Source organism: Lonchura striata, chromosome 1, assembly GCF_050655825.1.
Source record: "Lonchura striata isolate lonStrDom1 chromosome 1, ASM5065582v1, whole genome shotgun sequence".
In the NCBI taxonomy this organism is placed as follows: Eukaryota; Metazoa; Chordata; class Aves; order Passeriformes; family Estrildidae; genus Lonchura; species Lonchura striata.
In genome coordinates, this window is record NC_140703.1 from 74,954,980 (window position 1) to 75,099,158 (window position 144,179).

Here is a 144,179-nt window from a genome sequence, read left to right on the forward strand (position 1 = left end):
CTCAGTTTGTAGGTGTTGGACTTACGTCTGGATACGCTGGATGCTGGCTTGAATAGATTTGCTTCTTGATGTCAAGTTGAAACAGCACAGTCCTTCAAAGTCCTCGCAGCTGTGGCCATGGGCTAACAGCAGAAAGTCTATTGCCGCCCGATTTTGGAGGGTGGCCTGCCTGGTGGTCTGTTCGTCCGCCAAGAGGTCGGAGAGGGCGGCGGACGATGCGTTGGCATGCTTCGCTATCCAGCACTCCAGGTGAGAAAGCTCACCGAGGGCTTTAGCAACCGCATACCACGGTAGAAAGATGGAAGCGGCAACCCTCTTTGTTTTTCCCCAATTATAAATTTTGTCATCGCAATTTTGGTTGAATTGGTCGTATGATCTTTTTTGTCTAGCCAATTGTCTCTCTTTCTTCCAATCCATAATTTGGGTTTTATTTGGAGTGAGGGTAGTAAGCTTGCCAAGGCTACACGGTCCTCCCTGGAGCCGAGATGGAATGCCCGACCATACTCTGTCCCCACAGACAAGAAACATCCCCCGGGGCAACGACTTGGGACGAATGGAGGAAACAGAGATTATAGGACTTGTATAGTTACACCAGCTAGCCGAATTGTATTTTTTGTTCAATGGTGTAACATCTTTTCTGTAGGTGTTTTTGGCCAAGTCGATTCCATGCCAATTCTGACTTGGCCTCTTAAAATAAAACTTTACACAGTATGTGGCAGGAGAGGACCCCAACAGATCCAATTCTTGGGGCTCCTCTTTTGAATTTGGCAATATTTTCGTCCACGCGTCCCAAGTGTCGACCGGGTTAGGTCTCCTGCCTGTGGTTCGGAGCAGGTCGGAATTGGAAACCGGCCAATCGTCGGCTACCAGAGGGACCCCCACCAGGCATGTGGACAACGGGTTGTCCACATTGCCCATGGCCAAACAAAAGTTCTCTTGCTGCAAGGACTTTGCCAGCGTTACCCAAACATTTTCCTTCGGCTGTGGCATGATCCAGCCGTCCGCCGCCTGCAGCCACATGATGGTCAGAAGTGTGAGGCTTGCGGCCAGCCGGATACATTGGGGCGTCCACTCTTGTAGGTCGTTGGTGGATATTCTTTGGGTAGCCATCTCTAGAGAACTAAAGTGCAAAGAGGAAATATTCAGGAAAAAATATGGTCTTCTTCCCCAACTCCCCTAACTCCCCCTTTTTATTTTTAAGTAAAAATAACATTTAAGTGGGGTAGGAGCGACGGGTAAGGTAAGAGGGAAGAGGAAAAGGGATAGAGGGAGACGGAGTGTTAGGGAGGTCGTCAGCCAAAGGTGGTGCATAAAGCCGGGTGATGAGTGTTCTGGAAACGATGTTTGGGTATTGTTTCGCCGTCTTTCGTTTCCTCCTCTTCCAAGTGGCCGCGGTGTCTGGCGGCACTGGAGCGGGTGCTGTTGAGGTGTGCGTTGGTGTGGGGTCCAGATCGTTGGAGCTTTCTAGGAATGGTTTTACATATCTTGCTGGAATCCATTTCGGGCCTTGTCCTGTGGAAATACAAGCATACCCTCGCCCCCAAGTAATGAGCGGGTATGGGCCGCTCACTTGCTTGGACTCCGGATCTCTTATGAGTACCGGTGGGCGCTCTTTCAGCTGGGCTCTCGTGTTATTATAGAAATGTCGGAGGACTGGTGGATTTGGTTCTTTTTCTGAGCAATTTAGAAAGTTTAAAACATAAAGTGCTTTACAGACCCTTTCTATTGGGGTCATTGCAAGTGCTGAGTCTTGTTGCTGTTCTAGCAACTGTTTTATATTCTTGTGAGTCCTCTCGATAATAGCTTGGCCCGTGGGATTGTGGGGAATGCCGGTGGTATGGGCAATCCCCCATTGTTGTAGGAATTGTTCAAAACGAGCAGATGTGAACCCAGGCCCATTATCTGTTTTAATGGCTTTTGGGACCCCAGAGTCGCGAACGCCATATATAGATGTTTGATTGAGTCTTTTGTCTTCTCTCCCGTATGGAGAGAAGCAAAAACAGCACCTGAGAAGATGTCTACTGACACGTGCATATATTTCAGTCTGCCAAAAGGGCTGTAATGAGTGACATCAGTTTGCCACAGCTCCAGAGCCCCTAGTCCTCGGGGATTGACCCCCGTTGCCATAGATGGCAGGGCAAATGTCTGGCAACTGGAGCATGTGGTAACAATTGATCTTGCCTGCACGTGTGATATTTTAAATTGGCGAGCGAGGGCCGGCGCGTTCTGATGGAAAAACGCGTGGCTGAGCCTCGCTTGAGCAAAAGTGTCAGGTAAGTTTGAGGAAAGTGCCGGTGCAGTAAAAGTAAGGGGCAAGGCAAGTTGGTCCGCTCTCCGGTTACCCTCAGCGACAGGCCCTGGCAGGTCTGTGTGGGCTCTGATGTGCATTACGTGATACAGTTGCTCTCGGTGGGAGATCAGCCAAATTAAATCTAAGAGCAAGTGGAATAATTTCTTATTTGAGATATCTTTGAGTAGGGCATGTTCCGCCCTTTCTACTATCCCAGCTACATATGCCGAATCTGTAACCAAATTGAGTGGTTGTTGAAATTTTTTGAACGCTCTCACGACTGCTGCAAGTTCAGCAATCTGGGGGGAACCTTCAACTATCTGGATGTCAGACTCCCACTTCTGACTATCCGGGTCCTTCCAAGTGATCACCGACTTGTGGGACTTTCCTGACCCATCGGTGAACACCGTGAGAGCGCCTTTAATAGGTATTTTACTTTTGAAAGACTTTGGGGCCAAATAGAGTGTATCCTTGAACAATTTGTGTTTTGGATAATGAATAGAAATCTGGCCAGGATAGCTGTCAATTGCAATTTGTAGATTTTCATTTGTTTGCAAAAGTGACTCTAATTGTTCCAAATTTAAAGGCATGTAAATGCACGCCGGATCACAGCCTGCGAGGGTCCGGAGGCGTTGCCTAGCCTTAATGATTATCTTTGCCATCAATTCTATGGGAGTCGAGATCGTTTTTACAGGCTGGTGTGGGAGGAATAGCCACTCGATGACAAGGAATGGGTCCCTCTGCCCAGCATCCCACTGAAACAGCAACCCATGGAAGTTGGGACACTTACCAAGGATGGCAAGCTCTAAAGGGAGGGACCGATCGACCCGATGTGCCTGGCGGGACCTGACGGCATCCGCGACGCTCTCCAGGGCTCCTTTCGCGGCAGGTGTCAGCTCGCGTGGAGAAGCCAGGTCGCCATCCCCTCGCAGGAGATTGAAGAGCGGCGCCAGCTCCTCCGTGGTGAGTCCCAGGAGAGGCCGGATCCAGGTGATGGTTCCACAAATTTGTTGCAGGTCCCGCAGTGTCCGTGGCTTGTCGTTGATGGTTAACGACTGGGGCACGATGGTCCTCCCGGCGATGACAAATCCCAAATATTTCCATGGGGCTGCTAGCTGTATTTTGTCCTTTGCAATCTCGAATCCCGCAGCCTCAATGGCAGCAATAGTCTTGGTAAGTGTGGTCTTTAGATACATCTCAGTTTTGGCACAAATCAAAACATCATCCATATAATGAAGGATTATTGCCTCGGGGAAAATCTTCCGAATAGGGGACAACACCTGTGCTACGAAAATCTGGCAGAGCACTTGAGAATTTTTCATTCCCTGAGGCAAAGTGGTCCATTGATACCTCTTGTAAGGTTCTGCCCGATTAATAGATGGTACCGAGAAAGCGAACCTGGGAGCATCTCCGGGAAAAAGCGGGATGTTGAAAAAACAGTCCTTTATGTCGATGACTGCGAGCTGCCAATCTCGGGGAAGCATGGAGGGGGAGGGAAGGCCAGGCTGAAGGGGGCCCATGTCTTCAATTACTTCGTTGACCCTGCGTAGGTCTTGGAGCAGGCGCCATCTGTCTTTGCCGGGTTTTTTAATCACAAAGACAGGCGTGTTCCAGGGACTGGTGGAGGGTATTAAATGTCCCTGGCGCACCTGCTCTTCCACTAGGTTGTTGAGCGCAATCAATTTTTCCTCCGGAAGGGGCCACTGGTCCACCCACACCGGATCATCTGTTTTCCAATTCAACGGTGGGGAGGTGCGCTCCACAGTGGCCCACACTAAAAATCCCACGCAGGGCAAGGAATATCTAGACGGGCACCCCACTGGGACAAAACGTCCCTGCCCAATAACATAATATTAGATGAAACAACAAATGGCCTAATTGTGGCAATGTGTCCCTCAGGACCCTCCACGCTTACCAGGTGACGACTCTTGAGGGAGTTGACAGCTCCTCCCACCCCAGAGATTGTGCCGCAAGGGGGCACCAACTCCCAGTCGCGGGGCCACTTTGCTTGGGGAAGGATGGTCACATCTGCTCCAGTGTCTGCCATGAGCTTGAGTTGGATAGATTTTCCCTGTTGAGAAAAAGTGGTGTTGATGATTGGTCTGTCTTTTGATACATTCTGTGTGAGGAAAACATGTTTGTTTTCCTCGTTTAAGTCTGTGGAGTCCAAAAGATACATCAGAGCGAGGGGGGATCCCTTATCCAGGGTATATGGTGGATGATGGCACACTACCGACACGGTGATTTCCGACCCTGGTGGAAAGCTCACAACCTCTGGGACAATGTCCAGTTCTTGAGGGGTATGCCTGCTGTCACTGAGAATCACGATGGTGGTTTCAAGGCTGGAGTAAGGGGGCTCCAGGAACCCTGCGGGAATACATACCAGATCCTCGTCTCGGAAGGTGACCGTGATGGAACTGATGAGGACCCGGCGGCGGCCAATGTCTATATTGCTTGTCCTTTGGAGGAGGCGGAGTCCGTCCTCGGGGCTCCGCCAAACCTCCGAAATTGGCCGCTGGGCCACTGATCCTCCTGGATGGTAGGGAGGGCAGGGCGCTGAGAGGGGCCACTTGTTGTCCTTGCGCGGCCCCTCCTCGCGCTCTGCGGCCCGTTTCCCGCCGGCTGATGATACTGCAGCTGAGGGTTCCTGTAACCTGGCCTTGGGGAGGAAGCATAAGGTTGGTGAGCGCGTTCGGGGGGCCAGTAGGGACAGTTGACTTGAATGTGGCCAATCTGGCCACACCCGAAGCACCGCACGGTGTTTAAATTCAGCATGGCCTCCCCAATTCCCTTACTCACGGCCAATGCGACTGTGGCTTCAGTGGATGTCGCCTTTGTGCAGGCTTCCACCATCTTGGCTATCGTGGGTTCAGGGTCTTGGGGTAGTGTGCGCAATACCTTTTTGGTCTCAGCTGTGGCGTTTGTAAAAGCCATTTTTCTTAGCAGCTCTTCCCTCGCCTCTGGATTATCAATTTGCCTGTCGATGGCTTCTTTCAGGCGATCCACAAATTTTATGAAAGTCTCTTCTGGCCCTTGCATAATAGTAGAGAAGCTCTGGAGGGGGGTTTTGCCGTCTGGTATTTTGAGCAGGGCGACTCGGTCGGCCTCACGGATGTCGTCAAGAATGTTCGTGGGTAACAGTATCTGGTCCTCCGGCCGACTAAAATCGCCCTCCCCCGCCAGTGCTTCCAGTCCCTCCTCGCCATCTCCCAGAGTCTGTCTCAAGACATATTTCTTTAGGAGAGGCTTGAGCAGCTTTTTCCAATGAATCTCCCATAAGAGGAGTTCGGTGGGAGTGAATAAAGATCTAGCTATATATCGCAGGTCATGCTGCACGAGGGTGTGGCCAGAAAAGGTGAGGTCGAGTATGTTTTTGAAAAATGGTGAGTCTCTGCCATAGTCCTTGGCTGCCTTACGGAGTTCTTTTACCTCAGCATAAGGCAGCTGTTCCCATTTGACCGTGTTCCCTCTACCCTTTACCACGGGTGCCACAAATGATCCGAGGTCTTTCGGGAACTCTAAGTCCCCCTCCTCGATGGCCTTCTCCCTTATCCGTGCCCATCCGCCTCCCGACCGAGGTGTAGGCCGGGGGCTGTCGCTGTCCTCATCCTCAGAAGAGGATGAGGCAGGACGGGTCAGGGCCTGGATCTTCTCCCTGACCGAGGGGCCCCGGTGACGAGAGGCCCGGCAGGCCAAGATGGCCTGCTTCTGGTCAAGCCTGCTTCCGGTTCCGGTAGCGTGGGAACCGGAAGTGGCTGGAGAAGGGGAGGCGTGGCCGGATCCACCCACCGGGGCGTGGTTTTCTTGAGGGTTGGTCCCTCCCACCGGGGGTGTGGCCTTGGGGAGTGAGGGGGCGGGTCCCGACGCTGTCATAGTCGACGCAGGTGGAGGGGCGGGACCCGACGCAGGGGCGGCACCCGACGAAGGAGGGGCGGATGGAGAGGGTGGAGCAGGTAGGGGAATGGCGGGAAAGGAGCCATTTTGTAAGTCCAGAAGAGGCTGCTCGGCCATGTGGCCGGCGCCATTTTGAGTGTCATGCTTGCATAGGTCGGGGATTGAACAACAGGGTTTAAAACCAGGAGATTCGGGGTGTGGGACATGGGGGTCGGAGTGGCTTGAACTAGGATGGTCGGTCCCAGCACAAGAGAGGGACAGGGTGGAACGGGGAGCAGCAGGGAGACGGTGGCAACCCTGTGCCGGGGTTTGGCAGGGTCTGCTGCCCGATCCATCCTTAGGGGAAGTGGGAAGAGGATTAGGGGGGGTGGAAAGAGGGCTAGGTGAACCAGGACCCAAATTCTCCCCTTTTTGTTTAAATAATGTAAAAATAGAATGAAATAAAGGAAAATAATGACCTACCCTAAAATTCACTTTGACCTGCTGGTCATACAACAATCTCCCAACTCTTCCCCAAAAAATAACAGAACAGAAATCATCCCTGCTAGTATCAGGGAAATGATCAAAAATGAAGTTAACAAAAGATTTCAAATCCCTTTTCCTAAAAGAAATATTCCCCAAAACAAGGGATGCTTTAACTTGGGAATAAAAATCCCGCCTGAGTGGAGAAAGGCGGTTGCCCATTCTCCAAAAGTGAAAGAAGTCCCCAGGAAGCAAAGGAGAAAAATAAAACAGAAGGGGCTGGGTCAGCACCAGAAAGGAAGGACACAAAACTCACCAAAAGGACGCCAGCCGAAAAGAAAGGAACCTCCGTGGGGCGGCAGGAGCACTGCAGGTCCCGTCGGTGCGAAGGCTTCACCCAAAGCTGCTATTTCGACGCGACAGGGTGTCTGCAGGTCACCGGGCAGCCGTTCTCCTTCAACGAAGAGTGGTCGCCGGTGATACTGGACCCGAGTGGCGCTTTAAATCCTCAAGGAGTGGATCACAGATCCTATCTTCTTGGAGGAGTCGCTCAGGGCTGACACTCCAGTGGTGTCAGCCAGTTCGGGCGCCAGCTGTCCCTGGGGTCCCCTGTCGGGTGGCTCTCCAGTGGATGGAGATCCCAGGGAGCAGGGACGGTGGAATAAAGAAATCTCCAGCCGAAGGCGGGTTGGCTTCGAAGCAGCTTTAATCTCTGAGGGCTAAGTGTCAGGGACTGAGCGAAGGGGTGCAGGTAGACAGCCTCACAGAAAGGGAGCTGGCTCCGAGAGCCCCGAATAAGGGGCAGGGTAGGACTTATATCAGGTAGCAAGTAGGAGGGACAGGGTACAAAGGGTCCAATAGGAATAGGGTTAGGAGGAGGAGTTGGGATGGGATAATAGGGGTACAACAAATGGGAGAATAAGGGAAGGGGGCGGTAACCGGGGAAGAACCAATTGCAGACAAAGAACTTAAGAACATTCTAGAATTAAGGGCAAGTACAAAAGTGATTGACATAAAGGTGGGCATAACTGACGGTTACATAACATGAAGGGAGTGGTAGGTTTGATGGGCAGCTTGGAGGCGGGAATCTACACAACAGCCTCCTCCCACGGCATGTTCGGGGGAGCTTTTCCCAAGTCCCCTACCACATTAGTTAACCTTTATGCTCCCCCATATGTCCTCTTACAGTTGGTTTGATCCAAGTTGTTTACCCCAAAAGTTCCTGCCACTGGGCTCTCCAGTTATCTGTCAATCTTCTCACCTTTCCCTGATTTCTCCTTATTTGGTTCCATCAGTTTGTTGATACCCTTTCAGTTGTCAGTCCTATGACCACCGCCCGTTTCCTCCAGAAAGTTCTGTATCAATCACTCCAGTTTAGCTTTTCTATTTGTCCCCTGACCTTGTACCTACCCCTGTTACATTATCATAGGTTGTTGTGTCCCTCTCTGGTTTATCCCCATTGGGCAAGACAGGTTTGCACCCCTGTCCGCCCACCCCCTATTTAAGTTGCTGTAATCTTTGATTTCTTTGGCGTTTGTCACTGCACCCACCCGGAGGGCACCTTTCTTGCCGTACCTGGGGAAATAAAGGACTCTTTGGGCTGGCATACGAGTGTCCTCTCTCATCCCTTCACCTCCTCTCGGCGTGCAGAGTTGCCCCAGCTGCAGCAGGAGCAGCAGCAGCACCATGGGGGCAGAGGATTCTCCCGAGGTGCCGCTCTCGGGGCGGCCCTGCGGGCTCAGGCGGGCAGAGCCGGCCGGGCCCGGCCACCGCCCGGGCCGGGGCAGGTAAACGCCGCAAAATACCCCTCAGCTTTCCTGGGCCCTTCCCCCAGCTGGGATTTCTGGTCATTTGGCTGCTCAGGAGCTGCGTTAGATACTCCTGGGGTGGGTGTGAAGCGTTGCTTCTGGTGCGACAGGAATTGGCAGCCACTCCCAGGCTGGGATACAGGCTCTAGGGATGGGGGGTGTGGAGCAGAGCACTTCCTCACCCAAGGCACCTCAAAATGTCTTGAGACATCAGTATCTCCAGCGTAACATACTAGGAAATTTGGATCTACACCTAATGTCCCAAACAGGCACTGAATCCTAGGATTTTAATTTCTCAGGTGAAGTAAATTATTAAAACCAACATACGTTTGGGAGTGTTCAAACAGCTAACTTAATGGAACAGTTGCATTTTGCTTATCTCTCTATCACCCCAGGAACAAAGTTTAAAAAGAAGGAATACAAAATTTCAGACAAACATTTATGCATCAAAGCCAGAAACTTTAGACAAACACTTTTTTAAAACAAAACAATATTATTTTTGTTTATCTAATAAAAATGAGAAGATAATGGGAATTGTTGAGGAATTTTTATTGTAATCCTTAAGGGTAATTAAATACATTTGTATTGAATTTCTTCTTTTAATTATTACTAAGTAACATATTTAACAGTTCTACCACGTAAAAGGTTATTCAAGGAGTCTAAAAAGGTGTGCCATAAGCTGAATCTCTGTATACACTTGCACCAGCACAAATCCTTTGAGCATCAAAGAGATGCCTTAGCCTGGCTTTAGGTGCATTCCCCAGCCAAGACCTGTGTCCAAAAAATTAGATGAGCACATTGCCTTTGAACAAATAGTTATTCAGACATCAGTTAAATTTATAACAACCACAGAAGCAATGAAGTCCTTTGTATTACAATAATAAAATAATTTTTACCTATTATCTGAAATACTACCTCTTCTAAGCATAGTATGATAAAAGCCAGTGAAATTTGAAATAATAATAATAAAAATCTTCATTTTAAATACAGTGTATTGCAAGTAAAAGTTGCAAAACCATGAGGTTTTCACTAGTCTTGAATAATAGCTAGGGTATTCTTTTTTATTTGTTCATTTTTGTCATCATGAATAGCAAAAAAATTATATCAATAAATTTGTAAATAACTGGAAACTGGTCTAGTTAGAGATTTCTCTGGTATTAGAGATAAACTAAATACTGAAAATGAAAGTATTTTTTTAGGTCTGCTTACCAACTTTTATGCATTATGTACATTTTTAGTTAGCACAGTAAGAGTCAAAGGTGTTAGAGCTGAACTGTTTTCTTCCCTTGACTACCTATTTTTTATTAGAAACTCAATATCACCTATTACACATATGATTTTGTTGCTTTTTTTTCTTGAATTAATATGAAAAATACTAACTAAATCTAGCATTTCATAAAACAAGCTAGTCCCTTGAAGTACTATGGATGAATTATGCTTATTTTACAGCCTAGGTCCATATCAATATATTCCTCTATATTTTCCCAGACACATTCATTCTTCTCTCTGCTTAAAAAATTCTATTCAGACACCAGTGTTTCCATAGCCACTATTTTTTTTTTTTTCAAAATGTACTAGAGCATTACTTGTATCAGCTTCCTCTTGTAAGTTTGTAAATAGAAGTTTGATTTCCCAAAAGTCTATTTTTGCTTTAATATATTTCAGAGAAAAAAAATGGGAAAGAATACTGTTCTACACCTTTGAGTTTCTGGTTTAAATAAAGGATAAATTTATATCTGACTTTGAAAGGCTTCATACTGGCAAAGGCATTGGAAAAAGTACTGTGAACCTCTTAAAAACCAGCACACATCTGAGATTACTGTAGGTCACTAGCACCTTTTGGGTCACACCAGGATTGAGTTACAGATGTTTTAAATACTGTCACTTTTCATCATTTATATTTTAATGGTCAAACACTGCTGATGCATTTTGATGCTGGAGGGTGAAAAAGTCTATTTTGAAATACCAGCCATGTAAAATTGAAAAGCCTCCCCAGCACACTATACACACTCACAGACAGCAGGGGACTTTATCAGAGAGATGTTGAATTAAGCCTGGTTAACTCAGATGAAAGAACCGATCTCTTGAACAGGATGAACACAATTTGTGCTATCAGATTTCCCTCTTATACCCCAGCACTCCACTGATTTAAAGAGGATGTTAAAATTAAAGCTATAGCATAGCAGCAGGGAGATGGTTCCAGCAGAGATGGCATTAAAATTAGCTTTCTTATAGCAAAAGCTGTTGCATAATAGACTGAGAGGGCAGGGGAGGATGAGATTGAGGCTGTGTTTAGTTCTATGATGTAAGCAATATCTCTGAAATTTACAATTACAATAATATTTCAGTAAAGTTTTAATCAGGTAGTCAAAGTTAAAATGGGCAAATTTTACTGCTGCTACAATCAATAATATAATCCTAGAAAAAGGAAAAAGAAATATGGGGTGGTGATTTAGATTTCAATAGCACCTGGCAGTGCTATTGGTATCCCCTGCTGTTAGGAGAGCCAGTTCCTTCTAATCCTTCAGACTTTTTCTAAATTGTGAGACATTTCTTCTCCATAGGAGGGGTCTATGTGCAATTCTCCCAGTTAGACAGGTGTCTAATAAACTTGCTGGATTATATTAATCCGTATTTGAGTATTTTATTTTCCATACATGACTGTTTCTTTCAGGGCTAAGTAGATTCTTGTGGGAAATAGTGTACACTCCTGTTCTGGTATGTAACCATCATATAGCCTAATCTGCCCACTTCATTTCTGGAACTAATAAAAAGACAAATATATCATGTTGGGTTTAGACCAAATTAAGTTTAAAATTCATCTGATTCCAGGAGTACTTCCTATTTAGGGACAGAGCCCACTTCAGTTACAAGAATCATAGAATCAGATAGTAATAAAATCACAGTATTACAGCCTCAGACAGTGGTCGAAACTGTAAGAGACTTTTGGAGCACATCTAGTTCAACTCCCCCTGCTCAAACAGAACCACCTACAGCTGGATGTCCTGGACCATGTTAGGGTGTCCTGGATGGTATTCAGATGGCTTTGATTATCTCCAGGGAGGGACACACCACAACATCTCTGGACAACCTCTCCCAGTGCTTCATCACCCTTACAATAAAGTACCTTGATGTTCAGAGAAAACACCCCTGAAAACAGACTGGCTCTATTGCCTTCACACCATCCTTCAGGAAATTAGATAAATTAATGAGATTCCTCATGGTCCTTCTCTTTTCTGAGCTAAAAAGTCTCAGATCTCTCATTCTTTCCTTTTATTGGAGATATCTATCCATTAATCATCACTGTAGCCCTATAAGAATACCAATGTCTGATTAATATTTCAGGCAAGAAATTAAATTTTTCAGGATCAATATATTTGTGAATTATACCCATTAGAAGAAATGTTCAAAAATTTAGTCTGATGAGAAAGGTTGATAATATTAAAAAAAAACTCAAAGGTTCTCATTTCCTATAACTTTATTTTTGGGAACTTCTGAAATGTATACATATGGTTTAAGATTGAAACAGTGCTTCTCATTTCTGAAATTAACTTATTTTGCTTTAAAAAGGCTACAGTTTTTGAAAAAAAAAAAAAACAAACAACCTACTTTTAACCTTGAAGTTTTGAAGTCTTACAGAGAAATCTATAGCAGACAGCTTAAAAGTTTAGGAGAAGGATGATCCACACAGTGAACTCCTCCTTTATTTTCAACGTTGATAAATTCAACAGTGCACCATTACTATATTAAGAAAATACAGTTTTTCACGAAATAGAGTGCTAGAAAGGGTTTGAGCTGTTATTATGAAAATGTGTTTACTGTATAACACACAATTAATGCCTTAGTCTCATATAGTCTTTAGTATCTCAAACCTTTCTCTAAAAATATTATGTTAATTCTGTCTTTACTGATATATATGCATTTTATTGATATTTGTACTAATATAGGTATATATATATACACTGATATATCTTCATTCATTAGAAGAAATATTTTTTGTTTCGTTTATCAACAAGATGGAATTTCCTCTCTAATAAATGCCTGTAACTTTTTTTGAGAAGTTCTTAAAATGTGAATCACTGAAAACTCAAAATCACTCTACTTTCCCAGGTATAAGCTACTTTTTAAGTTATCATGGTCTCCTTTTACTGTTTTCAAGGCACCATGAGAATGTTACTATTTCTTTCTTCATTTGAGAATTAGCGATAGGTTTTATGATTTCAGACTGGCATTAAAACTTCTGAGAGTTGTTATAGCAATATCTCTGACACAGACATGAGTGGTTGTGGGAACCCCAGCCTTCCTCTGCGGTCCCATATGGTGGTGAAATTTCTACTCCAACCCGTGCTTCCAAAGAAAAACTGCGCAGGCTCTTGCTGTTCGGTCTCAAGGCAGTTTATTTTCAGTTATCTAAAAGATTGTCTTCTCGGGCTGTGGCTGCTTGGTCAGCGGCCTGGGCAGAGGCACACACACCCCCTGACATCCTCTCTATCTGCTGTCTTCTTCTTCTCTCCCCCTGCCCAGGGTTGCTGCTATCTTTTATATGATATATTACGTATTACATGTTTATAGTTTTCCCCCAATACCTACTACCTATATTACAAAACGCTTTTCTACTCTAAACCAATCTGTGAGTGCCAACATCACCAAGAACATGGAGGCAAGGAAGAAGAAGAAGGAAGAACAGGATCAGCCCACTTTCCTCCATCTTAGAACTTCTGACCCCCATGTACAAAGTAAAAACCCCCCTGTACAAGTGTTAAAACCTCCCTGTACAATACTAAAAAAATTTCCCCTCTGTTTTGTAACTACTTTTACTATACACTCTAACCATTTGTGACTGCTTGTTCCACCTCCAAAGTTGGTAACTCATTCCATGGCTCAAACTCAAAATCACAGCTGCTTCCAGCTGCCTGTCAGGGTCTAAAATGCTTCTGAACAAGTCCTGGAACCTCTAAAAATGTCTGAGAGACATTTTGAGTTCCAACAAGTGGTAATGTGCTCCAGTTTTAACTCTGCTGCCTGTGAAGATAAAGAATTTCTTACAGTTTAATGTTGTATAAAAAAAGAGTCCTTATTTAATACTTTATGGTAGTTGCAAATGTCATGGTTTAAGGTCTGCTGGCAGGAAAGCACCATCACTCTTCCAGCACTAGAGTGGGGGAGAGCATGGGAAGAGTAAAAGTGAGAAAACTCATGGGTTGTGATTAAAAGGTTGAGATTAATAGGTAAATCAAAAGCTGTACACTCAAGCAAAGCAAAACAGGGAATTTATTTACTACCTCCCATGGGCACGCAGGTGTTCAGCCATCTCCAGGAAAGCAGGGCTCCATCACATGGTTATTTGGGGAGACAAATGCCATCATTCTGAACGTCCTTTCCTTCCTTCTTCACCCAGCTTTCTGTGCAGAGCATGGTGACACATGGTATGGAATATCACTTTGGTCAGCTGGGGTCGGCTGTCCCAGCTGCATCCTCTCCCATCTTCTTGTGCCCTCTCAGACACTTTGTTGGTGGGTTGTAATAAGAAGCAAGAAAGATCTTGGCTCTGTGTGAGCACTGCTCAGCAATGACAAAAATATATCTATATTTTTAACACAGCAAAAGTCCAAAACATAGCCCTATACAAGCTACTATTAAGAAAATTAACTCTATCCCAACCAAAACCAGCACAATCCTTCAGTGGAAACATGATACTACTTTAAAACCGACTCAATGAAAAATAGGAGATGAGAAAGAAGGGAAAGACACAGACCACAAGGAGAACATAGACTATAAACAAGATTAACTATATTTTAGAGTCAATAGTATCTGCAATGCTGTGGAAGATTAAAAAGCCTATTCAGACTAGGAATTTTGCACAAAACCTATGCTGAAAATATAAATAAAGTTTAAATAATGAAGAGTCAAGATGAGATTAATCTTGTGCTTTGGAGGATAGGTCACTCTGTTATTCCCTAGGCCTACATACAGTACTCCCATGGTTGTGACAGCTACCACCAAAACTAATAAACAACTGGGGGTTTTGTGTAACTTTTTCTTTACAAGGATTTTTTTAAAAAGTAAAAAATAAAATGGATGGTGACTAATGAAGCATCAAAGAAGACACATTAAAAAAAAAACAAAACAAGCAGGTAACTCACCAGATCAACTAAAAATAAATCAAAAGGATTTACATGAATAAGGCAGGGAGGGAATTCCATGGGGAATGGAGGGATACAGGTACAGGGTGTTGGTGGTGGTGGTAACTGGCATATGCCCATACCTAAGGTGCCTAAAATGTGTGAATTGCGAATGTGTCTATGTAATGTCTTGCTGGAAGTATAAAACATATACATTAGAATTTATCATACCAATGTAATTCCAGTTCAAAAAATTATCAGCAAAAAATTATATACTTTATCTCTTTTAGATTATTTAATGTATAATTGGCTATATTTTGAGTATAGTACTGTCCTGGGTAGAGGTAATTTGGGTATTTTCTGTAGATTTCATAGAGAGATCAGAAAATATATTATCATCCCATATTTTCTTCAGTATAGACAATGAAATTTGATTTTTAATTTTTAAGATTTTATTTATTCAGATATTGTATTTGCTAGATTTCAATATGTGTCACAACACCAGCATTTTCTTGGAGTCAATCAGTAGAAGGAGAGACTGAATTATGTAAAGACTTTTTCATGTTATCAAAGTTCTGAAGTATATTAACTGTAGGCTTCCAGATGTCTTTCAGGAGGTGGTTAAGTGATGTCTCATACAGGTTACATCGCTTCTGTTTTGTATTACTGAGAATAAAGAGTGTATTGGAACTGTTTATGAGATGCTTACTATTATGCATTTTCACAAATAGATTAGATGAACCTAACAGCACCCAGAGTGGAACAGTAAATGCCTAATTGCTAAGGAAGCTCATTCCATAGTTCTCAACCATTCACCATTCCCTCACCATTAAACATCAGTCTGGCCGGGATTTGAATCTTCACTTAACAGAAGATAGAAATAATCCATTACCTTCCGTGCCTAACCTCCTTAAAATAAAACGTTTGAAATGACTGAGAAGTCGAAGGGGGAGGGAATGGGAGGTATTTAATATTTTATAAAATATTCATAACACTTTTATGTTTCAGTGAGATCACTGAATTATTATTTTGCTAAATATTAAAATTTAAGCTTTGTTTTGACATTTAGAAGATGCTTAAGTCTATGAATAAGTTGACTAAACAGAAAATAAGCTATGGTATGCTTTGCTGTGCTGGTATAAAGGAGCTCTTTCACTTAGTTTCTTTTGTGCAAACAGCAATTCTGAATGTCTCATTCCCCACTCAACACCTGGAAGAGCTAAAAGAGTTAACAGATCCCATTTATCATGACTTAGACTACAACTGATTCACTTATAGGTGTATCTGTTACTGCAATTATTATGTTATTTAGGATGTTGAAATTTTTGGCATTTTAGGAACTATTGGTTTTTATCAATTCAATGAAGATCAAAGTTTTCAAGTACTTCTTTCCTGCAATTGCGATGCAGATGTTTGTCAAGTACTCGAGTATGGTGTTAATCTGTCTTTGTAGCTTATGTATAAGCAGGAGCAACATATCTGGAATTTGAAAATATTATTACAGGATAGATTACATAATTTATCCTATTTGAAGGGAGAATATCTTTGAGAAAGAGCTGTCCCATTCTATAAAACTGTCATCAGAATATCTAAAGGCCAAAATTTACAGTAAAATTCCCTTCAAAAACATTCTTATCTAGCTCTGCAAGCCACATTGAGATTCTGATTCTGTCAAGAGCACTTTCTAATAACACAAAATTATTTTTCTGATTGCTGCTTGGTAGTTATATGTGAAATTGCCTAGGAGTGAAAAATTACAAAGCACGATAAGGCAAAAGTTTTGTTTTTCTTTGTTTCAATGAGCTTGTCGGAAATGGCAAAATCACAGTCCTACACACACTTCGGGCTGAAGGACTGACTGAAGGCCTCTCTTGTGCATGGACTAATTCAGTCTTGAGACTCAACTTACACAGAAGATGATGTTCCAGACTCTAGTACAGTCCTTTGGCTGATTTAGGCAATATCCTGTCTCTTTTGTGTTCCAGTCCAGGAGAAAAGCCTTGAAATAATAACTGAATGACATGAAAATCTCCTTGATGTAATTGATTAATCTTATATATGTCAGGTTTTCATATGAAAATTGCAAATTTTGGTTTTGCAACTATATTTAAGAATAAGGAAAATTAATTCTACATTACCATTCAAAAGAGATTAGGTAAAAGTCTTTTATTACTGCTACCAATATGCTGATACTTTGCAGAATTTTCTTATCCAGTCAAATATTAAAGTTTTTACAATAAAAAGAAGTAGAAAATAACAAATGAGATAAAGCATATGTCTATGTCAATTTTATTTTATATAACAATTGAAACTAACAATCTTGAACTATCCCATCTCATTAAATAAACCAGTTCATTAAACATATCAGTGCTATACGAGAATTTTACAAATTACATTTCTTCTGCTTTTGTGAGAGTTAGCGTAATGTAAGGAGAGGGTTTAAGGAGACTTTAGGGCTATGTCTCCAGGGAAAGCTATCCTAAGGCAAAAAGCTACTTTGTGCTTCAATGAAGCCTATCCTCCATTATACAAGACTATTGTAAATGCAGGTGAACCCAATGGGAAGAAATGACGATGTCTGACTCAATTCAGAAGGCTGAATTACAACTATGATAAAATACATTAATATACTATATAAAAGGAGGATACTAAAACTACATACTACTTTCTCTGACTCTAACTCCCAACACAACTCATGACCCTCTGTCGAGAGTCCAGACACAGGTGGATTGGATTGGATTGGATTGGATTGGTCATCAGGCTCAAACAATCCTGACCAGAATCCAATCAAGCACTCACTCCAGGTAAAAAATTCTCCAAACACATTCCACATAGGAAAAACAAGGAACAGAAATAGAAGTTGTTTTCTCTTTCATTTCTCTCTGTGCACCTCTATGAAAAATCCTGAGAGGGAGAGAAATGTCCTTGCCACACAAGAACATTTCCTATTCTCTGGGATCCTATGCTGAAAATATTCTGGTGAAATTCATAAAATGAGTCTTATTTTTTCCATACAGCTGAGGCAGAAAATATTATACATATTCCTCTAGCATCTGGAGCATTAATTATTTGAAGAACATCATTAATGAATGATATTACTGGACAAATGCAGAGAAAACTTCCCAAATCAGAAAAGAGTTCAATAAAAGTCCAAGTGTTAGTTGAGAAACAATTACTATTTCTTAGGAATTTTGTGTGAGTGTGTATATATATATATATGTGTGTGTGTGTGTGTGGGTGTGTCTGTGTCTGTGTGTGTCTATAATAGTTACACATATATATGTGTGTGTGTATAAATATATAGAGAAAAATAAACATATACACTTATTGGATGTATGCGTATGTATGTAAAAGATACACATATATGCATTTAATATATATTTTTAATGACAAAGGAATTCACTTAAGTATCACATATTACAAAAATTTGAGAGATGATTCTAGTACTTTCCAAAATTTCATCTTCATACATGGAATGGCACTGACTTAATTCTGTGGATTTAGCTCCTGCCAGAGCAGATTTGATGTCCCTAATTTTATCTGCTTTAAAATGCAAGTATCTAGTGTCAGCTACTTTCCTAATTTTTGCTATTAGAGGAGAAGAATCATTCATGTAGTTTATTTAATTAATTTTATCATATATACTTTAGAATGAAATTAGCTGTTTTCCCTACAGAAAGTTAAGAGCTTAGGTTAGAAAATACGTTACTCTAAATTGAAACAAAAGAAACCCAAACAACAAAATCACACAACTATATTGAAACAAATCTTAGCCTTACTTCTGTTTAGTTTAGTCAGGTTCTGATAAATTAGGCAACAGCATAACACCGTGGTATTTCTTGAAAGTATAATAAGTAACATGATAAATAATGTCTTTGGCTATAAAACACAAATGGCTTTACTTTACAAGTTAAAATAATTTTTAGGAAAGAAATTGCTTCAATTGCAAGTACATTTTGTTTTGTATAATGAAGAGAAATAATTCCTTCAAGGCAACAATGAATATAATCTATTTCAAATAGGAAATTCAACCAATATTCATATTAAAAATTCTTACTTTTTCTATTTACTAAGTGCAGAGAGAAACTTCCTCCTAGTAGATGTATCTATAAATGTATAGGTAGCCAGAGGAATACTGCTTCCCCATCATGTGACATTTTTTGATCATGATCTATAATGTGAGGACTTTTAGAAAATATTAAACATATATTTTTGATTTGCTTCATAATTCAATATGTAACTAGACCATGAATAAAAATCTGGATGACTAAAAGGTAGGTGTTAAACTCATGGAATAGCCAGTATACTTTAATGTAGACAGTTGCTTAATAACTTTCTTTCCCAACACACACACATATATATAAACATGCTACCCACCAGTTCCAAGAAGACCAGAACAAACCTTGCTTAATTTTAGTGTGAATTACAAATGGCATTTGTTATATAACTACAGAGGCATTAAAACATCCACTGTTCTAAATGCTTATGTACTATTAAAGGTGACTATTACTTTTCTTTTGTGAGCTGCTGATAATGGTATTATTTTTAAACAACAATTAACATTAGGTACTTAAGATGTCAACTCACACATACTGGTTTTGCTTTTATCCAGGGTTTTCAGGCAGAAATTCATTATTGACTGATGATAGTGCTCTGACACTGTGAAAATAGCTATTAAATAATCCATTTACTACCAAATTAATTTAGCAGTTTCAGATTGGTAATAGCAGTTGCTAGTAAAAATAGCAGATATAAGTGCGCTCCTCACACAAACGAGAAAACTCAGGATATTTACTTTTCAGATTATCTTTTTACTATATTCTGATATATATAAGGTCTTGATGTTTTGAACAACTCAAAACAGAAGAAAGCAAAGTTTTTTTTCCCTTTTTAATATTTTTCCAAACATTCTGATTTTCGCTATTAATCTATTAAAGGATATATAAACTTAAACATTTTAAAAGTTCCATTTTATTCTTTTATGTAAAAAATCACATTCAGTAAACATAAGGTCAAAATTTGTTGATAAAGGGCAGTGAATGAGTTGGTGTAATTACCTGTGAAAGTTTCAGGAATAAGGCTCAGTGTGAAAAGTATTTCTGACTGTTTTTTTTGTGTATTGATACATCACTGCTGATAAGAGACCCAGTTAAATATTACATTAGTGTTAGATTTAGTGAGGATGATTTAGAATATGCAGAGGTTGCTAAGAAGGTGATACCATTAATGTTATTAGAAGATTTATTTTCTGTTTTCATGTGCAGGAAAGACTAAATACCTGAAGGAAACAAATTATTTTGTTGATTCTGTTTAAGGCTGTATCACAGTTTTCCAGGAATGGTTGAGCTGTATTTGGGCTGGGATACAGTTAATTTCTTCATAATAGCTGTTCTGGAGCTATGTTTTTGGTATGTGTCAAAAACAGTGTTGATCACATAAGGATGTTCTGGTTGCTGATGAATAGTGATTACACAAAATCAAGGCTTTTTCTGCCTCTCATAGCACCCCACCACCCAGGAGGCTGGGAGTGCCTAAGAATTTGAAAGAGGGACATAGCCAGGACAGGTGACGCCAGCTAACCAGAGGGTATCCCATACCATATGACATCATACTCTGCATATAAAGATAGGAGAAGAAGAAGGAAGAGGGGGTTTAGAGCAAGAGCATTTGTCTTCCCAAGCCATTACTAAACATGATGGACCCCTGGATTCCTGGAGATGGCTGAACACCTGCCTGCCAGTGGAAAGCAGTGAATTATTTCCTTGGTTTTCTTTGCTTTTGTCCATGGCTTTTGCTCTTGTTTTCCTATTAAATTGTCTTTATTTCAACCCAGGAGTTTTTTTCTCTTTTACTCTTCTGATTCTCTCCCCCATTCCACTGTGGGGGAAAGTGAGCAATTGACTGCATGGTGCTTAGTTGCCAGCTGGGACTAAGCCTTTTCAACAGTTTTTACAGAGTTTTATTTATACATTTCAGTTTTTCTGATAAGAAAATCTCTTGCTAAAAGCTAAAAAGTTTGACTACTTAAACAGAAGTCCACCCATCCCATCTGGAATAAAGGCTGTGTCTGTGTGGACAGTTGTTCAATACTCATAGAAGTGTCCATTAGGCATGGAGAGATCAGCCCTATTGAACATGCTATCCATAGTAAGTCTGACATATTTAACAATGTGGAGTAATTTGTTCTTATTCATTTGCCATCTGTGTTGCACATGTAGAGTTACTGTGTGCCCAGACTGAACTGGATTCACTGAATATGTCCACAGTAGCAAGTAATGCAGATAAATAGATCTAGGCTTGCAGAGTGAAACAGCTGGTACTGGGGATGTGATACACACTTTAAGTCTTTCAAAACAACTTCACTTTGAACTGTACATCCATCAGCCAAGCAAACTCCTGGATTTCTCAGTAAATTCTTGGTCTTCCCAATAAGTTCCACTTAAAGTGCATGCTGAGGACAGCACAGAGATCTGCTCCAAAATTCACTTCGATGCAATATTGAAATTATTCTTTAAATGCCCCTACTTGCCTCTGCCTAAAACAGACCAGTGGAAAATAACAAGCAATACCTGAAGGTTAAGGAAAAATGGATGTATGTTTTCTTTGTTGTTTCTCCTGGTTCTGGCTTTTATGGAAATGTATTAGTCAACTAAATCTTCCATGGGGAGTAACCCCAGATTATGGATTAACTCTTTAACAGAGGCAAGTACAGGAGCTGAGTTCCTATAATGCCATGTTCTAAGGGGAAGAAACAGCTGGATAAATGCAACTCTACTGCTTTAAAAACTAGATCATGCATCAGCCTTTAAAAATTCTACTTCAAATAGGATTCTTGGAAATTACGTTTTACATCCAGGGATGAGTAGTATATTCTATGAATAGTCTTTTTGTAAGCAAATTTATAACACCAACCGAACTTTCTCTCATTATAAGCATAAAATTGACAATAGAGAAAAACATATTTTAGTGGTCTATTACAGCCTCTCCAGAGAGAATAAACAGCTCAGTTATTGAAATGAAGCTGGATATGAAGAAAACTGTAACAATTTTATTAGATTTTCAAAAGAAGCTCTCACTTTTAGCATCTGTGAAAGATAGGTGAGAACATAGAGTTTATTTTTCATAATCTAGCTCCCCTTATTTATTTCTATGAAATCAGAAATCTTTAATGTTTATAATTCAAAAACAAACAAAAATTTCAGCCTACAGAAGTATATGAGAGAATATGAACTTCATATAATGTTGCTATGCATCCCATACGTCTCAGATAAGAAAGTATATCAGACTGATTTGGAAAAGAAACACCATTTTGGAAATGTTATATAGGGCTATACTGTGCTTTTTCAGAAATTCAATATATTCACTGAAAATGTATATTTATTTTACTGATCAACTTGTCCATTTTTTAAATTAGATGAATCAAGTCCTACTATACCTGATTGCTCAGGACACTGTTCAAACACATTTTGAATGCCACCAAGAAGAGTAACTCCATAACTTCTCCAGACAGCCCATGCCAGATCTTGTTCACCCTAGCAGTAAAAAAATATAATTGCGTATATATAACATTCTGTTTGTTTTGGGGCAAGGTAAAAGGAAAAAAAAAATAAGGGAAGGGAAGGGAAGGGAAGGGAAGGGAAGGGAAGGGAAGGGAAGGGAAGGGAAGGGAAGGGAAGGGAAGGGAAGGGAAGGGAAGGGAAGGGAAGGGAAGGGAAGGGAAGGGAAGGGAAGGGAAGGGAAGGGAAGGGAAGGGAAGGGAAGGGAAGGGAAGGGAAAAAGAAGAAAAGGAAAGAAAAGAAAAGAAAAGGAAAGGAAAGGAAAGAAAAGAAAAGAAAAGAAAAGAAAAGAAAAGAAAAGAAAAGAAAAGAAAAGAAAAGAAAAGAAAAGAAAAGAAAAGAAAAGAAAAGAAAAGAAAAGAAAAGAAAAGAAAAGAAAAGAAAAGCCTGAGTTTTATTATTTGATTTGAGGTTCCTCTATGTTTTACTAAAACTGAAATACCTAAAAACATGACAAGTGAAACTTGTAACCTGATTAAGGCAGCTGGAGTAGTTCCTCCACTGTTTTCAACAAAGGTGAGAAATTCTTCTGATGATCTCTGATTTGTCAGGAGAGCTTTCACTAAAAATCTCTTTCCTGATGTTCAGAGGGAGCCTCCTGTGCTTCAGTTTCTGCCCCTTGCCTCTGATCCTCTCACTGTGCACCATTGAAAAGAGTCTGACTATATTGGTTTTGCACCCTCCATGTAGGAATTTATATGGAATGACAGGATCCCTCCTGGGCCTTCTCTTTAGGTCTAACAGTCTCAGCTTTCTCAGCCTTTCCTCACGATTGTGCTCCAGACCCTTAGTCACCTTATCGGTGATGCTCTGTTGTATGCCATTGTTTCCCTTGTACTGGAGAACCTGGAATGGGACAACAGAAAAGTTATTAAAAAGTGGTCATGGTAGAGAAAAAGACAGGGATTTGTCATAATAAGTGTATTTTTGGCTCTGAAGTCAGAAGGTTCCTTACCCACAGCAAAATCACATCAGGTACTTTTATTTCACTAACAAAAGCTGGTTGCAAGTGAGGTGGTAATCTTTCTTTCAACAACATCTTTTATACTTGTGAAACAAAGGTTACCAGAAAATTTATATCAATTCTAACTTGCCACACATCAAAGTATCCCATCCTTATTGCACTGTCAGAGATGTGGTAGGTTTTAGCAGATCAAAACCTTACTAGAGATGCAAAATACCACTTTAATTTACATATACAGGTAAGGAGCATGGGCCTTTTTTTTTGCCTGGGGTAAGAGGACAGTTTTTATGTGATTAATTACACTGGAATCCAAACATGATAAATAAGTTTTTTTCATAATTTTGCTGTGATTGTTTCTGGTCCATTGCATTGTTTTGCTTAGCTGTTTTAACTGCTAGAGGCCTTGCCCAGAGTAAGGATCTGCTGGGCAAAAAGACAGAACCGAAGCAATATTTATGCAAACATGCTGTTCTGCAGGTTGGCTGAAGGTTTCTCTGCAAAATTATTGTCCTTATTCTTAAGATTATACAATTCAGTAGCTCCCCAAAGCACCATGTTTTCCAAAAAGCCCAAGAATTTAAGGACTGAGCAGATGTCACAGCTGCTTGCTGTGATGATTATACTGCCTGTGTGACTGTCTCTGCTCTCTGCTTGTCCTTCTCCTTCAGCTTCCCACCAGAGCCCAGTACATATTCCCAGCACTGTCAAGATAATAAAAAACTGATAGTGGGAAGAGAGGTAGGTGAAGAAAGTCACACTTATGTTCTAGCCTATATCCCTCTTTTCTGTCTTCTGTCCACCTAGGACTGCTGGCAAATTCAGGGTTCTCTGAATGTTAGAGGGTAGCTCCTGGGATAAGTAGAAAACAAGACAAGTTAGGGAAACAGAAAGTCATGGAGTCTCCTGTTGTTGGAGTCAGACAGTACATGGAAATCCTGAACAAAATGCCTCTCACAGGTGAGCAATCCTCTGCCACAGCTCATCTCATCCATACCACTACTCCAGCAGCTGCCACATGTCTCAGTTTCTCTCACATTCCCATGCTTATGCCATTCCCATCGACCATCCTTGTATCTCATCAACTGCCTCCAGAGCCAACACCTAACTTTACCATGTTGTTTGCAAACTTACTTGACAGACATTAATAGAAAATTTGTGCATTAAAGGAAGTTTTTTATATTCTAATAACTCTGGATCACAAAACAGAACTGAAAATCACAAATGAAAAAATAGTGACTAATAATTAAAAAATTAAAATAGAAATATTTTTTTATGTCATCTAGAATTAATGTTTGAAAAATTGAAACTGTCACCTGATTTCTTTGAGCACTTTTGCCTTTTTAAGTAACTAAATTCACGGGGCATTAATACTTTCCACATATCCACTGAAAATATTTTACCACTTTGACTGTTACATTTTGCCCTCCAAAATTATTTAATTTCAAATTATGAGAAAAGATATTTATAATACATGTATGAGACAAGATCCAGGGATTAAATTTCCATAAATGCTTCAGCTAGCCTGAAAGATTTTATGAAAAATATATTTATTCAAGAAAGAGAAGGCTAATGTAAATATCTTAACTTACACTAGAATTTATAATATTTTTGAGAACATTGTGTCATAGCCTTTCTCATCACTAATTGCAGATTCTTTGGCAGCTTCTCAAGCTAACTGGTAACAAGGATTGCTCTGTCATAATAGCATAACCATAGACTAACATTAAACCATTAAACATTCCAAGAAATGCATAAAGAGTACAATTTAAATTAGTTAATCAGAGGGAATAGAGAGTAGCAGTCAAGCAAAGCAGTGCATGATCTTGGAAAGAATGAAATGGTGCTGGCAATAATTCGAGTAAATTAATATTAAAAAAAAAGGAAAAAAGATTTTGCTGTGTTTGTGTATGTGACTGGTTGTAAGCATTGTTTTTTAAATTAACAAATTAAGATCAAATACTTGATCAAATATGCTATTCAGGTTTTCCATTGCCAAATTCTGTATTCAAGTTGTCAGGGTTTTAAAATGTCCCTGGAGCTCACAGCATTCTAATTTTACTGGGGAGTAGTTTGAAAGTTGCATATGGAAAAAATGTCAACATCAAGGGCCATGTAACTACTAACTTTAATTCACTGAACTATTTGAATTTAGAAGGAAAAAGAAGGAAAATCACATGAATCAAAAGCTTTGATTTTATTATCCTTATTGAAAAAATCTTTCAGTAATCAAAAGAAATAAGGCAAGAAAGGGAAACTCCTTTAATCACAGAAATTGTTAACCTAGTGGCATATTTGTAGATATGGAAAACTTGAACAGATATTTGATCAAGATTTGGCTTTTATTAATTTTTTGCCTTAAAGATCCAAGCTTTAATTCTGTGTAAGAGAACCTGAAAAGTGAGGATGTGTGCTTGTTTAAGCTACTTGATTAAGGGCTATTCAGCATAAAAGAAACAAGTGATAAAGAAATTTATAATTAAACATAACAAACCTAAAAGTAATAACAGTGACAATAATGGAGATCCGAGCTCTGATGGTAGATAGAACATAAAAGATCTATTCAGCTACAGCCTTGAAGATGCTTACCTTGAGCACTGTAATTGCCACAGGGGAAAAAATAGCAATAGTATTATGGGTTACTTGAGTGGGATTTGTGGAATATATAAAACTTACTACAGAATGTCTAGTGTAAGGGTCAAAGGTGGGCAAAAGGTGGCACCATGTGACATCAGGAGGAACAATTGTGGGAAGACAGAGAACAGATGGGATAAAATGGGACAATTGCATGTAAAAAGGGCCAGTCAACACACTCCCAGTCGATACTATATTTTTATTATATAAATCAATTTTTTCTTGAATAGATTTTCCTGTGTAATTTCACTTTCTGTCTCCCTTCAAAAGGGAAAAGAATTAACTGCATCTGTCAGCCTGAACAGGGACTCCAGGTACCAAATTTGGCTCCAGCAACCAAGGATGAGGGAGTCTTGGGCTGAAGCTGCTAGAGGAGGCAGACACTCTTAACGTGCCTTAACAGTTCAAATACCAAAATTCTCTAATATGGATGTTTTCTATTTTGAAGTCTGAATACTGTTCTGGCAGAGTTGCATTTTGAACACAATATGTTATATTTAGAGTTTTCAAGTAGGAACATTCTGATTTTTAATGTCAAGCTTTTATAAAAATAGGGAGAATACACTCATGACAATGATTTATAATGAAGAAAATGAGAAGTCAGCCAAGTGACTTTTCTGTACCTATTTTATACAGCATGAGAAAAATATGAAAGCTGGCCTCAAAACTCAAAGATCATGAAGGCTGGCTTCCCAGAATTGGGATGAGATACATTACACCATAGTCTTATTTCTGAGTAGAAGGAAAAAAAAATCTTCATTTATTAGTAATGTGAAGTTACAATTTTTTATGTTTATATTTAAATAAAAGAAACAACTCCAAGTATCATAACATCATGTACAAACTGAAAAATATTAAGAAAATAACAAAATGTAACAGATGTGTTCCATGAAGAATAACAAATGTGTACCTCATTTCAAAAAACCATATTTTTAGGTATTTTATCTTAGTGCTAATTTTAGGCATTTTGTGTTAATTCTTTCCAATTTCCCCCTGCCACCCTCTGTTTCCCAAAAAAGGCCTTATTTTCTCTGGCAAAAGATGAATTTTATGAGTTTTGCCAGCCACAAGGATTATTTTCCCACAACTCTCATGGTAAATTAGGAATGGCAAACCTCTAAATGTTTGGAAGCACAACTGTGATAAACAATTTAACTGAAACCTTTCTTGGTGGCCTAGGGCCTTTTGTGGGAGTTTATCATTCAGCATTCCACCACACATTTGGAGAATTAACAATTTTTTGTGCCACATAGGAGGAATCAAAGGACAGCTGGTTACAGAAGTCATATTGTCTCAGGGAACACTGGAAGCATGAATAGTTTGAATTGTGTCAGCTGACGAGAGAAAATAATTTTTTTTCCAAAAAAATTTACTCCCCTCTTGGGGATCATCCATCTTTATTACTTGCCAATTAAGGGGTTTGTATCAATCTATGTATGTCTCTACTTCAATGTATGTGAGAAGCACTTGAAGACTCCAGGAACAGATTCTAGTCCCTGTTACACTGACAGTGCAGCTTTATTCTGCTCATTATTTCCTTTTGTATCTGTGTAAGAAAAAAGCTCATTACTATCCTAATTTTATTTCAGATCTGCAATACTAAGTCATTTTAGAAAAGGAAAAGTTATCTGATGTTATAATCTGGGTTGCTGGTGATCCATAGTCCTGGATCCTAATAGCTTTTATTTCTCTTCCCTATACTCTATGTTATTCTTTTTCCCTGTTAACTACAGACAGAGCATTGTTCAAGTGTGGTCACAGTTCAGTACTAGACAAATTGCAGGCAGTGCATTTACTCCAGTCCATATTCCAATTAACTTTCTTGTGCCACTATTGCTACTGAAATATGCCACTCATTGAATACCTAACATTCTTAATCCCAGACCTCAAAAGTACTTTCTCTTTTCTTTGTTCCATTATATTTAATTTTTCTCAGTCTTTTAACAGTGCTCCCTGAAATAATAATGCATCTCAATTTGGATTTCAGACATGGTTGTTATTTTGGCAATGTATTTCATAATTCTTTTTGTTTTTATTAATCAGAAACTGGAAGAAAATACTTTTGCTGTAATTGGGACAATGGAAACAATTTGCAGATATCACATTAATAAAAATTATGCAACTGATTGTGAAGACTATTCCAGGAAAGGAATGTGGGGGTTTTTGGGGTAGATTTGCTGAAAAAAGGCAGACATCATACTTTTAGAATATCCATTAATGACTGTCCTATTTTAGATACTAGCTCAGTAATGCTGAGATAGATTCTGAATAAAAAGTAAAAAGTCTACTCTAGAAATAGATTCTGCAACTATAGGTTTGCTAATTTACATGTTTTCCTCAGTGTCACTTTGCCATTACAAAATGCATTGGGCTGTGATTTTTTCTGTCTGCCTAATGGACAATTCATCTCATTGTTGTAGTAACTTGCCAAATTGCCACTGCAATTTTGTAAATTTCCAGGGCTTTCACAGACCAGAAACAAAATAAGATCTTGCATTTTAGCTGATTAAACTGTGCTCCCTATTCCAACAAGTGAATATAAGCAGAATTTGTGTTTCTACCATTCTGACCACTGAGGCACTCCTATCAAAAATCTCCAAGGAGTTGAATCAGACTAATGATTCTCAGAAATACGGATTTATCACTGCTGCCTGCCCTCTTGATCTCAAACTCAGTCTTTTATGTGGATTTGCTTCTCAGAAAACAACTGACTGTGATGTTGAGAGCTGTTCCTCTTTCCTAAAGGTAAATTTATAAATATTAGAGATGAAGGAAAGATGTAACAGCATTAGTAGCTACTTAAAATCTCAGTTTTAAGAAAGGAATTCTTCACGACTTGATCATCAGCTGTAGAATAGATATGGTCATGGCTAAAAAGATTATTCAATAGGTTGCAAGACAAATACAGTGAAAATATAGACTGAGAAGGACAATCACTTTTAAATGCAGTTCTACACAGTTCTGCAAATTGTGCCATTTTAGTAACTCTTTTTTACCTGATGCATGAAAAAACTACCTAAAGCAGAGACTGTGTGTTCTTATTTGGACAGTTTTGGGCACAACAGGGCTTAATAAAAGAACTGCTGGAACAATAGAATCTTGCAAAAGTAACTTTTACAATCTAAAGTTAAGATTAATTTCAAAAGAGGAAACATTTATGTGTTAGGCTGATTATGTAAAAAGGTTTTCGATGTAATTTAGATAAATGTTTTCCTGGCAATGAAACAGAATAAAAAAGTATTAATTATTCACAATGTAATCATTAGGAAATTGAGTAACGGTAATCACATTGCACAGCCAAATAAAATTAACAGATTTCATCAAGAGGAATAAGATATAATTAAATAGGGGGAAAAATCACAAAAAAAAATGTTATAAGAATTTAGCAATACCAGTATTTTTTAAAATGAATGGGATCTTAAAGAGGACCAAATAGAAAATTCTTACTCTGTGTGATTGTGCATGTACTAAATTGCTAAAATTTCTGGACAGGAAGTAGAAAAGATTTAAAAAGTATATCCAGCTTCTATATGCTACTGTGTTTCTTCTCTGAGAAATAAGAAGATGTATCTGAATAAAATGTTTGGAATGATTTTGTAGGCATTTTGACTGCACAAGAGAGACTTGTCATCAATCACCCTTTAGGGATTTTTGAAAAATTATATTTCATCTACAAGTTTTCTAGACCCACACTGAATACATGAAGTGCTAAATGTGATTGTTAATGGGTATGGAGTGTGGATTAGCAGCATGTATGACTATGACAGTGCAACCTGAGTACTTCAGGCCGTTATGTTTTCACTATGAATCAACCTTTGGAAAATTCCACAATTCTTTTCCTTTTAAATGTTCATAATTGTTCAAAAATTCCATATTATGGATAGATACAAAGCAAAAATGGTTTTCAAAATTATTCATGTAAACTCAAATATATACAATATTTAAATTGTACAGATATTATTTTGCAGAATTTTGTGCATGCATTGTCTTGAAAATCATAGGATAATTCCAAAGTCCTTCAATGATTACTAACTTAACATATGTTTCTACAGTATTTTATACCAGCTTTACTCACTACACAAAAATAGAAATGCAAAGAGTTCAAGGAGCCCTCTGCAGCCTCTCCTTTCTGCCTTTTTTGTCTACAAAACAAGCAAAGGATAATCATTTTTAATGCCACATCAGATGATATAAAACAGCTTCACCATTTCACTAAATTCCATTTAAATAGTCATAAAGCCAAATAAAAAATATCTATTAACCAAAGATAAGAATATAACTGATTTTAAAATTTAGTTTTGGTTGCTAAAACAAATGTCAAAGTGCTAGCTAAAATAAAAGCATAATTTTTAGTGATGAGAGAGACAAATGCTTTAATAGCAGAATGAATTCTTCTGAAAAAAATTTATTTTGAACATATAAATTCTTTTCAAGTTTTAAGAAAAAGGGGAATTTCAAAATTAAAAGAGAATTTAAATAAAAAGCAATGCAGATATTAGAACTTGCTATCATTGAAGTGAAAAAAAAAATTATACTTTGATCATAGCTTATTTTCCTGAATTTCATGTTATCTCTACTTTTAGCCATATTTGCATTTCCTGCAACATAACCAATGTTGGCTTTATTACAATAACTTTTAAAGTGTAATTTCATAAAACTAGGTTTATTTCACAAATACAACCTCTGTGTGTCATAGTTCAATACTCTCTGATACTTTTCGTTTTTTCACATGAAGAAGATTTAGAGTTTTAATACTAAATTTATTTCTTTGAAGATAATTGACATTACATGGAGTTTTGATTTATAAAAGTGATACAGCAATAGACTGTTGCGGTATGTGGTTTTGATTGTAATTCAGTCCTAGTAGTCAGTTTTTATACCCCCCTCCCCATTTTGAATCATTACAGCATATTTTATTACCAATGGATTGTTCCTTCCCCCGCTGTGTTGTTGGATTTGCTGTAGTTGTCCATCTCCCCAAGACCTGCCCTTTTGTTCTCACTTCCTCCTTCCATTCAATGTCAATCACTTCCCATACCTGCTCCTTTCTCTAGAAATTTCCCTATCAATTTTGTATCCTTCGAAGCCCCATTGGTTTGTTTAAGTTGTTCTCCTCCCCTGTACTCTATTGGTTTAAACTTTGAATTCCCCACCTTGTGTTCCTCCCCCAGTTTCTCCCAATTGGTTAAAGAGTGTATCTTCCCCTGGGACCTTGCCCGTTTATAAGTTGATGTCTGTCTTTGTTCCATGTCTTCTCTGTTCCTGACACTCAGGCTAGTGAATGCCTTTGGAAAACATACAGAAGACCTTTCCCTGTTCCTTGTCCCTGCCCTTGGCGCAGTCCTATCCCCAACGCAGTACATCCAGGCCATAGAGCAGCTCTGCCCTACAGGGCACTCTGGATTCAAGAGCTATCTGGGGGTGGCCCACTCCCACCAACGGTGTTGGGAGCTAGTCAGGCCAAAGAAATCCAGCAGTGCAGCAGTAGACTGAATTGCAAATGCAAGCACAATTCAGCAATTGCAATGTACACTTGGATCACAATACAAACATGATTCCCGTTGCCGTGCTCACTGTCACAACTAAGCATCCCCAGGCACTGGAAAGGACTGTGTGGGTTAATAACAGTTCGACCCCTTTGCTCTCTTCAAAGTTCTCTCTGTTGCTGGCTTGTTTTTTATACTGTATACTGGGCTGAGACACTTAAAAGCTTCCTCCATGTAGATCTATCTGGATTAGAATATAATGCATTCAAATGATTAATTTTGGAAGACCATTTAAAAAATTGTTTGACCCCCTTTAACTGATGCATATGTGTATTTGCAGATAAATCCACCTTCTGGTCCTCTTGTTGAGAGAAATTCAGCTTCCTTTACAAAGCTGTGATCCCATTCCTAAGTTTTTTTGAAGCTTCATGAGCACATCATGCTTGCCTATTTTATCTGAGTCTTCCTATATTGCCGGGGTTTGCTGATCACTTACAAATGAATAGATTGGTCCCATGGCACTTGTGTTAGTATTATTTCAAATTAATCGTTCCAAGCTCTGAAAATCCATGACTTGCCATTTCAAATATAACATATCAGAATGATCTTTCTCCTGGATCAAATAGTTTTTTGGGTTTTTTTTGTTGTTTTTGTTTTTTGTTTGTCTGTTTTTTGGTTTGTTTTTTCTTTTTGTTTTTAATAAGAAAAATAAATTAAGACAGAATTAGCCATGTTAAATGTCAGGCAAGTAAATGAGCAGTTTTTTGTCAGTCTTTACATCAGGGTGAATTATAGCCAATTAATTTTTTCATATTATTTACAAACACAACATATTCTTGTTGAACAGATCCAAATAACCTCTTTTTTCAAGTTCAGTCAGGACACAGTCCTTCTACAAAACCACATATGAGATTAGACTGACATGGGGTGCGTATATTTTCTGTGTACTATTTGATTCTTATTTAATCTGGATCCAACTCTAAATATGGTGATTGTTCTGGGAACAGATGAAAGACAGATTAATGAACATATGTTCGAAGCACTTTTCTGACAATTTGGATTCTTGGTTTCTTTGACATACACCTTTCTTGTCGTTATAGTGTTTAATAGCTGAGTTACTAACTAAAAAAAAAAAAAAAAAAAAAAAAAAAAGAGGAATAACTTGTTAAAAGCAATAAAAGCATTTTGGGCACAGAACCCTACAAACATGAAAAATAGCATGCCTGCTTAGTGGGATGATTGCTACTGTATTAAAAGTCTCCTCTGGTGCAAATGGTGTGTGTGTGTATATATATATATATATATATATATATATATATGCAGCTATCTAATTTCACCAATTACTTCAATAAATTCAAAATTATGTATATATTCATTCACTTGACTAGGTTGATTGCAAAGAATACATTACTTTCAATCAAATAAATGATAAGCATTTTCAAAATATTTGTGTTTAGTCAATCACATAGTCAATGGGAAAAATCAAAAGCATATTTAAAATTGCAGAGAATTTGAAAGACTATCTATCACTTCCTTCCCCTGCATTACCACATAGATACATTTTGGCATGTATTTGTTTGCTTCAATTAATTCTGAAATTAATATTTATGCAGAATAATCTGGAGATTTTTTTTTTTTAACTTATGCTAGAGTTTTTCTGCTGTAGCTAAGGATGAAAATTTACATTCACCAATTCTGGCTCTTGCTGGACATAGATTTAAGGAATGCACAGCATAAAATCTGCAGCGAGCTTTCAAAGTTCTTTGCCTGAATATGACATTACTGACATATTGTGTGAAGGGAGTTACACATATTTTGTAAAATTCAGGAAACACACAAGAGTCCAAAACATGAGCTTCTCTACCACCTACTTGTCACCTTAGCTCGGGGCACTCAAACTCCCTGACTTGCTAAAAAATAATCATCAACTATTCCAGTCTTCAGCTGCACTCCACTCCTCACTGCCAGGGAGTTCCATTATTTTTCAAAAAAATTATTCAATGGCAGTTACAGAGAGACAGTGAGAACATGACTTTGTAACCTACTATGTGAGATTCTTACAAAAGAGTGGTGAAAGAGGATTCTGACCCTTGTTGGTAGGGCTCCTTCTTTAATTTGTTTAGTTAGTTATGTAAATACACTGCTGGGGGCAGGGAGCATAACACATGCAAGCACATGAATCAGTAATTTGAGCTAGTATATGCTATTTTGAGTCCTCCTGGACTAGAGAAGCATTCTTCAGTTTTGCTTCTCTGAAAAAGGAAGTCTTGAAGTCTTCTCTGCTCCACAGAGAAGACTTTATGACAATGGGAGGAGAAAGCTGCCTGATAAACACATTAAGAATCTCTTACTTCAGGTCCTAGCTGAAGTTGGGTCATCTGGTACAGCTCAGCAAGCCCACACACTTGGTCATTTTTGTCTCCCCACAACATCCCATACTCAGGTGAGTGTCCACATGGTGGGAGCTTGCAGTTTTATTCAAGATCAGCTACCATAGACAAACAAGCAAATTCTATCAGGATCACATGATACAAGAAGATTTTCTGGATTTGTGTTTGCAGTAAAGAGTATTTCTAAATACTTTTATTTCTAAATAGTTGGGTTTTTTTTGTCAGTTTGACTATTGCTCTAAAATATTTTAAGGAGAAAGAATCTTATAATAATTAAGGTTTGAAAAGACCTCTAAGATCATTGAGTCCAACCATTAATTTAGCACTGCCACGTTCACCACTAAAGTATATCCCCAAGTGCCACATCCACATGCCTTCTGAACACTTCCAGGCATGGTGATTCAACCGTTTCCCCAGACAGCCTATTAGCAATGCCTGACCATGGCTAGCTTTTTAGTGATTGATATATCATTCAATGTGGATAATATAATTGCCAGAAATATATGATTCAACATATACACATGCAAAGCTACATCTTATCTACCTGGCCATCAGGATGCAAAAATATTGCAAACTGTACCTTTAAAAGTAATAAATAAAAAACCAGAGTTTTTTAATTGCAACTCACAGTTGCAATAAAAGAATGCACAGTTCTATGATTTAATGTTCTTTGCAAATTATTATTTCAGTAAAAATACTGGTTGTACTTACGGAATTTTGTACTTACAAATTACTCAGTAATTTTTTACTATCTTTACTATTGTCTTGTATTGTATTTAATATGCAGATATCCAGTCTCTAAGAGCCACCATGATGTAGGAGTAGCTGCAACTCTTTCCTTTGTCTCTTTTTCTAACAGAATAAAGCAGAAATTCCAAGACAGTTTTGAAAGTATGTAGACAAATGTAAACTGGAAATAATTTAATTTAATCTTCTCTAAACTGAATGCTTGGGATCTAGCTTGATTGTCTATAATCAAATTTTGCTTCATTAAAAAAATGCATTTATAAAAACAAATGATAGAATAAGCTTGAATTTACAAATTGTAGAACCTTGTGCTGTGATTGCAATTTAGAGTGATATGTTGCCACTTTGAATAATTTTGCATTGGCAGCTGTGGGGTTTTTTAGAATTACAAGTTAATTTGGCCAACAGCCAGAATAAATAAAGTGATGCAAAAAGTCTCTACATTTATTGTACTTGAACAACTGGAAATTTTTTTAGCTTCAATGTTCCAGAATAATTTTATGTAACAGCAGGAGGTGTGTACTTCAAACTAAACTACTCTTTGATGTAACTTTCCAGAAAATTACATAGAAGATACTTACTGAGGCAAATGAGTGGGTTCCTGGTATCGATCCGTGAAAACTCTATTAACTGACTTAAAGTTAGAGGTTTGACAATTATTATTATTAGAATACATATTTCAGGTTTTGGTTTGATTTCATTTTTCAGTTTCCAAAAAATTTTAAGACTCAAATAGCATCTGGAGCCTCAGAAGTTCTCTCTCCTACTTTTTCCATTCCAGAAAGTATATTTTACATTAAAGTTTGATTTGAATAATTTGTCTTTTTGTTTTGAAACAAACAAACAAAAAAAAACTTCAAAAATTCTTCCCTATAATTCATAAATGGTTCTCTTTAATTTGTAAACTGCCATTGCTTAGATTCTTAGATAGAGAATACTAAATGGCTCATACATTCATTTCAGTGTCATTTAATTCACCAGTGCTTTGGTTTTCGAATGGACTGAATGAATCCAGAAGCATCTTTATAGGTTGATTTTTCAGTACTTCAGAAGCCTTAAGCACTTAATAAATTATTTTTAAAAATCCAGTATGCAAACTAATAAACATCTCCAAAAAGCAGGAGAAAATACAAATGTCTGAAGCCATATGTTTTCCGTTTGACCTGCATGTGGTTTGATGCTAGCTACTGATATCTTGCTGTATAACATCTGGGCCTGAGATTAGTAGACAGCTTTTGTAATAAACATAGTTTAGGACTTTTCCATAAGATCCCTACACTGGACATTATTTGCAATGTGAATTACATAAGTTTAAGAGTAGATGGAAATGTTTGGAGATTATATGGGATGCCTGTATGGGTTTGGAAATTTTTGCCAACTCTGGTCTTTTTTTCAGATGAGTATGTACACAAACTTCTGCTGAAGAAAAGCACATTTCTTGGCATTCTCCAAGAATTGTTCTTCTTCATCTAATGAAAAGATTTTACCCAGCAATTATTCTTGATATTATTGGCAATAATAATAATAAAAAGTTTGCTTTTATGTTTCCGTAAGCTTGCTTATCAAGCTTTCAGAGCGCTTGTTTACATACAGGTATCAATCTTACGTCATTTAAAACCAGTTTTCTTTCTTAAATAACCTTTGCCTTCAATACAGAAAGGTAGATATAATATTCCATGTAAGATTTGTAACTGAGAAACAAGTAAGAAAGTAGATGAAAGGGAAGGTTTGAGAGAAATTTGTGAATTGTTCAGTGAGATGAACAATGAGTAATGAGAACAATGAGTGAAATTTCAAGTTCCTAACTGTATATGTACATATCTGATGTTTGACTTTTTCTAAGTGCTTTGCAGATATTAACTAATGACTAATGAAATTGAAATTTTAGCAAATTTTCATCTTGATCAAAAAAAAAGGTAATTAGGTATTTTTAGGTTTGAAAAATTTACAATTAATGCTAAATGGCACTGTGGAAATCTGTGTTTAACCTTCTTATATAATAAATAGATTTTATCAGTAACTTGAATCAAACATTTATTTGCAATAATTAATTTGTAAGTTGATCTTTAAATGTTGGATGCATATTGACCCATTCAAAAATTTATAATTGGAAAATTACTATTCTCTTTTCATCAAAATATCCAGAGTGTTCTGAGGGAGAATTTATCTTTAAAGACAGCAAATTATCTTCTTTGAAGATTACAAGAATCAGAAAACCTTTGTTTATTTTGAATACCTGTATAAGGCACTTGCCATAAATGTTCACTGTTATTGTAATACTTTAGCATGCTTCTCAGAGGCTTCTTTATATTATGCCTTGGTTAGATAATTTTACATATTGGTTATGGAGACATAGCTTCTTAACAGTATTTATACTTTAGAACCCTACTGGACTTAATGGAAATGTATCTGATACACTATTAAAACTATTTTATTCTAACATTGGAAGACAGTCAAGGCTGTAGATAAAGATAACATTTTTTACTGGACTATCAATTGTAACTGGGAAGAATTTGGCAAAATTTAGGTACAAAATTCTTTATTTTGGTCTAAATATAAACAGAGGAAAAAAAATGTCTCTTTAATATGCATAAATTGAGCATTCTTTGAAAACACTGGTAGATGGCATCTGTGAGAAGGGAGTTATTTTGACTGCAAGTGATGAGAGAGAAGAGAGAAAATAGGGGACATAGAGGAAGGAGACAGAAGGAGAGGAGTTAGCAGCCTAAGAAAAAAGGAATTATTTGTGTCTTGAAGTTTTGCTATAAAGGATTCAAGCAAGCTTTAAATTTTAATTTACAATCTCATCTTCAGAAGATGAGCTGGTGATCAGTGAAATGAAGTTCTTCCTTACTAAGTGCTAAGTTTTCACTAGATTTTAGAGTGTGTTAACTACTACACATAAAGTGAATTGATCAAAGGAATGCTTTTTCATCAGGAAGATATGATAGCATGTAGTAACCATTTGGTTTATAACTGCAGAAATATACATCACACAACTGAGTCATGCATATCACTTTTGGAAGTAAGTCTTCATCTCAGTCTGAGTGTGTTTTTTCCCTGGGTAGTGATTATAATTACTACAGCAACTGTTAATGAAATTTTTGTATATGCAATTATAACATTTTCATGCTCTGTAAGACAAATGTTTTAATATTTATCAGTTTCAATGAGCCTAAAATAATAAAAAGTAGTTGAAAATATTATATAAGTTCATAAGTATGTCCAAGGATACTAATTGTGAAGAACTTTGTAAAGAAAATCCCAAAAACAAATAACTTATCCAGATGAAATTTAAATTTAAAATTAAATATATCAGCCACAATAGGTATCTGAAATAGGTATTGATGAGATTCAGGCTGCTGTTGTTGCCATTTCAGGATTCTATGAGCTCTGAGTTTTAATGATTTTGTGTATTCATGTAAAGTATATATAGTGAAATGTTTCCTTGCTATTATTTGACTTCCCATGTACTACCATTCTTTAAAAAATAATCCAGCTGGAGATAGATTCCAGATCCTTATATAAATTCTGTCACTTGTGTAGTATATTTTGTGTGATTTACCCATCCCAACAGAGTTTTCTTCTCATGTCTTCTACCTCCTGCTGGGATGACTTGGAGAGAAACAGTAGAGGTCAGGATTTGAAAATCATTAATCAACTGCCCAAAATACTGAAACAACTACTACCACCCAGAAATAGGATGATGGTTAGTTATCCATGGGGAAATGAAAACTCTATTAAACTTCCCAGTCTCTCAATATCCTGATGTTCCCTGACAAGCCTAAACTGCAGGTCAAATTCATCTCATTCATCACACAGTGTAAATCTGATGCTTTTAAACATATTTCAAGGTTGTGTTTGGCTTAAAATTAGCCTAAAACAATACCTTTCCTTTCCTTAAACCAAATTCTTCATTTAGTTTCCTATCTTCTTTTTTTTCCAAGCGTTCAGCTTTTAATGCATAACATTAAAAAAGCACATGACAGAAAACCACCTGTGCAGGCATGCACTATGGCAACTTAATAGGAAAAAAAATACAGGAACAAACCACTTACAGCTCTGGGTTTTAATTTTGTAATTTTCATAGTTACTTACCTACCATGTCAATGGGACTAGAGTAGTGTGACCAAAACCCATTAAAAAAAGTAAACACAATTCCATTGGATGTAGATAATGTTTTGTGAAGACTTGAAGAAACAGAATAATCATGGTGACAATAACAAGAAAAGGAAGATTAGTTGCTTCTTCTTAGCTTGCTTCTAACTATAACATGAACCTGTGGCTCATGAAATGTTTTAGGGTGAATGGAGTAATACTGAACATTAGATAATGTACAGATTCTTAAGGCAACCATATATTAAGGATATTTTTAAAATATTTTTACTGTATTAAAATTTCTCCGTGAGTTACTATTCATGCTGCATAGTTGCACTTCACTGTCTGTAGCCTGAACCACCAGAGCCTTGTACCAGATACTAGCTCTTTCTGAAATATTTTACATCTTCAGTAAGCCAACTCTGCTGCAAACAGAAATCTGGTAAGCTCTGATACAGCTTCAGAGGTTATGCCATCAAAAGTAAAAAGTAAGGGAAGAGGGTATTAAAGAGAGGTTTGCTAAAAAGGGGAGATGCAGGAAAATGCTCACATTGTTCCTATGTCTACAAAAGCCAAAAGCAGCTTAGTGTTCAAGAGCCATAACGTCAAATTTATGCATAACTATATGTATGCATATATATATATTTTAGAATCTTTGGGCACTAAAGGAAGCCCACTTAAAATTAGGAAGCCTTCCTAATATAATTTTGTCACCCATAGCTCTTCTAATTCTAATTTTTATGGTGTTTAACCCTCTGAAAACTCCATTTCCAAATATACTTTTGTGTTTAGCACATATATTCTGTAGTGACAAACTTTGCATACAGACACATATCCATAAACACTTAGCAGATGGATATTTATCACTTAGAGTTTATCTACAAGCACAAGGTTTTTGTGACCACCTTTCATATGTTGGTTCACTGGTTTATCAGTTCATTAGTATTTCCTATATTTTTATAGAAGGCGAGAAATAAAGTACCCAGGGTGAATTATAGTGATATCTAAAATACTTCAGGAAGTCAAAAGTCTGAGAAAAAATGGGGACTAAAAATTGATGTAATCACTTTTTTTCTCCTGGCTACCTTTCTTTCCAACCCAGAACCAAATTTCTGATTTTGGTGTGGAAACCTTCAGACAGTTATCTGAATATTTGAATATTTAATAAAATATCAACCATATGAAGTAAATTATATATATATATATCTTCATTCTCCAAGTACTTTACCATAAATTTTGCTAATGTTCTTCAAAAAGAAGTCAATTTATGTATTTAAAATTATATATTTTGGGTTTCTTTATCCTTCAGTAAATTTGGATAAAGCTATGGAGACCAGCTCTATTGCTCTGTGTTTCTTTAATCTATTAAAGATTATCTGTGTAGAAAAGGATTTTTTTTTCTTTAATGCCAAATGGAGATGTTCTGAATAGTATTTGTTCTGCATAGAACACTGCATTTTATTTTCATCAAATTTAGGAAGCTGTGACTCATTTTTTACATAGAGTCACAGGAAAAGAAGCCATTCTGACAGTTTTCTTGTTTATATTTTCTTTGCTTGTTTATTTTGTTCATCTGATACATGCTTTGCATAATGCTTCAGTCATGAATGATCAACTCTGAGAAGGCAGAACCTTTTTGCATGTTTGCTTCTTATTACACTACTTTCTGTTAAATATCGGTATTTGAATCCATATGATTCCATATGAAGTGAAAAAATACATAACTATTTCATTTTTGAAATAAAGAATAATAATCTTTAATTTTTAATTGAATCATCACTGAAAACATGGATATTGAACACTAAAAAATAAAATCTTGATTTAATTAATAAAAAGATGTAGAAGTACAAAACAGTATTATGCTGTGAAAAACATTAAGCAATCTTCATGTTTAGTTTGAGCCATTATTCATGCAAGTTCAACTTATTTCAGAGGCTGGACAGAGAATACATTGAAAGCATCACTGAGAAGAAGGAATTGGGAGTTAGTGAAAAGCTCAACCTGACCTGTCTATGTGCATTTGCAGCCCAGAAAGTGAACTCTGTCCCGGGCTGCATCAAAACAAGTGTGGCAAATAGGTCAAAGGAGCTCATTCCCCCCCTTTACTGTCTTGAGACTTCATCTTGAGGACTGTGTTCAGTTTTGGCACCCGTAAAGGAGGATATGGACTTATTGCAGTGATTCCATAGCAGGGACACAAAGATGATGCTTCATTTTAGGGCTACAGAACCTCTGCTATGAAAACAGACTGAGAGACTTGGGTCTGTTCAGCCTGGATATAAAAAGGCTCCAGAGAGACTTAATAATAGGCTTCCAGTATGTGAAGGGGAACTACAAGAAAGCTGGAGAGGGAGTATTCAGCAGGACATGTAATGATAAAACAAGGGAAAATGGTTTTAAACTTAAAGAGGTTAAACTGGATATTAGGAAGAACTTCCTTACTGAATAATTGTTTTGCTTCCATGTGAACATAAAAGTTTTTGAAGCCAGTATAAATGAGGCTTTAAACAACCTGGTCTAGTAAAAGATGTACCTGCCCACAGCAGGGGATTGGAACTAGAAGATTTTTAAGATCCCTATCAATCAAAGTCATTTTTTGATTCTATGTTTCTATGATTCCTGAAGGAAACATTAGAGAAATTATAAAGCACAGGAGATTCCTATCTCAAATATGATATCTGATCTGTGTGACTGAAGGAAGATGATTGAGGGTGAAAGGATAATGATACAGAAGTCCAGGAAAAATATGGTTGCTACTCCATGGACAGAATACCTGACCTCCTGTGCACAATGCACTCTAAAAGGGACTAAACAAGGGTGGAGCAGGACACTGTAGACTGGTTGGGCACAAGAATCTTGGCTTTCCTGAAGAGCTGACAGACTAATCAAATACTAAGTGTTTGAGAAAATCCTCTCTTTTCATATGACAGTGACTCTATTCACATGTAACTTTTGTTACACTGATTTATTCTGATTGTTTTTGTCTACACCTTCAGTGTTTCATGAGACTGTATAAGCAGTCTCTATATATATATCACAACACAACTTCTAAAAAAAATCTAGTGTTTTTATAGTTAGACTTTTTTTATTCTGCTAATATCTGCAACAATTAATATTGACAAAAAACCATAAAAAAGACATTTTCCTTGATTCCTTGCAGTGAAAAGAGTCATCATAATAGGTAAGCAAATGACTTATTCTAGCTAACAGTGATAATTACAGAAAATCTGCTTAGATTCATGGAGTGCAAATAATAGCTGTATGAGATTCTTATGTCTCACAAAACTTTTTAATTTTGAGACATTAGGCAAGTACCCCCTTTATTTTCACACTGATTTAATTTAGAAAAGTTTGAAAATATCAGAGTGCCTGCTGCAAGGAAGTCTGCTCATCAGCTGTCCTTCATTAATGTGTTGGTATATTCTAAGATCATAAAATACAGAAGAAGGAGATGGAGAAGTAGGACCTTGCTGACTTTTTATCCTGAATATTAAGATCCTGTGGTTTCTGTCTTGAAGGATTGATAGTTTTTTGCTTTTTTTTTTTTTTTTTTTTTTTCTCCTGTTTACTTGTCTTTCTTTTCTAGAAGCATCTCTCCTCCTTCTAGGGACACAGGATTGAATTGAGCTATCTTGTCTGAAAGCAGTAGAGACAGTAACCAATTTGAGTTTTGACATTTAGAGATTGATGGAAGAGAAAATAACACAGGTAAAAAAATTTAGGCAGTGATGAAATAGTATGTCTGAAGCCAATTACTCAGAAGACAGCCCTTGTACTAGCAAAGGAGAAAGCTTTAAGCTGCAGAAAACAAATGTGCTTTATAGATGATAATAATATCTCATGTAGAAAAGGCACTTTCATTTCTAGAATATTTAGCTATATGACAACTCATTTTTTTTATTAAAATAAATGAATAAATCTTTTATTAAAAGGAACTGATGGGCAATGGCACAGGAATCAGAAGGGAATCACTTTCCTGCTAAAAATAGTGTTTTGGGAAGAAATCTCTTTAAGGTAATATTTCTGATGCAACATTTTTAATTTTCATAAAGCACCATTATAATGCTGAGTTTAGTTTTGGCTCTTGTAAAGAGCAATGTTCTTTAGTTGAAAGCTTTTATTGGTTGTCTGAATTTGTTCCCTGAGTGACCTATTTGGGATTAGCTGCATTAATTTGAATTAGGTGCTTACTAAGGCAGAGTTTATTAACTGGTGTTTTCTTTTAAAGAAAATAAATGGTTTGTCATCAAAAGAACCCAGCCCAAGACCAAAACCATACAACTACTAGAAAGAAAAGTAAGTTACTGTTGTTTTTTTATTTATTTAATAAATGCCATTCAGATATTAGATAATTTATATTTTCCTTTTGATGAGACAGTGAGCTGAAAACAAAGCATACTTGTCTGAAATTTCAGCCTGGAAAATCAACATTGACAAGGGAATAGTATGGTGGAAGAGGAAATCCTTCAGTTATAGCAGATGAATGCTGGAAGAGATTGCCAAGGGCAGGTATACAATCATCCTCAGTGAAAGATTCAAAGCCGATTTACACCACTGTGTGAGACCTGGCTTAAAAATAATAAAATATTTCCTCCTCTAATGCAGAGGTATTGGCTAAATGACCCAGCAGAAACCTGTCACATCTAAAATACTCTGTTAAGAAAAATCCATTACACTGAAAACTGTAATACATTTTTCCTACTGCCCAAGGAAAAGACAAATCTGTATTTCCACTGGGCATTTTGGACAAGAGCCAGCAACGTCTGCTTGCAGCCATAAACTCAATTGTATCTTGGGCTGCATAAAAAACCAGTGTAGCCAGCAGGTCAAGGGAGGTGATTCTCTGTCTGTTCTTGTCCTATGAGATTGTCATAGGTAGAATGGGAACCTCAGACAAAGTTTATTAAAGAAGCCCTCCCGATGAGTCACAGGGCACAGAAAGGACCCCCTTGCGTTTTAACTCCTTCTCAGAGAGGAATCTGGGTGTGGCTTGATCCAATCGTAATCACAGACTTAGTCAATGGTTTATATCTAAAGAATAATATAGCTGTAATTGAAATTTTATAGAACTCTTTTTCCTGCAGGATTAAGGATGACAAAGCAAATACAATTATATAAATAAACCAAAGGATTTATTTAAATTATTTAATGATTACAATAATGATAATAATTAGACAAAAATAGCTTAATCAGAATTATTTGCTATAAAGCATGGATAGTTATAGCTGCTAGCTTAATGTACTATTTTGGAAGCAATATTGAAGCAATTATATTTAACCAATTATATTGAGGCAATTATATTAAAGCTAGCAAAACAATTATTAAGTTGAGACTGTGGGCAGTCTGTTGCTCAGATTCAGGGGGTAACCTTGAGGGGTGTTCCCATTCAGGGGAAGGATCCTCACACATCTCCAGGAGATATACTAGAAGTCCCCTCTGTGCAAAAGTGGGACAGTATCCTATTACTGGATAAAGTGATTGGTTGCCAGTCATATATATATATATTTAGATTATGGGTTTTCAGATTTCTTCAGCCAAACAGACTTTGTGCTGAAAAAAATGTTACCAACTCTTTGGTTTCTTCTACTCACTTTTGACTCATTTCTGTATCCAGCCCTGCACATCCTTGCTTCTCCCAGCCTCATTCAGGGAACATCTGTATTGCATATCCTTATGGTGAGTCTGGTAGGTCAGTCAAGCTGGTCTCAGCCTTCTTCAACTCTAACAACAGCAGACTCTTCTGTCCTAGTTGCAGCAAGAGGGTAGAGTGTAGCATACTAGGTGTTATCCTACACTGCTGACTTCATGCCTGGGGAGCATAATTTTAGGAGTGTGATACAACCTTGAGAAGAGGACCTGTTTGCCTCACTCTCTCTCATGAAAAAGTTATTGGCATCAGCCATGGGTACTCCATCCTTTAATGCCATCCTTCCCTCACTCATCCTTTTGAGCTGCAGATCCAAAATGTGGTGCGGAAAAAAGCATCGAGGTGGTGCTGAATATCAGTGCCCATGGGGCAGGCTATATCCCTGTTTATGGAGACCCCACCTGGAGTGTCCACCTCTGGAGTTCCCTGCAAAAGAAACACCTGGACCTGTTTGAGCAGATCCAGACGATGGTCACGAAAATCATTGGGGGACTGGAACACTTCTTCTATGAGAAAAGTCTAAGGAAATTGTGGTGGTTTAGCCTGGAGAAGAGAAGGATTCAGACAGAATTATAGTGGCCTTTCAATAGTTAAAGGGGGCTTAAGAAAGATGGAAAGAACTTTTTGCCAAAGCCTGAAATGACAAGGCAAGGGTTAACAGTTTTAAAGTGAAAGTGTGTAAATTTACATTAGGCATCAGGAAGAAATTTTTTTTTTTTTTTTTTAACACAGTGGAACAGGTTGCCCAGAGAAGTTATAGGTACCCCACAATAGGATGTGGTCAGAGTCAGTTTGGATGGGTCTTTGAGCACCCTGCTCATGGCAGAGGATTTACACTGGAGGATCTGAGCTGTATAGAAGCAGAAGTCCCTGTTGGAATTTTTTGTCATTATTAGCTGCTTAAAGTTACTAAAACCACAAAAACATTTTTATTGCATGAAATAATGTATTTCTACCATGAATTTCCACCGCACATTTCCAAAAGCATAAAGTCACGATGGCAAAAATCTGTAATTTAATCTCACCTCCTGTGTTTTTAATAAATTTTAGAATTTCATTCAGTTACTCTATACAAACATAGGTAATTAAATTTCATTCATCTCTCTCTTCAGCCTAGAAGTCACACAGTGGAAATTCTCAGGACTGTACTACTTTATCTCAAATATGCAGAAATGAATTGCAGTAAGTCTGGAGTGTTGCATATAACAATTTACCTGTTCTAGAAGGTACGGTTTTGACACAGCTGATCACCTGAAATCCCTTCCTTTGATGGAGGAAAACTGTTTAGTCCCTTTCTGAACAGCTTTTTTTGTGTACCAGCATCACTGAATGTAATCTTTCTGAGCACCAACTGTTAATGAACTGTTCTAGTTGTCTCTTATTTTCTTTTTGCATTTGTCTGTCTTGGCTCTTGTTATGCATTTTTTGCTGTACTGAAGACATCATTATAAAGAGTTATATTTACAAAATCTGATTAGATCACTTGATTATCTCTCTCAATAATTTTCTTTAAACTCTGTGAGTTTTGTATTATTTTCATCTTTATCATTTGAACATGAGCCCTTTAGATCTCTGGAATATTTGTCATTTAGTGTCATGTGAAAAAATAAACCTATCCTCATTGTTCCACTTCTTTGAACTCTATGCTTCCAGCACACTTTTTTAATTTGCATATAGGCATGGAGTCTGTTTATTCTAGAATGACAGCATTCTTTTGAATGTCACCATTTGTCCAGAGGTGCTGAGGTCAGAAATGAGCCCTATGATAAACCACTCTTATCAAATCTCAGCCATTAGAAGTAAGAACTTTTCTTTATGTTTGACACCTCCTTTCTTGTTTAAATCAGGCTTTACACTGGCAAAAGATATGGAGTAAATTGGATATTGTAGCCCCAGTTATCTAAATGACTGTTGGTGTAATCTGATTTGTAGAAAACTCCTACAGCCCTGAAAATATTGATCTTAGAAGAAATCTCAAGACAACCAAGAGTCTGAGAAGTATTTAGTCTCTCCTTATATATGACTTCATCCACTGGCCTGGCATTGATATCACCCTGTCAGTCCAGTACTCTCTAACCCGGTTCATTTAGGTTTTCCACATGGGGGAGATTTAATGTTTCAATATAAAATTTACTTAAAGATAATTGACATTACAAAAGATTTTGATTTAGCATAATGCAATGTATTGATATCACAAGACAAGCACAATATAGCAATTTCAGCGGGCAGTTGGATCACAATGCAACCACGATTACTATTACTGGTCTTTGTAAGTTCACTGCCACAATGGCATTCCTAATTGCTGGGAGACATTACGTAGCTTGAAGTCAGCTCAAGGCTACTTCTCTCTGCAATGTTCATTTTGACAGTTGCTCAATTTTTGGGAGCCACTTCCCTCAGGCTGGACTGACTAAATCAGGAAGAGATTAACTTTTTTTATTAACTCAGGGAAAACCATTCAGACAATCAGCTGACACACTTGACTGATACAGCCATGTAAGTAACACAGTGGCCACCTGCTGGTCCCTTTAGTGTTCAGGTAAGTTCAGCTTTTTCCACAACACCTGTGCTCACTTCTTATATCCTACCCTGAACTCCTTGAGCACATCACCTTGGCCCACCTCCTCCATTCCTTTTTCCACTGTAAAAGCTTTTTGATCGGTCACACAGATACATCCCATTTTCCACCAGAGTTTTCTCTTCTCCATAGAGAAATTACTGTGTCATAATAAGCATGTTGTGAAAATGCTCCATCAAAGGAAGCAGGAGACAAAGATAAATCACAAATACAGACTTGATGACTGAAGCCATTTACCATTGGGTCACCTTTGTTGTGTGACTTGACACGAGACAGATTCCTTGGCATACATATTTATGTTGAATTATCAATGCATATGACTCAGGAACCAGAGTACAGGAAACCTGCCCTTTTGGATTGCAAAATGCTTTTAAAACACATGTTCCTTTTTTTTACAGTTTTTTCAATCTAATTTTATCCTCCACCATAAATTGAAGCATCCCATGGAGCTGTTCTAGCTAATGTCTCCTTAATACAGTTGCCTCTGAAGGCCTTTAATACCCAGAGTTAAAGGCTTTGTTACTCCTCCTACACTTAGCAACAGGTAAGATCTGTGGGATGATGAAATGCACCATAGACGTCGGCAAGTTTAGGGTTTTGTTTATTTGTTTGTTTTTAAATTCCAGTCAAAATGGCATTGTGTTTGAAATTGTTTAGTCTGAATCAAGAAACTGAGCCCCATTCACTGGACAGAGAGGGTCAGAAATTTCTATAAACAAATCAAATATGATCTTGAAGGAAGTAATGCCTTCAATACAAGGTCTGGATTACTTGGGGAAATTGCTTTATTTTCAAAATAGTGACTCAAAAGACTAGTGAGAACCTCTGGGAAAACCTGCAAAGTATTAAGTCATCCACTCTTTCAGCAAAAGAAAATTTGTGTTGGTTAAGACTGTACATACTTTTCTCTGTCTGTGGGGAAAAAATGATGGTACACTTTAAATTACCTCGACATGACTATATTCAGAAACTGTGTAGATCAAGCCTTACTAAAGAGAATGAGCCAGAGGTCATTAAAAAGTCACTTGTAAAGTTATTGATATTTTTGAACAGAGCAAAGAACACTTTGTACCCATTTCTTAACAATTCATCTCTGATAAAGCTGAGAGACAAGGAATGAAAAGTTGAAATGCAGTAAAACCAGCAAGAATAGAAGCATACATCTATATTTGATTCTAACTTTTTATACTCTTCAGCTATATTTTCAGCGAGGGTGTGATGTTTCCACATTCAAATAAAGAAGGCTGAAATTATTTTTCTTCAGATTTGGAATAATTTCTGCTTCTGCTGCAGAAATGCTGGTAACAAAATGGAAAGCAAAGCACTTCATAACACTGACATTCAGATACATGTCCCTGGAGAGATACCAAAAATGTTCATCTTCACATATTTTGAGCTTTTTGAAATAAATTAATTTATCATTGAATTTTTTTCAAAGTAACAAAAAGCTCAAATTCATGTATATTGATTGCTAGGAAAGTCCCCTAGCCAGCATACTGTGATACTAAATAGAGTTTACCAGTTTTGTTGTTCTATTTTCAAATGAGAATGATTTAAAGTCTGTGGGTTGAGGTTTTGAGGGTTTTTAGGTTTTTATGTTGGTTGGTTGGTTGTTGTATTTTTTTTTCAATAACAGTACTTGGAAGATACCTTCTTGATGCAGTTCATCTTGGAAAGGCTCTTTAAGAAATTTGAATCTTGTTGAAGATTCCTATCAGATTAAGATATGCAGATAAATTATTCTTTAAATTCTAGAAGGAACCTAAAAGAAAGCTTTGGCTGAAAAACTCTTAAGGTGAAAATATTGTTAGCTCTGGGTTTGACAGAGGAATATGTGTTCTCAGTGGACACAATTTTGGTGTGTTCTAATTCAATCTACCTTTGTGTCCTAAAGTAGCATTTTATATAACTATGATTATGGAATTTCAAAGATTAAATGTGCTTCAAAAAGACATGTGAGCACTTCAGAAGCCTTTGAGGACTACTGACAGAAAGGCTAAAACTTTCCAGAGACTGCTATCATAGAACAAAGATGCTGGACTTAATACAAGTGAGAAAAAGAAGTTCCACAGTCTGTCTGGGTCTTTTGGACACAGAAGATAGGTGAGATTTTGGAAAGCTATAGTCACCACGTCAATAGAATTGACAGTTCAATATAAAAATTTTACCTACCACTATAGGTAATAGTAGCCTAGAATAACAATATAGAATAATGGTATATTGGTATCTAGTCTCACATTATTCCAAGAGGACTTAGCTACATAGTACAGAAGGTTTATGTCTGCTAAGTTAAGGACAGTTCTAATAGAGTAATAGCAAAGTTCTTTTGGCCTAGATGCTTTTATCTTTAAAGGTAAAAATATGTTGTTCCTTAGATAAATAATCAAATACCAGCAAAAGAAAGAATTCTGCATTTAACCATGCCTTCATTATTTTTATTTGCTCGGTGTAGGTGTCCATATACATTAGATGTTAGAAATGTCGTGTGTTTTAATTCCTTCTTCAATCAATGACAATTTATTTACCAATTGTGCATTGTCACCTATACTCCTAAAGCGGGGTGTATAACTCATAGATATTGTTGTTCTAACTGCTCTAAAGCTTATGTCTCTTATTCATATTTGGGTGGTAGACACATTGCAGACTCAGGGACTGAAGAATTTCAACCTTCATTTCAGAAAGTTTATGCAGTAAAAGGAAGATTTGACATTTCCTCAAAATAAGTATTTTCCTCAAAATAAGCAAACGCCAGCCAGAAAAATACACAACCAAATCCCAAGTCATGAAACAAACCCACAATGTATCAAATGAGAGGCGAAACCTTAGCTACTGCATGAAAAATATCTGGGAACAGCTGTGGTCTGAGGAAACTATTGCTACAGTTTTTACTATATTTGGAATTTTATATGAATTCCCAGACAATAGCTCTGTCTTCCTCTTTACATGCATAAATTAATTCAGTGTTTCAAAAGAAAATAACAGAATAGTATTATCTTTGGAGCATTATGTTACTAGAACAAATGCCCAGGTTTTGATTTTGCAAGCAGGTGCCCGAACAGACTTTAACAATTTAAATCAGACTTAAGCTGCATCAAAAATGATGTGGCCTGCAGGCTGAGGGAGGGGATTCTTCCTTCTGCTCTGCGCTTGCAAGATCCCACCTGTAGGATTGCATTCAGCTCTGGGGTCCTCAGCATATGAAGGGAATAGAACTGTCAGAGATAGTCTAGAGGAGAGCCACCAAAATGGTCAGTGGTCTGGAGAAGCTTCCCTATGAGAAAAGGCTGAGAAAGCTAGGGGTTTGAATCCTGGAGAAGATTCCAGGAAGTCTTTACTGTCATCTCTCACTATTTAATGGGGGCCTGCAAGAAAGTTGGAGAAGTACATCTTCAAGGACTTGAAGTGAAAGGACAAGGAATAATGGCTTTAAACGGAAAGACGATTTAGATTAGGCATGAAAAAGAAATTCTTTACTGTAGGAATGGTGTGGCACTGGGACAAGTTGCCCAAAGAAGCTGTAGATCACCACCCCCTGGATCAACATGGTCTAGTGGAAGCTGCCCCTGCTGATGGGAGGGGATTGGATCTAGATGGATCATTAAGGTCCCTCCCAATGCAAAGCATTCTACAATTCAATTAATGTTGCAAAAGATGTGCATTTTAATTACACAGCTATTTCATTAGTCATGTAAATACTTATTTGGACATGAAATGCTGGAGAATATATTTTTCCTTTTTTTGTAATTTGTTAAAAGCTTCTCATTATTGCATTAATTAAACCTAAACTGAGTACCAGGAAATGTCAGAATAATTCTGGGTGAGGTTGGCAGCACTTACACAGAAAGAAACCCATCTTCCTCTTCTTGTTCCATTGAATGTTTAACAGCTTAAAACTTAACTGAAGAGTTAAACTGATGGTGAACAGGATGGAGTCTTCAAAACTGATCGTACTTTCTTTCAACTGATAATAATAATATTTATGAGCATTCTGTGAGAGTCTGAAGAGAGATTTTTATGGGAATTCTAAATGCCTTTAAAAGTTTTTTTTTCCTTTAATTCAATTGTATTGTTCTCTAGTTGTTACAGTGCTGTCTTCAGGTTGCCTGTGGCCTTCAAAGCTCTTTTATTTATGCACAAGAGAATTTTAAGTTGTAGTCAACCATTAGCAGAACAGCAATAGCTTATTGAAAGATTATCCAAAACTGCATACTTCTAAATCAAAATCTTTGCAGTGATGAGCATCAATACATCTGGTATAATATGGCAGTGTATAAATGGCCACATACTCCAACCCTACATTGAAATGAAGGTTTCAACTCTCATTATTTCAAATGATAAGCAAAAAAAAACTATCTGAAAAATCGTTTCCACTTATTAATAAATAATAGTTATAGAGTCCTCTCCTTTTATAACTTTGTATAAAACATATCATGTCACATCTCTTGAATATAACAGCAAAGTATGTGAATGAGTCCTTTTACATGATATTCATAAGTAGATACCAAGGGCAATATTCTTGATATAGAATGTTTCGGCTATATTGAGAAAACTTTAAGAAAACAGCCACTGTTAAAATTCAGAAGTACATATGAGTTAAAAAACAATTTCCTTTTATAATAAAAACTTACAAAGAAGAAACAACTTAAAATAAAATGTGTGCAAAGATGTAGATGCTACTTCCTAATAAATAGCAGAATACTGGACAACAAGGCAGAGATAAAATTTTAAGTTTTTTCTGAAAATATTTAGAAAGAAGGAATTCTAACTGTTATATAAGCATGTCTTTTATTCTGTTTCACATAAATGAAATATTCAGATTCTATTCCTTGCTATAATAACATAAGCTGTATTAACGAGGGAAGCTTCTGCCCTGCAATTTTACCAGAGAATTTCTTGGAAAGTACTTTGAAGGTAGTCTTGAGAAGCAAATGAAAGTGGTATAAAGATTTTGTGCCATTTCAAAAGAAAAAATAAAAAGGATGAAAGAAAGGGACAAAAGAAGGATGAGTTTCAGTTCACTACAGTGGTGAGACTGAACTAAAGCAAACTATAAAGAAGAGTAAAATGTGAATACATTTACTACTGAGGTTATGCATCAAGAACTTCTTCAAACAATCATAGAACCAAAGAACCATGTAGGTTGGAAAGGAACTCTAGAGGCTACCTAGCAAAACCTTCAGTTCAAAGCAAATTCTGTTTGACTATGTAGTTTTGTCCAGTTAACTTTTAAATGTCTCCAAGGGTGGGGATTCTACAAACTGTCTCTGCAACCTCCTTGTGTTTCCTCCTCCTCATAAAGAGAAAACTTTTCTTGTATGGAGACATAGCAACTTGTGCTTATTACTTCTTGCCAGAAGTCTCAAGCTCTTGTCCCCCCACATTTTGAGCACCTCTATTCACTGTTCCCTCTTAAGGTAGCTTCCAGTTGTCTCTGCTTGGAGCAAAGTCTGGGGCTGTTTTATCTGCCTGATCTTCAAAGACCCTGTGCATCTCCTGTTCTTCCTTCCTGATGGTGCACAGCTCATTCACCTCCTCCTGCTGTCCTTTCAGTGACCCAGCACTGCCACCAGCGCAGGATTCACACAGGATTAGGTCCTGAAGGGAGGCATCTGACACTTCTAGGGCAGTTTTAGAACAGCAGTCACTGCCAGAGATGACAATGACAGCATAATATAGAAATAGTTGTGTATAGATGAGGGTCTCTGCTGTGGTAGGAATATCTGCTCCAACTGGTGTTGGAGATGGTGGTACCTCTACCACTACACAGTTTTGAATAAAGATTCAGGCTCCCTTTTTGTCATTACTGCATTATGACAACTGCTGCAGCTGTGTTAACAGCCTTTTTTTTCCTCCATTTATGACATATTTTCAGGACCTCATGTTGCTCAGATTTATATAGTTAATAGCTGTTTTACAACTGTCTCTTACCAAAAAACACTAATAAAAAACCCACGATAGATAGATTAAAATACTGACAAGTGTGTAAATAAACATGAATATTGCTATGTTCTTTTTTAATTCTGAAAAGCTGATTTATAATATAGTAGTGGATACAGATGAGTTTTGAAAGTGTACTGGATGTATCTTTCAACAACATACACTATCATGGCACTTCTACTTCTGCATTGCCTCTAACAATATTCACATTAATTTAAAAGAACAGTTGCTGGATTTATTTTTCCATTATTATGTAGCTTTCAAAAAAAGTATGGAGTTTGTGTTTCCTTAGTTTAATTTGTGGATAAATTATTTAAATCACAACCAATAGGAAATAAAGGTATGTGTTAATTTATTGTATTGTCACACTGAGACCACTCACAGTGATAAGCAACATATAGACTTCTTGAAATTTCCTATGACTAATATATGCAGAATAGAACACTGTATTTTAATTTAGTTTCTTTTGCTCAATTTTTATACCAATTAGTGTCTTTAAATATTAAAAATATATACATATATTCTGATACTCAACAATCAGGTGTAATCTGGAAAAACTTAAAATACTATCAGTAATTAATGCTTAAAGAATATTCTATCATATTACTTATAGCATCTCTTTGCAGTGAGAACAGTGAAAACATAATAACCTGATTTTTCTCTTTAAGCAAGAAGAATTTCCACTGCCTTTCTAATTTAGTTATTCAGTGACATTACAGTGTTTATGTTTTGTTCTTCATTCTCTTCCTAATAAGTCTCTGTACTCTGAGTATGTTTTGATGACAGTACAATAGTACGCTTACAATTTCAGATTATTATCCAGTCTTGTGTTATGTCTCTTGAAGTTGAATTTAAAGCCTTGTATCATGAATATATAATAGAATTTTAGATAAGGTTTTTTGTTCGTTTTTCCACAAATACTTATGTATTTCTCAACAGTGGAATATATATTATTTCAAAATGGTCCTAATTTATGCAGAGGGTTGGACTAGAACACATCCAGAGGTCCATTCCAAACCCAGATGTTCTGGGTCTCTGATTTTATTGCCCAGTGGATCATGTTAGAATTCAGTTTATCTAGTTACAAACATTGATGAACATCTGTGTCTGGTGTCAGTATCTATATTTCCAGTCAATTGAGAGATTCACAATGTTTCTGCTTCCTCAGCCTATCTAATGCCATCTGAGACACCCTAGGTTATCTGAAGCATCCACTTTGTGCTGAAAGATATGACAAAGGGCCTGTGATTTTCTGATAGTTGGAAAGCAGACCCAGATACCTCTAAACATCTCACAGGAAATATAATTCTATGTTGAGGGAAATTAATATCAGGTATATAAACACCAACTTATAATAAGTTATAATACCTTTCACCTTATATCAAGGTGAAACAAGTCAATTCTAGAGATGTACTTTCCCTTCAAGGAGTACAAAAGGGTTGTTGACAACTAGCTTACATCAGAGCTGACTATACTTCAGTTCTGGTCAGACCAATCCACTTAGGTTTTAATATATATACTAATAGAATTCTATAGTCTATAGAATCTTCTATAGAATTTCACAGCACAGATTTGATTCTTCCGTTTTGCATCTCTGGCCAAATTTCACTACAGTGAAAAGTACAGCTCCCAAGACAGACAATCTTGGAAACTTTATGTTACCTTTCTTTTGCTGGGAAAAATTGACCAATTATTTCTTTTCTATGAAATTTTAAGACATTGTTACTCCCTGAAAACTGGCTTTTAGCTGACAGTGATTACATCCTTTAAACACCTTTGATGAATTATTTTTTTAAGGACAATAAGAAAAACTACAACTATTTAATAAGATTAATTAATTCTGGTGCATCTCTGCCTTGACTTCTCTAAAAATCTTTAATAGTCTTTGTAGAAGGAAGTTATTATTTAAAAATCTTTGTCTATCTTCTCTAATAAAATAACTTTGTCGATGTCTTTACTATGTATTTTAGTTTCTACAGACTCACACAACTCAAAGTTTAGATTCACTGGTCTGTTATCCAAGTTACCTTCATAAAATTATACAAAATAAAATCCCATCCCTATCTCTAATTCCTCTGACACAGAAGTTGTTTTAACAAACACATTGTCACACCAATAGTAATTCCGACATAATCTCCCACCAAATTATTTTGAAATTAATTTTTTCTGTTCAACTGATTCTATTTTAGTATTTTCTTAATTTATTTTCCCTTTAAATGTTAAATGAAATTTAAAGGAAACTTAGCTTTAAATGCTTTTAGTTTTAGTTTTTCTCTTAATCATCTTTTTGTCTTTCACAAATATGTTATAAAACAATGATAATGAGTAAAAAAATGGCATAATATTATTTATGTCCTCAACTATGTTTTGTACATTCAAGATCTGTTTCTGGTCTCATTCTGTTCCAGAAATCAATGATTCTCTAGATTATAAATATGAAGCGACTTTTAAAATCTCCCTTCTGGTATTCTCTCAGTCCAGTGAAGGTTGCTAGAAAAAATTACATTAGCATGAAGGCCTTCCAGTCTAGAGGCAGACTGATGGGGAGGTGTGTTTATTTTTTATCACTCAGTCACCAAGAGTTAGGACCTGGCTCATGAATACTGCAGTCCCTTTCAATATGTACATACCATCTTTCCTATGGAATAAAGAAGCAAACTTGCAAAAAATGCATTTATAATGTGTCTTGTACTTAAATGGACCTGAAAAATACTGTAAAGGTATAAAGGAAGGAAGGAGAGACCACCTGTTCCCTTGACCTGGACACAGACCTCTTCTATGCATGTTTCTGGAAGAAATGAGAGAAATTTGCTTTCTTCTATCCTTTAGGTACCTCTCACAATTGCCATGACCTTTCAAAGACAATTAAGAATTGTCTTACAATTAAATTGAGCAACTTGCTCAGCACTTGTAGGTATATCCCATCAAGTCCCATGGACTTGTGTGTATCCAGTATTTTTAAATGTTCCTCAGCTTGATCATCCTCCACTGAGTGCGAATCTGCTTTAGACTCTCCCTCATGTTTTAGGGTCCTGAGACTCCTGAAGGCCAGTCTTACTATAAAGATAACAAAAGCATTCTCTACTTTAGCATTTTCCATGTGTTTCTGTCACTAGATCCTCTGCTCCATTCAGCAGAGGGCCCACACTGGGCTCTATTTTCCTTATCTTTCTTATATTAATAATTAATAATGTGCTGATTTTTCTTTTTTTTGTGTGTGTGTGTAATTGACGAGAACTGTTCCCTTTCAAAGTACCCATTTTTTTTTTTTTTCAGAGCTAGGAGATGAATGAAAGGTTATTGTTTTTTTTCTGCTTCATTAGATCTCATTCAGAGTCTTTGCACCAAATTAGATCTGTTTGTTTTTATAAAATGTGATTTTTCTCACCAATATCTGATGTATGTTTCAAATGAAAAAAACATACATGGCTGATGATAGACAGTTAGGGAGGTTTCTTTAAATAAGGAAAAAATTAGCAGATTATGCTCCAGGCATCTGTGTATATGTATTTGTATTTGTATCAACAAGAAAGGCTGTCACATCATGCGGGCAGTTGCAGAATGTGACAATGTAATGAATTTCCCATATGTACAAGAAAATGGTAAAAGAAGAAAAAAAAATAGAGGCTAGAGGGGTTTTTGGTTTGTTTTAGCCTATTTCTAGCCCTACTCTGTTTCTAATACAATTTCCTGAAAATGTTTATGAAATTCATTGCACTAAAATTCACTGCACTATTTATAGCCTAAATTCAGAACATTATATTTATCTCATTTATTGTGAACTACTAACTAAATGAGCTTTTCCATGTAAGTGATTATAGTTTATGAAAAGACCTTCTAACAACTTTTAATGAATGGATGATTAAGAAAAATATTATCATAGCACAAATTATTTTCAAATCCTATTCCCAAAGGAAAAGTACAAACTCCTTGAATTTAATAGAGATTAGAACTTTATTTCTTTATTTTTGTACTTTTTTATTTTTCCTTTTGGAAGGTTTTTTAACAATGCTGAAGTACTAAGGTCATTAAGGATACAGTTCAAATAGGAAAACTTCAAGCATGCCTAAAGGAGCTGTCCGGAATTGCAAAATGCTATCATAGTAAATGTGGAGGTGCATGTCATTTTAAGAAACAATTTGGATGGCCATATGTACAAATCTAGTACAAATCTAATTTAGAATGAGATTAGTCATGCCTTAGAAGATCTCATATCTTTTTTTTTTCTATAAAAGTATTCTGAGATACCTCATTCAGAATTATAGAATATCCTGTGTTGAAAGGCACCCACAAGGTTCACTGAGTTCCAACTCCTGATTCCAGACAGGGCAAGCTAAAAGCTAAATCAAATAGCTAAGAGCATTCCCCAATGCTTATTGAGCAGTAACAGGCTTGGAGCCATGACTGCTTTCCTGGGGAGTTTGTTCCACTGCTTGATCAATGAACTCTTCCTTAATATTTAATCTGAGCTATTAGTGATGCAGCTGTAAGGCATTCCCTTGTGTCCTGTCACCAGACACTAGAGAGATGAGGTCATCACCTCCTTCTCTGATTCCTCCCATGAGGAAGCTGTAGACAGCAATGAGATCACCCCTCTGCCCCCTCAAAGCTAAGCAAACATACTATGTTCAGCCATTCTGCATAAATTGTGCACTCCAGACCTTTCACCATCTTTGCTGTCATCCTCTGGACACAATCTAATATTTTTACATCCTTCTTGCATTTAGAAAGGCGAAATTGCACACAGAATTTGAGGTGAGGATGCACCAGTACAGCTGGATATTCCTTTCCAGAGTAAATTACTCTGTGCCTAATGACCCCCAGAATACAGTTGACTCTTTTGGCTCGAAGGCATATTGCTGACTCAGATTGAGCTGCTCAACAAACAAATTCTCCAGATCCCTTTCTGCAGGTCTGCACTCCAGGCTCTTGTTCCCCAGTCTATACATCCATCCAGGATTACACTCTCAGATAAAGAATCCTGTGCTTGTTATGTAAATTTCATATGATGAGTAAATGTGCAATGCTCTGGTGTATCAGGATCTCTCTGTAAGGCCTCTCTATCCTCCACAGAAGCAACAGCTTCTCCTATCTTAGTGCTGTCAGCAGACTTATTTTGTGTGCATACAACTCCTTTGTCCAGGTTATTGATAAAAACATTGAAGAGAACTGGTCCTATAACTGAGCCCTAAGGATCACTAGTGACTACCTGTCAAACAGGTTTTACTCCTTTTCTGTTTTGCTATCTTAGTATCTGTATCAGGACATTGTCTTCAACACACTTCAGGAATTTCCTGGACATGTTTGTGTATGCCATATGATAGTCCCAAATTAAGATCTAGGAATTTGAATTCATGTGTAAGGCCAAGAGCAATGGATCTAGAGATTTCTCTTAATCCTTATGTAGTAATACACTGATGTCATCACACTGGATGGATGATTTACAGTAGATTCCCATAACAGCATCTACTTTATTAGCTTTCCCCCTAAATTAAACCCAGAGCATCTCAACCATGTTGCATCCAATTGCAAGCACTGCTCAGTGTAATCCCTCCTCTACATGAAGCACTGCCCCTCCTCCTCACCTGTCCTGTCTATTTATCTCTAAGAGACATACATTCATTGGAAAAGCTATTGGATAACTTGAGTGAATATTAATTTTCACTGGAATTTGCAGTCCTAAAACCTGTAGATGCTTTTCAGAAATTCAATCCTACAATTAATGTATCCTAGGTAAACAAAAGATAAATTAAAGTTACCTAAATGGTAATAAAAGGACTCAAACCCTTCTGAACTCAGATGAGGTTTCACTGTGTCTTTTTAATCCTTGGAAATAACAAAAGGGCAGTTACACATAAAACAGTTCACTATTAAGATGTGTTTTCATAATCTAATATGCAGACTACAGGTAAACTGACATATCATATGACCCATCATAATCATGTAGCCATAAATATGAAGGTACTTTGAGGAAACCTGATTTGTTGAGGGAGGATAGTCTCTCATTTGTTGGGGGAGGATAAGGATACTTCTGTTTTGTTTGTTTAACTAATTTTTAAAAACTTCCAGAGGGAGAGGCCTCAAAAACTTGTATTTAGAAAATACTTGCTTTTTTCCCCTTGTCCCATAATGTTTCTAATTCCCAAATTGCTGAAGAAAACAATTACTTTACCAGTTTTGCTGCAACATTTTCTGTATTGTTTGAATCTTCCTAGATCTTCTCTTAAAAGCCATGCTTTCTGTTTTCTTCTGAATTCTGCTTCTACTCTATTTTTTTTTTCCCCTCCAGGTCTCTAATATCTTCCTTAAGGGTTGGTGCGTAAAAGTCAACATAATAAGGTATCTTCCTTCCTGAACATTTTCTTATTTAGGGAAATTGGGGAGGAAAGGAGACAGAGACTTCTATAAAAATATAAGAATTTTTTTACATCCTTATAAAACACACTTTACTACATTTGCAGTCTCACCAACATCAGACACTAGCAATCCACTTTTCTTTAACTATTTCTATTTGCTATTACTATTTTTGACTGACATACAACAATCTTGTTAGTCTGTCTTAGAATTAGATTTATTTAAAAAAAAAAACCAACTTTTTAATCCATTATAACCTACACATTCTTCTCTACAACTCTGCCTGGCCATTTTCTCCTCTTTCTGTAGCTATGTATTTGATTTCTCCTTTCAAATACTTTATTGAGTGTAATCCTATTGATCTGGGGGTAGTTGTCCACAACTTTTATAAGCTTCTGACATCATAATTTAAGTAGCAATTTTAACCTCACCAGTCTGGCCATCATACACTGTTTTCCTAGGTGCACTTTCTATCAGTCAGCTAAGCAAATAAAAAAACTGAATAGTATTAATCTCATAATCAATACTTACAGGACTTCAGTGAAATGCATTAGCAATTAGGTAGTAAACCATATTTAATCTCGTACATTAGTAATATTTTCCTGAAATAATAACACAGAGGTAAGGTGTTTTCTGTGAAAATATCTTCCTCAGTAGGAAATCTGAGTAGAAAAAGAGCCTAAAAGAAAACACAGTTAAGATTTGTCTGACCTAATTTTCTACCCATAAGGAATTGTGGTCTAATGCATCTCAAATTTAGAGAAAACTATCAAGTAAAAGGAAGAGAATTGAGTACCTTCTATTTTACTTCAATTTAATTAGACTGTAAAATACTGAAATATATCAGGGAACCTTATTCAGAGTTGTCTTTATATTTGAAAGAAGCATCCACAAGTCTTAATTACTACAAACAATTATATTTTTCCTATCTAAGAAAAATTTACCTGCATACGTGATCTGGTTACTGATGATCTACTAGGTGTAGAAGGAAATACTGAATTTTATATTTATGACTTTTTTCAGAAAAGAAGCAGGAAAGGTTTCAACTTAGATTTGTTTCTCTTTGCTGTTCAAGATATGCAAATTATAATTAAATACATTTATTTACCATTATGTACAGGTGTTTCTGAACATTCACCTAAGAATTACATGTTCAGACATGACAAAACACAGAACCTCATGTTACAAGAATAAAAGTTAGTATGCAGATGAAAAGAACTAAGTGAGTTAAATAAACTGACGCCTCCTTTTCTGTCAGGGAGGAAAGCTGTCCTTTATTAGATATGTCCCATATTAGATAGAATATGAAGCTTCAAAACTTAGGCTTTTCAAATAAAAGGAAAGAAGTATTTTAGAAGTGATTAGATTATGGACAGATAATGTGGTTAAAATAACTTTAGGCTGTATGGTACTGCCAAAGCATAACCTAACTAACTGCCATCAATGCTCTCAAGGAGCAGCTTGATACACATACATATTTATACATATACCTTTCTTTTCTCATATGACAGCAACATCTTACAAGGACAATGGGACAAATTTTTAAGGCATATGGATGGCTATTTTCTGCTTTCCATTGAATGCACAATTATAAAATTGTGTTATGCAGTACACTAATAATCCTGTAAAATACAAAATATGTATTTTTAGTAAAGATTTTTTAAGAATCACTAAATAATGCTTGCTCTACTAGTCAAGGAAATGTGGCAACTGGTATAAATCCTGAAAAGGAGAGAGGATTTGAAAAGGAAGAAAATTAGGCCTAGTTCATCTGTGAATCTGTCAAGTCATTTATTTTTACATCTCCTGGATCATGCTGAAATTTCTTAATTTACTTTCAGCTTAAACATCATCTAATCATTAGAAGTATATATTAGGAACCATGAAATTACTCTGTTTTTTGCTCTTCAGTCCCAGCTGCAAGCTTGAATCATAACAGAAGCAGGACGAATACAGAAATCAAGAGAGTACTGCTAAAGCTAAAGCCATGTATGGTCAGAGCTATTTTTTCTAATGCTGTTTAAAGTTCACTAAGACCGCATTTGGGTTTTCATGGATGTGCTTAACAAACTTGTCCCTTTAATAACATTTCACTGTTAACAGCATGTGGGAAGGATCTTAGCTGAAAGAGGCTACTGCCTGTCTTAAACCAGGGTTAAAACACTTATTAGCAGTTTCATTGACAAAAGAGCTACACAGCAAAAAAAACCCCATAGAATATGCTACATAGCAATGGACTTTTTTCTTGACATCACACTACTGCAAGATTATTCCTCTATACTCTACTATCAGTTAAAAACAAGGTCTAACAGCAATACGAATATTTCGCCCTGCAGGAAAAACAGTAAATACAGCCTGCTCCTGCTGTGCCTGTGCTTGAGGTTACCTTGTTGTTGTTGTCATACCAAGAGAGGACAAAATGATAACAAGTGTAGCTCTAAAGAAAATAGCCCAGTTCTTTACACACGGAACAGTGCAAGAAATCCACTATGCTAATTTAATTAAAATATGCCCGATATTCCTCATTCTGAAGGCTTTGTTTTTGCCAAGTTAAACTTACTGTTAAAATTGCATAATAAAATTGGTTTAACACAGAGAGTGAAGGCCTTTTCTGCTTCTCACATCACTGCACGAGTGAGTAGGCTGGGGGTGCAAGAAAAGCTGGGAGGGGACAGAGCCAGGACTGGTGGCCCCAGCTGACTAAAGGGATGTTCTATACCATGCAGCATCATGTTCAGTAATAAAAGCCAACTGAAGAGGGAGGAAGAGGGGCACAGTCCAAGTAATGGTGTTTTGTCTTCCCAAGTCACTGCTACATGGGATGAAGCCTGGCTTTTCTTTCACCTGCCTGACCATAGGAAGTGGGGAATGAATTCTTTGTTTGCTTTGCTTGCACCTGAAGCTTTTGCTTTACCTATTAAATTTCCTTTATGTTAAGCCATGAGTTTTCTTACATTTATTCTTCTAGTTTTCTCTCTCATCCCATTAGAGGAAAATGAACAGATTCATGGTGCTTGGTTACAAGTGGGATTAAAATATAGCAACAATTCTATAAAATATATGTAAAATTACATGTTCTATAAATATCTCATAGCATATGATTAAATAATATAAAATTTATTACAGAGTTCAGTCCTGTAATGTACTGTTAATGATCTATTCATTCATTTTGGTTAATGAATGGACTGACAATGAGTGGCTCTGCTTATAAACCAGAACACTAAATTTCAAAAGTTTTTAGTGACTTACATTAAAGCAAAAATTAAAATAATGTTTTTCTTATCCTGAAACAGGTCTCTTAGAAGGAGTAATCAAACACTGTTCACTATCTAGGACCATTAGTTAAGTAACCAAGTGTGTAAAAATAAATTCTACATTGAAATTTTCTTGCCTGTTTGTTAGCTTCCAGCCTACCACAAGTAACTTTAAACATTTACCTCAAAGAAGGAAATACAGGGGTATAGTTACTCTGTATATTTCTGTACTTGCAACTCCAAATACAGTTTTAAGATATTTCTGTATTTATTGTAAGCTAATAAAGTGAAGATAGATAGTTTTTAAACTGAGGTGTACATTAGTATAATAGTATGCAATTTTCATGCAGACTTTACCATATATTTCCTATATATTGCTATCATAGGCAAGAAAAAACCTCTAGAAGTGTGAATTTTATCTATCTTAATTTGTTGACGCACAGCACAAGTGGCTGATCTCTTTTTTAAAATATTGAGGGGGCATAAAAGAACACCCACCAAAAAAAGCAAACATATTGCAGCACATATTCAAACACACGTACACCCCTACATCTACATAAATATTGTCTTTTCTCTCTTTTTTCAATTTTATGTATTCTCAGCATGCCATACTCAGTCTGTCCAGTTCACCCAGCCAGGTGTTAAGTGGCTTAGGAGGCTGAGGTGATGTCCCTGCCTTGAATGACTTCTGCTGCTCCAGTCCTTTGTGCTCTTGCCTGGCCATTTCCCTCGTGGCTGCCCCTTACCCAGCATTGGCCATCCATGGACTGTGGCTCTCAAAGGTGTCCCTGCATTGGCACAAGCCCCCCAGAGACCGCAGTACCTTTAGGGACTTCATGGAATGCCTTCCTGAAACGTGCCTCTTCAGCCTCGAATAGCTGCTAGCATCTTTGGTAGAGAGATTTAGCTAGGGGCCCTTATTGCTTCTCTGTTTGGATCAAGTTTGGTGTAGTATAGTGAAATTTTGATGCACAAGTAATATTTTCCACTGTGGTTTTCTCTCGTCTTGAGGCAGCCTGGACCCCATTTGAACAGACACATGGTGTCTCCCTCCCCCACATGCCACAACTGCTTACACACATTTCTGCTACAGACTCCACCCTTTGCTCCAGTGAACACATATTGAAGAATATAAGATGAAGCTTAAAGAAATAACTGAAATTATGCATTTCAACTGTGAACACACAAGGGTTGAGAGTCACTTGAAACTGGGTTTTTTGACAAAAAATTGTTTTTTCTTTTGAAAAAAGGATTTTAGCTTTTTATTTCCTCTTAGGGCATTACTTCAGTTATGGTTGTCTCATTTGTAAAATTGATTTTATGTTGAAGTGTTCACCAAAGAGAAGAATTTTGTGTTTCTTTTTTCTTCTGTCTATCCTTTTTTCTCAAGGTTTTGTACTAAATAAATGAAATGTACAAAGGAATGAACAACCAACAAAAACTGAAAAGCAAAATACATCAGATATTTAATCCTTTTTTTTTTTTAATTTGCTGCCATGGTTTTATAAACTTTCTATTTATAAGACAATGTTTTATAAACAGTCTATACCAGTTTTTAATCAAGTTGCATTATTTATATCCTTGATATTGAAATCTGAAGTATATTTTGTATTTTTTCTGGATTAATTCCTGAGGTTAAGGTTTTCAGCAATTTTATTTGTTTTGTTTGCTTTCATTTCAATATTTTAGCTAATTACTTTCCTTTGAAGTTTATTTAACCTTGATTGTTCAGAACTCAATCATTTAACAAATTTGTTTGGTTGATTACCTGTTCTTCATTCTATGGAAAAGTGCAGGGCTCTGGGTAAAATAGCAAAAAAGAAGAGATTTCTTATGATTTATAAATATTTTTAAAGGGAAAGTGATGGTATTGAAATATGCTTCCTCGCAAAGTAAAATCATTGAAAGCTAACAAGCTTCCTAGTTTCATGGTTGATCTTGAAACCACATGAGAATTTTTTATGAGAACATAAATTATAAAAGCAATAATCTTAACAGTGTTTATTTTTGTCATGATTTGGGGAAGAGATAAAACTGTTCAATTACCTCACTTAACAAAATTACATAATCATGAAAATATAATAGAGATAATTTACATCTTGTTGGGTCACACTCAGAAGTCATGTACACTGATTTTCACAGAAGATCTTTAAGTGTCTTATCTATAAAACTGGAAAAAAAATTTTCTTATCCAAAATTTTAACTTGAGGAACATTTTTCTCCCTATTCTTATTATTCACAGTTTTCAGAAAATATCAATTCTAACATTGTGTTTATTGCCTTATACTAGTCTAATTCAAGAATAGCTATAAATCTAGATCTCATCTTTACAGAAAAGGAAGCATAATGACACAGATAAAATTGTTATACACACACTTTATTCCTACCACTTTTCCTTATGTTCGGATCACCCTTTCACTCCCTTCATCCTGAGGCTTTGTAAATTCTCTATAAAAGCTTATGGCCTGTTATTAGCAACACTATACTGTATTACAGACCTGTGTGTTTCTAAATCTATCAGACCAGGATTCAGGTGTAAATATAATAAGCAAACTTTGCCTTACTCTTTTATTACCCAAGGAAATAATTTCTACTGGAAAGGGTGGATTACAGAAGCAGAATGACTTTTATACATCATCAGTGCACAGAACCCAGGCTGACAGAGAAATTATATTAAGATTTTAGTGCACATGAGATAAAAGAACTCTTGCTATTGAAAGCAGGAATGTCACTTTTGTGGTAAGGACTGCTAAACAAAGAGTAAAACAAAACAAAACAAAACAAAACAAAGCCTTCAATGCCTGAAAAGAGGATAGGAGATGTTGCAAGCTGTCACCCATGTCTATGTAGTATTTTGCTTTCTCATAATCAAAACAATAAAAATACACAGAAATACACTGCAGATTCTGGAAAGAATAGCTTATTGTCTGTTTCAGAGGCACGTTTAAATCTGCCTTGCCTTTGTCAAATTTGCATTAGAGAATTTAAAGTCGTTCATACTACAGTGCCTCCCTTCAGTTCATTGGCATAATGCATTAATTTGGTGAAGTTCTCTCTAAGATTAGAGCATGATGGTGTGTGGATAGTTCATTTCTCATAGCTCTACTTCTGAATACTGAAAAGTCATGAAAATAGTGTTAGTATACCTTGTAACATCTGTTTTGAATTCAATAACAGTTCTGAGTCAGATGGCTTTAGATTAAATTCACTTTCATACAGAGGACTAGAACTCCTACAGCCCTCTCTCAGGTTGCCATTATTCATGTGAGAGGAGTAACTCTGTAAATTTATGCATTGTACATTTTTAATAACACAACAATAATTCTAAGAAAGTAAAGACTCGCTCAAGAGGAACAAAGTTAATTTCAGTTTCTTCTTCATAAGTTAAAAAAGTAGTTCCAAATTTCCCTGAGAATTTCTTGATTCCTCAGGGTATAGGTTTGTCCAGATAAAAGACCAGGGATTTTTTCCAGACTTTTTTTTCCTCTGCTCACTGACACAGTTTCAAAAATGTGAAGTCACAGGAAGAGATGAAAGATACATATGTGCATGAGGTAACATGAGGCAACATTGGGTAGGGACACTCATCTGAGAATGAGGAGTTTTGGTGTCTTCCTGTTATTATTCTTGTGCAATAGATAAACTTTTCAATGCTAATCAGTTTCACTTTCTGACATCTAGTACAAACTACACAACACTGTTACAGCATATGAGAAGTAGGACATACAATACAGACACACACTGCTTCTGTGTGAGAGGCAGAACTTTTGCTATAGCTAACAGCCCCAGCTTTCTCTGGAGGAGGAATCAAGAGTCGAAGGAGAAGGAGGGGAGGGTACAATAATGGAATACAAGCAGGGAGTGTACTTTGGGTCTATAATGAGTTCCACCAAAATAAGTGGAAAAAAATAGATAAAACATACCAAGAGATGCCCTTTTCTAGTAGAATCGAAATAGAGTAAAGCAGAATTTTCATAAATCAGAGTTCTTACTGGAAAATGCCATGGTGACACTTAACAAAAAATGTATGGCAAGTGTAAGACACTATTTGTTCCCCAAGTTTAGAGGTAAAAGTTGTACTGGGTCTACCTAGGATGGGAGTACTTTTCTTAATAGCAGTTCAACTTTTATTTTACACATGTGGCTAAAGCAGGCTGAGTAGCACAACAATGTTTTATTGACTGCTGAGCAGTGCTGCCACAGCATCAAGACTACCTCTGCTTCTCACTCTGCCACCCCCCAGCACAGCAGCTAGAGGTAGGCAAGGTGGGCAAGATACCAGACACAGCAAGACACTGACCTTAGCTACCAAAGGAATATCCAAAACTCATCATACTCAATCCCATACTCATCTTACTCTTATCTCTAAGCAGGGTGCAGGGTTTCCAAAACACCCAACAATTCTGTATGGGACCAGCCATTCTTCTGCTGGAGGTGATAAGTGCTTGCCTCCTCATAACTTGATTGTCTTTTGGTGATTTTTTCTGTCCTTCTTCTTCCTTTTAAACAGTCTTTATCCTAACACAAAGGTTTTTCTTATTTTTGTTCTTACAGTTTCCCTCTATTTTTCTCTGGGGGCCAGGAGTGAGCCAGCAGCTGGTGGATGTTTAATTACTAATTGAGGCCAACTCACCACAAAAGTGAAAACAGGCTGGAATAAAAAGGTCACATCCAAAAGAGAGTCTGTTAGAAAGGATGCGGGTCTTGTGTGCTTCAGCTGAGATGAGAAAGGATTTTAATAAAATTACTAATTTGAAGGAAGCTGTTGGTGCAATGGAAAAAGTATCATACATAACTGTAAGATGACAAAAATAAATTACATGAAAAAAGACTGATTAAAAAAAAAAGTAAAAACACAGAAAGAGGAATAGCAGGTGTAGAACTGAAAGAAAAAAATGGGAGATGGATTGACACAGGATTCTGTTTTATTACAATGTTTCACTACAAAGAGTTCATTTTTCTTTCATGCTGATTTAAAATTCATGCAACTTCACTAAATCTCACTGAATTAGAAAAAATTCACTGAAGTAATACAAAAACAATTTAATGCTTTTAAAAGCTAGACAATTCAACATTTTAAGGAGAAAAACATTTTTAGTATTCCTATACTATAGTGTAGATATAGACCATGTATCATACATATAAAATATATACATACGGCATGTACACATTATGTATTAATGATCTATATGAACATTCTGCAAACATATGTAGTCTGTATATATGTAGATAAAAGATATATAGCATATACATCTCTGTATGTCTACATATTATTTAAGTATTATGCATAGAAAAAGCCTATGTAGATGACAGTCAATTCTGCCTTTGTTTTTGGCTAGATTTTTTTCCATTGTTGCTGTAACCAAGACTCTCTTAGTCCCAAATAAATGCACAGAAAATATCATTCATCCATAGCTTATATAATAGCAAAGGGACAACATCTATCTAGAGAAGGAGGACAAACTCTTGTTAAAACAGATAAAAGGAAAAGAAAAAGGAAAACAGGAAGGGGGAAGGAATCATAGGATCATAAATTCTATTTTCTTTTGTTTGTTTTAGGAAAAGAGAAAGAAAAAGGAAATAGGAAGGAAAGGGAATTACTATTTACTCTCACAACACATTAGGATCCAATAATGGTTTCAGAAATATTGTATCACAGTGTCACCCATCATGTATTGGTGATAGAAATAAATCAAATTAAAACAAGGACAATGACAAACAAGTAATTGAGGATAAATAAAACTGAAGATTTACAAAGCATTGATACTGGGTTTTGAACATTTCCCACTTTGTGGAATCTCTGTCTATCATTATAAGTTGTAAATGCATCTACACAGAATGCACTGGGTCAGAGAGTGACTTCCAGGCTAAAACCCTTGCTGCAATTGTTGCTGGAATACTGGCTCCAGGGAACTCCTCCACTGCCTTTTCACTGAGCTACACCAGATCTTACATGACAGAGGACGAGCAGATAGCCAGTGTAATTCTCTGAGGCAACTTCAGTGATCTCTGCAAGGGCTCTCACAACTGTCTGATTCTTCATCTTAGGCGAGCCTTGAAACCCAGACCACTCAAGCAGTATTAATATCACCAATCTTTCTAAGAGCAAGACTGTGTTCCTGAAATTCCAGGCAATTTTTAGGCTCTGTTATTCTCAAATCAAGTAAATAAGTAATTCAATAGTTTTTTGCCATAATTAGCAGAATTATTAACGATAACACTGGCTAATAATTATTTGGTCTATCTATTCCATTTCATTATATCTAATCACTACATTATGTTTGACACAGTAACTTTTCTGGTGGAGAGAACAGACTAGATAAATAAATTGTATTGGTTTTGTTGTTTTAGAATACCTTTCAAATGCACACCTTGCCCCTCCTTCCATTTCTATTTCTCATGATGAAAGAAATTCCTTAAAATTGATATCAAAGAATCTGAGTATAGGCTTATATTTTTCAACTACTTCATGTTTGGTTCTAGATACAACTTAGGTTTTCATCCAAGCTGGCAGTTGCAGCCCTGAGAGGCTGCGATTGATCTCTGAGGATATATTTCAAGACCATAATTTTGAATATCCTCAGTTCAGTTATACTTTATGTTATATAACATATCTGTATTATACAGGGACCTTTACATTCTGGAGGAATTATTTGAATGAGGTTTTCCTGGTACAATATTGAATAAATTATGAGCTTTTCAAAGCAATTCATAGAATCACAGAATGGGTAAGATTGGAAGGAACAGCAGTGGGTTATCTGGTCCAATTTCTCTGCTTGAGCAGGGTCATTCTGGAGCACATGGCACAGGATTGTGTCCAGGCAATCCTTCAGTGCCTCCAGTGAGGGACACTCCACAACCTCTCTGGTCAATCTGTTCCACTGCATGGTTCCCTGTGTAGTAAAGATCTTCTTTTTATTCTTGACATACTTGGCCAGATTTAATACCAGATAGACCTTGGCTTTCCTTCCCTCATTTCTATTTACTGTAACAACTGTTGTGTATTCATTTTAAGATTTCCCAGCAGATTTTCTATAGAAAAAAAAAAAAAAGCAGCTCAACCACAGCCCACTAACCACTGAGGACAGTAGATTTCTTATTTCTCTGCAAGTTTAAAAGACTTGACTTGACATTAAAAATCTTCACTATATAATATCTTCTACAATATATGTTATCAGTTGCATTTAGATATTGAGGTCCCACATACATTTTTTCCTTAGAGTATTTCCTCAGTTTCACACATATTTAAATCATGAGATAGTCTCTGGCTCTTTCCTTCACACATGCACATTGGACCAATCCTACAATTGATAGGATTATCCTGGAAATATCCAGGCATTATTTCAATTTTCCTATTAATCAGTGTCTGCTGGAAGGAAATATTCTATTTTCTAAAGTTATATAACTAAATCATATTTCTGATATTAATTGGCGGGGGTAAGGATTATGACTAATTTTTTTAAATAGATGATTTACAACCACTGGTATTGCTCCTCTATATAAAAGTAGAAAACTGAATGTCTGTTTCAATCCGGAAATTCAGTAATATTACAGATAAAATTTTGCCCAGTTTCTATAGTGGCAGAAGTTGTGTCTAGCTTCAGAAGTCCTTTGGATCTGCTTTTCACAGCCGCCTTGCACAAGCTGAAAATGAACAGAATATTGAAATCAACAGTAAGGTCTAATTACATTAACTCAAATAAGAATGCTATTTGATTTTTAATACAGATCTGACAGAAATTCCATTGCATTCCCAGTTGTCTTGCTTTACTTTCATCATATTAGAAAAATATGGGCATATTAATGTTTTCCTTCACTGTCTCATTGTGGGTTTTCTAAAATCTTATTAAGTAATTAACCTTTTCAAAAGATTGAGTTTTAACCTATCAAGATTGAGTTTTAACCTATCTCTGTTCACATTGACTATTGTGAATTAGGCCATCAAAGTAGTTTTAAAAATCCCACCAAAATGGAATTTGCCTCTGAGTTATAATTTTTAGGGGTAAAAAAAACTCCTTTTCAATTATTGCCAAATTCCCAGGGTTTGTCCAAGAACAACTGCAAAATTATTCATTAAAATTACATGTGCTCTTTCAGTAGTTTTAATACTTGTTTTATTTTTTCACTAACAGAAACATAAAGAAAACTCTTACCTTTTTATACTACATCTTGAATCTCTGAAAACTAAAATTGTTACTGCTATGAAGATATTTTTATTCACAGTGTGCTTTTTTCAGTTCTCACTTTAACACTTACTCTTTGAAAAACTTTATTCCATGTGTAAAGTCTTCTAAAAATATATTTATCATCTTAATCAATGTCATCACATTGTTGCATTAATTTTAATATATTCTCAGTTTAAAACTATTATAATTTTTATTTCATTGCAATGGACCAGGGACAAAATTTTCTTTACAATCTCTCTAAATTATCTTTGGAGACACTTTTTTAACCTAAAACAGAAATAAACTGCACTACTAGATGAAGTATTTTCCTTGTGGTTTTTCTCAATCTAGAACTGAATGGCCTATTTAAATACATTGTCTTGTATCTCTTGCAAAAATAGCTGAAAGTTTCCATAACTTCCAAAACCTTCCCAGTTACAGCAGCATCAGTATATCAAAATACAGAGAGACTTACTGCCCTAAATTCCTTACGCTTTTTTGAAGCTTTTATTGAGTCTCTGCCTTTATAGTGGAATCTTGGTTCTGGTTCACACTTTTCTGTCTTTGGTTCTGCATAATTAGACTTATTCTTTCGTTCCAGCATCCCCTTTCACTCCCCTTCCATTCCCTCACTTTATGTAAAAACTTCTGGAGATAAGGAGAGACACTTGGAGATAAAAGTTATAAATCCCTTTCTTTCAGAAAGGCAAGAAGGAGGACCCTGGATGCTTATAAGCAATGAAAAGCTATGGAAAGGACATGAAGCACGTCCTCTTGGAATAGCCTTTCAAGTATGGAAAGAACAAGAAGGTCATCAGGAGCAATTGACATGAATTTACGAAGAAAAAATGGTGCCTGAGCAAGCTGAATGCCAGTGAAAATGAACTGAGTGCCTCTGTGAATGAACTAAGAGCTGTAAACCCAATATATAACTGGAGTTTACCAAAGCTTATAAAATAAACTGGAGTCTTAGGAAGCTAAGGAAGTATGGCCTGGAGAAGCAAAACCTGAAGGCAGATGAATTGACTAAATTTAAAAACAGCAATTGCTGGCAAATCTCCAGGCCTGAAGGTTGTTTTGCTAAAAATATATATTAAAAAATTAAAAAAAAAAGTTATACATTTTGCATGCTTTAGTGAAGTAATACAACTAAACCAGCAGAAAATTCCTTCAGACAGTACATGTTATGACTCTACTAGGGGGCTCATATTTATAATGCCAGAGGTTCTCTAGAGCAGAAAAGACCTAAATAACATCAGCAACCAGTCCTGTTATACTCATATTTCAGAATCAGAAGAAAATTTCTTAGCGGATGCAGGCTTTGAATACTTTGGTTTAGTTTACAAAAACTGCTCCATAAATACATTAGGGTGCTAAATTTCATGACAGTTTGACAGTGGAGAGTTTTGAAGGTAGTCCTTGAATGGAAAATTTTGGAAGAAGGATAACACTTGTAAAGGCCTTGTGTGTTTTGGTTGTGTGTGCTAAAGCTTCCTCAGGCCTTTCCAACTTCTGGAAAATGACAATCAGGCAAGATGATTCATCTATTCAACAGCCATACCTAATTCATACCACCATCTGGGGTAAGAATTCCTTTAACTGAGTTTATTACTTTGGAAATCCAAATTCTTTGATATAACCAGAGGTTCTTGCTAAAATTTCTCAGTACAGTAACGTGCAGAGAGCCCTCAAAAAAGAACTTTTATGTTGTTGTTGCTTTTTTCTTTTGTTTGTGCTGTACTAATGCCTAAATCGGCATTGCATTTAGATTGGAAATGGAAGGATAAAATTTATCTCTAACATTTGCATAATCTAGTTTCTTATTTTATTTCCTAATGGTGATAGGGAAGAATTCTATTCAAGAGAAAGAATACTTTTGTAAATGATGACAGAAGCTGATGACCCAGCTTTAATTCTAACAGATCTGACTATAAATAAATTAGTCAGAATTTACCACAGAGCAGATTATAATTAAAACTAACTTGAGTTTGCATGGGATTTTTTGCAGGGTTTTGTTTTGATTTTAAATGTAATCCACCTGAAATAAACAAGATTTTTTTTTATGGTAAAAGTAGAGTGAATTCTGACAGTCAACCTTTGCAGCATTTCATAACTAAAGGTACAATACAGAAGGAAACTGTCAAGATATTTTTCCTATAAACTATTTGACAAGCAAGCTATTTTTCTCATAGCAGATTATTTGTGAATCAGTAAAGATTTATACAAATGTACTATTTAGCTGTGAATAGCTAGCATGAAAAACTGAAATAAAATGCAGTCTGTGAGTGCTTTTTAAATTTCTTGTTTTATTTCTTATTGCTGTTCTTCATTTCAGTGCAGGAGAGCTCATCTAGGTGAAACAATCTTTTTTTTGTGACTGCATAACTGAAGCTCTTAATGGGAAAATAAGCAAATGGATGATGAGTATCAAATGAGAAAAGAAGACACCTTATCCATGTCCATATGAAAAAATGAATTATTTTAATGAATATATTAATTCCTTAAATATTTGTGAGAATAGGGTATTTAGATAGGACTATCCAAAAAATGAACAATAAAATGTATACAACTGTCTAAGCTGAAATTGAATGAATCCATCTAAAGATGACTTCTCTATTATTTACATAGCTATAATCCTTAATGTTTAGAATACATCCAACAAGTTAATAGGATTTTTTTTTGCATTTGATTTTGAAAAGTAGATAGGAAAGAACAGTCCCCCTCTTTTATGTACCAGTATACAGTGAAAATACTCATTTCACAATGCCAAAAAAGGCAGTTGTTTCATAAGCATCTACTAGGGTTTTTTGGTTTTTTTTTTTTTTGGGTTTTTTTAGAAAAACCTGCTTTGTTTGATAGCTGTGAAGGAACCACTAAAAAAACCAAGCTGTTATGTTTTTATAAAGTTGCCTGCTACAATTTTTATGAGCCCAAACTCTGCTTTACGAGTATAATAAAAGGCAACTAGTGTTCATGTGTATGTTTGATTTGTTCAGTGCAGTCAGTGTAATGAGGTCTACAGGAGATCTCTTTGTACAGCTGAGTGGCTCTGTTCTTTTCACTCATTATTTTTTCTCATTATAACTTTGAATAAACAGAAAAAATACATAGAAATATTGGATATGGGAATTTTGCTATTACATTACTTTTAAACAATCTAAAACCAATAAATTCCAAATTACTAAGTACTGGAACAGTTTTTCCAGAGATGGAGAGTCTCACTTCACTGGAGAAATTCATGAAGCATTTGGACACAATGATGTGCAATGTGCTCCAGGATGACCCTGCTAGAGCAGGGAGGTTGGACCAGATAATCCCCTGTGGTGCCTTCTAGCCTGACCTATTCTGTGACTGTGACATGTGTGCAGGTGTGTTCGCTTCTGCATGCCCACACACGTGTGCGCTCACATTTGCAAGTGTAGAGAAGCAGCCTTCTCATAGATGAGAACCACACAAAAACTAGGATTAGGGATAGACTTGTCAAATCATGCCAGGTCCCATAAATCAACACAGACAGCTGAAGCTAAGCTCTGTGTGTGTCTCTTTCTTCCAAATTGTGATGGTGTGGTCATGCATCAGCAGAGCAGCATAAGGGCAGGCAATGTGTAAAAGAACTGTGGTGACAGAAAAAATTCAGTTATTTAGAAGTACTTTTGGGCACAGTGAATGAGTACAATGTTAATGAATCTCATTAAGTTATGATTTAATTTTGTCTGGGCAAGCAGGGGGTGAAACCAGTGGGTAGACCAAATAATGGTCTCAGATTATGAGAATTGCAGCTTTATTTGAACTAGGAACTAATAGCTCTGGATTTCAGTGAGGAAGGTTGGCAAATTTTTCCCTGTTTGTGCTAAACAAAAGGGAAATATCCACACAAACTCAAATGTGCAATTTCCAAATGAAACTAATAAATATGTAAATAAAACCTTATCAGTTGGAACAACAGGAGGACACTGTTCATGTCCTTTTAAAAAAGTTTGCCAAATATTTATTGCTTCTCTGAGACAATAGTTCTGGTTTCAGTATTAGGGAAATTAGGATGTTAGTCTTTCAACCCTGACTACACTGTGTATTTGAGGAACAACAGGACATATAATTGTCCTCTAAAAGAAATCACGAGTCCCGCTTAAAAAAAGACCTTTGGCCTTCCGCATGATGTCTCATAATCCATCTCATAATCCAATATGTAGACAACAATTGCTCTGTATTGTATAATTCCTTACTATTGATATTGTATTGATATGGAAACAAAATTTAATAACATCATTACAATAATTTGTTCTTTTCCCATTACCTTAAGTGGTTCCATATTTTACTTTTGATCCTACTCCTCATTGATAATTCAGTGTTTATTTTGGACTCTATTATTTTTGTTAACTAGTAGTAGTTAGGATTAAAATACAGAGGTAATGAGACAAATAGAGAAAGTTTAATGGTGAGAAACATCTATATTTAAAAATATGTGTAAGAAAATGAATTGATAGAAGAGAGACATAAAAAGAAAATATACTAAATCGCATGAAAAAGAAATTATAAACAGAAAGCATGCACATCAATTAAGGGACTGTAATGAGTAAACTGGATGAAAATAGCCAAATTTCAGTAAAAAAAACATAAGTCAGAAACAGAATCTAAATACCTCTTAAAATGACATAAAATCACTTTATAAATGCCTTAATTTCAACCCTACAATACATACCCTAAAGCACTTGCATTTTATATTTGAAATACTAAAGTCTGTTTTCAAGAATTACTAGAAAGCTTCTTCAGCAATACTTCCACTGAATTCTGCATCAAACAAAATTTTTTAGAAATAGGTATTTTATCTATTCTATAGTATCAGGGGAGTTTATGTATTATCATAATATGCTTAATTAAATGCATTTAAAAAATTAAAGGAGCTATCCTGAAATACTTGGCCAGAGACTAAGCTCCCAGCCAGTTGCTTGCTTGCTTTACTAGCTAGAGTACAGGCTCCCTTAGAGGAGCATGAGCTGAAACTCACAAGTAGAGATAAAGACAGTTTAATAAGTAAAGCAAAGTTCCACACACAAGCAAATCAAAGAGAGAATTAATTCACTACTTCTTATCAGTCAGCAAATGTCCAGCCACCACTTGGAAGGCAGCGCCAGCATGTGTAACAGCACAAATCCCATAGCCATGAATACAATCACTTCCTCCTGAGCTTTTATAGCTGAGCACAATGCCATATGGTGTGGCCCATTCTCCTCTGGTCAGTAGGGTCAGCTCTCCAGGCTGGTTCCTCCCAGCATCTTGTGCAACCCTGGCCTGCTCACTGCCGGTCAGAGTGAGAAGCAGAAGGTCCTTGATGCTGTGTAAGGACTCTTCAGCAATAGCTAAAGCACTGATGTGCCATCAGCTTTATTTTTGTGACAAATGCAAAGCACAGCCATGTACTGGTGCTATGAAGAAAGTTGATTAACCCAGTATAACTACTGGGAGCTTAAGGAGAAAAGTCCAAGGTCACACTGCTGTGTGGCATGTTTGAAAAATATTCACAACAATCTGCTGTACAAGTATTCTCAAAACATGTAGATGCATTACTTTAAAGAGATAGATGAGCTGGGAACTACAAGGTGAGGATTTTCATTTTACAGGCATGCCTGAGGAAAATAAACAGCATTTATTGCATTTTTTTGCTTGTTATGGATACAAGAAACTACTCTTTCCATAACTTGCAATTGGACAAAAATTGAAAGGGTCAATATAGTGATAATAACAAACATAAAAGCAGACTGAATCTTAACATCAATGGCTTTGTCTTCAGACATGCATGATTCAGAGCCTTAACTTCTAATTACTTCACAGACATTTGACCAGCATGAGTTTGCTGGACACATTTCTCTTCAATTCTACTCTGTACGTCTTGTAGGTCTTCTTCATTCTGCTTTGATGTCTAAAAAAGACCCTTTCTCGTGACTGTTCAAAGAGCAGCATTGGTTGTAGGGTTGGGGACATTATTTTGCTAAATTTATCAAGAAATTTATTTCAGATCAGGAATTTGTGAATTCTTTATACAGAAACTTGTCCTTGAAACCACCCTAACATTAGGATTTAAATTAAGACCTTGAGTTTAGAGCAGAGATATTTTAGCATTGGGCCAATAGAAGCTTCACGGTGTTCAAGGACCAGAAATGCAAAGGCACATAACACCAGCAGGATCTAGGAAGCATCTGGATGAAAAGCAGTCTTGATGGAAAGAAAAAGGGGAACACTAGGCTGAATATGAGCTCATAATTTTGCTTTTACATTAAATTAAAAAAAAATCTTGCCCCTCTGTGATACAGTAGGGGAAGTATGATCAGGCAAATGAAGAAGATTGTTATTCCTCTTTACTCAGTGCTGCTGAGGTTGCACCTGGAACACTGTGTCCAATTTGGGGTCACCCTGATAAAAAAGAATGTGAAGAAACTGGAGAAGGCTACCAGGATGGTCTGCAGCCTAGAGGACCTAAATAAAAAACAGATTGAGAGAGTTGGTATTCTTCAATCTTGCATAGAGAAACCTAAGGCATGATATAATAATGCTCTATAACTACCTGAAGCGCAGTTCCTGTGACAGAGATTTGATTATAGTTCTATTGAAATGCAAATTACTGATATACTTAATATGCTAAGTGACATAGTTACATTATTTTAATGTATGATGACTGTAAACAGTAATTCAGTATTTCAGTATTTCAATCTACTTGCATTACAGCTGAGGATAGTTACATTACTTATAAAAAATTTGAGAAGAATTGTTAACAATTTTTTTTCAGGAAGCAAATCCAGGTTTTGCTCCTACTTACTGATATTTATCAAACCCTGAAGCAGAATTATGTGCCAAAAAGTTGTGAATGATAGACGCTTCAGGTATTTATGGCTTTGCTAACCATTTAGTATAAATTCTTTTGTTTTCTATAACATTTGTAATATAACTTGGATTTAACTAGGTATGGAGGCTTTCCCTTTAGTCAGTTGCTCCTTCATCAAGCAATTGTCTTGGACAGGTGATTATTCTTCATATTCAGTTCAAATATTATATTTTAAAAATGTCAAGATATAATTTTGCATTATAATCTCTATTTCCATCATGGAACACTGTTGCATGAAGTTTTTTTTTCCCGGATAGTTCTTCGAATATGAGTAGCTTTAAACAGATCCGAATTCTACATTTGGAAAAAACTGGGACATTAATCTATCTATTAAATTGCCTTCTTTTTAGTGTAATCTCACCTTTCATTAGGTGATTTTGTTTGGTTATGTTTAGGATCTTAGTCTAGGTTACATTTCCACACAGAAAGATATTTACCTTAGGAATCATGGAGGTTTGTTATCTCCTTTTTTCTTTCTCTCCCTCTATAACTATGTAGAGAATTTATGTTAACTCAACTTTGGGACCTTACTGACTAAAGTATTTCATTCACTATGGACAAGATAAACACCAGCTGGGATTTACTAAAAATGATCAGTAAATTAAAATTACATTTTGCACAATTTAGCAATATTTATCAATATGATTCTGTTCCAAATTATAACGTAAATTAAAACATGAAATACAAATTATCTCTCCTTACAGTAAGACAGTTTTCCAAAATTCTGGATTAACTCAAGGTAGGGAAACTACCTCTGACTCTTTTATACACTATATATGCATTTTGAATAAAATAACACAGATTCAGGAAGGAAGGAAGGAAGGAAGGAAGGAAGGAAGGAAGGAAGGAAGGAAGGAAGGAATTGAATTAAAGAGAAGGAAGGAGGACAGCAGGAAGGCATGCAGGAAGGCACACAGGCTGGTGTTTGTGCACTCTGGTAACAGAATTATAGTAAAAAATTATTAACTAAAAATAAATCTGTAAGAGGTATTTCTAACATGTTAATGTGTTGGGGTTTCTTTGTACTTTCTTGGCTTCTATTTCTCAATATCCTTCTTTGTTATTAATTGCAGTAACTTACATTAATTTTTCCAAGTGGAATTTATTTTTGCTTGTGATGACAATTACTGAGTGATCTCTTACCTTGACCCATGGATTTTTAAATTTTTCTCCCCCTCTCATATTGATAAGTGGAAGTGATGTAGCACCTTGGTGGGCACATGGCATCCAGTCAAACCCCTCGGCAACCCATCATACCCCTCTTATTTCTTTTTCTTTGCCTGCTACTATCCTTCTAAGCTTATAATAACTGTCTAGATGACTAATCTCTTCACATCTTATTTAAATAAATTGATAACCCAGAGATAACTACAACAGTACAGTAAAGTGTGTAACTTCCTAGGTTCTATGATAGGGAATTAATTTCCCTTTATTCAGAAGTACAATTGAAAAGCTTGCTTTTACGGAGGCAGATGTAGAAAATTGCAGAAAATTTCGAGTACAGGAATCTCAAAAAGAAGTGTGTTGGAAGCAAATGACAGCATCTTTCAAATGACACAAAATTTAGCAAGCTATTTATGGTGCATAACATGGGGTACTCAAACCAGGAATTAATCTAAGTAATTAAATTTTAGGCTTTTTAATCACTTCATGTAATCTAGTGAGATGGAAGGGAAAGTTTTATGCAAAGAGTGATAGAAAGCAGAATAATTTACAACCACATTAATTTATACAGTTCATAAACTTGAATATCTGACATGACTAAAATAATGTAGTTCATATTTTAAATTCATCAGTCTGCCTATACCCAGTTAAAAGCAACATTTTCCTCATTTCAATGACTGTAATGCCCAATTCATTGTGCTGATCTTACACTTTCATGATTCACAGTCTTCAACAGCACAAATTAATTCTACAAATATCTGATACCCACAAAATCCTGTCAAAATTTTATTTACTTTACATTTATGTACATGAGTGTGTGAGTGAGTGTGTGCAACTGATCAAAAAATCCCTAGCATGGAAGAAGAGGAGATGAGCACAGGTTGCTTGTGAAGCTCAGGGTAGAAGATGGGGAGTGAGCACAGCTGTTGTAAAGAAAGAACAAAGGGACCAGAAGACTTTAAATCGATGCATCAGCTGTCTCTTTATCAGCTGGATGGAGCAGCTCTGTGTAAACACCCTTTGCTAATTGAATCAAGAAAAGCTGTGAATGTCCTTCTGATTGAGACCGACCAATATGGGAGAGATGTATACATGTCTCAACCAAACGTAAAGTATAAAATAAATGAGTGACCAACAAGATATATTTTCATAAGACCAACAGGTTTGAATCTCTTGTGTTCCTTCCCAGTGACTGAGGCTGCCTGCTGATGATAGACAGCATGTAGTAATTGGTCATGGGAATCATGTTTAGATTGTGATCTAACTGCATAAAGCAATTTCCATGAGGTGCTTATGTTGTGATTTCACTACATTGCTATATCACGCTGCTAATTAAAGTGAAGCATCGATTATTTTCAAATAAGTAAACTTGGTGTTATACCCTTTGTGAAATATCTAAAAGAACATGGTCAGATAATACTGGACTCTGATAATGTATTCATGTTCTCTTTAGGAAAAGCAAAATTCATTAATTTAATTAAACCAAATATTTAGAATGATATGTTTTTTGTAAGGTTTGTTTCTTAAATATTAGAATTATTTGTTTCCTTTATGTATCTTATTTTAATATTCTTTTTCCACTACAACCCTTAAGCATTTTTTTCATATAAAAGATATTAATGCCCTACTCCTAATTTTAAACCATGTAATTTTCACCCTAAAGTTCTTATATGAATTTCATACATATTAAGTATGCATATATGATTTTTTTTAAAAAAATTATTATTATTATTATTATTAGTAGTAGTAGTAGTAGTAGTAGTATTTGTATTTAAGTGTAAGGATACAGGTATGGTTTTTGCTTTTCTATTATGTCCTTAATATTGCATTATACTTTTTACAAGCTAAGGAGAACTCCACCTTAGCTTTACCTTTTATAGCATCTGTTTCCCTTTAAACAGTATCATGCTCCTGGAGTTAGATTATATCTTCAAAAGAAATCAAGCATAAATAGAGCTTACTTTTTCATCTCCCCAGATACTTACCTATGTGCTAAATATTTAACACTAAGGATAAACATCTATTTTGCTTTGGATTAGTGGAAAACCTTGTACAAAATATTTTAAAGCTTTATTTTAGAAAATGTCTTAAAACATGTCATTCATGACAAATAATAAAAAAAATCTGTTAAAAGCTTGCTCTGGAACTAAGTGTTCATGAGTATAGTTTCATGGCTTAGATGTGTTGAGATTTATATTTAAGGACATCTTACATATGTTCATAAAAACCAACATTTTTTCATTTTTCTGATGCAGAAGATGATGCATATTTTTCTATTTTATGTCAGCTGAAATGGGCTATTTTTGAGAGGATTTTAATTTCCTGTTACTGCTGCATATTCTTTCACAAAAATTTTTGATTATTTGAGGGTTTCATTCTGCGCTCCATCCCTATCTTCTAGCTCAAGGAGCTGGATACCCCAGGAACAATTGGCCTGATTGTTAGAAACTGAGGCAAATAAGGAATTTGTTACTTATCCATTGTCACTGTATTTTATCCCACATGCAATGAAGGATGGAGATTCTCCTTAGTGCTCCTTTTGTTGCTCATGTGTATATAAAAATGTTTTTAGTGCCTTTTGCCAGAGTAAAGCATTGACATAACCCTTCAAACAGATTACTAGAAAGCGAATTTCAAAGCTATCATCTGTGCTAATAAGTCATAGTTGTGGGTGCTGTACAGTCTGAAATGAAATCTATTAATCTATTTATGTGTACAAATCATGATATATGGTTACTGAAGTCTATCAGTGTTATAATAAACTGTAACAGCATGTCAGGGAATGTCATGGAAATAAAATGGTAATATAAATTGGTAACAAGAACAAAGAGGAAGCACCTCATTCTGCCTCAGCATGAATATCCTTCTGGAGTAATTTTGAAGAGCATAAAAGCATGCACTTGTGAAGAATCAATAAACAGAAATAGATCAAATCAAAAAAGTTAAGAAACAAACTGATTGCAAGCCTAGGGAGAAAGAAACAAAGCAACAGAAAAGCTTTACCCAGGAGAAGCTGACATGGGTATGCCCATTTGTTCTGTTAGGAAAAAAAAAAAAAAAAAGAAAAAAAAAAAAGTTAAAAGTTCAGGGACTAGCCCAGTGGTGAGATCAATATCAATTACAGAGGAAATGGTTTGGCTAACAGACTCACATCCCATGCTAAGACACCAATGCAGCAAAGAAAGGATCTGTTAAATCTAAATCAATAACTGAATTTTAATGTCTTGCTTTTTAGTGGTTTTTTACAATTGAAAATGCCCATGGGCCCAGGACCCATTTTCAGACCACCCAGGCCTGTGTGTTCCAGCAGTTCTGCAGCAGCACTGATGCCCAGCTCCACCCCAGCTCTGCCTTGCCCAGAAGGATCTGGCTGGATTGGGGTCACATCCACTTGCTGACGTCCCAGCATGGCCCCATCCCATCTCCACGGCCCCACTGTTCTGTCTGACCAGGTTTCCAGTCACTGAGTCTGAACCTGAGCCCCTAACCTGGAGTTGCCTTGGCTTGGCCACATCCCCACTTCAGTGGGCCACCAGAAAGATTGAGAAACTTATGTTCTCCTCATAGTGTAAATACTAGAAACTAAACAAATAAACAAAAAGCAACAACAAAACAAAACAAAAATCACAAGAAACAAAAAAATACCCCACAAAAAATAAAGATATAGAAATTATTAAATGTGAGAAATAATTTACATCAGCACTTCTCCCCACATATGTACCACTTTATAATATTGCACTGAAATAACAGCATACAGTATTTTGATTCAAAAAGTGGAAGACAGCAAAGCTAGCAGAACTTTAAATGATCAAATGATCAATTTCAAATGGGTATTTTTGGAAACTTTTTACTATTCTGATGTGTAGATTAAACTTTAGACTTTGCAATGTATCTTACAGGAAAATATTTTTTTGTATTAGTAATACCTTAACAACAATAACAAAAACTTCTGGTTATTTTTCTCTTTAGTAGATTATTAAAACATAAAAGAGAGAATAGTAATATATTCTATTATATCAGTAAATGCTTGTATAATTCAAATTAAGTATTCAATAATTGTAGTGTAAATTTTTATTAAAAGAATGTTATTGCCAAATCAAAACATAGAAGAGCCCAGATTCAATCTTGCCAATACTATTTCAGCTCCCTTGTACCAATGCTGTCAGGATACAACCTTTAGTCATATTATTTTTACTATAGCATCATTATCTTATACCAGATATTCAATAAGTTAAAAGTGTGTATTCAGGTTTCTAGAAAACACCAACTGTTTTAAATCAGTTATTGTCAGTAAAATAGATCTCAGAAGATGAATAAAAGGAGCAGGAGCAGAACTATTTGTTCTTGAGACTGTGGAAGCTGACTGCTATATTAGAGGATTGAAATCTGCTGTCTCCTCTGCCACTATGTCTTAGAGAGAAATATGCAACAATTCAGTCTGCTGTGTCTGTATTGGTTATTGTGTTTGTTTGGGTTTTTTCCTCTTACTTGTTTCTTATGCCAAGTAATAATATATAAGAAATAACTGCTACTACTACCTTATATGGCTTCCAAAATCTTATTAATCATATAATAATGTACATGTTCAATTCACAAGTGATGATATAGGTATTATCATAGTGTTAATTTGACAAAGAGCAAAGAAACTCCAGAGATTTGTTATAATAGACTTAAAAGCCATTTCTTTTAATTTTTCTTCAAAATGTTGAGTCTCCAAAGCATAAAAAGAAAAAAAAAATTACATTTTGACTTCCTTGTTCTGCGAAATGGGTTATCTATTAAAAAAGTAGGATTCACCTTATGCAGTGTAAATCACCTAGTGTCATTGCAAGATTAGTATTGCATACCAGTATATGAGAAATAGTAGTAGAAATTTTATTTTGAAACTGTCAATCTATAGGGAATATAATGTTTTGATTTTTTTTTTCAAAAAGGGTAAATGGATTCTGTTTACACTTAGATTGCAAGTTGAGACAGTGGTTTGACTCTGTCCTTTTGTGTCCACAGATATTTATTTGCACTTGCAAGAGTTTAAGTTGGCTTTAGGGTTTAAATAACTCTTTAAAAGCATATTTTAAAAGCCTTAAATCAAACAGATAACACTCTCTTTTGCTTTTCTATCTTTGTGTGAAATATTTTGCTGCCATTTACTTACAAATCTCTTTTAGTTATGATTAACAACTTGATTAAGCTATGAGTTTTTTCTCAGCTTTTTCAGTCATGACCTCAAAGATGAGAAAGGTTTCACTGAGGTAAAAACAGACACCCAGAAATAAACAACCAGACATAGGGGATGGCATTTCTAATATAAAGAAAAACAAATCTAACTTCCTATCTTCCTAGAACCAAGAAGAAAATATGTTTCACAGAAATATGTCATTCATATTTCTTGGAATACAACATTTTCACTGTTGTAAGAATAATGAATTAGCGATTTTGTGCTTCCAGATGGAGGCATTCCAAGACTGATCATGAAAAGCCAAGAGGAAAGGTGTAAAGGAGGAGAAGAAGGCTGGCTGCATTTACTTGAGATATGAAAAAATCATGTTTTCTCACAGTCTTTGCAAAAAAAGACCTCACCAGTGAGGAAGCAGAGAATATTCTTTTCCCTTTGGGGAGTGAAGCATACTAAAGAAAGCATGAAGACATCTGCTCTTACATATTAAAGAATAAGTGCTTTACCTTCTATAATAATTTTGTTATTATTTTCAAAACAAAATTAAACTAATTAAGAACAACATTAAAACCAGAACTCCACTGAGTTCTTTTTATTTGAAAAAAAGAAATAGCAATTCCTGACTTAACAATGCCTGACTTATTTCAACTAAATAGAAAATTAGTTAGTTCCATTGGAGAAATTATATTCGTAATTATGATTTTTTAACATGTGACAATATCCAGTTTCATCTTCTGTAGAAACAAGCTGTGTACTTGCAGAAAATACAGCAGGAAGATAATGTGGTAATATTAGGCAAATTATTCAATTTCTGAATATTTTCATAGTCTGATAATGTTTTATTTGGGGTTTGCCCCAGGCAGTTATAGCACTCTTGGTATAACAATATTTTTGACTAGTAGTAATAATATCTTTAAAGAAGAAAAATAGAGCCATAGCTTTTTTTGCATGAAAAATTTTTATATATTTAGATCTGTATTATACATAATATAGGACAGCTGTAGTGCGGCTATGTAAACTTCTTCATAAAAGAGAACCCTTTTGATTTGACAGGTTTTGAATATTTACATTCCATCATATGTCTCATAATTATTCTTTTCTAGAAAGCTTCATTTGACAGTACTAACAGCTCATACAGTTTTAAGGATGTTTCTCCTTTTCTACTACAGAACATTTTTGCAACCATTTTGTGGAGCAATACTTATAGACTTGAGATACTGATATGAGAAACAACTTTCTAGATAAGTTCAGGAACTGACAGTAAAGGGGTGAGATTATCTCTTCTCAGTGGTTTCATCACTCACATGCAAGAAGCAGGAAGGGGAAAGCAGAGTGATTTTCCTATAGTTAAGAGCACTGAGGACCAAGGAAAAGTAGTTTGACATAGACATGAAGACCTGGAAGGGTTTCAGAACAGTAAAAAAAAACACTATTGGGATCAAAAGAGGGATTTTGTTGGACTGAATGAGTAACAACAAAAAAAAATTCATGAAAGTCACACAGAATTATGTAAATATGGGAAATTCAACTTTTGCACATAAAGTTATGTGATTTACACTGATAATTTTCATTCTGAAAAAGTTTGTTAGTCATGACAGATAGTTCTAAGGAAACATCAGCTTAGTGTTCATTAGATGCTTAAAACAGAAAAATTATTAGCTATTTTTATGAAAGGAAGTATGAAGGCCACCTTGTGAAGTATGATTAAGTAAGCTCTAAGTGAAATTTAGAAAGGACAAATAAAACAGAAGTTCAACAAGTACTGTTATTTGAGAGGATGGATAAGAATTAGTGAATACTATTCTGACAAGAAGTAGGACACCATAGGATCTGCCTCTTTCCCTTGTCAAAGTTAGGTGTAGACTTGGCTTTTATGGAATGAGAAAGTGAAGAGTTACAGTCCAGAGAGTTCAGGTAGTAGGTTTGGTGGATTTTGCAGGTTTCAGCAGACCAGTGAAACTGACACAGTCCTGCAGTGCTGGTCCTGTCCCTTTCATGGGAAATCACAAGGAGAAAATGGAAGCAGACCTTCTAAGGCTTTGAAATTTTTTCTTTCATATGATACTGTCTTGCAACAGAACAACAGAAAAATAAAAAATAAAAAGCAACAAACCAACCAAAACTACCAAACAATACAAAACCAAAATGTCAACTGTCCTGTGTAAAACTCATTATGCCTTTTATATCTAGTGACTATGTCTAAAAAATATTCAGATTTAAAACACATAGAATTATTTCATTCAATAAGGTAAAAATGCTTAAATTTTACTAGTAGCAATTCCAAATGAGTTATAATTTGCACTTGAAAAAAGAGGTTTACAAAACACATTGCAAATTCAAGACCACTCTGATTTTTCTCCTTCTTTAGTATATTTCTTCACACTGAACTTTAAAATACTTACTTCAATATCAGTCAAATTATTAAGTAATTTTTGAAATGGAGATTATATCCCTCTGGAAGACTGTCAGGAGACTGATTTTGAAACACTATACTAAAAAAACCCACAAAAAAAACCAAAGAAAAATCTTGTTGAATATCTGAAAGAACTAACCGATTCACCTACATCTTCTCTGTGTGGAGAAGATACTAATTAGTCAAGTGTGTGGTCCTGACCTTGGAAATGAAAAGATTATCTTAAATTTTAGTGTGAATATGCCACCAAACTGTGATTGCTCTGCTACCCCTTTCTCTATTTATAAGTCTGAGGTAATCATAATACATAATATATAATGTAGAGGTAAGCTATACATCACTTTGTAAAAGCATTGTGGAAGCTGCATGTGAGTAGTGCATTCAGGTAAGCATAGCTTACATGGATGCTGATCACAGAATCACAGGATAGTCTCAGCTGGAAGGGACCTCTTTAGGTCTCCTGCTCTAAGATGACGCAGACATTGAGATGGCTCAGGGCCTTAAACATTTGAGTTTTGGATATCTACAAGGATGGATACTCCACAGCCTCTCTAGGAAAGCCTCAGGAGCATTTGACTATCCTTCTGCAGAACTGTTTCCTCATACAGTCAAATTTTCCCGTGATCAAGCTTGGGTCATGGCCTCTTGTGCTTCAGCTGTGCTTATCTGAAAGAGTCTGGCTGGTTTTTTCTCTACTCCTCTGTCAAACACTAAAGAGTTGTAGATGGCAAAAATAAGGTCTTTCTGGAATCTTGTTTTCTGTAGGCTGAACAAACTCAGTTCTCTCATACCCTCCTCATATCCCATTTGTCCTAGTCCTCTGACCAATGGTCCTTCACTAGATTCACTCTAATACGCCCACAGAGCACTCTCTAGATGAGTTTTCATTTGATGATATCATTTTACATGTGGCATAAACTAAATATGGTGTAAATAAACAAAAAAACATGTTTTTAGTGGTATAAAATGTAATCCCTAATCCTGTGATAATCATTTTCCACATAGCCACTATAAGGGAAAATAGTAGATATTTTCATTGCCACTAGTTTCATGAAAACAGCTCTTACAAAAATAGCAAGAAGCTAAGATCTCAGTTAGCTTAGATTTCTTCCCCCTAATTGTATGACTTCATCCATTGGAAATAATGACATAAAAGTACAATGTGACTTATTTCATTATTACCTTACTTTATCAGTGACACAAATTGCCAAGTCTCAGGATTTAAAGCTATATACAATCATGCTAAGTGGCTAAGAAGAATTTAGGCCATTTTAACAGCTAGAAAAAGGAACAATGTTATGCATTTGAAAACAAACCCCAATGACAACTTTTAAAAGGTTTATTATTTAAATATATAAATATTTTAATTAAAATACTAAATAAAAACACTTAAGATACAGTTAAAGCATGAAAGTAAAATTCAATTGATTTATCAAAGTTTTAAGTTTCTACTTAACCATAGATAAATTTGTATAATTAAAATCTTTGTCCTAGATTCCATCTCACTTTAGCTATGTGAAACAGGCAAGCATGACAGCAGCTTATTAGTCAAAGTTCCATTTCAATCAAAATAAAGTGACTGGCACCTCCAAAGGACAATTAAAAAAATGAATAAGGCAACCTACCTCTTTGAGTTAAAAGGTCTGGCAAACATCCAACAGTCTCAGTTAGATGGTACATGCAGTTTTTTCCCACTGTTTTTAAAGATATTTTATATTAATTCCATCTAAAACCAATGGTGGTATGTCATGTCCATTCCTGGATGAAAACAAGAAATAAGAATTAATTCTGAGACACATCTGAGGCCTTAACATCAGGATATTTTTGTCTCTTGAAGTTAGACCTTACTATTTTTGCCCCTGTAGCTGAAAGTGTTATATGCCAGGTGAAGAGAGTGGGAAAATTGCATAAGGGTAGTGCATGTGATGTGCCAAATGTCATTGCATTGGATACAATGTAATTTAAGTGACAACTTAAAAATATTAAATCATGCTGTAAATCACTTATTATACTGTTGTTCATTCAGTCATGCTGAAAAAGAACTCCATGTACTAGAATACAGGTAACCACAATAAAAGATTGTATACTGAGAAAAGTGTATTTTCTAACAGCCCCGGAATTTCAGGACCCACATACTGTTGTCCAAAATCTTGTTCTTCTGAATGTCATCTTCACTTTTATTGTCTTTTTGACTATGTTCTTTTTCAGGAAGCAATGATTTTTCTATTATTAGTCAGGTAGGTTACATACTTCTTCCCAGACATTCTAGTCCTTTAAAAGAAATAATCTTTTAGATTTGTCTTTTTTTTTTTAATCGTTCCTAACTATTGTAGAAGTTACAGACTTGAGGTCAAAAACCCCTTTTGCGCAGCAACTGTATTTGAGATGCATACAATTTGCTAATGCACTCACTGCTCCATACAAAGTATGCCTCAGAGGAGTACATCACAGGCATCTACAGTGATCTTCTCTGGAGAGGCCAGGGAAAACAATGCAGAAGGTAAGTGTGTACCTCCTACTCAGTTTCCATATCCTGACACGAAAGGTGGAAAGCTACAAAGCTTGAAACAAAAGCAAACATTTTAAAAGCTATATTGAACGGGGTGGGGATTATTTCTGAGAATTCATAATTCTAGAACCTCACCAAGTTCCAAAAGCTGCAAGGATGCCTGACAAAAATTAATTGACTCTAGGTGTTTTGATGAAATCTGCAAATTGAGGCAGTTTATTGATTTATTAATGAAATGTAACTAACTATCTATCCATTAGATATATATTCAGAATCAATATCCTTAATGTAACAGAAAAATCAGTTATAGGTCAAGTAGAAAATGCTAATTAACACCTGCAAATATATAAAAAAGCCTTGTAGGGCTAATCCAAGTATTTACACCTACATATAGACACATACATCTCCTGGATGTAGGAGTTGCCATTACTCCTTCCCCATTTTTGCATGTCACTGCCACTTCTGGTGCACCTGCTCAGGTGACTGCACCTGGTAAGGTGACTTGAGAAGTGTCCTGTACCCTGAGATGGAGGTCCAATGTACTGTCCCCACTATACCAGCCTACCCCTGGCTGCTGGCTGCTCCCAGTGCCCTATGGCAGGCTACCCTCTATGTGGTTTGGACAAGGGTCAGGGTGCCCCAGGGTCACTCTTGGCAGGGACAGACTCCCTGTGATAGCAACTGCTTCCTCTTCACAAGATTCCTCATCACAAATGCGTGTCTCCCCTCATGTCTCTTTTAAGATTGACCTCTTCTGAAGTGTCTGTAATTTCCTGGTAGATGTTTAATCCTGATGATGGTCATATTCTTCTCAACCCCTCTCAGACAGTTTTGTGTGTCCCATGCACACCCCTTGGTTGCACTCACATACTTAGCTGCTGCTGAGTGGGCCATTCAACAATGGTGGGGCCTCTGAGTGCCTCCATAGCTTCCCTTCTCCTTCACATAAATATTTCCTTTCACAATCAGGGGGTGTTTGATGGGGGCCAGCAGAATTATGGGAGCAGTTACACTTAGTTGGAGAATGCTTACAAACAATGTACAAGTAAAACTTCTTTACCAGAAAAGGAACTCCCTTGCCTAGTGACACAACTCCTGAACCACAGTACAACTTCAGCAAAAGAATTGTTTTTTCTGCCCCAGCCTCACAGAGAAGCATCAGGCACTCCTGGCAACCTGTGACCTGCAGAGCTCTGTCTGCCATCAGGAGATCAGTGTGGCTGGAGGCCTCTGACATAGCTGGGCAGTGACTGCAGCCAATGCAGGGGAATGAGCTCCACAGTATGTGTCAGCTCCATGACCGAGGAGCCTTTTACTTGTGCGCTAATAATACAGGGACTGAAAGGATCTTTCTGTGCTCTTCTGCACCAGATGCTGAGTTTGTTTATCTGCCTTTATTGGGCCCTCTTGGAAAGGAGCCCTTCCCATTCACCCTGCCTGGGCAAACTGCCCTGCAAATTGCTGTGCCATGCCCTCGCTGCTGTGCCCTACCCTTCCTGACATGCCATGACCCCCTCACCCCCACCCTCCCTCCCAAATGACATGCTCTGCTGACGTGCCATGACTTTTGGCATGTTTATAATGTTGATCTGCTCTGTTGCTGACTCCTGTGTTTCACCCTAGAGCTCTGGTCCCTAGACCCTTTGCTCTAGGCTTATGCTAGTTGCTTCCTATACATTTATTTTTAGTAAACCAGAAAGCTTCCCTTAGGAGAAAATCAGAAAGCAGATAAGAAAAGTGTTTGCTCCCTCCAAACAAATGGACAGCTGGTTTAACTGCCCTTCACATATTCCAACATCTAAGGCATCACAGGACACTTCCCTTCTTTCATACAACACCCCATCAACACACCTCAAACATTGTATCTGTGGATATGTCTGTATGCATTCTGTAAAACTTTTATTCCTGCAGGCTGCAGAGAATCCTATTTGTTATTCATCTAGCTGGTTAGTTTGTTGACCTGCTGTTAACATCTATAAAAATGTGATAATGATTGAAAAGCCCAGAGATATGACTAGGACTCTGAAAAAAGAGCCATGCTTGGATCACAGTCAGAATCCCAGTGGCAAAAAAATGTTTATTTAACTTTGAAAAATCCCTAAAAGGCACATATGAAGGCTCACAATTAAATGTGGTTTTCTGATCCATATCATCATACATTCACGTACTTATCTCAGCTGTGCTAGCTTCTAGGAATTTGGGCACCTGTCTCAATCTATGGACCCTTACATTGGCAGATATCCTAAACTTGCTTAAATTTAGTCACAAGAATGTATGGATAAATGCCACTCACTTTATCTCAATGTTTTTACCATTCAGTCTTTTGGAGAGGGAAGAAGTACCAGCCTGTATTTTTTTGTGTGCTGTGTACATATATATATATATATATATATTTATAGTTATATTTTAAGCAGTTTTGTTCCTTTTCTTTATAGATATTTATGGAGCCATATGCACACTTTTCCTTTGTTTGGGGACAAGTATGGGTCTTCTAAGGACAGATGTATGAGGACTGAAGGACTCCTGTCTGAAGCAGTGGAAATGTCAAGAAGGGGCGGGAAGACAACAGATACAAAAAAATTGTAATTTATTTCTAGGCAAATTGGTTCTTATTGACTCTTTTTTGAACTAATTAAAGTCATACAATTATCAAGGTTGAAAGGGACCCCTGGAGATCATTTAGTCAAACTGCTCTGGTCAGAAAAGGTTTTGCTAGGGCAGGTTGTTCATGTTGCTGAACATCTACCATGTGCAGGTTTTCATTGGCTCAGAGGATAGAAATTCGACCAAATCTCAGACAAATCTGTTTCTGGGTTAATCCTATTATGACTTTTTTCTTTTACATTTAATCTGAATGTCATGTAAATAAATTTATTACTATTTCCCCTTGTCCTGTCACTGAATACCCCTGAGAAGAGTTTGAATTTGTCTTCTTTACTCCAATCTCTCAAGAATTTTTGCACATTGATTTCATCCCACTCCCAATATTTCTTCAAGTCACCCAAGAGAACCAGGATCTTGGAATATGATGCTTCTGTCAGTTGTACAGAGTGGCACATCTACCTTTTCTTCTTTGTGTTGGGTCTGGTTGGATTGGAGTGAGTTTTGTTCATAGCAGTCTGTTGAGGTGCAATGCTTTGGCTGTGTGACCAGAATGATGTTGATAGCACACTGTGGTTTAGCTGTTGCTGAGCAGCATCCACACCACAGCAGGTCCTTCTCTGCTTCCCATGCTATGCTATCCCCCTGGTAAGACAGATAAGGGTGTAAAATAAGAGGTGAGGGGACATTATCAGGACAACTGACCCAAATGAGCAAAGGACTACTCCATGCAAAGCAATCTGCAGCCACCAAAATCCAAAGGGAGGAGTATTTTGGATAGGTAGCCTTTGCTTAGGGACTGACTGGGCATAGGTTTTCTGTGGGAAGACACAAATAATTGTGTTTGCACCACTTCTTTCGTTCACGTTTTTCCTTTCTTTCCTCTTCCTCTTTCCCTCATTTGTTAAGCTATTTTTATCTTGTCCATAACTTTTGGGGTCTTTTGATCTTCCTATTATTTCTCCCTATGATATTGGTAGCAACGGAATTTAGTGAATGGCTGTGTACTGCTCGGCTGTCAGTCAGGACCAAACCACTACATTCTTGAATTAATTGGTAAGGAAAATACACTCAAAAAGGTTAATGGAACTGCAGAAACTAAGCCAATGATCTAATTTATATGTATGTGGAAAAGAGATTGAGTGTACTTGTTTTACTCTGTGTGTGTGTATAGAAGGGATTCATTTCTGTTAGGAGAATTTGGAAAGGGCTCAGTTAGCTATTCTGCTTCAATTATCTGAGGGAAAAGTGCATAAAGGGGATTTATGAATTTCTAGGTATGGTTCTTGTCATTCTCTGACCATGAGAACTCAGATATTTTGTGTCATGCTCTGTTGTTGCTTACCTTGAACTAAATGACTGCTAACAATGTTAGCTCCCTCTCTGGAAGTGTTAATCATGATACAGACAGGCTCGGACCTAGTGCATAGGAGATGAATAATCCTGCCTTGCTGGAAAAAAAATTGACTAGAATAGCAAACAAGCCTCATCAAACAAACTGTTCCTTTTAACAGCAAAACTGATACAACATGACAACCAATGCCATCACCTAGATTTGGAGTTCAGCCTGTTCAACAAGTTGGCTGAAATAAAAACTCAACTTTAACCTCGCAAAAAGTTTAGGGTCTATTTGGAAAAAAAAAAAGTGTGATGCTCACCCACTTAAGTGTGTATGTTAAGAGACACAGGATAGTTCTGAGTACACAGGCTCACTCTGGAGGTTCTAGATGGTGACACCTTGAAGATTTTGATAGAAAAATTATACCCCACCTTACTCACAGTGCCACCCTACTCCCATGGCAGAGATCAAACTGAAATTGAGTTAATAATACATCATTTACAGAATCACAGAATAGTTGAAAGACACCTCTGGAGACCACCTATGTCAACCCTCGAGCAGGTGACACTGGTATGTGTCCAGAAATGTTCTGAATATTTCCAGAGTGGGATACTTCATGACCTGCCCTTGACAGCCTGTTCCAGCTCTGCCACCCTCAATGTAAAGAAAACTTAGTTGCTTCTTCACAGTTGCTTCTGTCTCAACAATTTTGCAAAGTATAATGGAATAAATGTCTCTCTCTTTTAAGCAATGAAACTATAAACTCATGGAAAATGTTGCATTCAGACCAAATCAAATAAATGTCTTCCCAGAACTAAGGAATTACTTTGAGAGAAGGCATTAAACCTTCCAGATCCATTCTACCTCTAGAGGGCTTCCCAACATCAAATGATTTCTTCCTGCCTAGTAGGAGTCCAAAAGTGCCCCAGGACTGTTACAGATACTCTCACATGATAAGCTCACTGAGCTTAAAACAGAGAATTTCAGATATGGCACATCATATGCTGAAATTTCTAGAGGAACACATGGAACAAAAGAGTTTGAGGACTTATGTTTTCCTGTTCTGGAATCTTGTTCTGCAGAAGGCATGCAATCCAGGGCCCTGAAGTAACTAATCCAGGGCTGCAACACTAAGCACATATTTTAAAACATTCTATAAATCAAAATTTACATTTCACAAGTATCTTCCAGTACAGATTCATTACAGTGGACTGGCCAAATACTACAGCAAGCCTCTGATACCATGGACACAAATGGATTGCTTAAACACATGTGCCTAGAGCAACCTAAACCACTCTAAGGCATCCTAGACATCCCCATGACACTGTCAGATGTGACACTTGATTTATGAGACACCTCTACTGTATATAGAGGCCAGGCATGAATCTAAAATTACTCATCTTCAAATGACACTAGAGACCTATATTTTGGCACTTATACTGAGCTCCATCATTTCACAGGTTTTATCCACCTGTGATTCAGAGTCATCTTATGCAGCACAGTTGTGTGACCATGGCTAATTTTAATATGAAAAGGAATTATTAATATGTGGGAACATAAGTGAGCTAAAGCCTTTCAGAATAATTAAAAACAAAGACAGAAGTATAGCTGCTCTGATAGTCATAACTTTTCCAGTATTCAAGATAAAAATCACTGCCATGGAAATGTATAAAAGCCTAAGGAGCAAAAAATTAAGTTAGAAAAGGATTACAGAACCCTGAGAGAGGTGGTAAAGGACTCCAGAACAAACACTGTTTTTTAACAAGATTCCCAGCCAAAGAGAAGTGTTTTGAAAGAGCCAGTCAAAATTAGGGAATCAACAAATGGCTACAAGATTGGTGCCATGGTTAGGAGTACAGCTACTTAGAGGATGAGACTTGCTTTGAGAAACTTTCTCTGCTGAGGGTTCATGGAAGTCAGCTTCATCGAAGGAGCATGGAGAGTAAACAAAGGGAGCATAGCCATGCACATGCCTGTGGGGCTAGAATCTTATTGTCATCACAGAGATGCAGTGGGATGTCTCCTATGACTGAAATGTTTGAATGGAAGGGTACAGGTTCTTTAAGAAGGACCTGAAGACAGGGGAGTTGAGGAGGTGGTGTTGCCCTCCATGTCAGTGAGCAGCTGGAGAACATGGAGCTTCACCTGAAGATAGGTGAGGAGCTTACAGAGAGTTTATGGGTGAGAAATAAAGGGAGAGCAGGCACAGTGGGAATACTGGGAATGCTACAAATGGCCCATCCAGGAAGACTGAATGTACATGCCCCACTACGGACAGGTGTAGGCTCACATTCAGGAACTTGTGGTACTTGTGGGACAATTCATTCACACTGGTATCTGGTGGAGGGACAGCACAGTGGGTCATAAGCAATCCAGAGGGTTCCTGTAGTGTGTTGAGAGATAGAGGTGCCAGTGAGGAGAGCTGCTATGTTGGACCTTATTCTCACCAACAAGAAGGGGCTGGTAGGGATGTGAAGGTCAAGGGAAGACTGGGCTGCAGTGGCCGATGTTTTTCTGCTTGCTCTGTAGCTGTCTTAATGGAAATGTTATTTCATTTACTATGTTTTATTTGGTTTCCTGTATATTTATTCTGTTAAAACAAAAGTTTGTAATTTCAACAAGTCATTTTTGGTTTAGAGGTATTCTGAGGGCTTATACCTATGTTAGATCTGCAATTTGGTTACTCTTGGTTATACCAAAAATAATGCCAAATAATATTTGCACACACAAAATAAAATTCTATCAAGGACTAGTTTTGTTTAAGATCCCTATCTTTGCAGTTAATTATAACTACTTTTAACAATAAGTAATATTGTAGGTTAATAATCAATTCCAGGTCTATCTAACACGTGAAAAACAATTTGCTATGACAACTTTGAAACTAGTTGTTATTAATTTTTATCTCAGTATATTCTTTCAGAAGACAACCCCTTACTCAAACTTTTTATATTCTTCACATGGAAAAAAGAATTTAGGAAATGTTCCTAATTTGCAGATGGAAAGAGACATAATTTGATTAATGTTATAGAAAATTAAAATTAGATTCAAGAACCACATGCACATCTGCAGGTGTATTTGCTCAAAAAAAGTACCACACCTTTTTAATAGAACTGAAGACACTTGGACATAATCTATCCCTGATGGAAGTTCAGTGTGCTTGACCTAATAAGGAATTTGTCCTAGTCACTAGCTGGTGACCATCAGCCCTTCAGATTAAAATTTGACAGTGTAGACACAGGTGTAACAGGTCTTTGTAAAAGAACAAGATATAGCAAATTACTAGTACTTCAGCATGGTCTAGCTGTAGCACCTAAAAAGCTGATTTGCAAGTTTCTAAATAGAAATGGTAAATATGCTTGTGAGAATATGATGGATAAGTCTTAGGCATTTTTTCACTTTTCTACAGTTTTGTCAACATTTTCCAAATAGTATTTTCAAAGGGGATTACTTTCCCCTGATACCACACCTGAGGCAGATAGACTAGTTTTGTCCTTTGCCCTCTACGTTGTGTAGTTGCATTTCAGAAACTCTTGGCAATGCATTCTGAAATTGTCCAGGGAGTAACAGTTTCGTGTAGTCTAGTACATCCAATTAGGTTTTACAGTCCCTTTTCAAGTGTAACTTTTCAGCTGGATGACTTGTCCTTGGTTAACATGAAATCCATTCATGCAGTTAAATCTTTTATTTTAAGGTTGGGGTGACTTGAGTACTTCTGAGCTGTTACACAAGCTTAAGTCTGTGTACCTAACTACTTGTAATAGTATGTGAGAAGAAAATATTGCACAAAAAAAGCACAGTATATTAATATTTCTATGAGAGTTCAGTTAGATCAGAAAGAATTGTGGATAATCAAGTATGCCAGAACTCTATTAATGATGTTCAAAAGTCAGGAATGTCCTTCATTTCCTCATGACAATTTCACAGTTCAGCTTTGATTTGTAAGCAATGCATTTTGATTTTTTTTTGGTTTTGTCTTCTTTTTTTTAAATGCTTAAAATAATTTTAAGTTGCATGATTGAGTTGAATGAGTAGAAAAAAGACAAACTGATTTAACTCAGACATTTGAAATGAAGAGAGGAATTCACATCTCAGTTCTTTCAGCTCCAGTAACTTGTAATGATAGAGAAAATGTCTCAACATCCATGTCATGCTAATCATGTAACTTAGTGAGAGATGAGAGGTGTTCACAGTAGTATTGGATCCTGAGTTTAAAGATTTAAAAATTACATCTTTAGTTGGGACTCTTTTTTTGGCAATAAATTAATGTTTGAAATATTCTACCAAAGAGAATATTATTCTATATTTGTTTCCAAAATGAAATTCCATGTATTTAAGTGTTCAAATATATTACTATTCTGTGACTTAACATTTTATTCACTGTATATAATTTTTTTCTATATATGGTAATAACCCATGATTATATTTATCTGTGATAATATTGTAATTTTCACATTCTACTTATAGATTTCTTGCTGATTTTGCAGGCAGATATGGAATTTAAGTTGTTCCCTGGCATTATTAAAGTACAAGTTGGTGTTTTTTTTTAATTTGATATTGAATTGGTGACTTTTTGATCTCCATTAAAAAAAACCCCTACCTATTACCTCTAAATATCATGTTTTCTAGTTTATTTTAAGTCAAGCACATTGGAAAGCATATATGAACCTTTATAAGGCCATAATATTTATAAACTACTCTAAATATGGCACCTTATGAAGCAAAATCCATATGAAATAAAACTTGTTGATCTCATGCTGAATACCACCGAGTTTGTTCCAACAGAGCAGATGGAATTTTGACCTTGTACATTGTGTTCTCTCTGATTCACCATATCCTTTCAGAATTGGAAACAATTGCGAATTGTTCTGTGTTTTTGCTAATATGGAACTTTTGTTGTAATTTAAAAAGGCATAATTCTGTGAATTATGAAGTTTACTACATTTTAAAAACGTACATGAGGACTATAAGCAGAGTTGTTTTATTTGGCAGTATCCAACTGCATGGCAAGCAGGACAAGGTATTGCCACTTACAAGCTAGACAGTATAAGAAAAAGACATTACTTTTGAGGGCATCAGGAGAAAATTTTGACTACCATCTGCCTTCTAAGACATGCAAAGTGAATTTCACATGACAGAACATGAATGACTTCCTCTGCAAAGTGAGAAAGCAGATTGTCAAGATTTTTTCACCCAATAACTTATTGTTAAGTCACTGGACTGTCAAAGCCAGTGGTAACTTCTCTGGGATATAAGTTATTTATTAATTTACTTGCTTATTTATTTTGGCAAAGGAAGTGTTCTGTCCTTCCAGAACGTTTCTTAAAATATAAAATCTAAATAAAAATAAGGCACAAATTTACCAAACACTGAAAAATACTTCAAATTTGAAGGCAGTAAAAAAACATGCTTAACTCAGCTGTGATACTTAACTGACATACTGAGTTTCTGCTGACTTCTGAAAGATGGCGAGAGACTATGGGACATAATGTGCATCCCGTACTTGCAATTCTTAGCATAAATAAGCTCAATATATGAGATTTTTCTGTGCAATACATTCTGTAATACCCAAATAATTAATGTTTTTTCATAATTTTTCCCATCAATTTGGAAAATGTGCAGCTAAGAGTTCTATGCATATTTTTATTAAAATCTTGGAATGTCAAAATGGTAAAGAGAAAAGGGAGAAAGAAAATGGTTTTCATTAGTTTTGGCAGTTACTTTAGGCATAAGTATTCCAGTTAAGGAATGGTGGCCAAAAAAATAGCTTTATAATTTATTTTCTTTCTTTTTTGGGATGTTTTGGTGTTATAATTGCTGGTAATAACATGAGTTGGAAACATTTTCCATAAAAGCAAAAGAGTTTAATTTCAACTTATATAATGACTCACATAAGAACTCCATTTACAGACACTTTAACACTGTGAATCATTAATCTCTTTGACAAATTACAACACAACTCTATTAGATTTCCTGTTATAGACTTTAACAGATGTCTAATTAGAAACTGAAAGTGAATTCAGATTAACCAGTACTTGGCATATGTATGGCATCAAATCATTATTTATTGAGATAAAATTTCCTCCGGGGTAAGAAAAAATACTAACACTTTTCTCCATTTTCAAAAAAAGAAAGTACTTTTAAATATTGCATACACACATCCTCAGTTACTAAGCAATATTTTAGAGAGATAAGATAAATATTCTATGGCATTCTTGACAAAATTCTTTTGCAGGGATCAATAATTGCCAGGATTTTCAAACTTTTTAAATGTATTAATTAAGATTAGGAAAAAACCCTGATAAAACAAAACCTCAAACCTTCCATTACACAAGTATCAAACTATTATATCAATACATGAAGACCTACACCCTTGTAAATCACTGAACACACAAGCATAATTTCTCTACCTTTTTATTCAATATCTTCTTTTTGCCAACTATTGGAATATTTTGTTTTCAAGTAAAATTATTCTTGGAGTCATACTTACTATAATGCAGAAAAATGTCTAACATTGTGATTGATTTGATTCATTGTTTCTGGGCATGGAAAATTTAACATGGCTATGGTTAGTTCACATACCCTTTTCTCATTACCAGGTGTAGTATATTTTTGAGATTGATCTTGTCACATGAAAGGCGAGATCAGGTTTATCAGTGGATACAGAAATCATATTTAGGATTTGGCACCTTCTCTACTAGAATTTTTAATTGCTTAAATAGAATAATAAAATAAACTATTTGATAAAAAATAAAAAAGAAAGGCAGTTTTTAGGGACATACTTAAAAAAAGTAATGAATTCAAGTTCCATAGCAAAATTAGTTCATAGCAGTTTTGAACTGAATTTCAGAAAATAACATCTCCAAAACACTTGTCTTTGTTGCATAAAGCTTTAACCAAAGATACATTGCCTTAAGCCACATCTAGTTTAAATTGTGGTTTGGAACATAAATATATATTTTTAACAAATTTTCCTGATCATGCCATGCCATGCCAATTGTTACCATATTTTAGACACAGTTTTAAAGAGGATTTCCCCCCCACAAAAAAAAGCCCAACCCTTCCCATAGAGAAAACTGAATTGGAAATAGTTCCAGTGCTCATCAAATGCTCTCCAATACCTAATGCAGAAGTGCTTGATCTACCATACCTCTTCAAACAGCATGCCCGATGTTCCATCTAAGCCATCAAAAAAATCTATTTCAAAGGAAAAGCAAGCAAGCAACCAACACTGTAGAAACAGAAGCCTTCATAAAGTTGGTTTTGATTTGCTAATCAATTCCTGCTGAAGAACAGCAGATTTTTATGAAAAATATGTTGCTACTGTAGATATAACCTTAGTGTTATCTGCAGGATGTTCATAATCTCAGTATTTTGTTTTGCTTAAGGTGAATAATTCAGTATACTCATCCTCATTCAACCCACTTTTGAGCATATCTACTACATCCAATATATCTCTTGGGTAAGAAGAACAACTTAGATGTGTAGACATACTTCTAAATATTTCAACATTCAGTACCAACATAACCATTTTTAAGTACCTGACTACCAGTGCAGAATCCAAAAGCCTTGCAAACACATTCTGTGTGTAGTGTGTGACAATATGCTCCTGCAACCCAGGAACATAATTGTATCATGAACTGCATAAAAAGAAGTGCAGCCAGCAGGTTTCACTCTTATGAGACCCCACCTGGAGTACCACATTCAGCTTTGGGGGCTTACAGGAAAGACAACTATCTCTTGTAGTGTAGAGGGACATGAATATGGTCAGATGATGGGAGCAACTCTCATATGAGGAAATGTTCAGGCAGTTGAGATTGTTTAACCTGGAGAAGGCTCCAGGGTCACTTTCATGAAGGCTTCCAATATTTTACTTCCTTTACTTTAGAGGAAGATGATAAGAAAGAATAAAATATTTTAACAGGGTGTATAATGGCAGGGCAAGGGGCAATGCTTTTTAACTGAAAAAGGGTAGATTTAAATTGGACTTAAGCAAGAAATTTTTTACTGTGAGGGTGGTGAGGCACTGGAACAGGTTGCCCAGAGAAGTTGTGGATGCCCATATCCCTGGAAATGTTCAAGGCCAGGTTAGATGGAGCTTTGAGCAACCTGATCTAGTGGAAGGTTTCCCCTGCCCATGGAAGGGATGGTTGGAACTAGATGATCTTTGAGGTCCTGTCCTATTCTAAGCATTCTATGATTTTATGAAATGGTTAAACATGCAGGAAAGGGACTCTCAAAAATAAGTAGCATGAATAGAAATATCCCTAATCTGATCAGCAAGACCTCCAAAACCAGAAATACATATACTAAAAACCTATTATCCAGAATTTATTCATCTTAATCTTAAAAATTACTTGATATCTTTGGCCAGAATTAACACCATGCAATTGTTCTGATGTTTTACCTCATTTTGTTAAAAAGCACACTACCCCCTCAAAAAGGAAAAAAAAAAATTGAACTAAACAAAAGAAATCAACCTGTTAAAAAAGTCAAACAAATATTTATTTTACTTAATATGTATTTAAGATATTGTGTACTCTTTTCTGTAAGACAAGTAAAACCTATGTTCTCTCAGGGTTTTGACAGGTTATTCTTTTTTGATTGACATATTCCTGTGCATCTGTTTCTCACTATATAACAGACTTAAGGATTAATCATTTTAGAAAAGAGTAATTAAGAAGACTAGTTATGACCTTTATGATCTGGTGACTAGGACAATTCTTGGACATGATGTGATGTTTTCATCTTTGCCTCTATATCAGTTTTATGTTTTATCCAATGAATATTTAATACAAGTTCATAGAGGCTAGATCTGTAGACACACTGGCATCTTTTTGATAGCTATGGGTAAAAACTACACTAGAAACTGTGTCTGCTGAAATGTACTTTCAACAGTCTATTGGGTAATGATGCCATAAAACTTCCAGTGAATCTATATCTTGAGTCTCTAGTCAAGTGAAAAGTTACAGCCAAGCATTTCAAAAGTTTAGCATTTACCTAATCCCTAATGGGGTTTAATTACCTTAAAGTTCATGCAGTCGTATAACACCCATTACTTTGCTTAGGTCAAACCTTTTCTCCTGAGAATAATGATGTCACTGTGTATAAATTCAGAGAATCCTGCTTATGTGACAGTCTTACAGGGAAAAAACCCTACACAAAACTTCCCTTCACTGAATAAGAGGGTCAGAAGGGTAATCTATTTCCTATTTAGTAATTCATATTAATATTTATATTATTGACATTAATATTTAATAAATATGTATTATATTTTATTAAATTTTAATTTAATATCAGTTTAAGGATGCTGAGTCAAATACATTTTCACGGTCTCCATTTGGTTTCTACTTGTTCCTCATGAGAAGTCCTTAACAGTCACAAACCTCTCTCAGAGTTATGACTATATCAGAATACATCTCAACCTTTTCAAAGCCCAAATATATCTTGTTATTGGAACATAATTTTGGTAATACTCTTCTAGCATTATTTTTCTATTTATATACATTACCAACTATTTTTTTAGTTATCCCTCTCAATTAATTTGATTTTACTTGCTCTCTGTCATCAATTTCCCTCCTTTTCCTGCTGCTTTCATGTTGATCAGAACAAGATTTTTTTTCTGTGGTGCTGTCTTTTTGGAAATGACAGCCATTTAAAGCAGATATTTAGATTAAATAATGAATTAACATTTTACTTTTCTTATTTGTGGAAAAGGAATATATTGATAAATTGGAGAACTAGATAACCACATTATCTGTAGTTACTTCCCCATTTCCATGATTTATTATTTTTATTATAGCATCAACCAAATTCCAGCACCTAAGTTTGAATATTAATAATGTCATGCCAGTTGCCTTTGTTATCCTTTGGGCATATAATCATACTGACTACTTAGAAGACATCAGTTTCTGAGAGAGGTAGATATTTTCAAAGGTTTTCCTGCTCAGCCTAATGTTCCTTACACAGGAACAAGCACACACAGACTATCTGCTTTTGAAAAGCTTTCCTTGAATGCTTACCTTTGATCAACTTTCATTTCTTCCTCTTATTAAGGAAACTTCCAGAAGCCAAAGCACACTTAAAAGTGAAGAGGAAGTGATTGCAACTAAGACTGTCAAAGAGTCCACTGATTCAACACACTCCCTAAGGAGCTTATTAATGTCAGAATTCTTGGGAGCTCATGTGTAATGTTAGATATTGTTATAAGGAAGAAACATCCCTAAGGTTCTTGGTCCTGGAGAAGTTTCTATCACCTTTTCCTGGGGCAAATCTTTACTGAACACAGATGGCCTCAGTAAGGAAGATGTAACTTATATTTATTTACATTATCCTGAGCTAATATAGATAAGAGAGCACGTGTGCTTGTTTTCATATCTTTTTATTTTCCAATAGATTTTTGTGTTAGTGTGAGTATCTTAACAACCTGTTTCCCATGACTCTCACATGTTCTACTGTTTACCATTACTAATGATCCCATGTTCACTGTCTTTCTAAAAACATCAAACAATGCTGATAGCTTTTTCTGGGAATCAGTAGAATGTCACAAATATTCATGAGTGTTTCCCATCAAAAGTCTTTTCTAAATCCTCAGGACTTTGCAGCAGTATAAGCCTGAAATTCCTGGATTGTTGAGCCTTCATTGATTAAGGCTTTAATCAAAGGGTAAAGAAAAGGAAAGGACCAGAAAAAGGCATGGAGAAGTAAAAGGTTTTTTCCCTACACAGAAATGAGCTGTCACAGAAAAGCTGATGTGGCTAAAACTACTTTTTTTACTTTTTTTATAGCCTTGACACACCTGCCATATGTACAGTGCAACCTATTTAAGTATAAAAATAAGACACTTAAAACAAGAGGCAGGGTTGCCCTCAGATCCCAATAAAGTAAGTAGAAAGAAAATGCATTAACTATCTGACTTTTTCTGTGGAGATTTTCTCTGCAATTACCATATAGAAAGCTACTTTTCCATAAAGTTCCAATAGATATCTTCCTTAAGGTAAGGTGGGATATATACTGATATTAGTATATCTTCCCATATGAGACACATGTATATGAGCCTATTTAAATTATGCATCAAGTAAACACATATACATGTGCACATATCCATATAAGTATCTTCTCTTTATTTATCTCTATAATATTAAACTTAGCCATCTGAAAGTACATCAAAGGAAGTATCTTGCAGGAATTATCACAGAACTGACCATTTTCTCCCACCTCATTCATCCTGTTCTTCTTTTTCAAAAGCAATTCTATCAACATTAATACTGTAATATCAAACTATATTAAAAATTAGTGCTTCTTATTTTGAAATACTGAAATAACATAATTGCATAATGACTGATTTCTTCTGAAAAACTTAGAGACAAAATTTATGACTCTTCAGGACTCAGAGATATCTGAGATGTTTGAGTAATTTTTATATTAAGCAATAAGAAAAAATAGAACTGCGTTCATAATAGATTATTGAAGGTTTCTCTATGATAGCCATATTTTATATTGAAAAAAATATTTGTCATCCAAGGTCAAACTATAGGGTAGGATAAAGTAGAAAGATTTTACTTGCATATCTCTGTCTCTGTTCATAGGCAGACTGACATCTTAATAATCTGAAAGGTCTCAGAAGGAGAAAAAACCCTCAGAATATACTAAGTAATTAATATTCTTATTATCTTCTTGTGATAGGTTTTTAAGATTTCATCATGAATAGTAATGGGTCTGATGAACACTGAGCTGTCAGAGAACAGTGGCAACTACACCAGACACAGTTGTGTAGGCTCAACACCCAAGCTTAGGCAGACCAAATGTTCTTTTTGTGAGACAGGGGCTCAGTAGTTACGTTGTTTTAGGTACAAACCCTAGGTCTCATTTCTACTATGAACATATAATTAATCCTCTCTATTTGAAGTTACTGATCATTTGAGGCTGCTTGTAATGTAGTGATCATGGAGAATATGGGTCAGGTGAAGAGCAAAGTCAGGAGCCTGAATTTTAGGATGCAAAATTCCACCTTTCCCAGAAGTTAGTTACTTGGACGCCCTGGGATGGACCCTTAAGGCATGGGATCAAAAAAGAAGGAAATGTGCAGCATCAGTACAGAATTTATTCTGTACCTACAGGGGCTTCTATGTTTGTCACCATTCTTTAGTTTGTTTCTTTTTTTGTTTTTCTAACTGCAACCATTTATTTCTTTCATGAACCATTTATGCAATAACTCCATTAAGCAATATTCATCTGACTTCTGAAATAATTTTTAAAATAATGTTCACCTTTGCATACTACTCTCTCTTTATTCTCTTAAAATAACAAAAAAATCTAACAGTCTTGCAAGTGAGGTACTAAAATAATATTATTCATGCCTAAAAACTAACTGATGGAAATCCACTAAGAAGAACATCTGAGGTAGTTTATCAGTTTTTCCCTGCCCTAACTCTCCAAGTGCACTATAAATGTGGGTTTTCCATTAGGATAGTGTTTATTTAACTTATCTTCTGGCAATTGCTTTTGCAAGATATACTAGCAACATTCAGAAACAATCTCATAGTAAAGGAAACCTGTATTTTCAGAAAGATAATTTTTTATGTGTTGCAAAATCGACATAATCATAGTAATTTACACTTATAAATAGTATAGATGGAGTAAATATGTAAACAGAGATTCTAGCAGCTATGGCTGTATGATCACTATTCCATGCCTATTTGAAATTACTTATAGCTTATCTCCATCTTTATTGTCAAAAAATCCTGATTCAGTCCATAATATTTAAAATGCATTTATTTGTATTTTACGTTTTCTTTTTATTTTTTTTACCATAAAGAATAAACTCAGCAGACTTCTTTACTGCAGGATCTGCAAAAGACATAAGAGAAGGTTACAATTTTGTGTTATAGCTTTCATTTCATAAGTTATCATCTTAGTATCTTCACAAAGAGTAGTCTGATGCCAAAAGATAAATCCAGTGCAACACAGAAATTGCTATATCAATAAATAGAAACTGTAGACTTTCATTTTTCACTTGCTTTTTACTTCATACTTTTTTAAAATAAAAAGCATGCAACTGCAGTCACACCTTGAATAAATGTGATGGCATCCAATAATGCTCACATGATAAAAAGAAAAAAATAATAGAATATCATGGATAAGATTCTGCCTGACCTCCAGAGGCTGATATGTCAGTAGTCCCACTGATGTTATTAGCTGTGACAGTACTCCAGGAAGAATTATAATTTATTAAGCCTAGTAGGACTGGCTGCTGTAATCATTTTTGCTAGAAGGTGTTCAGAGCCAATTAGAAAAAAAAAAAAACATCATTTGAAGAAATAACTCTTTAATAAGTAGGGCTTCTATCCTACTTGCTTTCTCAATTTTATTCTGATTTTAACCTTAACAACTCATAGAAACTGATATTTGTACTAAAGAGCAATCTACTACACATCAGCAAAAGTAATTGTCTTACAATACAGTATAATTTACTTACTGAACTGTTGGGATATGAAGAGATATAAATTATTTGAAGTATAAAGGTTATTTCCTTAACCTGTTATAATTTAGAAGTAACTTTTTTTCCATTAGTTTAAGCTACCTGATGGAAGAGAAAGACTGGCTCTGGGTCACTTTATAGTAATTTAATTATAATTATTGATTTGAGGAAAGTGGTGGCATATTTTCCAAGCAAATTTTTTCTGTAACTGAGTTTTTCTAACACTCAACTAAAGTACTCAGCAGTTTTATTTAAATAATTGTTTTGTCATTCATTAAGAATTGCCAATGATTACAAGAACAATTGTAAGAATTAAGTTACCAGTGGCTCAGTGAAATGCTATTGACAACTGCTTTGAGAGAAAAGGTCTTATTTCCTCTTAGTCATCACAAAAACAGCTGCTATACAAGTATAAAAAAAAGTACTGATTACCCCTGTGGGGACAGGGGAAGTTTTGACTGAAAAGATTTAGTATTAAATCAGGCACTTAAGCTTGAGACAGAAGATTTCAGATGTATTTGTCTTCAAATAATTTTGCTGTATAAGAAACTGTTCCTTAAAGTTGTATTTGTAGCTAAGAGGATCATTCTTTCCTTGTGGATAAGCACATCCATCCCATAAATAACTCCCTAGAGTAATGCTCTCCTTCAGATATTCAAAAGTGTCTGCTAGACATTGTTTAAAAAATCTGTATTTAAAAGCAACAATAGGAAATTTTTCTGAGCTGCGTGCTCATTAATAATGGAAGGTGTTAGCAATGCTGTTCTGGTTTAGTATTGTAAGGTATTTTAAAAAACACAGATCATACACTTTCAGCAGTTATTCTCTTGCATTCATGTTTTCTTTTGCTTTGATAATAAATGCTGCCTGGAATACTTTCTGGTTTTTTTTATGTTTGCACTACATTTTTTTTCTTGCATATTCTGCATTGTCACCAAAGATCACTTAAATGATCAGATAAAAAAGAAATGGTGGGATTTTCTTAAAAGAGACTCTGGGGTTCATGGCAATAAATCCATAGTCCCAGATTTTGGAAGATATGTCTGCTTCTTCTTAAGTCTCAAAAGGTTAAGAAAATGCCTCATAAAAGAAAAGAAATTTGAACTTTTGCATGTCGTAAACAACAGTTCTTCAGAGAAGTTCATCAATTCAGCAGTTTGTTTTTTTTCTGATAGCATAAAAAAAGTTGTATATTAGTTACATTTACTGTTAGAGTAATTTGCCAGCTTAAGATGCACCTAACTTCTTTTTCTTCTCAGAAATTTAAACAAAAACTACAATGTATTAAATTGAATGCATTCTGTTAAAGTTTTCATTGAAAGAAATTATATCAAAACTAGTTTTGAAGATTGGTTGTTCATCACCTCCATACATGAAGAAAACCACTGGAGATATTCTTGAGCAGTTATAGAATCTTTCTAATTATATTAAATCACTATTAGGTAGCTTTATAACCCCATAAAAACTCTATAATCTTCACCCTCAAACATTAACAATACATTTTAAGTTAGCTGTCATTAATAAAACTGGTTTTAAACATAATCATAAATCCTTTTTTCCAATTTAGTTTAAATAAATATTTTCAACACGATTTCCAGCAAAACATGTATTTAATGTTTGATTCATAACTGTAAAATAACCTGCATGTCGGGCTGATTATAAATAAGAAGCACAGTGCCAATATATGGCCTTATGTGCACTGCCTTGTGTCAAATATAAATCTGGAGATTTGATGTATGTGTATATATGTATATATATACACACATATATGTATATTAATACTTTCCTATAATGCTAACAATCCTAACAATCAAGAAATAAGCCCTCTGAACAGGGAATAATGACAGAAGTTATATTCCATAAAGCTGAAGACGTCCCAACAACCATTTGGATATCCTTTTATATCAGATTTTGATATTACACTGAGGAACAGTTTGCTTTGCAATCATCTGGTAATGAGACATGAGAGTATTCCAAGCTATCAATAAACATCCAAAGCTTGTCCTTGTATATATTACTTACCTTCTTCGTTTTCATTGTAACAGGCAAGACACATGGAAAACATAGTCTTTGAAGAAACCCTGACTCTAAGGACTTGCCTTTAGACCTGCAAGTAAAATGCTGACTTAATTGTGATTTTGCTGTTTCTTCTTGGGTTTCCATTAAAATGTGATTAACCTAAAACTAAAGTAAGTTACTAATACTGATTTAATTATATTTTCATGTGAATTTTAAATGAAATGCAGCAGAAGTGTAGCACAAATATTATATTACTTATAGCTTCCTGCAGTAGTTTATTCAGATTGTAATTTCAATTTAGTTTTAATTTCGATTTAATTGAATAATATAGTTGCACTGAATAATGAGTATAGTAATTAAACTGATACATCTAGAGTTTATTTGTCTAGTTGAAATTATATGAAACTTTGGAGAGAAAAAATAAAAGATAAATCTGCCTGGTTTTAATCTTTCAAATTTGATATTAAGAATTTTATTACACATGTTCTTTATTTTCTATATGAGAGATATGAGGTTCCCTGATTAAATGCACTGGAATCAATTATATTCTAATTGTACATTTGATTTTAGATGCATCATCTGAGTTCCTCCAGAATTGTTTCGTAGATAAGCTGCATACAGCTGCAACAAAAACTTGATTCTCTGGAAATACATACAAATATATACAAATTGTGGAACAAGCAGCTGGAGAATAGCCCCATGGAGAGATACCTGGGAGTTTGCTGATGATGTGTCAATAGTGTTCCTCAGCAGCTGTGTCGTGGGGTGCATCAGACACAGAGTCTCCAGCCAGTCAAACAAGACGATGCTCCTGCCCTACACTACGCTGGTGTGGCCTTGCCTCACAGGATCACAGAATGGATCAGGTTGAAAGGGACCACAGTGGTCCACCTGGCCCTCCCTTCTCAGGCAGGGTCATCCTAGAGCACATGGCACAAGATTGTATTCAGACAGTTCTTTAATATTTCCAATAAAGGAAAACTCCACAGCTTCTCTGGGAAATCTGTTCCGGTGCAAAGTCACTCACACAGTAATGAAGTTCTTCATCATATTCATTGAAGTTCCTGTATGTCAATGCCTGCCCATTGCCTCCTGTCCTATTGCCTGGCACCACTAAGAACAGGCTGGCTCCACCCTCTTGGCACCCTCCCTTTAGACACTGATAGACATTGATGAGGTCTCCTCTCAATCATCTTTCTTGAGGATGAACAGGCCCAGCTCCCACATCCTTTCCTCATAAGAGAGTTGCTCAGTCTGTTGATAATCTTTGTTGTTATCTATAGGACCTATTCTAGGATCTCCATCTCTCTCTGGTACTGAGGATCCCAGAACTGGACACAGAACTCCAGATGTCACCTCACTAGGGCTAAGTAGAGAAACAGGATCACCTCCTTCAAACAGCTGGCAATGCTTTTCATAATCCACCCCAGGATTCTCTTGGCCACAAGGGCGCACTCCTGACTCATGGGCAATGAGTCATGACTTGTTTTCCTCCAAGACCCCCAAGTCCTTCTCTGCAGAGTTCCTTTCCCTCAGACTTTCCACAGGTGCTTTCTCCAACCTGAAGTGGTGCATGGGGTTATCCCTCCCTGAATGAAGGACCCTGAATGTGCCCTCATTGAGTTTCAGAGTAGTTAAGTGCTGTGTGCAGTTCTGAGTGCCTCAGTTTAAGAGGACTATAAAGGTTTGGGACTGTATCCAGAGGAAGGCAGCCAAAATAGTGAATGGCCTCAAGAAGTAAGACTTATGAAGAATGGCTGAGGTAATTTGTTTCAGTCTGACAAAGTCAGGTGACCTCACAGCAATCTACATTTTCCTCAAGGGGAAAGTGGAGAGGGAGGTGCTAATCTTTCTCTGGTGACCAGTGATAGAACAGGAGGAAATGGAAGGAAGCTGCATTGGGGAAGTTCAGATTGGCATTATGAAAAGTTTCTTCACTGAGAGGGTGATCAGTGAGTGCAACAGCCTCCCCAGGGAAGAGATTGTGGCATCAAGATGGTCAGAGTTCAAGGAGTATCTGGAGAAGGCTGTTAATTACACAGCTAAGTCTTAGGTAGTGCTGCAAGGAGCAGAGAGCTTGACTCAAAGTGTCTCTTATGCCTCTCTTACAGTGTTAGACTGGCATGTGTTTTGAAAAGAAGACTTAATTTAAATTTGTTGTTTGCTTATAATTTATTGTCCTCCAATATGTTGCAAGAAAGTAATAAGAAATATCGTAAAAATTTTGTCATGTGATCGTTATATGTGACAATATATATTCTATATTTCTATATTTACATATATATGTAAATAATACAAAATTCAGCTATTAAAAATAATAAAAGAGTGATGATATTTCACAATCATGAAAATTAAACATGGTGTCATGCCCAGGAATAGAAGTTGGGGAAAAGAAGGAGAAAAGGAGGAAGGTTTGGAGTTATGGTGTTTATCTTCCCAAATAGCTATTATGTATGAAAGAGCCCTGCTTTCCTGGAGATGGCTGAACAACTGTCTGATGATGGGAATGAGCAAATGAACTCCTGGTTTTGGTTTGCTTGTCTGTACAGTTATTTTATTTACCTATTAAACTGTCTCTATCTCAGCTCATGAGTTTTCTCACTTATATTCTTATTCTCTTCACATCCTGCTTGGGGGAAATGAGTGAGCAGCTGCTTGGTGCTTGGTTTCCAGCTGGGGTTGAATCAAAACAGACTGCTTTTCATAATAGAAATTACTGACCAGGACTAGCAAACTTACAGAATACAAAGGAGTATTTAAAAACCCGACTTTAGATCACAAGGAAACTGACAGAAGGAAGATGAAGAGATGTGACTAAAGGCTGGGCCACAAATTATGTGGAACTATAAGAAGGAGAAAGCCTCTGCTCTTTTAAGAGTGTCTGGCCAAGGATATTTTCAGTGCTAAAATGGATAATGAGAAAGGAGGAAAACCATGCATGAGAACATACAGGGACACAGTCCTGACTGGCAAATGATGAGGGAGGGACAACCAAACCTAACCAGTCAAATTAGTTGATAATTGGTATGTTCAATATGGAAGTGTTTATTTCAGCAAAATTTTCTGATCAACAACTTTCTCAAAAGGGACACCAAGTAAAAGGGAGATGGTAAACAAAACATTTGGAGGCATAGCTCTGACAGAAAAACATAATAGAGACAAAGACAGGAAATATTTGTCAGGCACACAAATTTAAGTGTGTGAATTGATCTTTTTGATCACAAAACTGCAAGAAAACAACGACTTTGAAAATAGTAAGGATGAGAACCTGAGGGTTCAGATTGCTGTTTGGACTGTTTCAAATAATGAGGGAATATGCTTGAGAAGGGAGAACAGAAGGAAGCAATGGAGGAAGAAATGGAATGGGGTACAAAAGTGTCTGGTTGTAAACCGTGGCTAGTCAGTACACTTGTATGAGCAATCCCTGCTCCTGATGACTGCAATCTGCTCTATCTTTTTCTTATATCCTTACTTTTCATTTGTTTCATAGCAAGAGGAAAATATATTTCTGTGATTTGGAGAAAAGATCATGTTAGAAAACAAAGGAGACAGAATGGGCCAACACAGCTGCAGAACAGTGCTTCATCAACAAGTTAATATATTTATAGTTCCACACTGCTATGTTAAACCTGGAGAGGAACACTTATTTTCTGATGTTTAAAACAGTGTTATAATTTTGAAGGACTAATTTATTTCAACAATATTTCATGGACTTTTTTTTCCTATTCCAGACACAAATTCATCAGTAATAAATTGCAACAATCAATAGTGCCTTGGCTTTTTTATCTGAATTACTTGAAAAAAGAGATTTACAGGATGGTTTTCAAGTTCAGTGAGATCTATATCTTTTTTTCTCAAAAAATGTATTCTGTGACAAACCCAGGAGGCAGACACATCACAGGAAAAACATTTATTAAATTGCTCATTGATTTCTTTATCAGAGGTTTTGTTCTACACTCACTTCCTTGCACTCTTCAGTTCAAAGCATTATGCAGAAGTTAGGAATAAGAGGACTTCTCACCTGTCCTGTGGGCACCAGTCTTTAAGAGAGCACAGCTGAACCTTTCTCCTTTTGCTCTACTTTGAATGCTCAGAATCCTGCTGCTTCTCTTCAAACCTCAATTGTAATACATTTAACACTCAGCGGAGGTTGGCTAGATGCCAAAAAGTGCTCAGTTTTCCTTACTCTCCTAATGTAGACAGAAACCTTTGTTTGATGTCCCCTGAGAGAGTGGAAGGGACTAAGATTTCTCTGAACTCAGATTTCATCACTAGCCTAACTTCCAGACTCTTGTGTTTTGAAAGAATAAAATGCAAAAATTAATTTGAATGTCCATAAATACTGTTTCCAGTAGGTATCTTGCTATTACAAATCCACTTTAATTATTTTATTTTTTATTATGAAAGAATTAGCATTGTTCTCCAAGATATTTCCAACAGGCTTCAAATTCCTTTGAGTCTACCACCTATATTCTCCCGTTGCACCTGCTTTCATTTCTCTTCATCCTGGAGCACACCCCAGGTCAGCTTGTTTCATCATGTGAAAAAATATCATCCTGTTGAATGCAGACTCTAAAATTATGTGAACTGCTTTGGTAAGTTTTTCAGATAAGACTCCCCTGAAATGAAATTAACTCTGCTTTAATATTTCTTCTAGACCCAACGGAAGTCCCCATTTGTCATAAGCAAAGACAGACAAAACTATGCATTACCCTTGAAACATAAGCAGCTAGAATATCAACTTTCTTTTTTAAATGATCCTTTATATTGTTTTGTTGACTACCAAAGATATTTAGAATAAACTCCAGAGCAACTGTCCCATGATAAAGCAGGTTAGATCATTTAAGTAACATGATCTAAACTCCTTATAAGATGAAAAAATTCCATAACTTCCCAAATTAATGGATGCTTCTTCTTCACTGTTTTTCTGACTTCTCAGTCTTCCTACTTTCCTATGTATGCCATTTATCCTCTGATGATCATTAACTATTTTCTTTACAATTTGAGAATTCTCTTAGTGATCTTCTTTTGAATGATTACAATTTTAAGATAATTCTCAGCCTCACCGCAGCTGCCCTTCTGAATTTCTCACCCAGAAGAGGGAGAACACACCCAATATACATCATCATATATCATGCTGGTTTGGGAATTTGTGTTGCTATGATTACCTCACAATGTACAATACAACTGAGCATTTTCTTTCTAGTTTCTCTGCTTTTCTATGAGTTAACTATACCTTAATATTGTTCTATGTAGCCTTCTAAAACCAAGAGAACACAAGGAATTAATTTTCACAAATTCTACTTCTCTGGAGAGAAAATATAGGAAACCTTTTCTGTTTCAATCTCATCTTGTTTCAGTTTACTGTATTTCATTACTTCCAAAATGTTTTATGACTCCCATTTTCTTCAAGACAAGAATTGTTAATACTATACTTTATGTCATTCATCTTTGCTTTCTATGTCACATTGTTGAGGAAAGTTATGAACATGATACTTCTATTTAGGAACTTACAGCATGTCAATTTTTGCTGCATCATGATTAACATATTTTTTGTTCCTTTAGAATTGTAATTAGCACTTTAATTATGTTTGTCATATAAGCAATACTGGTTCAATAGCTGCAGACTGAAAAGCACCACTTGATTCTGTCCTCTGACTTCATGGATATGACAAACAGTTATGATTTGATTGTAAGGAATGCCTCTGCTGCAATTAAGGTGCAAACAAGACCATATGCCTAAGCCAATAGCATGGCTTTTATTTAACAGTAAATGTGATCTAGAGAGATGGGAACAGGAAGGCAGGCAGAGCCCAAAAATAAGGGATGGGTGCAAAGAAGGTAGTTTAAGATTTGGATTAATTTCTCATTAACCTACTTGACTTCTGATTGGCAATAACTTAACTTCTCCAAGTGGAGTCTGTTTTGCCTGTGATAGCACTTGCTGAATTATCTCTCCCTGTGCTTATCTCAAGCCTTTCATCATATTTTCTCTCCCCTCTCCAGCTGAGGGGAGAAGTGATAGAGTGTTTTGGTGGGCACTTGGTGTACAGCCAAGGTCAACCCACTACAAACAGAAATATTTTCTACTACAGATATTTCTCCAGATTCTCCCTCCTGTCTCTGACACACTTTTTCTAATCACCTCTGGTCAAATATTCAGCAAGGAAAAGTTAACTGCTATGCCTCATAGTTATCTATTTGAACTGTTTGTCCTTTCTTCCTATAATGATACTTTGATGACTTGGAATAGTATTATTTCAGTTTTATCTCCTTGTGCCATTTTTCTTTATGTGTTTAAGTGTCCATGATGCTGAAAATAGCTTTGCTGCTCTGAATATGAATATTGAAGAGTGTTCCATAAAAGCTATTAGATCATATCTTTTCTGAGGCACAGAGCTGATCTGGAATTCTATGCTGAATTTTTTTAGTATGACTAGACAGGAGTTTATGCTACTTTCCAAGCACTGAAGACCTCAGGGCTTAGGATATGTTTTGATCATGTCTTTTCTGTCTTCTCTGGTCTGTAATTTCCATAGCTATGAATGTCTCCTGAAATGAAAGGAAATATTATATACTGTCTGAAGTCAATTGCATCTGCTTTCAATGAATTCATGCAGCAGAATATAGATATGCTGAAGTAAAAATGTGCTGTAATTAGGAGCCTTCTTTACCATCTCTGAAATGTAGAGCAGAGTTCAGAGTTAATAGAGCTTATGCTCATTAAAACTTATGATAATTAATTAAAGAAGCAATTCAGTTTTTCCTCTTGAAATGTATTTTACTTTTGGGTTATTTTACTGTCTACCTAATTTACTTTAGACCACAAGTCTAAAATTTGTAGTGCCCAGCAGTCAGCAATAAATTATTTAGTAATTTCTTCAGGTATTTGGAGAGGAAGAAAAATTTAAATTCTCAGTAATTAAATAAATATCCAGTGGATATAATGGGTAAAACCCTTCTACAATGAAATATAATAAAGTATCTCAAAAGCTCTCCTCCATCTTCATCTCTCTTGATTTTTGAATTCTGTCCCTAAGCATAATAAAGCATGATGATTAATGAACATAGGATGCTATGCAGGAGTAAAATGTGCTGTTCCTGTATTTCTTAAGCAATTTCATTTAGTGGAAACTTATATAAATCTATGTTAAAAACTACAAGGACCACTTAAAGTTATGTCAGATGCAAGTCATCATTTCAAGGATTTCACAGTCAATTCACAATCTCTCTCTGATATGAATACAGAAAGTAAAAATCTGTTAGAATCAGGTGATAACAGGAACACATTATGGTATAAATGATGCAATCATCTTGTGTGCTCTTGGAATAAAATATAATTTAGAGGAAAGAAATTAATGTTTTGCAATAAACTGCAGGAAAAATAGAAATTGTTGGGAAGCCAAATAATTATAGCACCTTCCTTCTTGTATCAAAATGTTTCAGCATCGGTTGTTATGATGTTGATGACATCAAAGTGCATTATATAGATATTGTTACTGCATATGCAAGGCTAAAATAAAATTATGTTTAGCCTATGATCTTGAATTTCTCTTTATGTTATTTACGGAGAAAACAACATAAATTTATTTTTTGTTACAAAATAAACAAATATTTTAAATATTTTGTAACACATCATTTGCAGAGTAATAATTTGAAGTTTAAAGTACATCATACTTATAATCTTCAATGTTAATGGAAAATAAGCACTTAATGCAACTTGCACAAGGCAGTTGTATCTACAGTGTGAAATGGAAAAACAAATGTCAGTAGTTGTATGCATAATTAAAAAACAATCTGAGACTGTGTAGACATTACTATGTTGAGTTAGTACAGAAAAACAGATGAATATATGAAGTACTGAAATTGTTTCACATTTTACAGATTTCACAGATTCCTTTAAACAACTTTTTCTCTTTTACAACTTTCTTACAGATATTACATTAGAATAACATTATTCTAAAATTTTTTCATAACACATAATCTCAAGAAGTTCTTATGGTAAAGGCAGATGATAATTTGAGAAAAATAATTTAATATCATTCTTTAAATTTACCTCAGTTATAGGTCATATGTTAACACTATAAGTATAGGTAATGCCTAGTATCTGAGGGCATTACAATAAATAACAAGGTACAAGATGTATTTACAAAATGAATACATTGAATACAGATATTCATATATCTGTGTATGTGTTCTGGAGTGTACACTATGTCAGGACTGTAGGCATAACTGTTTTACTCACCTCTCTGAAGCAAACACGGTTTCACATCCTCCAATAACGAAAGAGTGATCTTTTAAAGCAAACTAGAGTTAAGATAAGAACAAATTATACCTGCAGGAGAGGGTTTTGCTACTTTTTTCATCAATGTGCTGCTGCCCTTCAGTTGTTGCTATAGAAATCCAGCAGACAAGGATACTATAGGGGCTTTATAGATAGGAAGTTCACTTAAGCCAATCAGTGCTCTGCCCATTTAGACTTATCGTGGTTGCCTCCATGTCATTAATAAAAAGAGACAACAATGGGAGTGCTGCCACATGAAAGTTTAAGAACTCATTGCTTTCCTTCTTGTCTATGAAGCGGTCTGCCTACTGTCCAGATAAAATAGAATTTCTAATCAAACTTTTAAGTAGATTATACAGCTCACTAAACCTGACTGCACTATGGTATCCTTCTCTTCTTCCCCTGAATCTCTAAATCCCTACTGCTTTCTTAGCAGTCACATAGCATAAACTAGTTATCTCTGAAACTTACCCATTTTATTTCATTCAAAGACCTGCTTTCTTTCTCTCTCTCTCATTCTCGCTCATTCTCTCTCTCTTATGAGCTCTCCTATTTTTCTTCCTCTCTTCTTTTTTTTTTTTTTTTTTTTTGTTAACAGTGAAACTTTCTCTAAATGAAGAAATTTCCTAAATAAATTAGGAAAATGCAAATTTCATATTAATTTGATCATTTAGATATAGGAGGGAGGAAAAAATTGACATAAAAAAGGTTAATCTTCATCTAGAAAAAGAAAGGCTGCCTAGAAAGTAATTTTTATTTCAACATATAAAGTTAGAGGGTATGCTTAGGTTTGCAGTGATCTTTCCTTCATAGAATGTCAATTTCTTGATAGAGAAATTCTAGCAGTTACAAAAAAAAAAGTTGTGAAAAATAGCTGTGAAAAATATATATTCATTTGATATAACTATAATACAGCATTCTTACTGATTCATACCTGAATTATTCCTCACATTTATTTGTATCTGTAATATATTTATATGTATTTAGACCTCTCAATTTTATTTATATCATCATAGACTCCTACAGAGCAACACTTACAGATTAGATGTGAAGCTATGTCACAGAAATCACAAATGTATTCCACCTCTGACTTATGACATATTTAAACCTCCAGACCTGAGGCTTAATTCAGTGTCTGTTGATGTAATTGGAAAGACTTTTTTATTGTAATAGAAGTTGTACTTTTCTTATGAAACTAAAGATTTGCAAAACCTGACGCAAAGCCCTGGTTTCTGTCTCTGATTTATCAGTTGACATTCACTACATTTTTTTGGCCATTTTGTGCATCATAACAGAGTTATTGCTTTGATATTTCATACCAGCTTACATACTTACATACTTTACCATTCTTAATATAACTTTATGGTTTCAAAAGTAAACTACATAGTAATTTTAGAAAAATGGTATGTGTAGTGTCAAAAATGTATAAATTTTTCAGGAATCGTTCTTCTTATTTCTTTTATGAAAAAAAAGATTGATAATATTTTGTTACTTTTCAGGAGACTTTCAGTTAGTGGCCTAGTTATGGACGACTAAGGATTTTTTTTTCCTTATTTGATAGTTTCTCTTTGCTGATGAAATTTCTCTCTTCTTTTGGCAGGGGGAGCTGTGGCAAGCATCAAAGATTTGCATGATTTTGCTTCTTTCCTTGAAATAGATTTCATTGCACATTCTGATCCTGGGAAAAATAAATGTGCTAGGAACCTCGGCCCAACTGGGGCTAGTAGCAACCAAGTGGGCAATAAGTAACAAAATGCAGGAAAAAAAATGCTTAATATTGATCCACCTGCCAATCACTGTAAAAAATACACATCGAGTTATGTTAGTAACTTCATTTCCATAGGTCTAATTCGTGCTATTTCTTATATTTGATCTTTCAAGTGGGATTATGCCAAGAAAGTAGCACTAAATGGGAATAAATAAAGAAATAATCTTGGAGGGTGGGAGGGATAGGGAATGAGTGAACGAGTGTATGATTGAATGAATGTAGAGTTTTTGGATTTTGGGATTTTTTTTTTTTAAACTAATGTATCTTTTGTGTCATCAATGGGAGAGCACCAGCAGTACTTGCAAGACCCCGGAGCATTTTTAAATTCTTCAAATTCTTCTGACAGTACTCAGTGGTAGATGTTTAATTTAATGACCTAAGAAATAGGAAATATAGTATATAAATCTTCCATGGGTTACCATTCCAAAGCCAGCTTATGACTAAATATTGCCAAGCTAAATATGTACGCAAGACATATTCCTATTGTAAATTATCATAACTAATTATACACCAAAATATTTCTATGTTTGTGCTTAAAACAGTTTATCAGTTGCTGGATAATTTCATTATGTATTAGTTATTTTTTGGATGATGAGAAATAATCACTACCTACTTGCTCCATTAATTCATTATTTTAACTCTCTCAACTAAAGTGTCCCAGTCCTAGTATATTTTCATAAGTCAAAATGCTTACTTCGCCATGCCCCAAAGTAAGAAATAATTTTGACAGAAAATCTCTTCTTTCTTTTAAAGTCCTTTTTAAATGATGAAAATAAAGATCAAAAGAACTGCACACAGCACTGAAACTATTTGCAAACCATATGTTAATTAATATATAATAATACTTATAATTATAATTCTTAATTATGTATAGTATATATAGTTATTTAATATATTGTTAATCTCTCTGATGCTGAACATAGTTGAAATTTTCAGAGAACTGTCAACAGTAGCTTCAGGATCACTTACATGAGAAGTAGCAGCTAACTTTCTGTCATATTTTCCCTCAGGCGTATTACCTTGCACTTATCAACACCGAATTTCATCTGCTGATCCATCAGCAGACACTACTCGTATAACATTTTCAAATCCTTCTGCAAGTCTGTACCATCACCTTCAGATTTGTCCAACTGAAAAATTACAAGTTTGCTCCCTTCTCCGAGTAAGTCAAATAAAAAGAGAACAACAGAGTTTCTTGGGCAAAGTCTGTCTTTTTGCCCTTTTTGTTTTTGGATCTCAGTTTCTGTGCTGCTGCTTGCATCCAAATAGATTTTGGCAAAAGCCTTGTTAGGGCAAATTCCTCCCACAGCAGCCAAGTCTATGTTCCTGGCCAAGTACGGAGTAAGGAAGATTGGAATGAAAAGCAAGTTACCATGATCAGTAGGAGAGCAACAGCAGAAGTTGTAGGACCCTGATGCGTTTTTAAATTATGTAGAAAGTGTGGGAGTGGACTATGCTATTTACAGGATTTGGAGGGCAAGAAAGATGAGTTTCATCTTTGAACCTTTGAGACTTTGGAGCAGGGTATAAAAATGGGGTGTCACAGAGGAACTATGTAGTTGAGGGCTAGGGAGTTGAAAGGGAGTTTAGTGTGGTAAAAAAAATTAAGATACTACTTGGAACAGAAAAGAGTGGACATGCTTAAAGGTTAGGAATGAAGTACTTGGGAAATTAGAGATTTTGATGACTAGGAGACAAGATCGGCCATTCAGAGTCTGAATGCTTTAGGAAGAAAAAAAATGGAGCTATGAGATTAGTCAGAGAAGCTTTAGAATGAATGAATGTAAATCCCTTCATACTCTGATTTTTTGATTGAAATAGCATACATAACACTGCTGGAAATAACCCTGAATTATAACCATTACTTTTATTTTATACTTTTCAACTGGTGTTTAATTTATAAAAGGACTTGTTTTATTTACCCAACATTCATCATCCTATAGTCCAATGACTTCACAAACCCTTATACAGATAATTTTTGAAACTGTATACCCTCACTGGATGCCATGTATGCATCCAAGGCTGTCTATCACTCCCTGCCACAACTGGACAGGGAAGAAAAAATAGATGTGAAGGCTTATGAGTTCAGACAGGGAGAGATAACTCATCAATTACTATTACAGGCTAAACAGACTTGACTTGGGGATATCAGTCAAAATCAGAGTAAGATACTGAGAAGTGAAACAAATATTAAAAACACCTTCCCTGAACCCATCCCTCCTTCCCAGCATCCATCTCCTCCCTGGCAGTGGTTCAGGGAGATGGGGAATTGGTGGTCAGTTCATCACATGTTATTTTGGCTACTGCTCAGGGAGAGGAGCTCCTGCCCTACTCCAGCAAGGGATCCTTCCCACAGGCCACAGCTCTTTCATGAACTGCTCCAATGTGAGTCCCATTCCAAGGGGTACAGTCCTCCAAAGAAAACCTGCTCAAGTGTGGATCCCCAACAGGGTCACAAGTCTCACCAGGAAACCTTCTCTAGCATGGGCTCCTCTCTCTACAGGTCTATCAGGTCCCTTCCAGGAGCCTGCTACAGCATGAGCTTCCCACAAGTTCACAGTCCTTTTTTAGGCATCCACCTGCACTGTCACAGGTGTCCACAACAGGCTGAGGGTGGATCTCTGCATCTCTGTGATCTTCCATGGGCTACAGGAGCACAGCTGCTTCAGCATGGTCTGCACCATGGGCTGCAGGGAATCTCCACTCTGGCACCCAGGGTACCTCCTTCCCCTCCTTTTGCACTGACCTTGGTGCCTGCAGAGTTGTCACTTCACATATTAACACTTCTCTCTTCCCTGGACACTATTACTTCGGGTATTATCTCTAATGGACTCAGCCTTGGACAGCAGCAGGTTCATCCTGGAGCTGGCATTGGTTCTGCCAGACATGAAGGAAGCTTCTGGCATGTTCTCACAGAAGCCACCTCTGTAGTCCCACTGCTAGCAAAACCTGGCCATGCACGCCCAATACAGTACTTAATCAGGTAAACTTTGGATTTATCTCTCCATTTAACGAATTGTTAAATGAGAGGATTTTGATGACTTGCTTGGGATCATGAAGTTAAATCTGCCAAATCTAAGATGTTTTATTCCTCAGCTTCACACACCAAATAAACTAATTAAAGTGAATGTATAGGTCAGCAAAATGAAATTAAATTAGACATTCAAGCGAATGCAGGCAAGCTGTTAAACCAACCCAGAAACGCTAAGTCACCCTTACTATCCAAAAACATACAGGGAATTAAAGGTAGGCTTATGTCAGAGAACTCAATAAACTATAAGATTGCTTACTGAACTAGAAAGATTTACTGTTCTGCAATTTTTTAGTAATATTCTTTGGAAAATGCAAATCTTTCATCAAACCAAAAGGGGAAAAAATTTGTAAAAGGTAGGCTTTTTATATTGATAAATTATTTTTAGTTTCAAGACCTTTAGATTTTAAATAAGTATTTTATTAAAATATTCCTAGGGTTTTCTTAATTGTAACAATATTTTCATTTAATTTACTCTTTCTGTGAATGCATATGATTGGAGTTAAATCCAGCTGGTGGATGGTCATAAATTGTGTTTCCCAGGACACAGTTTGTGGGCCAATTCTGTTTAATATCTTTCTTGATGATCTGTATGAAGGCACTGAGTGCACCCTTAGACAGTTTGAAGATGACATAAAGTTCAGCAGGATCTTCTGGAGGGGAGGAAGGTTCTGCAGAGGGATCTGGGCAGGCTGCATTAATGGTTGAGGCCCACTGTAGGTGGCTCAGCAATCACCATCCCTGGAAATGTTCAAAAGGCTTGGGGATGCAGCTCATGGATACATGGTTTAATGGGGAAGATTGTGATGCTGAGTTAACAACTGAACTCAATGATCTTAGAGACCTTTTCCAGCCCTAATTATTCTATGATTTTATGCTTTTATTTTTTGATACAGTACTGAACTTTTAATTTACTTATTTGTTTTATTGGCAACATTGTTTAGAAAAATAAATCAAAATCTACTTTTTGAACTAAAGAATTATATGGGGTTTTTTTTTCCTTTTATTTCTTAGTGAGGGTATAATTAAATAAATTTAATGTTCTTCTTAAATGTAAGAAAATTGCAAGGAGTTTGGAGTTTGGGATCTACATTATAAAATACAGCATCAAGCCTCAGATAGCTGAAGCATAAGAAAAAGCCCGCAGAAGCTAAACTCTGAAAATTTCAGAAGTTTCAGAAGACTGTTCTGTCAAAAAGGCAGATAGATCTGCAGCACTTGTGGATGAGTATGAAGAGTTGTATTTAATAAAAGAGGGAGACAGAGAGCCTGAGGAAGAATGATCACTTTTTGACAAATTACAAGCTTTTCAGTTTTCATGAACCAGCAAGATGGGGTTTTCATATATTTTTACAGTAGTTTGGTCTTGGAGATTAGAAAACTGAAACATGACTTGACCCTGAAAACAATGTTGGCTGGCATTCTTAATGAAGTTTCACAATCCTGAGGGAGAATAATAAGCACTGTTATCACTGTTTGTTTGTATGTCACTGTGGCTAAAAGTGTCACGGACCCTGAACCAATGGACAAAAGATAAGTCAAGTCTCCCCAACCAGTTTATCTCATGCTTTTAACTGCCATAATCTTATCGACTTGGTTTACATAAGCCAAAAATCTGAATATTCAAAATATTGTGGTTTTATTTATAATATTTTAATATCTAATTTATATATTTAAAATATTATATTTAAGTATTATTAAAATATTATATTTGAAAATGCGCAGTCAAGGGCATCCATTTTAAACCATACATGTGAAAATTTTGTAAATAATATTTAAAGCAATGAAAATCTTTAGTCCCACAAGCCACTTATCTGAGCTATATTTTCCCAGTTTAAAAAAAAAATTGGTTTGGAGTTAGCTTCAGATCTTCTAATAGTCTTCTGTAGGGAAAAATAAGGAAACTTGGGGTGAATTTAATTTGGTTTTACCAGCACTACGCACAATACTGTAGAATATAGAGCACTGACTGAGTAGAAAATTTTGCCAGAAAGTATCTAAGATTGTACAGTCAGTAATTTGACACCTGTGGTTTAGCATTTTTATGAGTAATTTATTAAGTGCATTAAAAAATGCTTTCCCTCTAATCTACCTTATTTGTGTCATTATCTGTTCTCTGTAATTCACTCACTAGGAAGGGATCTAAATAAAACCAAAACAAAATATCAGAGTTCAGCACCCCTGTATTGATCAAGAAGAAAGAGGCGCACACATTCTGAAACAGTGCTGTCTGGTTAGGATTATTACCTTTGTGATTTACTTCCAAATTTATTTGTGCAAGACTCCACAATAAAAATCTCTGAAATCCAGGAGAAGTGAGATCCCAGTGAGGGACTTTTGCTCTGATCTCTCCATCATACCCAGAAATGACAATTTTCTTAGAAATTAATTAGGATGAAAGGCATAATGATTCCACAATCAAACAGGGAGCTAAACCAAAGAGTTTGCAGCATATGAATGATGCAAACATCATTCAAGCACAACAAAATAATATCAGTAAAAAAATACTTCCTTTAGTTTCTATAGCAGGGCCATCTGCAGTTTTATACTTAGCACATCAATTATAAGTGGAGGAATTTAGCTGCTAGATATAAAATATATCTAAGTTGAACCAAACATTTACTGCTAAGACTTTTTAACTTCTTTCAGTTCTTCCTTTTTAATTGCAGATAAAAATATTAACATATTATAAGGGCTTGGGTCTACCAAAATAGACAAATTTGTCATCCTTTTTTTTACCAGAGAAAGGAGTCAATTACAGGGAAGGTGTTTACTGAATACAAGCTTGAAATACATTATTATTAAGACTTTTCTGTATTAACTAGGTTATTGGGAAAAGAAATCTGAAAAATATTATTTTCACTAACAATGAACTATTTCCTTTTTATATCTGGTTTGTTCTTTTTGTTTATAAGATTTTGATGCACAAATGGCAGCATAAAAAGTGTATGTGCAAAGTCTGTGTAAAGTTTGTAAGAATTATTTTGGCAAAAATCCCCTACGAAAATTGGACTTTTTCTCTATCCTTCCTTATGAACTAAGTCTTCTTCTCAGTGTTTCATTCAGCTTAGTTGTGGAAATAGAGAATTTTATTCATTTTGCTGGATAATAACTAAGTAAGATGAGGATAATCTTCAGAGAAGAAACTTTTTCAGATCATTTTGAGCTAGACATTTACAGATAGATCTATACTTTGTTACTGAAGAGAAGTATGGTTCTGCAGATGCATGAGCAGTTGCACTGAAATCACTCTTAGAAGAGCTGAAGAGCAGGGAGGAAATCAGTGAACCCTTTGTACACAGAGTAGAGTTACCAAGTTTGAAAGAGTGAGCAGAAATAGCAGTTTAGGAGAAAGAATAAGATTGGCCTGTGTTTTTTTTCTTTCAGGAATTCAGTCTTAAAAGAGAAGTTGTCTGTAGCAAGGTTTGGTAAACTAAAAACCTATTCTAAAATGTTAACAATTCTTAGGCAGGATGTGTGCTAATAATAAATTTGTATGTCATGCTGTAGTGCTTCACTTAGAGTAGCAGAATTTTATCCTGATGTTACCAGGAAAGCAAAAGAGATATTTTCGCAAAACTATTCTGGTTCCTGATGCAAATTGTCTACTGTACTTCTACTATAATAAGATATACAAGAGAATCACATATGTAACAGTAATTTACTTTCTTCAAAAGCTTGCTTACCTGTTTTCTCCCCTAGGACACAAGGCTCTTTCTTACTGAACAGAACATTAACAGTTCCATTTATTCAAAGGATGGGACACTATGTATGTGGATAAAGATTTTAAAACTGGGTTCAGATTAATGTGCAATGATTCTTTTATCATTACCACACATGATTCAGAGTGCATGTAGGAAGCACAAAATCCATAAGCTAAAATTGTTTTATTTTATCTTCTCAAGCCTTGGTGTTCATGATCAGTAGGAATATACAGGGGCATGAATATTTTTACTCAATGCTGGCATGGTATCAAAATATGTCCAGAAAGATACTGAGGCTGCCTGAGCCTTTTCCTTAGGACCCCCTGAAGTTTTAGACCTCACAGAAGAGTTATGGATTCATTGCCTTTTACTGCCAAGTATTGGCTTTAAAATATTGTCCTGACATAACATGGTATAAATTGATAAAGATACATTACTGCTTAAAAGTAGCAATTATGTTTTATATATTTTCTGCTAAAAAAGAAAACAGTATTCAGCCTGCCAAGATTTCTCATTAAAAGTTTAAAAAATTATAAATACTTGTTACTAATTAGATAATTAGGCAATAGATTAGAAACGTCTAAAGAGAAATGCACTTAAGCCTAATAGTATGCTACAATATATCTGTGAATTAATTTCTGTGGTATCATTAGCATTATGTATTAACTTCACAGTTTTGATTAAAATGTGTAATCTGAGGTACCATTAAATCTAACACTTTGCATCTCACTGGATTTTTCATGTGTCTAATTAGCACAAGGTTCATGTTCGTGTTTTTTCAATATGAACATGATATGAGCATTAATATGAGCATTAAAGAAGCATATAACTGATAATGCTAATATACCTGGTGGAACACCACAGAGATTATTTTTATCTGCAATTTTCTAGAAGATGAATACAATTAAAAATATAGAAAAGCAAAAAATCTGTGAATTAGTACATTACCTTTGGATACTTGTTTCAATAAGAAAGAATTTTGATAGTTACACAAAGAAGAAAACCCTGCTCTGATGCAAGAATTAAAATAAAATTCTCTCTACATGTCATTTATGAATAATTTAAGAAGTTCAGTAATCAGGTATTACTGAATATTATTTATTAACATTTTTGGTAAGCAAGAATAAAATATGCAGATACTTAGAAGGACAGTGTCAAATGAGAGGATACTTTTATGGCTTTTAAGAAGTGAAAACCCCCAAATTTTATGACACAAAACCTGAAAATTAGTATGAATAAAAACTTTGAACCCAGTCTTTTATATTTACCTCCTCCGTATCGTCTTATATATGTCACATTTCTTTTAATCTCAGCTTTTCCTGATTCCTAGCCTTCAGAACCTTGTAATATCTTACAAATTATTCCCATCATTTTGCTTTCTTCTACCTTTTATTGCATTCAATTTTCTGTCTACCCACTTAAATGTATATCTGAATATGACTTACTCAACTGATTCCATCTGTTTTCTCTTCAAAAGTAGTAAATGAAGGCCATTCTTAAGTGAACAGATTCACATCCATAAGGAAATAATAAAAATAATTTACCTCCATTATTCATCTGTTATAGGCACATAATAGTTAGTTAAAAAATAGCATTTTCCCCTCTAAACTCTATGAAACTCAACTTATATGATGAAACTGGTTTCCCCAACAGTTGTCTACGCAGCAACCATGTCCTTTTCTGGAGAAAATAAACTGTTTCCTGAGAGCAAACCTGAAATGCCATTTACAGTTTATGAGTTAAGCACCTAAATGTTTTATTGATTCTTTTAGTTTGAAATGTGGAAGACAGCTTTTTCTTAAACATTACTGATTTCAGAAGAAGCTAAGTCTCCTAAATACAAGTTAGACAACCAACAATCATTGTAGAAATGGCAACAAGGGCCATTTTCTAAGACAATATGTTTCAGATTTCATGTTCTTAATCAGGAAAGCTTGGAAAATTAACTAATTCCTCTTTCCCAACAAAAGGAGACATAATAAAATTATAGAAAGCTGGAAGCTAGAAACATCTTGGGATGGGATTATTTTTATCTGGGAGGGACAGTTTGAAAGCAGCATTTGGAACCGATCTCCAGAGGGATGGAGGATATTGTAATGAGCACTAAATATTCATAAATTTTTGAATATGGACACTGTAGTCATTGAGTGTCCATGTATTCTACATATAATTAAGTGCTCATGTAAATAGACAATAGGAAAATATCCCAGATTTAGTGTTTCTCTGCTATGAAAACAAGCTAAGCCTTATGAAAGAAAACAAGCTGTTCAAGCTTGTGTAGTCAGGAATTCCCATTCTTTAACAACAGGTCCTGTTTCTGGGGCAGGAACTTCAAACCATGGAGAGACAGGATGTTTGTTTGCTTTATGTTTTACATATGCATTTTTTGCTTCCTTGCCCTTAGGGACCCATCTATCTCAACAGCTGTTGTTTGTCTAGATTTAGAACTCCCTCCCAGCCTGCAAATATGATATGAGAAAGTAACATTCTGAAGGGAATGTCAGTTGGTTTGTTTCCATTTTTGTTTTACTTATATTGTATTAGGGCAGTTTGCTGTATGGAAATACTCATATATTTGGGACACTTCTGTTTATTCTTAAAGGGACACTGAAGATTCTCCATGCTCTTTAGGACACACTAGTGACCTAAATTGCATACTAAATGCAATTAGTATATAAATTTAAATTATAAATGCATTCTGAATTCTGGTTTTTATAATATTGACTAAATCTGTTCCAGTTCTTCTTGGCAACTGCCTAGATTATGTTGTTTAAATGTGGTTTTCTTCCTATCCCTGTATCAAAACCTTGTTCATCCTGGCCCTCGTTTGTGCTTCTTTGTGCCACAGCACCTCTTTCATCATTGCACTTACAAAAAAAGATTAAACTATTCCAGGAAGTGGGAGAGTAATGCAATTGAATGGATATTTAGGAGGCTGGGATGTGCATGAATTGGCCCTCAGTAAATAATTTGGCCCTATGCCTTTAGTCTTTAAAGCAAATTAAATCCTGAATGGCATTTCTCCAGGAAACATGCTTGATGGAATCCAAATCACAAATATTAAACATAGGCTGAATCTCTGAAGTAATTTTTTCCTTCATAAATAATTTTAGGAAGTAAAACCATTTTTTCAATAGACAACTAAGGCTGCAGTGCTCTCCTAGCCCAGAAATCTAAAATGCTGGACTGAAGCTAAACTAAAAATTGATGACACAGAACTGTAAGGAATTCATTACTGTGCTCACCACTGGCTGGTGACTCTATTAGGCTTCTGTAGTTGAAAGACAAACAAGCAGAATAGGCAGAAAATATGAAACAAAATATGTCTTTGTAACTGAACTCATACCTTAAAGTCATCTTAAAACTTTCCACAGGATTTCTCAACACATATGGGTTTAAGCATTCTAAATAATTTTTTAGAGAAGCAAGAATCAAGAGCTTTTATGCAAGAGACCTGCTGTAAGGGACCTGCCCTAAGATCATTTTGTCTTAGAGCTGAAATTACTTGCTAAAGGGCTCAAATATTCTATGTCTCTTATGAATTTGAGTGGTGAACAAACCCTGTTATTATTTGAGTTTTCTCTATTGAATGTGTGACCTTTTAAATACGACAGAGTCGGTTGTCCCACACCTTAGCTGGATCCATTTTCAGGAAATTTGTGTAATATTTTTACTCTATAATAATTCTGAGTGTTTATATAGGTATAACTCATAGGCAGGAGCTCTGAACCAGAAGAAAATAATAAGTAACTGAGGACATATTAAATATCAGAAAATAATTTGACAGCTACATCCATTTAGTCAGTACATTTGAAAACCATTGAATAAAGGTTAAATTAACATATAATTTCTTAGACAAGCAAAATAGTACTTTCTAATATCACTGACTAGTTTTTAATGTAGCTTATATTTTTTCTGAAACCAAAAGACTAAGATACAAAGACAGAAATGGAAAAATAAATATATATTTTAAAGTTTATAAGTCCAGCACCTCAAGAAAAGTAATTGAATTTATTAATTTATTTTGCTTTCTTTTATTTTCCTCTAAAACATTTTTCCTATAGGTGTAATTCAGAAGAGCAAGTAAAGACTTCTCTTACCTGTTAAAACACTATAGTCTTACACAAAACATACAAGAAAAATTATGATTTGTTTTTTCTGCCATGTAAAACTCAGGTAACAGCTTTGGTTAGGTTTGGGATACTCATTAGAAATCTCTTTCTTATCCCACTGCTGTAGTGGAATAGAAGTGTAGCTGAACAATGAAATAGTTCTTCACCCCTGAACTAAGACTAGAGTGTTGCCAAAAGTTGACAGAATCAAAAACTTGGAGACGGGGAAATGGAGAATGTGAAACACTCTTTTTGTGGGCACTTGTCACCGCAGGCCCCCAGCCAGGAAATAATCAGCATTGACACCATGATTGCAGAATGCTGAATAATTGCTTTATTGTATCTTCCTACACTATATTATATTATACTTATTAAGAAACTCAGTAACTTTACAAGCTAGTCCAATACAGCTTTGACCTAATTGGTCAATCCATCCAGACACCATCCAGTGTCCAATTAAGAAATCACCCTTTGGTAAACAAATCTCCATAACACATTCCACAGGTGCACAACAGCAGGCGCAACAAGTGGAGATAAGAATTGTTTCTCATTCTTTTCTCTGATCTTCTTGCAGCCTTCCCTGGGAAAATGCCTGGGAAAGTCTGTGCATGCTCTCTGTGGCTAGAGAGCTGCTGCCACAGGCACTCACCAATTATACCAGGTCAATATGAAGGTATCTGCACCCTGAATGAAAGTGCATACTATAAGAGTAAGTGTGAGTGCCTGCTCCTCTAATGGTACCTGGTCAAGGGAACCACAAAACAAGAACATACAGAGAGAAACCTGGCCAATATGCAGTAATGTGGATGGTGAAGACAACAAAACTGATTAATCACACAAATTGGGAAGGATATGTAGATTGTGAAGGTGTTTATTTTTTTCAGTTGGGAGGTTAAGGAAAGGGAGGGAGACAAAACACAGAGAGATATAAATTCTGGCAAATTAGTGTTAACAAACAATAATCAGGGACGAACGTGTTCAGTCATTCTAATTGATGGACTATCGACAAACAGCAGACAAACCAGCAACTTGCAAAGAGGCTAAGCCAGTAGCCATCACATGAGAAGTTGTAGCAGAAAAGGGGAAACATAACCCTTGTTCTTAGAAAAGGCAAAAGGAAGACCTGAAGTAAAACAGTCCAGTCAGTCTCGACTCTGTGACCAGCAAGACCATGGAGCAGATTCTCCAGGAAAACGTGCTAAGACACATGGAAAATGAGGTGATTTGGGACAGCTAACATGGCTTCACTTTTAAGTACAAATCAGTACTTAAAAGTGGACTATGAGAAAGCTAGGGAGGGGCTTCTTACAAGGGCATCTAGTAACAGGACAAGATATAATGGCTTTAAACTGAAAGATAGTAGATTTAGATTAGATGTTAGGAAAATGTTCTTTACTGTAAGGGTAATTGGATACTGGAATGGGTTGCCCAGTGAGGTATTTGGTGCCCTGTCCCTGGAAGTATTTAAGGCCAGTTTGAAAGAGACTTTGAGCAACTTGGTCTCATGGGAAGAATTCTTACCCATGGCAGTGGGGCTTGGAACTAGATTATTTTTAAAGGTCCCTTCCAGAGCAAAACATTCTATGATTCTATGCATCCTATGGTTTAATGGCTGAAGCAAACAACATGTCTGGGGCTGTTTTTTCCTTAGTTTGTTCATCTTGTTACCATTGTTACAGAAAAACAGTGTGAATTTACCCATTGTGCAGGTTCTTAGGTTAGTATTCTGCTTTTTACTTTAATTCCTGAAAATAAGAACATCTGGAGAATTACAGACCCAGTGTCTCATCTCAGTGCTAGTACAAAATTCATTTAGACTGTAATTAAAGTAAGGTTGGCATACTATCTGACTCAGTATTACATAGGTACAAATTCATACATGTGAAATTTATGCCTTTTTAACCCCTAAGAGTTTTCACTAACAAATTAATAAATGATAGATTTATATCACCCTAATTAATGTAATTTATATCTCTTTTTCTGACAATGGGGTACATAAAAGTTCATTACAATTAAGGAAGAGCTAGAAGATGAAAGTTTAAGTCTTGTCACAGATTTTAAAACTGGTTAATCAGTAAGAAAAGAATCACAAGGACTGTTCCCGGGGATATAAGGTGCAATATCTTAAGCAATACACTACTGGTTTATATTTAACACATTCTTAAAACTTAGTAAGTGTTCTTATTCATATTTCACAATCAGGAAACTGAAATAGAGTGCTATGTCAAATTTAGCTCTTGATAGCTATGAAAGATGTGAGAAGTCACACTTTTTATAGTGTTTTCTCTCTCTGACAACAGAGGTCGAGTTGAGACAGCAAAAATTTGTGGAAATTGTCCCACCTTAACATTAATTTGATAATGAAAAGAGAAATATGTATATTTTCTCACATTGTGCTATGAATTTAAGTAAATAAAAGATATTTTTAACCAAGACTAGGAAAAAAGCTGAAATATTTCTGAAACAATCTGAAAATGTCAGCACATTTGAACAATAGTGTGATGTTAATATCTCTTTTATTTTATTTGAGAGTACGGTCTGCCAAAAAAAAAAGGCCAGAAATATTTTTAGCCATTAGAAGTCATAACAAAATGTCTGATTTAGATTCAAAGCTCAGCACTTCTCATCAGAGTTAGAATATTACACAACATGAATCATACAATCTAAACCACACCTGCCAGCTTAGAAATTTGCTGTGTCCAATATGCATTTGGAGTAAAACCTATGGAATTCATTTTGTGTATATTTTAATTTCTCTGTTTCTTGTTTCCAGTTATGTTTCTGCCACTTTATCTTTATTTGGCAAATAATCAAAATTTTTATTAGTGCAAAACACTAGCCTTCAAGCTTCATCTGGCCATAACAGGTCATGCTGGGGCCTTTGCTGATTTGAAATGGTCCTGGAAAGCCCTTTGCACTTAAAGAGGAAAGGCTCAGCTGCTAGTACTCTATACAACATTCATCAGATCTGGTATTTGAAAAGTATACAGTAATTCTTTTCTTCTTTTTTAATTTTTTATTATAGACTCTTTATCCAGAAATGTTACTAGGATTTTCTGTAGTGGTAGATCTACTGTCAGCTCATGATCTGCTTACAGATTGTGTAGGGAATAATAAATAGCTTCCAAAAGGTTTCTCACTCTACAATAGTTATCTACCTGTTGATCCCAGGTTTCTTTAATGGTTTATTGCCAAATATTCATTTGTAAATAAAAAAGATTTGACTAGTTCTCTCAAACATAAATCCATCATTTCTTCATGATACCAATACAGGAAGATGCCATAATGAGTTTCTGAAGCCAGTGTGCTTCTGTGCTGTGATTTTTCTGATTGTGAGTTTTATTTCAGCAGGCTAAGTCCTAAAAAAAGGCTAGCATAGATGACAAATGCCTTCTTCATCCCTTGTGCTGAGTTATTTGAATTGCATGGATAAATAGGTCTGAATACTTTAGTATTTGAAAACAGTTCACACAAATATATTTTGTTTCCTACAAAAAAGGGCTATGGTTATCTTGGACATTTACTGCTTGATTTTACAGCCAGAGAATTTGTGGAGGATGCTACTAATTAAGACACCTGTTACTGAGCATAAAGCAAATAAAAATTATTCACAGTAAATGAGAAAGGTTATGCTAGAAAATTCTCACTCTATAAGAATATTATATATGTATCTCTATAGAAGGTCAGCTATTCTGTTGTTACTGGTCCTGAATTTGCCATGTAGTTCTTCATATGGTGCATGTTTGTTTGGTTCATATATGGTTTATAGATCTGGGGTCTCCAGTATAATCCTGTGCCCTTTTTGGTCTTGTCCCATAACTCCACTTACCCTGAAACCCAGGGCTCCATTCTCAAAGTGCTTTCTGTCATACCAGACCTATTTGCATTCAAACTACATTTTTAAGTCAACAGTGAATATTTCTATCCATATAAGTCATCAATACATTAGTATTACTATAAACATTTGGGTTATGCCACAAAATTTTACAAAGCTCAGCAAAGTGAAATGAATGAGGTAATAAGTACTTGGTCATTAGAAACTTGTCATTACAGTTAAACAAGCTAAAAAATTGCTCCAGGCAGGCCAAGGGGAGCCCCGATGCAGCCTGATGAGCCTTGGCCCAGCTGGTGCAAAGCCTTTGGCTTGCAATTAGCAATAGCAGTGCTGTATCTATGGAGCTAAATGGCTCCAGGGCAAGGTGACACCATCTGGCTTACTCCTTCTCTACTCTAGGACTATCTTGTTGGCTACTTCCAAACACATAACACTTGATTCTGAGTCTGCTCCTGGTGCTCAGTGGTAACGTACTCGAAGAACACATTGCCATTGTGTTTGAGTGTGACTTTCAGCTCAAAGTATTCAAAAGAAATGGAGACCTTTGTGTGGAGGTCCAACAGAGAGATCACTTATTTAGTTCAAAATTCAGCATGAATACTGCTCTGTGACATGGGGTGTGGCCTTACCTTGGGAAGAACACTTTGAAGACCTACTTTAGCAAAGCCTAGTATTGGAGGACAGAAAAGAATGAAGGGGGTCCGTTTTCCTCCCCTTTCAAGGGCAACCATGGGCCTCCCATTAATGTATTTATGCTTTATTCTTGAAAAAGTTATTTTGGGAAGGAGTGGTTAGCTAAGAAATCAGGAAGAAAATTAATGTTCAGTCAGTGCCAACAATAAGGGGATGAACGCTCACACGTGTTTGCATAGATGTATCCATAAGTCTCATTGTAAGTCCACGTATTTTGATTAGAACTCTGAAGTTTTGAAAGTGTCTGAGACATATAGTCAACACTTTGTTGCTCTTTCCATCTTTTAACACATTTGTCAGACAGGCAGTGACACATATTTTATATAGTTAGTGTATCAAGTGAGACAGTGTTATTAAAATTACCCATACATTCCTATCTAGAGGTCCATAAATAATTTCAATTATTGATTTTAATAATATACCTGCTCCAACTGCTTCATTTCCATTAATTATTCATTGATGTTCTTGGTTTTCCTGCTGATACTAGCTGAATGAATGAAGAATATTTCCTGTAACATTGCAAAATAATCTGGAAGTCGGAAATAGTGTGTCTTTTTTTTTTTCATTTTAATGAATGCACTCTTGTTAAATACATTATATTAGAGGAACTGATAGGACTCTATCAAATGTGTAACTGTAGATGCATTGTTTTATTATTTATTAATTTTACAAGTGATAAGACAATCTGCTTTAAAGGAATGACATTGGTTAGCACTCTGAAAAAAGGTCATGAGTTTAGAATTTCTTGATTAAGAACATTTGAAAGAGCACAGAGGCTCAGAGATTAAAAATAAAATTAAATGCAGGAGTGTCTTGAGGTGCATCTTTAAGAATTTGAAAGAAAAACTTCTTAGCAGTTAAAGACAATAGTACTGCAGGAAATTCTAGGATAAACCCCCTCAAAAATGAATCTAAGGAAACAATAAAAGCTTTTGGGTTACTTTTTGCAGTATTCTAATTCTGCAGTCACTCAGATTTAATCATGTTTGCCATCTGTCCCACCTCTTTTGTGGATATGTTATTATGCATTTTCCACTGAGAGCAGGAAAGATGTTCAGGTCTAGATGTGCCAGATATCTCTCAGGTAGAGTGCAGGAGCCACTACGAGACACTAGGAAAGAATACATCCCCTCTCACCTGCCCCTGCTTCTAACAAGGTAGATGAGATAAAAACTACACTAGCATATGGAGGTAAAAAAAAAGATCTCGGATCTGTCACTTGCTTGGAAGCCAGCAAAAATCTGAAGATTTTAAAGCCAAGAGAGGGGAATCGAGGTATTTGGGAATAGACTTGACAGAATCATTTTAATTGGGATGCCTTAAAACCAACATTTCTGAAGAATAGGGAGAATAGCTGTCTAACATCATAGTTCAGTATTAAATCAAACTACTCACAAATCCATAATGACACTTGTCATTTTTGTAGTGTGGCCAGTTAGTTATTTTCCCAAAGAATGTCAATCTACACAGGAAAACCAATTTCCTTATTGAAGGAAACAATGATTAAAACTTTTTGGGCTATCTTAAACAGGAATTTTGGTTAGATTAACAAAATGGTTTGACATACAAGGTTATCAAACCATCTTCCAGAAAATTATTTCAGGGGTTGGTTTTACTCTTTATTGAATCAAATAATATGTACAAACTGGCTGCTTTTCTGTACTCTACTATGAGTATTGATGCCAAAATGATTTTTGCTACATATATTTGTAGCTCTGTAAACTATTGTTCTACAGTTATATAGTTCCTAGCTAGCTCCAGTGTTTTTCCTACCCTGATAGAAAGACAAAACACATGCCAAAAGGTTCCTATCCTATCTTGATGCTTCTGGGAACTCAGGTTAAAACAGCTTCTCAAAACACTTTCTCATAGGGAAAGTACAGCCATTAAAGCAAGTAACAAGAAAGGGGGGTTCCGGAAGAGGATGAAGCAAGGGAGGAATTACCTTATTACTTGTGCTTCTAATTGGAAATTCTTCTCAATTATGCTGATTTTCTAAACTTGTAAAACTGTGTTTGCCTCGTGTGGGGTGTGCATTTTTCTGCCTTTGGAGGCCTCCAGTTGAAGACCAGATTTTATACTAATATTGTCTTGAAAGTGTGCTGTTTTGTTTCTAAGTCTTTAAGGTATCAATATGGTTGTTCTTTTCATGGAGTCGAATTAAAATACAATTCATTTGTTAAATTTCTTTGTTATATTTCAGAAAACAAGGTTACATTTTATGTCTGGAATGCATTCTTTGCAATAAAATTTACAGTCTGCTTTTTGGTCTAATTATTTATAATATACACCATATACAACACAACAGCTATCAATCTTTCCCATAATACTTGAGCACACTTACCCAAAAATCATGCCCAAAATAGTAAGGCTAATTTTAGGATACAGGAAATTAATTTGCATAAAATCTAACAGTGCAAGGAGCACACTATATTATCCTAAGTAATAGAGATCTTATTGATTTACTTTTTTGGTAATATATTTTTCAGATTTAAATTTTGACAGTTCTTTCTCTCATATATTTCTTATGAAGTATGGAGTTTGTCAGGCACACTGCAGTGATGAATGATCTTACAAATATACTTCTTCACTGAACTAGTCATTCATACAAGTAAAATATTTTTTTCAGTAATCTCACAGGATTTCTTTTCCTGGTATAGACTGTTATTTAAAATATTGTTAGCTTCTAGTGATTTGTATTGCAGGTAGCTGCATATGAGGACATTTAAGTAATGAATGTCATGAAGACCTTTCACTGAAAGAAAGGAGACTATCGGGAAGCTGCCTCTGACCATCATTAGACTGAATTAAGTTTACATTTAGTGTCAAGAAAGAAAATGTCCGCAATCCACTAATTCAGCATAAACATCTTTATTTACTAATCCTCTCAAACTGTAGCAAATGTCATGCTACTTCATAACATCGTGTACTTCATGCTCAGGATAATATTTCTGATTTGGAGAAAGCTTTAGCATCTATCTGTACCATTCACTGAAGTGTCTTGTAATGCTTTTGGCGGTACTAAAACATACTTGGGTTTTTTGGTTGTTGGGATTTGAGAGGGACAGCTGTTGATGGGTATTTTTGAGGTGTTGGGTGCTCCTCTCCCTCCCAGTGACTTGATACAATTTTGCTTATCTAAATTCTATATCATTGTTCTTCATGTGACTTAGATACTGGCAAATTCTAAACATTAAGCAATCTGAACTAGTTTAGATACACACAAAATATTTGAAAGTCATTACGTCTCAGTATTTCCACAACTCTGTAAATGGCATTATTTAATATATTGTTTTTCATAATGCATGAATTGAAATGATTCACAGTTTTTTATCTTATGGTCAGCAAAGGTAGTATTCTATGAAAAATTTAAATATGTGATGTGAGCAACAATATTTATATAAACACAGTCTGTGCTTGTGCTGCAGTTCTGAGTCACTGCTGTGTTGCCGGGGCAAAGAAACAGTCCTGCTGAGTATGGCATAGAGGTGACCCCATGTGAGGTGACCACAAAGGGACCCCAGGCCCCTTCTTTCCTTGAACCAGTGTAAAACCCTCCAGTTTGTTTTCCTGGGTTGCCGAGTCTTAAAGGGACACTGCAGCAGGTTGCAGATGGAATATAATACACACATTTTTTGGGTCACCTAGGTCTCCTAGGACAAAGGACAACGATGTCCTGGGGTGCATCAGGCACGAGCTGGACAAAGAGGTGACTGTGCTGATCTACTCGGCACTGGTGTGGCCTCAGATCAAGTCCTCTGTGCAGTTTTGGGCACCATAATACAAGAAGGACATCAAAGTATTAGAGCATACCCAGAGAAAAATTATCAAGTGGAAGAAAGGCCTCAAGGGAAAGAATTATGAGCAGCAAGTAATGTCACTTGGTTTGTTCAGCTTTGGGAACAGAAGGCTGAGGGCTGACCTCATCACAGACTACAGTCTCTTGAAGGAAAGCAGTGGAGAGTAATCTGCTGATCTATTTTCTTTGGTCATTGGTGATAATGGAATGAAATGGAATGAAGATGTCTCAGAAGAAGTTCAGATCTGACTTTAAGAAAAGATTCCTCCCTAAGAGAATGGCCATCACTACCACAGGCTTCCTAGGGAAGAGTTTTGTCATGATAACAAGAATGTCAGGGCCCAAATAGATAGCATAGCCCTTAGTCTTAGATTTATTTTTAGGTAGTCCTGGGATAAGTTGGGACCTAGGCTAGAAGATACTTAATAGTCCTTCCAACTCAAGATTTTAATATGATTTTAGGAAACTTATCATAAACTAAGGACCATTTTCAACAGATATTATTCATACATATCCCTTGTTCTGGAGACAGTTTAGCAGTTTGTGTGCAGACCATTCCATGGTGAAAGAAACAAAGATCTGCTTTGAACAAATTTAATTTATTATCAGAGATACAGCTGACTTCAATTAGCTTGCATATTACAGATATTCTAGCCAAGACAATTTTATCCAAACACAGAGTGTGTAACTATAATAATTGAAATCTTCTCAGCTAACTTTAGTCAGCCAAAATTCAGTCATATAGGATGGCATTCCTTTGCCTAAAGATAAAAATCTACTCCAAATTGAGTTGCCCTACCATATCCTGTGTGATCTTCCACTCCATGTCAGAGTGATGGAGTTCTTATGTCTGTTTTATGTCTCATCTGTCCTATGTGAATGTCTCAGATATTGTAGAAATTCTAAGGGGGAGCAAGTTTAGGCAAGTAAATTACAGACTTACAGTAATGGAGTAGCTTTGTAGAATCCAAAGACTCAGGTAGACTCAATACATTGTTCACACGTGAAATGTCCTAACTATTCAAATCTTTTGAAAAGGACTGAAATAAATGCTGGAGCACATCCAAGAGACTTTTTCACACAGTAGATATATAAACTTGAGTAACTGAATGAAGTCCTAATGACTGGAAATTGAGACTAAATGAGAATCAAAATGCTGAATATGTACATAAATATCTAAAATTAGGAGAAAGTTGAGTCATACTCATATTCTGAGCCAGCTGTATGGGTTACCTGTATAATCAATGAGGACATTCTGGTATCTGGCATTGAACTTCTCTTAGGGATTCATCTCTTTCAGCAGTTGTTTAGAAATGCTTCTGCCTACTGACTGGAATGCTGGAAGAAATCTAGCTAAGATTAATGAGTTGAGAGATTGAATCCCACTTCAAGTGCCTAAGGAAGTGTGGGCTTTTCAAAATCTAGGGTTTAATTGCCTAAACACAGGGCACAATTATATTTGCCATGCCCTAGGACATGATATAGAAATTGCACAAGACCTACAATAAACCTGAATATTTCTGAATGGGCAGGTGGTAATCAAGACACCCCAGGTGCCAATATTAAGGCATCTGAACTGATTTACTACAGTCCATTTAAAATCAGATTTCCTCATGAAACTAGGAAGATATAGCATAGATATTACCAAATAGTCCTGACCTATTTAAAAGTTTCAGATTATGTCACACGAAAAATATTTTTCCTTTAGTATTTAACTAGTTATTCTGACTGATACTCTTGGAGCCTATTTAATCATGTTTGATCTTTCAGTTTATGACTATTTATTCTCATAATGCATTGGAATATTTATTGTCCTTTTAAAAATAGTCATTTTTTCTAGCAAAGTTTGGGAAGGAATTATGTATAAAATACTTGGTAGTCTATGTAATTACCTTTTATATTCATTACATAAACCAAAATTATTTTCATTTTTTAATTTCATTTAATCCTATTTATTAATTTGTAACAGAAAATTATTTTGTGATTAGTTATAGCATTTCTCATTATCCTCCTCATATTCTCTCCCTTCCTCCCTCTTGTTCCCTCCCTTCCTCCCTCCCTTCTTCCCCAATCCCTCCTTCCCTTCTTTCTTCCCTCCCTTCTTCAAAGAGCTGCTCTTAAAAGTTCTAGTGACAAAACATAAGAACAGAGCTGTGACTCCTTTGCCACTTTTCCTTTTTATTTGAAATAAAAGCAAGTGGTCTTTTTTTCCTTTTTTTTTTTAACTTAGAGAAAATAATAATCGCAGAATGTCTCTTCATCTAACATAGAGGCATATATAAAGCCATAAACAGCTAATAAAGGATGTCAAGGCAACAGGAATAAAAGCAATAGAAAAATCAGTTGTGATTTCTTCTGCATCTTCATACAGAATCTACAGGACAGAACATTCTTTTTAAAAAAGCTTAGTGAAGATAACTTTCAGGTTTACTTAAAAAGCCTGAAGATTTCTTTCTATAAAAGTTTAATTGCTATTCCTTTTACAGGAGCAAAATAAGTATTATATTATATGAATTATATTATCTGCACTATGCATTCATTTCGCTATACAAATTCTTGTCCACACATACACAAATGCAGATCAACAGTGAACAAGTAAATGCTTCCATTATGGCTTTTTTCTAGACTCTACTCTGTAAACAGTTCAAAAGTAGAATTTTACTACATGCTTTATTCTCACAATGGTTCTTTCTAAATATCCTTCTGAAATGTTTTGAAATGTATAGAAACTAACTATCTGTCTATCTATCTATCTATCTATCTATCTATCTATCTATCTATCTATCTATCTACCTAATCTAGAAATACAGGCAAGATAAGAGGGAATATTCTATTACTGCTTTGTTCTTTGAATATAACTTTCTTATTTACTTCCATATATTTCCTTCTCTCCTAAGCATGAATTGCTGATGTCAATTAAAGTGCCAAAAGAACAGCTGACACAAAGATTGAATATGGAATAGATTTCCAAATTACAGTTTCAAGATTCAGAATATGACATTGCATAATAGCAGCCCATGAGTGGTCATTCTTAAGATAATTCGGTCTTTTTAATTTGTCACTCGTTTCAGGTTAATGCAGTGATAAGAAATTTTTCAGTTTACTGCTGATATTTTAAAAACTTTTAAAGAATTTGGAAATACAAGCTCATTTTTTAAATTTTGGCATGGGGATATAGCATAGCTAGTGATGTCTCTAAGACTACTAGGATAATGTAGCAATTATTAGAATTTCTTAAAGCTTCAGAATAGTCCAGCTATGTTCTGTATTTTTATTTTTGCTCTCTCCTCAAAGCATCAAAACAGCATTATTTGTAGTTCCTATGCTACAGAGTAGTCATTTGCCAGAACAGATAATGGCTCATATAATTTTTAGCTAATTTTTCTGGTGAAAGTCCTATAGCAGAAGAACTATGGCAAAAATCTGCATAGGTTTTTTCTCCTCCTATAACAGGAAAAGAATGTTTGCTATGTGTGATATTTCAGAAGGGCTAACTTACAAAATTGAATAATAATGACATACACAAGTTCTCTTTTCCAGTCATCAGGCCAAAGAACAGAACTGTGCAGCACAGTGAGGCATAAACACTGTGAATAAGAACTCTTTTGTCTGTTTTTCAAACTGACAATTGCCTAAAAACTGGAAACATGTGACTCATTCATCACACAAGAATGAATTCTTGTAAAATTGTACCTAATAAACAAGAATACCAAAGCTCACCGTCAGAAGCCTGCTGCAAATGAGTAACAGGCTTTTTAAGCAATCTCAAACACTCTTTCATAACAATTCCGTACAGAATTGTGGTTTTAGACATTTCTGTAGGAGGCCATATTGAGAGAAAAAAATATTTTTATAACTTGTATCAAAACTGCTACAACAAAGCACTTGTTTCTGCAATCCATTTTCTACATTAGATTACATAAAGATGAACACTTCCTAGGCCTTTAAGCTTTTTCTGGGAGGCTCAGGATATAACTGACCTCACACAGAGGCTAACTCTAATTGATAATTTCTTGCATGCAGGAGACATAATTTTCTAAATTCTGAATACCTTTTATCAACCAAAAGGAGTCAAAAACTCTGTAAGTATATAATTTCTTTGCATATTAGCATACAGTGGGCAGACCCACCACTCCTTTTTTCAAAAAGGCAATTATAGTAATCCAAAGTCCATGATTACATCTTAGCTATTTGCATGGAATACCTATATTGCCATTAAGATTTTGGGAATTCGTAGTTCCCTTCTCTTTTTTTTTTTTTTTTTTTTTTTTTTTTTTTTTTGTGTGTGTTTGTACAGAGAACAGTTTATCCATGGTGTTCAGATTTTTATTTAATAAAGATTTTGTCTGTGCTAGTTTCTGCTTTTGTAGACAATGACAGAATAAGAAAGCACATGTTGCAGTGCACAAATGATGAGCTTGAGTTTTGCCACAAGCTAATAAGAAGTCATGAAATATAAATTAACAAATTCAGAAGATCACAGCCAAACAATTCTACCTATAAGGTTGAGCATGTACAAATTTCTCATGCAAACAAATCCTCACTTTGTGAAGAAAGCAAGTATTCTAAGGTGCTTACTGTCAAGATAGGTCAATCAAGGCACAATTAGCTCTAATTAGCAATCCCACAGGCCATTAAAATTGTTTACCTTCTGTTGAGATAAGCACAAAAAAGTACATAATTTTTCCCACTTGTGAAAACATCAAAGAAAAGTATTTCCTATCTGAACCATGACACCAATTATAAATGAGGACAAGCACAGCAGTGACATCAACAGAATTTAGGAAACCATTTGTATTGCTAATTGCAGCATTTGAGCTAGCTGAGGGAGTATATAATGTTCTTCCTATAAGGCTCCAAATAAAGGGTCCCAAATAATTGGGACTTTTAAATAAAAAATCTCACAAGGAGAGATGAATAGAATGACAACTCTCAGTATTTCTTACAAGTTCTATTGCTATTTCAATTCTTATGTCAATATCTGAGTAAAGAGGTAGAATGGTAATATTTTTTGCTCCAATTAAAGTACATAAATTAATAGCCTTGTTTTCAAAAGAATAGATCAATGCCTAGGTCCTGTTCATTTTTAAAAAGCTACAATATAATAAAAAATGCAAATAGGAAATGAAAGGCCAAGAGAAATCCATAGTTTTCTCATCTCAGTTTTTTGAAATTCCATTGTCTATAGAGAGGAAAACAAGTTTCATGAAAAGCAATGTATATGGATTTTACAAGTTAAAACCTTACATGTCAACTTTGCATAGAATTGAATTTAGGGAACAAAAAGTTTTAGCTTCTTTATCAAATGAGGAAAAAAGTGTTGCACTAAATCCTGCTTTAGGTGAAGATAACATCCTGCTCTGATGGACTTTTTTTAGCTAAAGACCAAGAAGAATGTAGTTTGGAACAAGGTCTCTGCCCAAAAATGAGGCATCATGGAATGTACTTTTTTTTTTTTTATAAATGTGCTTAGGTGCTATTGGCAAGAAAACTATTTAAGTAGTGAATTTAAAAATATCCATGAAACCACTTAAAATATACTTAGACAGTAAACCACACAAATAGCACTCCTCTGGATGCATTTAATGTGCTTGAATATGTCAAGTGCAGGACAAGAAAGCTGGTGAAAGGGCCGGAATACAGGTCCAGTACGGAGAATCTGAGAACTCTGGCTTTGTCGAGTTTGGAGAAAAGGACACTGAGTGGTGGAAGTGGAATTGCAGATGTTGGTCTCTTTTCCCTGGAATCCAGTGATAATAAATCTATTAACAACTCAAAGCTGCATCAGGGGAGGTTCAGACTGGATATTAAGAGCACTCCTTTACCAAGACAGTTATCAAACTCTGCAACAGGCTGCCTAAAGGCGTGGTAGAGGTCCCAAACCTGTCATTGTTTGAAAGGTATTTGCACAATGCCCTGAATAACATGCTCTAAATTTTGGTTACCTCTGAAGTGTTCAGTAGCTGGGCCAGATAACCATTGTAGGTTCCTTTCAACTGAAATATTCTATTCTATTCTATTCTATTCTATTCTATTCTATTCTATTCTATTGCAATCCACTCAATTTTAATATTTTTTCAGGCAAGTGTGAAATCACCTACTCCACATTTGTGATAATAGATTTGTCAGAAAGTTTATTATTGTTTATAACTATTTTAATTTAAATAAATGCAATGAAAACTGTTAGGAGCTCATTAGAGCTGAAATAGGAAACTGTAACTTTAATTAAGTTCATAATTTGACTTTCAATATTCAAATAATATAGAGGCATATATTTCATTACACACTGCTCTTGAAGAATGAAAACTATGAACTTCATAACTTTTTATTATAACTTTATTCATAATTTTTTTTAATTTAAATTTTAAAATATTTATTATTATGACTATTTTAGAAATAAATATGCCTAAAAAAATTAACCAATATTTAGATTATCCCAGTATGCATGTAGAAAACAGTATTGAAGCCACTATATTTTATCCTTTGCATAACAATATCCTGGTTGGTTGGCACTAAGAGAATTGTTAGGCTTCATCTAACATGATGTATGGCTGATTATTTATTTTTAATTGAAATAATACAATCCAAAGGATTCTAATCCCTTATACCCTTGACATAAATGAGATTACCCATACCTTTGCCACATACTGGATTAACCTGTCTTTCTAAATGTATGTGTTCAGGTATTTCATCCAGCCTCTCTAAAGCTGCACAGGAAAAGATGAGGCTTATAATGAAACCATGAGATTTACAGATATGAGCTATAGCAGACCAAGGAGGTGGTAAAAACAACAACAACAAAGAAATTCTGAATCCAGTATTTCTAAATCAAGTAGCCTGACAGCTGATTACATGGAGGAAGCTGTGGATCAGGAATTTCTGGTTATCACAGCTCAGGCAATATGGTACAAGGAAAGAAAAGAGACTAGGCAGAACAGTTTAGGCTTTTGAAGATGAATTTCTAATCCATTAATTCTGCACAGAAGCTCATGGGA

General features: G+C 35.8%; 1 long non-coding RNA gene across 2 annotated transcripts; it reads right to left on the reverse strand.

Moving 5' to 3' along the window:
* Positions 1 to 69,297: 69,297 nt before the first annotated feature.
* LOC146768723 (uncharacterized) lies at positions 69,298 to 117,561 on the reverse strand. 2 transcript variants are annotated; one of them, XR_014955925.1, is made up of 3 exons: positions 91,586 to 117,561; positions 87,639 to 87,771; positions 69,298 to 69,862 (listed from the first exon to the last, which is right to left on the reverse strand). It is a non-coding gene; the product is annotated as an uncharacterized LOC146768723 (long non-coding RNA). The 2 variants fall into 2 exon arrangements; XR_014955924.1 differs by having other exon boundaries at positions 87,639 to 117,561.
* Between the last annotated feature and the right edge of the window lie 26,618 nt (positions 117,562 to 144,179).